A 125,919-nucleotide genomic window follows, 5' to 3' on the forward strand; every position below is an offset into this window, starting at 1 on the left:
CCACCTTCCAAGGGAGTCCGTTCCCTGTTGAAAAACTCGTACCATCAGAAAGGTGTTCCTAATGTTTAGCTGGAATTTCCTTTCTGGGTAGAAGTGCTTAAGATATGAATGTAAGAGAGGTTTACTGGGCTGAGATACAAGAATGTTGGTGGTAGTTCCTGAAGGGACAAGGGGCACACGTGTGCTTTGGATTATTTTTATCTATATGCATATATGCCGCGGGTGGCTCTGTCGGTTAAACCACAGTGCCTAGGGCTTGCCAATCAGAAGGTCGGCGGTTCGAATCCCCGCAACAGGGTGAGCTCCCGTTGCTCGGTCCCTGCTCCTGCCAACCTAGCAGTTCAAAAGTACGTCAAAGTGCAAGTAGATAAATAGGTGAAGGTAAACGGCGTTTCTGTGTGCTGCTCTGTTTCGCCAGAAGCGGCTTCCTCATGCTGGCCACATAACCAGGAAGCTTTATGCCGGCTCCCCCAGCCAATAAAGTGAGATGAGCGCCGCAACCCCAGAGTCAGTCACGACTGGACCTAATAGTCAGGGGTCCCTTTACCTTTACCTATGCTGACTTAGGTCAACAGGAAGAAACAAACAAATGGAGGCACTTGTTATCATGGCTTCCCAGACCCCACATCTCTATTAAGGATTTTTCGTAAGGTCTTGAATTTAAGCCACACTTTAAGTTTTCACAGTCGGAATCTGGAAAGAAAATGCGGCTTATATTTGGGCCAATACAGCATATAATAATTGCTGCTCCTGATCGCTCTGTTTACCAGCCCAGCCACCCTCCCTCCTCATTTACATCTGACCCAATCCCTCACCTCACCTCACCCCACCCCACAACTACCCCACACACATGTGCTAAATAAGTGAACAAATCAACAAACTGCACTTGCACCAGCTTTCATTTGCAAGACCAAATGCAATTTCACAAGTTAGCAATTAATACTGATACTCTTGGCTAGAGATCACAGTGACATTGTGTTGCAACAGCTTATAAAGTAGCAACCTAGTAATCCCATTGCACCAGAAGTGGTTTTAGTCATGCTGGTGACATGACCCGTAAAGCTGTGCGTGGACAAACACCATCTCCCTCAGCCTGAAGCGAGATGAGCGCCACACCCCATAGTCACCTTTGACTGGACTTAACTGTCCAGGGTTCCTTTACTTTTTTTACCTATAAAGTAGTAACTTCAGGAGGAAGGAAGGCTAGAATCAAGTGGAGAGCTTGCCATTATTAGAGACATTGATATTGTGGTGTGGTGGGAGACAACTGTGCCCCTCGCAGAGCTTGCTTCCTGAAATGCAAGAGCCATGATCCTGGACCATTGACCATGCTGACTGGAGAAATGTTTTTTGAGGTGGGCATTTGGGGGGTTATGATAACAAGTCCCCCCCCCCCCGTTTCTGAAAATGGACTTAAGTTTGCATCTATGCATATCGATGATAACATGTGAATTAAATGAAAGCTTGCAAACCATTGGCTGGGTGCCCCATACCTCTTAAGGCTAGGAGTTATATGTGTGTAATTGGATTGAGTTTGCTTTTATAGGTGAACCTATTTGCCTTTTGCAAATCAATTTGTGAACCTGTCTCTGAAGCTTACAATGCGAAAGAGCTTCATATTTAGAATTTCCCTTCCAACTTTTGAGTGTCCTACCAAGATGTCTGCAGCAAAATCACCAAGGAGACTGATTCTTACAGTGCAGTACTTGAGCTGTGTGATGTGCACATGTGAATAAAAAGGTTTATTTTAGAAAAAATTGCATGTACAAATACATTATATATCGGAAGACTGCTGTTCAAAAATGTGCTTTTAAAGGCAAGACTGAAGGCAGCAGATAATTACCTCCCTATTTAAAATTTCCCTCTCATCTTGCTAGACTGCTACCAAGATGTCTGCAGCAAAATTGCCAAGGAGACTGATTCAGTGGTTGTGTCTGTTGGGTAAGTAAATGCAACCATGTATCCTTTTAAATGGAAAATGTGTGTGTGTGTGTGCTTTACACCCAGCATGTTGCTGTATTTTGATGGCATCCCTTGCCATATTCTTTGCAGGAGAAAAAGGCTCCCCATGAAAGCTGTCAACATTCCGATATTAATTTTTATTAGTTTTCAGTTACAATAATCCAATAATACCTTATTATAACACTGCCAAATTATAATGCAGTTAGTAATACCAATCATTCAGATGCCAAATTATACAATTTAGGTACTCTCCTGTGTGCTAGAATTAACGACTTCCATTTGTATTGACACATTAAATTATTTATAAACTACAGGTGAAGCATTCAAACACTCTACTTGTTCTTCCTGTGTGTTGCAATTATTCTGTCTGTAATGTTTCTTCCTGTCCTTGCAAAATATTATGTCTATCTTTTGCCAGTTGTTGTTGTTCTCCATCATGCCTTGGGCAGAGCTAGTGTCCCATTGTTGTTTCAGAAGTTCTCCATTGCTCCATCCTGTGCTTCATTGTTTTGCAACTTTAGCAGCAGCTGCAAACATCACACTGTCCCAATAAATATCCTGTTTTCGCCATTTTTCTCTCATCCTTGGAAGGAGAGTAAGCTGCTGAACTTCAAATAACTCAGTAATGAACTTTATCAACTCCTTGGCAAGCTCACAGATTCCTCTCATCCCTCCGTTCAGCCAAAGTTAAGCGATTACACTTCCAATTTAATTAAATTCCAAGTCCTTTTAGCATTATTCAGATCAGTCTGAGGATAATAAAGAATAGGGAAGAGTCAGCTCTAAGTTTCCATCACAAACCTTTTGCAAAATAGAACTTCCCTCCATTTTCCCCTTTTTTGTTTTGTTTTACACACACAGTTCCATTTGATGTTATATTCCATAGCTGCTATCCAGTTTTCACCGTCTTCATCTGTACATCCATAATTTGAACTAGCATTTAAAAGGAGAACTGCCAAATCATAAATGTATAGAATAAAACTTTATATAAAGAAGCCGTAGGCTCCCCTCCCCGCACTGTCTTTTATACCTAATGAAGTCTTCTTTCAAGTTCAAACCTTAATGAACTTGCAGCTGCTTCAATTCTGCAGTGTATAATCTCATCTCTTCTAGCACGTGTCTGTACATTAGTCGAAATTAAACTCTAATTAACAGAAGAGCCTCTGCTTCTTAATGGCGGCATAGGAGGGTTATTGACAGGTGAAGTGCTTTTGCACTCAGCGCCTCCCTGCCTCCCGCTTTCCATGCTGGAACGAGAGCCAGGTACTGAGACAAACTGCAAGTGAAGCCCATTCCCCCCTGTCCCTGGGGGGGGGGGACTTGCAAGGATAATTACTCTCAATCATCCTTGTTTGCTTCTTCACCAATGATCTCCCGCTGTTGTGGGAGCTGCCTCCATTGAGGCAGACCGGAAGAGGAAGCCGGAAGCAATCAACATTCTGTTCTGTGATTGCAAATCAGAGCTTCATGCACCTAAGACATGAAAATGCTCACTTCTGTGGGGAGACTATGAGCTGGGCATAAGGCCTTGCACAGCACCGCTAACCAGGGCCTCCAGATCAGCCTCAACTTGGAGACCACCCAACCCAGATCCAGCCTACAATCAATTCAGAGATGGGGCTAATAATGTTCAGTTAGGGCTTTTATAGAGTTGCCATATTTCAAACAGGGAAAATCCGGACAGAAAAGTTGTTGAGCTATTTTTATGGGGAAATGGCAGAAACGGCACTGCTGACATGGACTGCCATATGTCCGGATTTCCCCCGACATTGTTTCTGATTGGTGCCTGGACATTGCTGTATTCTGGATGTGCCTGCGGAATTCTGGACGTATGGCAACTAAATCTCTCATTAAACTTAGAGTCAGGAAGGAAGAGGTAAATGAGAGGTCATGCCCCTGCATCTAAACAGAAGTGGGAGGGAAAGTTGCAAGTGGCAAATGCTATTGCACCACCTGGATCCAGTCCTGAAGGGTTCTGCTTCCCTGGCTCTTTTGCTAGCTGGAAAAGTCAGTTTTTTAAGGGCATGATCCAGCTGACTTTCACCTGCATTGTATCTGCTATAACTGATGCAGCAGGCTCTTCTTGGAATCCTATGTGCTCATGGATGTGTTTGGAAAAGATCCTGGAAGCTTAAAACTCTGCTTCTGTTTTATTCACCAGCTACCGCCTGCCTCCAGAGCATTGTTTTATCTGTGCTCTCCTGTGTTTTGGTTTTTTAAATTATTGTTAGTGGTATTTTATGACCTTTTACTGTGTCAATCAGCTTTTGGTGATCCATCAGCATTGGAAGGGCAGGATTCACACACCTGTGTGAAGCAGGGGGTGGACCCTTCAGAACTGGGGTTCAAATGTCACACACACTCAGCCAGCTCTGCCTCTTGCCCTCAGGACTCACAAATGCCACTCTTCCTCCCCTACCCAGGCCACACCCTTCTTTTCTGGGATGCTAGCATCCCAAATTCATATATATGTAAAGGGTTAATTGCAAGAGCTGTAGAATTCTCTGACATCATACACCCTGTAGCAGTTATGACAGTTATGGCAGTTGGTACGGCAGTGACAGCTATTAACAGTCTTTTGCGTGAGAGCAGCTGAACTGTTGTTCTGCTGTCTGCCTCAGGGTTAGTTAGTCTGTAACAGTTTAATCTATGTGACATACTTTTTAGGTGTGCATCATTTCGGGACATAGTAATTCAGTTAACCAGAGGTTAAACTAACCCCATTCCAGCTCCAGGAGAAGCTCTAAAATGAATGAGCAATTTAAGAAACATTCACCTGCATTGTATATTTTAGCTGCAACTGCAAGTGCACTAAGTACATACCCTCCAACATTTCTCTGATGAAAATAGGGACATCCTCTCACACTGAGAGCCAGTGTGGTGTAGTGGTTAAGAGTGGTAGTCTCGTAATCTGGGGAACTGGGTTCGCATCTCCGCTCCTCCACATGCAGCTGCTGGGTGACCTTGGGCTAGTCACACTTCTTTGAAGTCTCTCAGCCCCATACACCTCACAGAGTGTTTGTTGTGGGGGAGGAAGGGAAAGGAGAATGTTAGCCACTTTGAGACTCCTTCAGGTAGTGATAAAGCGGGATATCAAATCCAAACTACTACTACTACTACTACTACTACTACTACTCCTCCTCCTCCTCCTCTTCTTCTTCTTCTTCTTCTTCTTCTTCTTCTTCTTCTTCTTCTTCTTCTTCATACTGATGATTATTTTTTAAATATTCCACACATCTTACTGGGTTGCCCCAGCCACTCTGGGCAGCTTCCAACATATAAAAAATATAATAAAACATTAAAAAACCTTTCCTATACAGGATTGCTTTCAGATAACTCAGGAGTTGGGTAACTCCAAACCCTCCAACATTTATCCAATGAAAGTATGGATGTCCTAAGGGAAAGCAGCACATTACGAGATCAAATCAGAAACCAGAACAGCTGCTATATTTTAAAAAAATATTTTTTAATTAATTTTCCAAATTATTACAAATCAGACCAAATTCCTTAAATTTAATACAATTTCTTAAAATCAGGTTTCTCCTGTTGCAAACACGATCATTCCTCCCCGTAGCTGCATCTTCTCTTGTTTAATGTTCGGTTGTCATCCTTCACTAGACGTTAGTCCATTCTTGCAGCTGACTGGTTTTTCCTCCTTACAAACAGCGCCTCCATTAAATCTTATAAATATATAATCCATTTTACGTGTGTAGTCCTTCATTTACATTGTTGTTTCTGACCTGGTGAGCAGGGAGAATTAATTACTATCTTCCTTTGTTCTGTTCTTTGCCAGCTTATCTGGGTGGTACGAGGTCACATTCCATTCCTTTCACTGTTCACCAACTAGCATACTGGCTGCAGCCTAAATAACTCACAGAGTACATAAACAATCTTAATCTTAAACAATGTTAATCTGCCATTAACATTCCGCTCTGGAGTTCTTCCTCGGCAAACAATAATAATAATAATAATAATAAATTTTATTTATATCCTGCCCTCCCCAGCTGAAGCTGGGCTCAGAGCGGCTAACAACAGTAAAATGATAAAACTTTCTAAAATCTTTTCATTATAAAATTAATTCCAATCAAATTAATGGCAACCATTGGGCTAAAAGTTCTGTGAGGATTGCCAAAGGAGGGAGTCAGGCTGTGCCCTTGCCAAAGGCCTGGTGGAACAGCTCTGTCTTGCAGGCCCTGCGGAAAGATGTCAAGTCCCGCAGGGCCCTAGTCTCTTGTGACAGAGCATTCCACCAGATCGGAGCTACAGCTGAAAAAGCCCTGGCTCTGGTTGAGGCCAGCCTAACCTCTCTGTGGCCTGGGACCTTCAAGATGTTTTTGCTTGAAGACCGTAAGTTCCTCTGTGGGACATACCAGGAGAGGTGGTCCTGTAGGTACGAGGGCCCTAGGCCGTATAGGGCTTTGAAGGTTAAAACTAGCACCTTAAACCTGATCCTATACTCCACCGGGAGCCAGTGCAGCTGGTATAACACCGGGTGAATGTGATCTTGCAGCGAGGACCCCATAAGTAGTCTCGCCATGGCATTCTGCACCCGCTGGAGTTTCTAGGTCAGTCTCAAGGGCAGCCCCACGTAGAGCGAGTTACAATAATCCAGTCTGGAGGTGACCATCGCGTGGATCAACAGTTAAAGACAAAGTATTTTCTCAAGTTCAGTCTCTTGTCAGATCTATTCAGCAGCCATTTATTCTCCCTGCTCCACACCGCTCCCTCACACTCCTGGTCCAATCCAAATATAATTTTAAATAAAGTCCATTCAACCTTGGTTGAGGTGGGAGGGCATAAAAAAACAACCATGTTAAATTCCTGTTAAGCATAAATCAAAAGCCTCCCCCCTCTTTTCCAAGGTGACAGACAGAATAACAGAGCCAAGGCTACGCACGTCTCTTTCGTTTTACAGGGGAGGACGAGAAAAAGAAGACAATTTAGAAACCATATGAAAGCACAAACCACCTTGTCCTCCCGCTTCCTTTCTTGGCTGTTGTGTGGGTTTTCAAGCTTCAGGAAAAAAACATTCAGATACCTTCAAAGAGCCAAGCCCCATTCTTTTGGCAACTGATTGATTGCAGCCCATTATCATATGTCGGTCCAGGAGTGCTTCTAATCAATATTCCAAACTGCCTCTAATAAATACTCCAAATTGAGGAGGAACCAACCATAAATCATGCCTGAGACGGAGGCTCATCCATGGCAGGGACACACTCCCGGGTCGCACCCGTTCTGTCTTTCAAGTTGGCAGACATGGGCTAAAGTGGCACAGCAGGATGCAATGAGCTCCCCAGACCACACTGGGGACATCGCCAGGTTTTTTGCCTCATAAATATGTGAGGGCAGTGGGGAGCAACCGCCATTAACTCGTGTCCCAGGTGGAAACCGGGAAAGCTTCTCTAAATCAGGGATGTCCCTGGAAAATAGGAACATTTAGAGGGTCTGGAAGTAAAAGGTATATGTTATTTAATTGTTAAATGAGTGTGTCTTGTGTAGTTTTTATAGAAGGAAAAAGAGAACTAATAAAAGGTTCATAGCACTCAGGGCTGCCTTCCACATACCCTGCAAATGGGAGTCTAGTTAGTGTCTAACTTCCACATCACGCACCCTGTCTTGTGCCCTCATCCCTTGATCTTACCTGCCTGGAATTTGTCCCTGACCTGAGGTAATCCCTCTTGAAGAGGATTCTGCATGAGTTCAAAGGTTAACCATCTGCAGATGGGGTGTACACCGGGCTTTTTTCAGGGGGAACTCACAGGAACTCAGTTCCAGCACCACTCAGGTGGGTTCTGGCACCTCTCAGGTGGGCACCATTGCCATTCTAAGAGAATGAGGGAGGTGTTCATGATTCATGGATATTTCTGGACTTCTTTTTCTGGAAAAATAGCCCTGGGGGTACATCCCAGTTGGGTTGCACATCCCACATACAGTGGTACCTCGGGTTACATACGCTTCAGGTTACAGACTCCGCTAACCCAGAAATAGTACCTCGGGTTAAGAACTTTGCTTCAGGATGAGAACAGAAATCGTGCTCCGGTGGCACAGCAGCAGCAGGAGGCCCATTAGCTAAAGTGGTGCTTCAGGTTGAGAACAGTTTCAGGTTAAGAACGGACCTCCGGAGCGAATTAAATACTTAACCCGAGGTACCACTGTATATAGTAATGCCTGAGCAAGAATTTGGAAGGCTATTCATGGATACTTGCAGGAATGCTGCTGAAGACCAGCTGCTTGAAGCCACAGGAAGAGGGCCTTGTGTTTGGGCCCTGCTTGCAGGTGCCACATAGAAAGCTGCTTGGACCTGGTGAGAACAGGATACTGTGGTAGATGGCCATGAGCCTGATCTAGCAGGCCCTTCTGGTGTTCTTATGTGATCATGAATGTGTTTGGAAAAGGTCCTGGAAGCTTACCTCTTTGCTTCTGTTTTATTCTGCAGCTACCGTCTGTCTCCTGAGCATCTTCATCCCGCTCAGTACAAGGACTGCCTTGCTGCTACCATACACTTAATTCAAAATGCAGCTTCCCATGGGGTGGATCCTTCCAAAATCATCGTTGGTGGGGACAGTGCGGGGGGCAATTATGCTACTGTTGTTGCCCAGAAATTGGTGGAGAGATCAGACCTTCCAAAACTACGGGCTCAAGTGCTCATCTATGGGACTTCCCAAGCTATGGACCTTAACACGCCTTCCTATCAGCAGAACAGCTCAATGCCACCCTTGTTCCGGGAAAACGTTGCTTACTTTGGAATGCAGTATATTGGAAAGGACACTTCTTTGGCAGGGCAGCTCCTGAAGGGCTCTCACGTGCCAGATTCAATGAGGCTGAAATATGGGAAGTGGGTGAGTCCTGACAACCTTCCAGAGAGATTTAAGGGGAGAGGCTACAAACAAGTCCCACTTGCTCCTTATGAACCTGAAGTCTATAGGCAATTGTCAGAGACATTAGAAGACGATTTTTCTTGCCTTTTTGCTGAGGACTCTGTCATCCAGAAGCTTCCTGAAACCCTGAGTGTGAGCTGCGAGTACGATGTATTACGAGATGACACACTGCTGTACAAGAAACGTCTGGAGGACAATGGGGTGAAAGTCAGCTGGTTCCATGTTGAGAACGGGTTTCATGGGGTGCTAAACCTCTTTGACGCAGGTGTCTTCACAGTCCCTGCTTCAACTGAATTAATGGACAGGATTATCGACTTTGTCAAAAACCTATGAGAGGAAATCTCTTGAATGTGTGGGTCATTCATAAGGAAGGGAGAATCTGCCAACTTTAGCTTCTGACATTTTGTCACTTTTCCAGTCATAAATCAGCTCTCCACAATTCTGTAGTTATATGTGGTTCTTGGGGACAACGGGGAATTGCTCATGAAAATTCACCAGCACTTTTGTGTGAAATTTTCCTAATAAACACTTTTACTTTGCATGGTGTTTTGACTAATCTACACATGATTAGAACCCATTCGCTCTAATATAATACATTTCTATATTGTTTTCACTAATATATAATTTTTTTGGACATTTCCCCTTCCATTTTCATTTTACTACACACTGGTTGGCTGGAGATCTGCTCTCCTAATGCTATTCTAGGCTGAATGAACAGAATTATAGGGTCCAGATCAAGAGAAGTAACAGTTTCACTCCATTTTATCTAAGCCAGACCTGACCAGTAGGACTGTGTCCAGTTCTGGGTGCCACAAATTAAGTAGGATATTGATAAGCTGGAATCTGTGCAGAGGATGTAGGTCAGGCTGATCAAGCGTCTGGAAACCAAGCCTTATAAGGAATCATTGATGCAGTTGTATATGTTTAGCTTGGAGAAGAGAACAGTGAGGTGATATAGTAGCCATCTTCAAATATATAAAGGGCTGTCACATGGGAGATGGAGCAAGCTTGTTTTCTGCTACTTCAGAGGGTAGGACTTGAATCAAGGGATTCAAATGATAAGCAAGGAGATTCAGACTATACATTAGGAATAACTTGCTGAGGGTTAGAGCTGATCAGCCTTGGAATGGATTAGCTCAGAAGGTAGCGGGACCACCTTCATTGGAAGTTTTTCATCAGAAGTTTAATGGCAACCTGTTTGGGATTTTTAGGTATGATTCCTGCATTGCTGGTGGTTGACCTAGATGACACAATGCGTCCCTTTCAGCACTACAGATGTATGATTCTATAAGCTTTTTATCAATTCATGGGCTATATTCAATGGTAGTGCTGCTCAGAGGACTCTATGGCATCAAAAATGTAACAATGTTGGGGCCCAATTAACTTTTAAGGAAGAGAATTCCAAAGAACTGGCATGTGAGTGCTCCAAGCACATGCTCAAGTCCCACCATGTTTTACTGCAGGGATACATGGCACCACCAACAGATCTTCATCCAAAGTACTAAGTAACCAGGGTTGGATGGGAGAGGGAAGAATTGTCTTCTCATACCCTGTCCAGAACCAGAACCATCCTATAAAGTACAGTGCATCTCCCTACTTTGTGGAATTTAGGGCTTGACCTAACCATCCGCACCTCCAAGGTGCAGCCAAACTCCTTGACTGTCTTTCTTAATTTAGATGCAACAGAGTGATAAAGATGGGTATCACCCGCATGTAGATGATACTTCACATCATCTCTCCTGATAACAACTCCCACCAGCTTAATAGAGATGTTCATATAACATGGAGTAGAAATTCCAGTTCCTAAGCCACCAGGGAGTGTCCTCCCATAAGTAGTTTCAAAAAATGGCTTTGGTGGTAGGAGTGGAACCATTGACACACAGTGACCCAACCCACACCTCCTTAATATGCTCCAAAAACATACCATGGTCAACAGCAGGACTTTTTTTTAGCTGCAACTCACTAGAACTCAGGTCCAGCACCTCTCAGGTAGGCCCCATTTCCATTATAAGAGAACAAGGGAGATATTCCTGGTGAATTCCAGCACCTCTTTTTCTAGAAAAACCACACTAGTGAACAGTATCAAAGGTGCTGTGAAATCAATCAGAACAAGGAGGATCACACTCCCTATATCTTTCTTACAACAAATGCCAGGGTCACCAAGGCAGTTCCAGTGCCATGGCTAGGCCTGAAGCCAGACTGGAATGAAGCCAATTAATCTGTTTCTTATGAGGATATGTGGAACTGCCTTGCTACAACCTTCTTTGCCCACAGAGGGGATATTCAGCACTGGTAGCGTTGCTGTTGTCATGTGTCCTCTTTTTCCAGGACACGTCCTCTTTTTCAGGGGTAAAATTTGATACAAGTTGCCTTTATTTGCTTTTAATGGCCGTCACAGCATCCTCTGTTTTGCTCTTCAAAACATGGCAACCCTATGCATTCGACCATAACTATTTATCAAATAGTAAAAATCCTCAAATCTTGGTCTGTAGCAAATTGGCAACCATGTGGGCCCTTAAAATATTCCCGAGAAGGTTCACCACCCCTGATCTCCAAAGCCATTGCAAAGATGGAAAAAGGCATTGGAGGGAGGAGAAAGAAAGCAAACTCATGCACAATCGATTTGTAAGTGAAAAGAACTATGGGGAGAGCTTTTTCCAAGATATTTCCTTCTGCAGAGGAGTTATTTAGTGTCATTAAGAGTCAAGATGGCTTTATTCTCCTGTACTATTTCAGACATGTGATACTTAAGGGACCCTGAGAATCAACCCGTCCAACCCCCTGCAACGCAGGAGTATGCAGCTGTTCCATATGGGGATCAAACTTGCAACTTTAGCATTATCACCCCCAACTGAGCTATCCAGGATTATGTTCTTATGCCGCTCAGAACGTTTCTGAAGCGACTCTAAGGACATGAGAGTTTTGATTCACCTTTCTAGGTCTTATGGGTGTAACCTGAGCTTTGAAGCAGCCTGCTGAGTAACTAAGAATAACACGTTAAGTTAAGAACATAAAAGCAGCCCTGCTGGATCAGATAAAAGGTTTCTTCCAGGAGCAAGAAGAATTCAGCCACCCCCTTCAGCAGCCCTGCTTGACTGGGTGGAGAAAGCTGTGTGGGTTGTGTGTGTATATTGAAACAGTACCCTTTTATTGCCAGAATGACATTTGTTGCGCCAACCACTTTTGACCTTTGCCCTATCTCTGGAAGGGTTGCTCATGCAGCCCGTGAATTGAAAAAGTCTGCCCCCTCCTGGCTTATCAAGACCAATTCCCTGTTTCCTGCAGTAGTAAACCCACAGGTCATAAGTGCAAAGCTTTCTCCCTCTACCACTCCTTAGACACCAGTATTCAGAGGATGTTGCTTTTGATCCTAGGGATACTATATATTCTTTGGTGATCACTCGTAACTGAGTAAGATTGTCTTCCATGAATATTGTCTTAGCAGTGTGTCTGTAAGTGACTGTGGAGGCCAATTCTGGATCCGCACATCCTTCCACAGTGGGGACATAGGTTTTTGGGTGGGAGCTGATCACAACGAGGGTTTGCCAAATGTGCCTTCCTCTTAGCACGTTTCTCCCTTTTGTCCTGAGTTCATGCTTTTTCAAAGTCCATGATGCCTTTGGTAGAGACTATTCTCCAACTGGAGCCCTTGCAGGCCAGTGATTCCCAGTTGTCAGTGTTTATACTATATATTTTTAGATTGGATTTGTGAGTGTCTTTAAAGCATTTTGCTTTCCATTCTTACGTTGGGAATACAGTGGTACCTCAAGTTACATACGCTTCAGGTTACATACACTTCAGGTTACAGACTCTGCTAACCCAGAAATAGTGCTTCCGGTTAAGAACTTTGCTTCAGGATAAGAACAGAAATTGTGCTCCGGCGGTGCGGTGGCAGCAGGAGGCCCCATTAGCAAAAGTGGTGCTTCAGGTTAAGAACAGTTTCAGGTTAAGAACAGACCTCCAGAATGAATTAAGTACTTAACCCAAGGTACCACTGTAGAGTAGTTGCTTTGGAAGACGATAATCAGGCATCCAAACAACTTGACCAGTCCAACAAAGTTGATGTTGAAGAATCATTGCTTCGACATGGGTGATCTTTGCATCTTCTAGATACTATCTATCATCTATCTATCTGTCTATCTAATCTCCACCATAACGAGTAGCCATTGATAACCCCACTCCCTACAAACTTGTCTAAAGCCCCTTTTAAGCCGTCCAAACTGATGGTCATTACTACCAGTTTTACTACAAGCCCTTTGTTTTGTAAAGTGATGGGGGGGTGAGGAGAAGCATCCACACAATGTCACTGGCACCAGAATGCTAGCTTCCATATTCTCCCTGTTTAATCTGAGATTGCCCTTTCCACAGACAATTTACTAAATTGGTGGTAGGGGGCAATTGGTTGCTGACATCCTGTTTGCAATATGTGAATGACCCATTTGCATTTCCCAGCATCTCCTGGTACCCCAATTCCATATGTAAAGGAAATTCCAGTCAGGTTGCTAGAGCTCAGTGAGGAACATTTCTTCATTCTCCTTCTACCTTGCTTTTCTTTGCTGTAGCCACTAGAGGTCAGAAAGGAAACGTGGATTAAACTCCAACATAGCAGAGGTTTCAACCTTTTTGAGTCCACGGCTCCCTTAACCAACTACATTCTTTCTGTGGCACCCCTGTGGGGCTCAGGAGCCCAGTTATTCCACTCCTTCCCTGCAAAGCTGGCAGCCTCTCACCCTTTTTGAAACCATTGTGGAGTGTTCCCTCAGCCTCCTATCCTCTCCCTTCTCCTTGGGAGTCCTCCGGGCAGCTGCTGTCCCTGGTCTCTGAGCTGCCCCCACCACCCCAAAGAGAGGTGCCTCCTAGAGGCACCATTTGCCTGGGGAGCGTGTAGCCAGGGCTGCTGCAATAAACAGCTGTGCAAGCCTTTGGGAGGCAGAGACGTGAGAGGCCATCAGAGGAGGGAGGGAAGGGAAGAGGGACAGAGGCCAGTGTTGCCCATGGCACCCCTGACCATCAGTCAAGGCACCCCAGAGTGCCATGGTACACTGGTTGAAAACCACTCCTAAAGAAGATTAACTCCTATCAATTAGAAACATGATTTGGCTTTGATATGTTTCTGGCAAACAACGTGGAAGATTTGTGGTGGCTGCCCCAAAACTCAGAAGAATGTTCCTCAAGGATAATATGGTGAACTGTAATGATCTGATCATCAATGAAATATAGAAACTCTTGTGTTTTGGTTGCATTTTAAGATACAGTGGTACCTCGGGTTAAGAACTTAATTCGTTCTGGAGGTCCGTTCTTAACCTGAAACTGTTCTTAACCTGAAGCACCACTTTAGCTAATGGGGCCTCCTGCTGCTGCCGTGCTGCCGGAGCACGATTTCTGTTCTCATCCTGAAGCAAAGTTCTTAACCTGAAGCACTATTTCTGGGTTAGCGGAGTCTGTAACCTGAAGCGTATGTAACCTGAGGTACCACTGTATATGTGTATGTATAAATTGGCTAACACTTCTTTTAATGGTGTATCTATGTGAATTCTGCATAGTAATGATAAATATATATATGTCTTTATAATGATGGTTAAAATGACCATGATGGTTAAAATGACCCTTAAAGAATATCTTTGCTACTATTGAAGACCATAAAGTGAGCACAACCAATCCCCATTTCAACTTAAGTTTTCTGAGAGGTTTGCTCTTTTTTTGCCATCAAGTCTCTGTATGAAGTGGATTTTGCTTTGTGGATTAGTGAAGAAACTAATTTTTGTTGCTCCGGTTAAATAATTGAAAGTACAAAACATTTCCTGACAACCAGCCAAAGATATACCAGTAGATCTTGATCTGCCTTCCAATTACCCTTGCGTTATAGGGCACAGTTAGGCAGGTCCCTTAGGAACATTTTGAGCTTCAAGAGCAGTTTTACATACCCTGCAACCATCCCAATTTCCCTGGGACATTCCGGGAATTACAGAAACCATCCCAGCTTTTGATTAGATCCTTGAATATCAGTTCCCCCCACCTCCAGCACTGCCACCACTGAACTCGGGGAGGAAGATGAGTTTGCAGCCAGCGCTGATGCTTGCAGTGGAGTCATGCTTTCGTGCGAATTGGCTGACTCACGAGAGAGTGCAACACCAAAAGATGCACATCCTGATTTCCTTCGATGGAATGTTGCAGGGTGTCAGGCATGAGGAATTCTCTACCTCCCTCGCTGGCAGCAAGAAGCAGGGAGGAAACAAGAAAGTTGTTAGTTATTATATTCAGCCATCACGTTGAAAGATGAAGAAATCGCCATCCCTCAATTATGGCGTTGCTTGCTCTGAGTTCCTCCCCCTTCCAGGGGCCAAGGAAGGGGAGTGTGATGAGGGCAGGCCGCCCCGGGTATCACCACTGAGGAGGTGACAAAATGCTGGGCAGCACTCACTGCAGGGCCTGCAGCGCACCTGAGTTATGCGTCTCTCCTGGGAGTGGTTCACCATGGTTTCCACAAGTTTACATGGGATACAATAATCCACTAAACACTGATTGGAAAAAAATGTGGTATCACCCATATTTAATCCACTGATATGACTGCATCCTGTCAATCATATAGAAGCGTGGCAATGATTCCCCACCCACACCCCAATATCCCTGCTGGTGTCCATCTTCCTTCTTCAGTGCCTATGTGTCATTCATTATTTGCCATTAGATAGAATTTCAAAGTAGATATCAAAGCCTCCCATCAAATCTATTTTTCTTCTTATGCAGCATTGCTACATAAGAAAACGGCGCCTGCAAGTCTCTACCAATGGTCTCAGCATAGTATCTGCACAATGAAAGCACACATTGGTCTTGCCTTCACTTACATGCAATTTCAAGTTGTAACAATCCCAAGCCAGAAGGAGCTACTTTTCATTTTGGAGTGTTGGCAGCAATTTACCAACCCAGCCACCCTTCCACCCCCGGCTACCCCCTCGTTTACACCTGACTAAATCCCACACTCACCCACCACACCCACATGTGCTAATTTATCTCCATACATTCAATGCAAGAAAATAAGAGTACTCTATCTCATATATTATCTCAAACATCATTGGTTCAGATTTTAATATGGTTCCATTAGACATCTTAAACATGTCCTGACTCTTGCCAAGACATGCGCCAATTGTACCGTAGAACAGTTATTCAATACCTGGTGGAGAGTAAAGACCTGGATAAGGTCAATGATGACAGTGGAGGACAGACATAGGTTATACTTACAGAGTGTACACGTAAAGGTGCATAGGAAAGAAAGGAGGAATTTGAGAAAGAAGGTTTTTTTAATTTAAAAAAAGAAAGATAAAAAAGGCATGTTCTTTGTAATTTTGCAAAATATACTCATTAACCACATGAAAGGTGCTCCCTGATGTTAATGTTTTATTTAACTTCCTAGTTTTCAAATGACTGGTGATTTGGATAGATTTTGTTGGCAGGAATCTTTTATATTAGGGATAACTGGAGCAGATATCCCCCCAAACCCAGATAAATCTATTTCTTTACACAACAATGGCAACATGAATATCATATGCACAGAAATGGTGAAATGAGGTAGTACCTACCAAAAAATAAAAGGGCAGCTGAAATTGATAGAATATGTTGAATTGGCAAGTTTGACATGCAAAATCAGAGACCAGAAAGACTGATTTTAAAGAAGATTGGGAAATGTGGGCAGAATACTTAAAAACTCAGTGTAAATTTTAATTATTATTTCTTTGCTGAGCACTTTGGGTCAAAAGAAATTTTGGTTTTTTTTGTTAGATCATTTATTAATTTTCCAATAAAGGCATCCAATTAACATATCAAATCTTAATCCAATATAAATAAAAAACTAAAATAAAACAAGAGGTTGAATTATCTTCCGAACTGTAATTTTTAATTTTACGGCTTCCTATAGTCTGAACCTTGAGCATGTCCAAATCTCAGACCTGCCTCTCGTTGATATTTCCATATTTCCACATCTCGATTTTAACTCTCTGAACTTCTTTGTCTCTGGCTCTGCGATCCTCAATAATGTCAGAAATCATTTAACCTTTCATCCCTCGGATGCAGATTTGTTTGTGTAATGTACCTTTTCAACTGTTTTTTTTACTAGCGTCGCTTCATCTGGCTCCATTCCAATCCGGGATGTTATCCAACTCTCTGAAGTTTAAGTTCTTGGCAACTCCCAAATCGTTAATCCTTCCCGTCCAGGCTGTTGTCGAAACCTTCCTTTTAAGATTTAGAAATACAGTACCTTCCACCTTATTGAATTATTCTTCATATTTATTAAGCAGACTGTCTGCTGTATTGCAATATATCAGTCATTTGGCGATTGATCAGCCTTCCTGGAAAGCACCCAATCCCCCCTCCGGGCCCTAGAGGGGGGCTGCTAGACAGCCATTTAGCCTTTTCTCTCGCTCATAATGAAGAAAATCATATATATATATATATATATATATATATATATATATATACATACACATTTTTATTAAAGTTTCACAAATTTTTAAACAAACACAGAAACACAAACAAACACAACACAAATAACAAGTATAGTTTCGGATCCTTTTTTTCTTAACATCTTTCCCTGACTTCCCCACACCTCCCCTTCTTGTATTCCAATTCCAATAGTTAGCTCAGCAAGTTCTTATCCCTAACTTTTACCTTATTATTATTATACTTAATTCATCTTAATTAACCAGTTTTAACTTATAGACCTCAATTTAAACAACAATACTCATAATGAAGAAAATCTTTTGCAAACAGCTGCACTGTGTATTGTCCAAAATATTGTCTCAAACCGTTGTAGTCAACCAACAATTAATTCCTGTTTCCCTTAAACAGCGGAGGATTTCAAATTTTCCGGAACTGAGTAGTAAGAGAGCGCCATTTTATTCCTTTGTTCTCTTATTTTTAACAAGCATTCCAAGTCTTTTTTAAAAAAGACTTGGAATTACAATCCCAGTTGTAAATAAAAGTCCATCTCTACTCATTTTTTTAAAAAAAGCATTTTAAGTTCTTAATGAGGCTTGGCATGAGGAACCAATTGTTGATATTAAGGAGGGAGAAGAAAAATCCCCCACACCAAATGCCTCCGCAATCCACACACCTTGATGAGAATCTCTTTGAAGTCCGAGCTCATACACCAGAGACTGTATCATTCTGCATGGGGGGGGGGGTTCCAGCTTCTTCGATCCAGACTATGTCTGTTTGTTCTTCAAATCTATTTATTTTCCCAAACAGATGTTCCTGGATATGGGAGTGACATCAGAGAGTGCCAGCCGTGACCGTGCTCTTTTTGACCCAGTGTCCTGCTGTTGTAGTGTCCAACTCTTCGTGACCCCATGGACCAGAGCACGCCAGGGTCCTGCTAGCTGCACCTTAATGCGTGCCGGCAATCTCAGACAATCTGCGGTCTTCGAGACAGTCCTCCCCTACCCTAGGGAGGCTGCAGGGCTAATTGCCCCCATATCAGCCCTGAATTATCGGCACAGCTGGGGTCCATTCTTGTGGGAGTCAGCCATTTCCCATCACCGGAAACAGGAAGCGAAAAGAAAGTATTTTAAAATAACTGTTGTTAAGACATATCATTTGGAATGTGCTAGACAGAGCCAGACAGAGGACGATGGCAGGTGGGTGTCCTGTCACCCCAACATAAATCCTGGCTGTGTCCATGCTCAGATATACTTCATGTCAACATGAAGTTGCATTTATGTATGAGGAGCAGAGCCCATGATGTGAATATCCAGGGGCTTAGGTAGGGATGGGACTCATGTCGGAAGCCTTGGAAATCTTGGGCCAGGAAGCACACACAAGTCCTCTTCCACCTTGGACTAGAACTCCCACCATTCCTGACTATTGAGTTAAGCTGGGTAGGGATGTTTTGAGCTTCAGTCAACAAACACCCGGGGTATGTAAAACTGAAGAGCTTTACATGGAGCTGGATGGTTCGGTGGCTGGACTTGAAATTCCTGAATAGGGTACCACTAATTGTGCCAACCTAACCCATGAAATTGCTGTTGGTATTCTAATGGATATCACATTTACATGGAAGTCTGTGTTGTAATTGGTAATTGATGTGTTCATCAACCAACCTACAACCAGCTGTGTATAAATACCACTGGTGGAGTTAAACAGCAGCAAATGCTGACAGTTTAGGCTCAGTGTTTGCATCTCACTCTTTGGAATTGAGAAATGGAGCTTCTTCAGAGCCTGCTGCTGGGGTTGATTGGAGTTATAGGGATTCCTTTCCTGTCTCTTCTCTCCTGGGCAATTTACTATGATCTTTCCAAGAGTGAAATTCCACCTGGATTTGACAGTCCATTAAAGCTTCGAGGTCTTCACTGTCTTGCCATAATGGCATTCACTGCGGTAAGTTGGAGACTGGATGAGCCGTTAGTTGGGCCAGCAGGGCTTCTTATGTTCTTATGGGAAAGGTGATTAAGAAATGTATTATTATTATTATTATTATTATTATTATTATTATTATTATTATTATTATTAGATTTAATAATACGTATCTGTTGGCACCAGGCAAAAACATTTCTATATCTTTTAAAGGTGTTAATGGTTTGCTTTGTTCTTGCTTTCATTGTGTATTTTGGGTTTTTATCTTAATTTTTTTTGCTGTGAACCACCCTGAGATCATTTCATAAAGGGCAGTATATTTAATTAATAATAATAACAGTTTATATATTTAGGTTATTCAAATACTGCTTAATCCAACATACATAATGAATTCACTTGATGATGATGCAATGAAGATATTATCACATTTAACAAGGGCTTCCTTTTAGCCTATAGAAAGACTCACATAGAGAGAAATAAATAATTCACACAAAGCCATGTTTTCTTTACAACATGGTTTCTTCAGCAATATTGCCTCATAGGCAAGCAAGGAGATTGTGGATTGTTTCTCCAAAGCTTAGCTTGTTTCCCAGCTTCTTTTGCCTCTGTATCTTGGTGGGTGTTTGGGTTGGGGTGACCAATTCTAAGCTGACTGATTGAAATTAATGGACTTGGCTAACATGTGCTCATTCATTTCCATGGGTCTACTTTAAATAGGACTTATTTGGATACCACCCCTTGTGAATAGGATGCAAATGTGGGCACTATTTTCATGAGACTTTTCCTTTGCCCAACAGGGGAAGTGTCTTGAGCTGCTGGGTGTCTGCAGACAGGTTGCTGTTATCCGCTTCCTCATGAATTTCTGGAATCCAAGAGCAGATCCCAGCCTCTCTGCCAAAGATCTGCTTTTCGACGGGGTTCCTGTGAGGGTTTATCAGCCCAAAACACCATCTGCTGGCCCAAGGAAAGGATTTGTGTTCTTCCATGGAGGTGCTGGGATGATTGGAAGCATCGGTAAGAGATATAAAACTGTGAACCTATGAACACTTATCTAGTGGCAATTCCCATTGAACTCAATAAGCCCATGTAGAATCCTAGAAATGGTTCCAGTTACAGATAGGTAGCCATGTTGGTCTGCCATAGTCAAAACAAAAAAAATTCCTTCCAGTAGCACCTTAAAGACCAACTAATTTAGTTGCATGCACACGAAAGCTCATACCAAGAACTAACTTAGTTGGTCTTTAAGGTGCTACTAGAAGGAATTTTTTTATTTTGACTATGGCAGTACAACACGGCTACCTATCTGTCATCAGAAAGGTGTTCTTAATGAGAGAAGGGGCACACGTGTGCTTTGGATTTGCATATGTTAATTTATAGACATGGACCCTCTTGTTGTCATGGCTTCCCAGATCCTACATCTCTAGCTGTCAATGGTCAGGGATCTGGGGAGCTGCACTCCAGCAAGCAGCCCCTGGGGGAACGACAGATGTCCCTCACTGCTGATACTGACTCATTCATTTCCTAAAACACTTGATTTCATAGAACCTCAAAGAGGTTCACAAACATGTATGTACAGTGGTACCTCGGAGGTCAGTTCTTAACCTGAAACTGTTCTTAACCTGAAGCACCACTTTAGCTAATGGGGACTCCCGCTGCTGCCGCACCGCCAGAGCACAATTTCTGTTCTCATCCTGAAGCAAAGGTCTTAACTTGAAGCACTATTTCTGGGTTAGCAGAGTCTGTAACCTGAAGCGTATGTAACCTGAAGCGTATGTAACCCGAGGTACCACTGTAATAGGTTGCTGTTCCTGATTGCTCTGCTTACCAACCCAGCCCCCTTCCCAGCATACATAGGTCAACGTTCCGAAACCCGTAACCGGAAACTGGATCTCTGCCATCTCTTAGGGACAATATGAATGGTTGAGAGAACTGGACTCGCACCAGGTTTCATCTCGCAAGACCAATTGCAATGTAATATGTTGGCAGTTAACAAGTCCCAATTATTATTATTATTATTATTATTATTATTATTATTATTATTATTATTATTCAGTAGCCTTCCATTGCAACAGCCTATGAAGCAGGAACTGCGGGAGGAAGGAAAGCTAGGATTAAGTCACACATGAAGTCAGGAGACTGGTGACACAACCTCTTGCAAGAGCTTGCTATTACTACAGACATTCATATTTGGGGGGATGGGGGGCACCTTTGCCCCTCCAAGATCTTGCTTCCTTGAATGCAACTCCCATGCTCCCTCACTTCAACAGCTAGACAGATTTCTTCCAAGGTGGAGATTTGGGAGGTTCTTATAACAAGTTTGTTTTTCCTGTCTCTGAAAAGTGAAATATGTTTGCATATATGAATACAAATGATAACATGTTAATTAAATGAAAGGTTGCAACTCATGGATCTGTGTGTAATGATCTCAGGCAGGCAAACAGCTCTGATAAGAATTAATGAGCCTCTGGAAGATGTATGTATGTTTATTTACAGTTTCTCCTGTCAACCTAGCAGTTTGAAAGCACGTCAAAGTGCAAGTAGATAAATAGGTACCGCTCAGGTGGGAAGGTAAACGGCGTATCCGTGCGCTGCTCTGGTTCGCCAGAAGCAGCTTAGTCATGCTGGCCACATGACCCGGAAGCTGTCTGCAGACAAACGCCGGCTCCCTCGGCCAATAAAGCAAGATGAGCGCCGCATCCCCAGAGTTGGCCACGACTGGACCTAATGGTCAGGGATCCCTTTACCTTTAACATTTTATTTACAGTTCAAAATCACAGAGCGTGCCAAACGCCTGTCATTCTCCAATAAATGCGCTCAGTCTGAGTTTCCGTTTCTCAGACAGCACAAAGGGAGACAAGATACGATCCTTCCCCTTTCCCCCTTACTTAGCATTTTCACCTTCCACTCCAACCTGCTGGATTCCCGACACCATGCCCCATATCTCTTAAGTTGAAGATTTGTTTGTGTCTGGGGGAGGGGGGTGGGAGGTTGTAATTTTGTTCACTTTGTTTTTATATGCGAACCTATTTAATTTGCAGTTTGGGAAGCAATTTGTGAACCCAAAGTCAGTCTCTGACGCTCACAAGAGAGCACTCTAGAAATGGGATATGTACGATGCATAAAAAGGCTTATGTCAGTGAATATCGCATGTACCAATATTGTATGAAAGGGAAGATTACTTTGCAAAAATGGCAAGATTGGAGGAAGCAGTGCTTCTGCTTAGCAGTTGTTAGAAACCCTGGGCAGGTAGAGAACTGAAGGTAAGTGTGACATCCCTGCCTGTGACTTCTGGGAGTTGCAGTCTCACAGCATGTAGAGCAGGGGTAAGTAAACTAAGGCCTGTGGGCCAGATGCAGCCCAATCACCTTCTCAATCCGGCCCGTTGACGGTCTAGGAATCAGCGTGTTTATACATGAGTAGAATGTGTCCTTTTATTTAAAATCCATCTCTAGGTTATTTGTGGGGCATAGGAATTCGTTCATTCCATTCGTTCAGGTTGCTGACCCCTGATGTAGAGCAATGGAAGCCAACGGTGTCATCCTTCGGGTTCTGCTGTGACTTATGTCCATGCATTTCAGTGGGTCTTCTGTGAATGCATCACCCCTGGGTTGTGAAACAGCTTCCTTTCGTTAGGTATATTTTCCACATAATTGTTTCCCAATTTTGAATTTCCTTCCCAACTTGCTAGCATTCTACGAAGATGTCTGCAGCAAGATTGCCAAGGAGACTGATTCAGTGGTTGTGTCTGTTGGGTATGTAAAGAAAACCCCATGGCCTTTTGTAGGGAAAGAGTGTAGGGGCCCAGCATGCTGCTGTATTTCAGGCTGGCATCCCTGGCCATATTCCCTGCAGGAGAAAGAGGCTCCCCACGAAAGCTGTCAATGTTCCACTCTGTGATTGAAAATCAGAGCTTCATGTGCTTAAGATATGAACACGCTCGCTTCCGTGGGGGGACTATGAACTGGGCATAAGGCCTTGCACAGCACCTCTAACCAGGGCCTCCAGATCAGCCTCAACTTGGAGACCACCCAACCCAGATCCAGCCTGGAATCAATCCGGGAGTGGGGCTAATGTTCAGTTAGGGCTGTTAAATATATAATCAGGAAGAGACTGGGAAATGCCCCCAGCATCAAAACAGGAGCAGGAGGGAAAGTTGCAAGTGGCAAATGGTCTTCCATCCAATCCTGCACGGTTCTTCTTCCCCAGCATTCCCTACACTCTTTTGCTAGCTGGTAAAGTTGGCTTTTTAAGGGCGTAAGCCAGCTAACTTTCACCTGCATTGTATCTGCTACAACTGATGCAGCAGGCTCTTCTTGTAATTCTAGGTGATCATGAATGTGTTTGGAAAAGGTCCTGGAAGCTTACCTCTTTGCTTCTGTTTTATTCTGCAGCTACCGCCTGTCTCCTGAGCATCTTCCTCCCGCTCAGTACAAGGACTGCCTTGCTGCTACCATACACTTAATTCAAAATGCAGCTTCCCATGGGGTGGATCCTTCCAAGATCATCGTTGGTGGGGACAGTGCGGGCGGCAATTATGCTACTGTTGTTGCCCAGAAACTGGTGGAGAGATCAGACCTTCCAAAGCTACGGGCTCAAGTGCTCATCTATCCTTATACACAGGCTATGGACTACAACCTGCCTTCCTATCAGCAGAACAGTTCAATGCCCATCCTGTTCCGGGAAAGTGTTGCTTACTTGGGATTGAAGTATACTGGAAAGGACGCTTCTTTGTTAGGCCAGGTCCTGAAGGGCTCTCATGTGCCAGATTCAGTGAGGCTGAAATATGGGAAGTGGGTGAGTCCAGACAACCTTCCAGAGAGATTTAAGGGGAGAGGCTACAAACAAGTCCCACTTGCTCCTTATGAACCTGAAGTCTATAGGCAATTGTCAGAGACATTAGAAGACGATTTTTCTTGCCTTTTTGCTGAGGACTCTGTCATCCAGAAGCTTCCTGAAACCCTAATTGTGAGCTGCGAGTACGACGTAGCACGAGATGAATTACTGCTGTACAAGAAACGTCTGGAGGACAATGGGGTGAAAGTCAACTGGTTCCATGTTGAGAACGGGTTTCATGGGATGATAAACGTCTTCAAAGGATTCATCTTTGCTTTCCCTGCTGCAGTTGAATTAATGGACAGCATCGTAGACTTTGTTAAAAACTTATGAGAGGAAATCCATTGAATTTGTGAGCCATTCATAAAGAGGGGAGAATCTGCCAATGTCAGCTTCTGATAGTTTCTCATTTTTCCAATCTTCTTTTCAGTTCTTCACAATTCTGTAGAAATATGTGGGTTTTTTTGGGCAGCGGGGAATTCCTCATGAAAATTCATCAGCAGTTTAATGTGAAATTTCCCTAAGAAACATGTTTACTTTGTATGGATTACAAGCAATTTGCTCTATTATATTGGCTTTCTATATTAAATTCACAAATATATTCATTTTATGAAAATTTCCTCTTACATTTTCCTTTTAGTACACATTCGTTGGCTGGAGATCTGCACTGCTAATGCTGTTCTAGGCTGAATCAACAGAATTATAGTGTCCTGATCAAGAGAAGTAATAGTTCCACTCCATTTTGCCTTGACCAGGAGAACTGTGTCCGGTTCTGGGCGCTACAATTTAATTAGGATAATTGATCAGCTGGAATTTGTGCAGAGGAAGGAGATTGGGATGATCAAGGGTCAGGAAACCAAGGTGGCAGCAAACACTACACAAAACTCAGTAGAGGCAATTAGAATAAGATCTATGATTTGATCAACTTTTGAAGATTCCTCTGCTTAAAAAATATATCAAAGGAAACCCTATTAGTTCACATATTTTATCGATTCTGTCATTTGTGTTGATGTAAACCTCCAAAAATGGGCCATCTTGGGTCACCAGAACTGTCTGGTGACTAGTAGCATGGCCTTATGCTGCTCAAAATGGCCGGCTGTGGGGTTGTCATGGAGCTGCCTAAGTATTTTGGCCCTCAATGCCTCTTCTGGTGCATACCGTGCCCCTTTGTAGTACAAGAGCCCTCCTTTTTCCTCAACCCCCCCATTTCCCCCCTTTCCATCGCTGAGCTTCCTAATTTAGTCTGAGCAAACTCATCGTGTCTGGTGAGCCCAACCAGATTTTGCTCCCCTACCAGTGCTCCCTCACACGACCATCGGTCTTCTGGGAACATGGGCCTGGCCACAGGAGGTCCTTCCCCTTCCATTTTCTGGAAAGTGCATCCGCCCTCAAATCCCCCCCCCCCCCGGAACGTATTGTATCTCAAAGTGATACTGTGAGAATGTCTGCAACCACCGGACCTGTCTCTGGTTGAGCACACGCACTGTCTGCCAGTATTCCAAGTTCTTGTGGTCCGTTCGGACCTGGATCTGGTGCTGCACCCCAAACAAAAATTGTCTCCACTGCCAAAAGGCTGCTGTGCTGGTTCTGGGGGGGGGGGTTTACCGTGAGGCGTGGTCAGAGTCCGGTCCTGGGTCAAGGGTCTGGAGACTGTCCACCAATGGCGAAGCAGGGTCCAAAGCAAGAAGCCAGGCGTGGTTGGGAACTCCGGAAAAACAGGTCTGGGTTCTGGCAGAAATAGGTTTCTAATGACGTTGCTCCTGGAACCTGGGACTCGGCTGACTGGCCTTAAACTCCTCTGGGGCCTAGGGCGGTCCCGACCCACAGGTGACTCGCCTCTCCTGGCCTTAAGGCGAGCACTCCTCCTGATAGAACTTAGTTCCCTCCACCTCTCTGCTCTCAGCCTCTGTAGCTCAGGAGAGGCTGGAGGGTTACTGGACCCAGAGGCCGCCTCACCTTCCCCTGATAGGGCTGGGAGAGGAGCACCTGCAGGCAATGGGTCCTCAATCACCCCCGGAGCCAGAGTGGATTCATCTGGTGTCTGCTACTGAGGATCCGGCACAGGTGCAGGCCCTTCAGATTCAAGGCCCTGCCCCGGCTCAGCTGGCCCTGGAGGCGGCGACTCCTGTGCAGGCTGGGATTCCTCCGGTTCAGTCTCTGAATCAGATTCCCAGGCCATCACAGCCGCATAAATGGCCAGCAATTCTTTGCCATAAACAGTGTGATTTTGCTCTGACTTGCTCAGTTTCCTGGAGAAAAACGCACAAGGTCTGCAATCCTCCTCTGACCCTTGTTGCAACAGTACTGCTCCGATGGCCCGGTCTGAAGCGTCCATCTCCACTCTCAGTGGCTTCCCAGGATCCATGTGCAGGAGCTGCTCCTCAGAGGCGAAAGCCTTCTTTTTTTTATAATAATATTTAGTAGTTTTCCAACAAATTGAACACAACACTACAAAAAACCAAAAAAGAAAAAACATACAATACAATACAAAAAAAAACCACACTACAAAACACTAACATACAACTAACAAAACAAAACAAAAACCATTTAAAACACAGTCCAATTTCAATATCTTATCTTTCTTTCACTAATTTCCACGACCTCCTCACACCTCCCTTTTTGTATTCCACTTCTATTAATTGTTTCAGCAATTCCTTTCCATCTTCCTCTGTTTTCTATCCTATAATTGTCTTAATACATTCTAACCTTATTTTTCCCTTTAATGCTCTATTAATCTATTTATACTTAATTCCTTAAAATATTTCTACTAAAGCCATATAACTTCATTCCAACATTTTTCTAACATTCATTAATTTTACAGTATTTCTGTAAATAGTCTTTAAACTTTTTCCAGTCTTCTTCCACCGACTTTTCTCCCTGGTCTCAGATTCTGCCAGTCATTTCCTCCAATTCCATGTAGTCCATCAACTTCATCTGCCATTCTTCCCTGGTGGGTAGATCTTGTGTCTTCCAATATTTCACGATAAGTATTCTTGCTGCTGCTGTTGCATACATAAAAAAAGTTCTATCCTTCTTTAACACCAGTTGGCCGAACATGCCCAGGAGAAAGGCCTCTGGTTTCTTATGGAAGGTATATTTAAATACCTTTTTCATTTAATTATAAATCATCTCCCAGAATGCCTTAATCCTTGGGCACGTCCACCAAAGGTGAAAGAATGTACCTTCAGTCTCGTTACATTTCCAACATTTATTATCGGGCAAATGTTAGATTTTTCCAAGCTTAACTGGTGTCATGTACCATCTATAAATCATTTTCATTAAATTTTCTCTTAAGGCATTACATGCCGTAAATTTCATACCTGTTGTCCATAACCGTTCCCAGTCAGCCATCATTATGTTATGTCCAACACCTTGTGCCCATTTAATCATCACTGATTTCACCGTTTCATCCTGAGTATTCCATTTCAACAGCAAGTTATACATTCTTGACAAATTCTTAGTTTTTGGATCTAACAATTCTGTTTCCAATTTTGATTTTTCCACCTGGAAACCAACTTTTTTGTCTAATTTGTATGCCTCCATTATTTGATAATAATGGAGCCAATCTCGCACTTTGTTTTTCAATTTTTCAAAGCTCTGCAATTTTATTCTCTCTCCATTTTGTTCCAAAATTTCCCAATATTTCGGCCATTTGGCCTCCATATTGAGTTTTTTCTGTGCCTTCGCTTCCATTGGTGACAACCATCTTGGGGTTTTTCTTTCTAACAAATCCTTATATCTTATCCAAACATTAAACAATGCTTTTCTAACAATGTGATTTTTAAATGCTTTATGTGCTTTTACCTTATCATACTACAAATATGCATGCCAACCAAATACATTGTTAAAACCTTCTAAATCCAACACTTCAGTATTTTCAAGAAGCAGCCATTCTCTCAGCCAGCAAAAAGCAGCTGATTCATAATAAAGTTTAAGGTCTGGCAGGGCAAATCCACCTCTTTCTTTAGCATCCGTTAATATCTTAAATTTTATTCGAGGCTTCTTGCCCTGCCAAACAAATCTAGAAATATCCTTCTGCCACTTCTTGAAGCAATCCATCTTATCCAAAATTTGCAATGTTTGGAACAAAAATAACATCCTTGGCAGCACATTCATTTTTAGCACAGCAATTCGGCCTAACAATGATAACTTCAAATTTGTCCATACTTCTAAATCCTTTTTCACTTCAGTCCAACATTTTTCATAATTATCCTTGAATAAGTTCACATTTTTAGCAGTCATGTTAACCCCTAAGTATTTCACTTTTTTAACCAGTGTTAGTCCTGTCTCCTCCTGAAACTTCTCTCTCTCATTCATAGTTAAATTTTTCTCTAGAACCTTGGTTTTCATCTTATTCAACTTAAAACCTGCAACCTGTCCAAATTCTTGAATCAGTTCCAATACCCTTTTAGTACTAGGTTCTGGCTCCTGTAAAGTCAATACTAAATCATCAGCAAATGCTTTCAATTTATACTGTTTAGCTCCCACCTGAATACCTTTAACCCCTTGGCCCTTTCTAATCATATTTAGCAAAACCTCTAGGACCGATATAAAAAGCAATGGAGAAATTGGGCAACCTTGTCGTGTCCCTTTTTCAATCTTAAACTCTTCTGTCATCACATTATTCACAATTTGTTTTGCCTTTTGTTCTGAATAAATTGCACCTATACCATTTTCAAAACCTTGTCCTACCCCCATCCCCTGTAAATTCTTCTTCATAAAACTCCAAGAAATATTGTCAAAGGCTTTCTCTGCATTCACGAATATCAAAACTGCTTTAGTATTGACATTCACTTGTAGTTTTTCTAGAATATTAATTATATTCCTCGTATTGTCAGACAGATGTCTGCCCGGGAGAAAGCCCGCTTAATCTGTATGAATCTCTTCTGCTAACACCATTTTTAATCTTTTAGCCAAAATATCTGCAAAAATTTTATAATCCACATTAAGCAGCAATATAGGGCGGTAGTTCTTGAGCTGTGTCTTTTCAGTCTCTGTTTTCGGTATAAGTGTAATGTAGGCTTCCTTCCACGACTCTGGTGCCTGTCTTCCTTCCAATATTTCATTGCAGACTTCCTTCAATGGTTGTATTAGCCATTCTTTCAAAGATCTGTAATATTTTGAAGTCAAACCATCTGGTCCTGGAGATTTACCTAACTGCATGTTTTGGATGGCCCCCTCCACCTCCTGATCCGATATCTTATAGTTCAACATTAACTGTTTTTCCTGAGAGATTTTGCGTAGTCCATCCATTTCTTTTTGCTTCTCCTGAGGCGAAAGCCTTCTTTAACCTTTCAAAGGACCACTGCACTTCCTTGGTCCATGCAAATGTCTTCTTGCTGCTGAGACAATGTGTTATGGGTGTTGTCAAGTGAGCAAAGTTCTTGATGAACTTCCTGTAGAAGTTGCTGAAACCTAGGAAACTCTGCACATCCCTCTTTGTTTTGGGACTCTTCCATTACAGCACTGCTTTCACCTTCTCCGGCTCCATGGCCAGCCCCTTGTCCGACTGTCTGTACCCCGGGAACTCCACCTCTTGAGCATGGAAGTGGCATTTCTCCAGCTTGACCCACAACTGATGATTCTTCAATCTCTCTAGCACCTGCCTGATGTCTTTCATGTGCTGTGCTTCATTTTCAGAGAAGATCAAAACGTCCTCCAAAAAGGTCACGCAATTCTTGTACAGCAGGGTGGTGCATAAAGGCTTGAAAGCAGGCGGATCCTGATTGCAATTCAAATGGCATGACGAAATACTCAAACGCCCCCAGGGGGGTGAACATGGTCATCTTCCATTCATCCCCCTCTCTCACTCTAATCAGATTGTACGCTCCCCTTAGGTCCAGTTTGGTGAAATTTTTCCCCTGCCTCACACACGTCAAAACATCATCAATTCTGGGCACGGGGGAAGGCTACGGGTTCAGTTACCTTATTCAAGAGGTGATAATCCACTACAAGGCGATGCTGTTTCGTCGTTTTCTTGTCCACAAAGAATACTGGGCTCCCCCCTACTGCCTTTGATTCCCTTATGAAACCCCTCTTTAAGTTCTTGTCAATAAACTGCCTCAACTCTTGCATCTCCTGGTCAGACATGGAAAACAGCTTACGCACCGCCAACTGGGCCCCCAGAAGCAGGTTGATTTGGCAGTCATAGGGCCTGTAGGGGGGGGCAGCTTGTCAGCCTCTCTCTCGCTGAACACTTCCTTCAAATCTTCATATTGTGGTGGCATGCACCCCTTCTCCAGAGTCACCCCAGCAACCATGGCCACAGTCATTCTTGGTTCCTTCCCCCCCAGGCAGTGTTCCAAGCAGTGAGCCAACCCAAAGGTGAGGGAATGTTGATGCCACGACATCACTGGGTCATGGAGTGCCAACCAACTCATTCCCAGTATGATGGGGGGTCCTGCCAGTGTGGCCATGTGAAAGGCAATGGTTTCCGCGTGCCTAGAAAACTTCATCCTCATCAAGGGTGTCTGGTGTGTCACTCCCCCCCCCCCAGTAGCTCCCTGCCATCAATGGTGGTCACTTGCAAGGGGAAATCTAGTGGCAACAGGTGTATTTGGTGCTCCAGAGCGAAGTCTCTTCTGAAAAATTTGCAAGACGACCCCGAATCTAGAAGAGCGTGGACTTCTACTGGGTGCCCATTAGGGAGTTCTAGCACCATTTCAACTGCTATGCCTGCCTTGGGAGGGTCTGGTTGGGGTTATTCTACTGGTCACCTGCCTGGCTGCTGCCCCTGTTGGTCTGCAGCCAGGCTTTTTCGTTTCCCTGCACCTGAGCCTTCTCTCCCTCCTCCTCTTTGCCTGCTGCCCCCATCATGCATTGCCAGGCTTTTTTCTGGGGACAGACCTTCGCGAAATGTCCAGGGTGCTGACAGATGAAACACTTTTTGGCTGTTTTCCAGTCCCTCCCCTCTTCCTGAGCTCACCGGCGTTTGAAAACTCGCGTGCACAGGCTCCATCAATTTCCATTGGCTCTGCTGCCGGCAGACTGTGGGAAGTCCCTGTAGGCATCTCAGGAATGTGGCTGCCATGGAACCGCTCTCCTCTGGCCTCCCGCCTTTCCTAAGCCCACGCTTCCTGCCACACTCCAATCGCTAACACCGTTTTAGTTAGCTCATCCATGGACCGTGGGCGGGGGGCTCTGTATAATTCATCCTTTACTTCGGGATTCAAGCCTGCCTCAAACAGAGCTTGCAGGGGTTCGGAGTCTAGGTCCCAGCCTAGCTTTTGCACTAACATCGCAAAATGCGACCAGTAGCTCCTGACGGTCAGAGACCCCTGTTTGCAACTCAGCAGCTTCCTTTGTGTCACACTTCCTTCCGCCTCGCTGGAGAGCATAGCATCCATCGCCTGATAAAATTTCTTCAGGTCTTTCAAAGCATCGTTCCCCGCTGCTATGGGCGGCCTTATCCATTCTCTAGCCCCACCCTCAAGGTGTCCGATTACAAACACAACTTTCTCTTGGTCGCTAGCAAGCTCCCCTTCTTGTAATTCCAACGCGTATTGTATATCTGTCCGGAACACATTGTAATCTTGGGGCTTTCCTCCAAACTTATTCACTAGCCCTGGGACCTTCCTTCCAATCAGGGTGGCTCTGGCCTGACCATCCTGTGCTCGCCTCTCCTCCAGTCAGGCTGACAGTGGAGCAATGTGTGCCTCAAGGTCTCGGTTCCTCTCAATTAGCCCTTGCACCATAGCTTCCTGCTCCATCTCCGCGGCTGGTCCGGTCTGGCTCATTGTGCTGTCTTCACACGTCTACCCTCAAGCAATGTCAGGGACTCTCAGATTGCTGTAAGGGTATCAGGGGGTTGCTCAAGAGCAATCAGGCAAATACCTCCCTGGTCTGTTGTAAAGCCTTGTTATTGGTGCCAAAAAAAAAAAAAAAAAACCCTTCACCATGCAGAGCGCCACTATTCCATGGCTCGCTCATTCACTGGCAGATTTTGAGAGTGGGCGGTCCTTAAACCTTCCCCAACAGAGTAGTTTTTTGATGCCCAGTCTGCACTTCCCCTCTCTGCGCGGAAGCCTACTGCACAAGGAGGGCGTGGACCTCTCTCCTCCCCGCTTTGCTCAGGCAAGGTGTCCTGGCACTGCATCACCTCCTGCGAGCCCTGCAGCTCCTTTCCACTAGAGGCGTGGCTACTCTCCTCCTCTGAGGAGGTCTGCTTCCCACAATCTTTGGTGGCTCTCTTTAATCCATCTGGCTTTTCCCCTCTCGCCCCTGAGCTGATGGCAGTTCCCTGACAGCGTCAAACCACTGGGTTTGTTCCTCAGCCAGTGTGGTGTAGTGGTTAAGAGCGGTAGATTCATAATCTGGGGAACCGGGTTCGTGTCTTCGCTCCTCCACATGCAGCTGCTGGGTGACCTTGGGCTAGTCACACTTCTCTGAATTCTCTCAGCCCCACTCACCTCACAGAGTGTTTGTTGTGGGGGAGGAAGGGAAAGGAGAATGTTAGCCACTCTGAGACTCCTTCGGGTAGTGATAAAGCGGGATATCAAATCCAAACTACTACTACTACTACTACTACTACTACTACTACTCTTCTTCTTCTTCTTCTTCTTCTTCTTCTTCTTCTTCTTCTTCTTCCTAGAAGGTATTTTCAGAACTTGAGCAAAATCCTGTGGCTCTGTACAATTAACATGACACACTTTTGTTGCGCCAAAAGTCAATTTACCAGGGGGAATACCCTTGGTAGTCCGTGTGGACCTCCTATGAATAACCACTGGGCTTTCCTTCTTTGTTGCTCCTCCAGTTCATCATTTTGTTGTTCATCTGATTCACTCCTTGTGGCACTTTGCAAAGTGTCAGTGTCTGAGGGCAAATTTCCCCCACTTTCTAACCTTTCCTCAGCAGCTGGCTGCCTGAAAGGCTCCTGTGGCTGTACTGAGAGAGGAATTAAAATACTAGGATTGGCATGAACCTGTTCCCACCTATCCTGTTCAGCAAATTCAGCATTTTGTGAAATGACTACTCGGCCACATCCCAAAGCACAACGATAATGCCTGCTAGAATAGCCCTGATAGCCAATGAAATGTAGCTTTCTGGTTTTAGGCTCACCTTTGCATCTCAGAGACTTGGGGATATGAACAAAAGCCCAAGTCCCCCACACATGTAAACCTGCGCAATCCGGTTCCTTCCCAAAAAACATTCTGTAGGGAATATCACCCATGGCAGTAGTGAAAGTACGGTTCACTAAAAAATTGGCAGTCAAGAGAGCTTCTCCCCAGAGCTTTGCATCATTTTGCAATCCAGCATCAGTTAACAACTGTCCTTTACAATTTGTATGACACCCACACGTCTCTCTGCAACTCCATTTTGCCAGGGACTATTTGGACATGTGAGACGATGCATTATTCCATGGCATTTAAGCCATGCCTGGAAATGATTACTTAAATATTCGCCTCCTCGGTCAGTTTGGAGTTGAATAAGTGGCCTTTGAAAATGTCTTTCTGTCCATACCTTCCAGGACTTAAAAGCATCAGCACATTCTGATTTGTTTCTCAATAGATATAGCCATGAATACCTTGTTTTATCATCCACAATAATTAGGCCATATCTAGATCCTTCCTCACTCTCTGAAAAAGGACCAATTAAGTCAGAATGAACAAGTTGCAAAACATGTATAGAAATTCTATCACTTTTACCTGGTATTGGTTGCAACTTTGATTTTTCTTGCTTGCAAATAGCACAATCAAGGTATGTGCTGCACTGGTTAACATTTAAATCTTTACATACTTTTTGCATGTACTCTAGATATTTGAAACTTGCATGCCCCATTTTTCTGTGCAAAGCATGGATGCGGTTTTTATGTGGGCAATTAGAGTTTTGCTGGCATAGTTCAGTTATTAACACATCATTTTTTCCAGCTTTAGGTCCCTCTGTGACCCCATCACTTGGCGGAGAATGCTGTAAAGGGTACAAGCCATGCACCATTTTTGTAGAAGCAATTACCTTGCCCTGCTTCTTAATCAAACATTCATCACTCCCAAAAATAAATTCAAAGTCAACATTGGCAAGGCACGAAATTGACAATAAAGAAAATTCTAGTTCTTCAACAAACAATACATCCCTCAATTCTGCATCTAGGCATGGTAAATAACACATACCTATACCTGATAATGGACAATGCCGCCCTCAGCAAGACAAATGCTGTCCTTGCCTTTTGGCAATTTGCTGAGTGTGGTAAAGCAGTCAGGGCTGTTCATTATGATTCTGGCAGAGCCAGAGTCCAAAATGTAGCTGTCTGGAGAAATTTTTCTTTTCTTGTGGCTGCCGAGACGAAATGCGTCCGCTTTTCTGTCTCATGTGGATCGCTCGGATTTCCTGGGTTTTTCACACAGCAGTCTTTCCTCATGTGCCCGAGCTTGCCACACTGATAGCATTTCTTTGCCAACATGGCACGATCCGTGGAGCGTTCTTCGGTCCCATCTCCTCCTGAGAATCTGGGTTTCTGGTTAGCAGGGCGACTCAAACTCCTCTGGTCTGCCTTCTCACTCAGCTTTTCCTCACACTTTTCAGTTTCCTCCTGTAGACGGGTTGTTACATACGCCATCGATAAATCTTCTTGCCTCATGCTTTCAAGAGAGGCTATCACAATATTAAAGCTTGGTGGGAGACTGGATAGCAGGATATAGACTTGATCCAGGTCTGGAAATCTTTTACCTCTCCTTTGCAACTGGAGGAATAACATGCGCAAAGTCTGAAGCTGTGTGGTTAAACATCCACCTTCAGGTAGCACAGTTCTGTACAGTCTCCTAGTTAGTCCAATTATTGAACCAGCACTGTCAGACAGGTGTATCTGACGTAGACGATCCCAATATTCTTTGGCAGAGTCCAAATCTGCAATGTGCAGGACCTGTGGTTCCTCTAGAGCCAACAAAATGTGCGCTCTGGCTCTATCATCCTCTTCACGTTCCTGCTCAGAGGGTTGTGGATTCAAACCAGTTTCCACACAGTGCCAAATTCTATCATGTTTTAGGACCAGTTCAAGCTTGAGAGCCCAAGTCAGGTAGTTCTTACCATTCAGACATTCCATCTGGGCAGTGTTGCCAAGATTAACAATAAACTGCGGAGGTTGCTGAGCTGACATGGCTTCTGCTCCTTGCTGCATCCGGGTTTGCTTTTTCGGTACGCGGCCTCACCACTGGAAATTCAGTCCCTTCGAGGTCCTCACCAACAGCACCCTGATTCTCCAGCTTTAGCAATTCGCCATCCATAAAACACTGGGTCTCATAACCTGCCATGCAGCGTAAATTAATAATGCAGACTTTTAAAGAATAAAAGCTTTACTGAGTTAAAATAAACTTCTTCATAAACAACATGGTTCCAAACAGTTTGATTGAGATTACATACTGACTCTGTTCACAGCTGAAGCAGACAGACTCTCACTGAAATCTTACAGAGAGCTCAAAAAAGAAACTGGCTGCTAAGTCACATGTCAGAGTGACTCATCAGTTAGCAGTTAGGCCTGAATAACTTTAGTAGGCCCAAATGATTGTGCAGTCCCAGCACTTCCCAGCCTGCTTTGCTGCTTCTGCTCTCATGAGTCTTTGTCACATGACAGTTAACTACACAGCTTTTAGAAGTCATCTGAAGGCTTCCCCGTATAGGGAAGCTTTTAATGTTTAATGTTTTGTTATGTGCGTGTGTTTGTTGGAAGCCACCAAGATTGGCTGGATCCATCCATTCAAATGGATGGAGTTCAAATAATAAAATTATCATTATCATTATTGTTGTTGTTGTTGTTGTTAACATTAAGCAATTTAATGTAAGAAAATAAGAGTACTCTATCTCATATATTATCTTAAGCATCATGATAGCTCACATCAGTTCACATTTTAATATGGTTCCATTAGACATCTTAAACATGTCCTGACTCTTGCCAAGACATGTGCCAGTTGTACTGTAGAGCAGTTATTCAATACCTGGTGGAGAGTAAAGACCTGGATAAGGTCAATGATGACAGTGGAGCACAGACATAGGTTATACTTACAGAGTGTACATGCAAAAGTGCATAGGAAAGAAAGGAGGAATGTGAGAAAGAAGGAGTTTTTTATTTAAGAAAGAAAGATAAAAAGGCATGTTCTTTGTAATTTTGCAAAATATACTCATTAATCACATGAATCTCTGATGTTAATGTTTTATTGTCCTTCCTAGTTTTCAAATGACTGACGATTTGGGTAGATTTTGTTGGCGGGAAGCTTTTATACTAGGGATAACTGGAGCAGATATCCCCCCCCCCCAAACCCAGGTAAATCTATTTCCTTATGCAACAATGGCAGAATGAAAATCATATGCACAGAAATGGTGATATGAGGTAGTACCTACCAAAAAATAAAAGGGCAGCTGAAATTGATAGAATATGTTGAATTGGCAAGTTTGACGTGCAAAATCAGAGATCAGAAAGACCAATTTTAAAGACGAGTGGGAAATTTGTGCAGAATACGCAGTGTATTTTATTTATTAATTTTTTTGCTGAGCACTTTGGGTCAAAAGGAAGTATTTTAAAGCAACTGCTGTTGAGACGTATCATTTGGAATCTGCTAGACAGAGCCAGACAGAGGATGATTTCATTCTTCTTATTGATCTATCCAGTTCAGTGGAGATTACCTCATTGAAGTCTCCCAACAATATAGTATTATAGTCTATGTAGTCAATATTTCCTCTAATGTATTTCCTCTACGTAATTTCCTCTATGTAATCCATATTTCCTGTAATTTTTTGTAAAGGTCTGCTTTCTTTTTGTTTTGGCGCATATATGCCGACTATGATTATTTTTACTCCTTCTATTTGTACTTGTATTCCTACTATTCTTCCTTCATTATCTTTAAATATTTGTTGTGTACTATATTTATTTTGACATATATAACAACTCCTCTCTTCTTTTCCACATCTGAGGAAATGAATTCATTCCCCAATTTTTTATTCTTTAAAACTCTATTGTGTTTCCATGTTACGTGTATTTCTTGTAAACAGATTATGTCTATGCTTTTTTTAAATAACTCATATTCAATATTTTTTTTGGCTTTATTATTCACACCATTAACATTCCATGATATAATTTTAATTATCATTTTGATTTATTTAATTAAATACAATTTTATTTTATTGTTTACACTTAAATATCTGCCTCTTCTCCCACTTGTTCTTGTCCTCTTCACTTTCCTGTTCCCCTCCCTCCATCTTCCCCAATTCCTTATATCTTCTCTCAAATTTCTGCATTTCTTGTGCTGTCTTAATTTTAAATTTTTTGACTTTAGAATAAAATGACACACCTTCTGGATGCTCCCATTGGAACTTTATTTTGTCAGCTATTCCCCCCCTCCCCCAATTCTTTGTAAACATTTCTCTTGCGTAAAAAACGATTGGGAATATCCTTAAACACCACAATTGTTTTCCTATCTATAATCAATTGTTTTTCTCGGTTCTTCCTTAGAATAGTATTCCTCACTTCTGGTGAGTTAAAGATTGCTAAACAATCTCCAGGGTATTTCTTTTTTGTCTTGCTTGGACCAAGGTGACTTTTATTCTGAAAACATTAGTCACCATGTAATCTAGCAATTTCTGTGATAAGTCTTTCTCTCACATTCTCCCCATCTTTCTCTGGAAGTCCGCGAGATTACAAGTTCTGTGCTTTTTGGTTCATTTCAAGAAAGGCTAGATTGTCTAATGTATTTTCTTGTGTTTTTGAAAGTTCTTCTATTTGCCCTTTCATTCTTTCCCCTTCTTCTTTTGTTTTCCCTCATTTCTATTTGCATTTTTTCCGATTGTTCCTCTACTGTTTGTATTTTTACTTTCAATTCATTCATTTGTCCTGATAAAACTGAAGCCACTTCCAATAACTTTCCCCCAATATTTTTTTCACTTTCCTTTACTTCTCTCTTGATTTCTCTTATTTCTGCCAATATTTCTGCAAAATCTCCCTCCCCTTCTATCTCAGCTTTTGATGTCCTTCTCTCTCCTGGTGTTGTTATTTTTGCTGTCTTACTCATGTTTCTTTAATTAATAATTCCCCCCCAAGATGCAGTTCCACTAACTTCCACTGGGGGCTTATTTTACCCTGTTTGCCGAGACACTTATTTTCTCTGCTATTCCCTCATTCACTACAGGGTATCTCTATCTCTCCTACTTCCTCTTTTATCACACAGAGTCGTACACAATGATAGTCTAAATTTCCTCTCTTAATAAGCAACTTAACTCAAACAAGCATACAATCAAATACCTCATATAGTCAATATCTGTCAGAATGCATTCCATTTATATCAAGACCTTGCGTTTCCCCAGACCTCAGTCCCCCTCCTATTCAGTTCGCAATGTTAACGGAAAAATCCGAGGGCTCCCTTGGACAAAAATAAAGACACCAACCAGGATTACTTGGAGCAAGACAGCAGCCTGTAGGCTTGGCCTTTATTGATCTTTTGCAACAGGGTGCTCCCCTCACCTGCAGGAGAGAGGAGGGACCCAGAAAAATGGTGTGCAAGGCCTTATAGACTTTTGAAATTGCCACCCTGTAGATCAAGACCACCCCCAAAAACATCATACATACATCACAGAAGGGGTGTAACCTAAGACCACCCCTTAGATACATCACACCTACATCATAGAAAAGGTGGTCTAAAACAGAAATTTTAATATTGTTTTTCTCCTGTTGTTGTTTATCTCCTGTCTCACAGGTTATTTAATTGGATTGCCTGGGGAGCCTGGCCATTCTTTTTGTTATGTACTGAGTTGAATAGGATCCAAACTGCAGCAGTCTGACTGGTCCTAGAACAATAGGATCCAAAATGCAGCAGTCTGATTGGTCCTAGAACAATAGGATTCAGAATGCAGCAGTCTGATTGGTCCTAGAACAATGCAGCAGTATGATTGGTTGGCAGGAACCACCCTATCCTGCTCCAGATAGAAGTGAATCCACAACCTGATTGGCTTACAGTAGAATTCCAGAATTAACCAATCATGTGCAGCCCATTGTGTAAATAATGTATATAAAGCAGATACTTTGAGGGGACTTTCATTCATTCCTCCTCACCACTATGAGCTGAATAAAGAGCATGAAATCACTTTGCGACTATGAGTATTGCGACTATTATCACTTTTGTAGTGATAAATACTTAGTTCCTGGGCCATGTCACAGGCTTACACCCTATTCAAACAAAGACATACCCTTAAGACAGGATTTGTGAAGGAAAAGACAATGGGGAGGCTTTTCCAGTTTGACCTTGCAGAGAAAACATTTGCTCAGTTTAGGAATCAAAATGGTTCCAGGTTGGTCTTCCTGTTCTGATCTATGTATGTGCTTGGTTGGTACGCTTATGAACATTGCCATATATCTAAGACCATAAAATTCCTATCACAACAATCAGCTCCATCATTCTACACAGCATCACATAGTCGCAAACAATGGGAAAGAAGAAGTAGCAGTTCTAATTCCTCCTCTGTTGCCACGTAGGGAAGGTTGCAAAATGTTTCAAATCGCTCAAGTCCCATACTTATAAACATTGAGAAGTAAATTGCAAACAATGTCTCTAAACTCTCTCCAATCCAAAACCTCCAGTAAAGTCCAGTAGCCATGTTGTTACAATGTTGTTACAGTATTACAATCGGTCTTTACATTAGATGGTGTTTCCAGCCTAGTATTCCCAAAAGCGCCTTAACGGTACATACAAAGTTCTGAGTGTCGTGTGACAAAGACACATGAGAGCAGAAGCAGCAAAGCAGGCTGGGAAGTGCTGGGACTGCACAATCATTTGGGCCTACTAAAGTTATTCAGGCCTAACTGCTAACTGTTGAGTCACTCTGACATGTGACTTAGTAGCCAGATTCTCTTTTGTGCTCTCTGTAAGATGTGAGAGTCTTTCTGCGTCAGCTACAAACAGAGTCTGTATGTAATCTCAGTCAAACTGTTTGGAACCATGTTGTTTATGAAGAAGTTTATTTTAATTCAGTAAAGCTTTTATTCTTTAAAACTCTGCATTATTAATTTACGCTGCACGTCACTGAGTTTCGCACAAATGTACTGAGTTTCACGGGTATTTGAAACATTGTCCTATATCTCCCAATTAAATTTATTTGTTTAGCTTTATTTTGTCTCTTTAGCCCTTCTAGGAGCTGAGACTCTTTTCCTTCTTCTTACTCAGCAGATTTTTTTCCTTGCGTCATTTTCTCCACCAGTGTCAGGAAGGATTTCCTTAGCACCCAAATTGTTATAACTCTCCCCTGTACCTCCTTATTTTTTTGCTTCTGTTTTGCTTTTGCTTTTGTTTTGGGATGCGGGGCTTTAATCTTCAGCCTCGGAATGCTTTACCGCTTCACCTTTTGGATCCTGTGGCATCGCTTTGCAGATCAGAATGGATCCTAGCATTCGTATCTTCAATCCTGCCTCCTTGCCAAACCCTGACAGGTCCGCTGTGCACACAGGAGAGACGCCTCTGAACACAGCCAGCCCCCCAGCCCTGAGGATTTAACTCGTCGGGTTATGAGGTTCACTGTTGCCCTAGCGTAACCTCTTTTTGCCTCTCAAAGCTCAGGACCTCTCTGGAGAGTTGATCCTGCACTCCTTCAAATGGTGGCGGTAAAACTGGGGAGGCTGCAGGGCTAATTACCCCCATATCAGCCCTGAATTATCGGCACAGCTGGGGTCCGTTCTTGTGGGAGTCAGCCATTTCCCATCACCGGAAACAGGAAGCCAAAAGAAACTGTTGTTGAGACATATCATTTGGAATCTGCTAGACAGAGCCAGACAAAGGACGATGGCAGGTGGGTGTCCTGTCACCCTAACATAAATCCTGGCTGTGTCCATGCACAGATATACTTCATGTCAACATGAAGTTGCATTTATCTATGAGGAGCAGAGCCCAGGACTTGAATATCCAGGGGCTTAGGTAGGAATAGGACTCATGTCGGAAGCCTTGGAAATCTTGGGCCAGGAAGTGCACATAGCTCCCACCATTCCTGACTATTGGGTTAAGCTGTGTGGTGATGTTTTGAACTTCAGTCAACAAAAACCTGGGGTATGTAAAACTGAAGAGCCTTACATGGAGCTGGATGGTTCGGTGGCTGGACTTGAAATTCCTGAATAGGGCACCACTAATTGTGCCAACCTGACCCATGAAATTGTACTTGGTGTTCTGATGGATATCACATCTACATGGAAGTCTGTGTTCTAATTGTGAAACAGTTCATCAACCAACCTACAACCGGCTGTGTATAGATACCACTGGTGGAGTTAAACAGCAGCAAATGCTGACAGTTTAGGCTCAGTGTTTGCATCTCACTCTTTGGAACGGAGAAATGGAGTTTCTTCAGAGCCTGCTGCTGGCGTTGATTGGAGTTATAGGGATTCCTTCCCTGTCTCTCCTCTCCTGGGCGATTTACTATGATCTTTCCAGGAGTGAAATTCCACCTGGATTTGACAGTCCATTAAAGCTTCGAGGTCTTCACTGTCTTGCCATAATGGCATTCACTGCGGTAAGTTGGGGACTGAATGAGCCTTTAGTTGTGCCAGCAGGTCCTTCTTATGTTCTTATGGGAAAGGTGATTAAGAAATGTATTATTATTATTAGAGTTAATAATACTTATCTGTAGGCACCAGGCAAAAACATTTCTATATCTTTTAAAGGTGTTCTTGGTTTGCTTTGTTCTTTCATTGTGTATTTTGGGTTTTTATCTTGCATTTTTTTGCTGTGAACCACCATGAGATACTTTCATGAAGGGCAGTATATTTATTTAATTAAAATAAATAAATAACAGTTTATATATTTAAGTAATTCATATACTGCTTAATCCAACATGCATAATGAAATCAGTAAAATCAATGAATTCACTTGACGATGCGATGAAGATATTATCACATTCAACAAGGGCTTCCTTTCAGCCTATAGAAGGACACACATAGAGAGAAAAAGCCATATTTTCTATACGTCATGGTTTCTTCAGGAAAGCACATATTGCCTCATAGGCAAGCAAGGAGATTGTGGATTGTTTCTCCAAAGCTTAGCTTGTTTTCCAGCTTCTTTTGCCTCTGTACCTTGCTGGGTGTTTAGGTTGGGGTGACCAATTCTAAGCTGACCAATTGAAATTAATCGACTTGCCTAACATGGGCTCATTCATTTCCATGGGTCTACTTTAAATAGGACTTATTTGGACACCACCCACTGTGAATAGGTTGCAAATGTGGGCACTATTTTCATGAGACTTTTCCTTTGCCCAACAGGGGAAGTGTCTTGAACTGCTGGGTGTCTGCAGACAGGTTGCCGTTATCCGCTTCCTCATGAATTTCTGGAATCCAAGAGCGGATCCCAGCCTCTCTGCCAAAGATCTGCATTTCGACGGGGTGCCTGTGAGGGTTTATCAGCCCAAAACACCATCTGCTGGCCCAAGGAAAGGATTTGTGTTCTTTCATGGAGGTGCTGGAATGGTTGGGAGCATCGGTAAGAGATTAAAGCTGTGAACCTATGAACACTTACCTAGAGGCAAGCCCCACTGAACTCAAGTAAGCCCATGTAGAATCCTAGAAATGTTGTGAAACTTCTATTGTCAAACCTCCAGTCAAAGAGAGCTCGCCACCTCCCAAGGGAATCTGCTTTCTGGGTAGAAGTGCTTCAGATATCATTGGAAGAGAGGTTTACAGGGCTGAAATACAAGAGTGTTGGTGGAAGTTCCTGAAGAGACAAGGGGCACACGTGTGCTTTGGATTTGCATTTGTTAATTTATAGACATGGACCCTCTTGTTGTCATGGCTTCCCAGCTCCTACGTCTCTAGTTGTCAATGGACAGGGTTCCGGGGAGCTGCACTCCAGCAAGCAGCCCCTGGGGTATGGACAGATGCCCCCCACTGCTGATACTGACTCATTCATTTCATAAAAATCATATAACACTTGATTTCATAGAACCTCAAAGAGGTTCACAAACGTGTATCTAATAGGTTGCTATTCCTGATTGCTCTGCTTACCAACCCAGCCGTTATCCCACCCCCAGCCACCCCCTCATTTGCACCTGACCAAATCCCACACTCACCCACCACACCCACATGTGCTAATTTATCTGTATACACAGGTCAACTTTCCGAAACCTGTAACCCAAAACTGGACCTCCGCCAGTCTCACAAAACCAATCACAATTTTACAAGTTGGCAAATAGCAGTGCCACTTTCAGAAACACAAAACAACAAACTAGTTATCAGAGTTCCCCATATTTCTTGCCATCACGCCCGAGATTTCCCCATGCAGGTGAGCAAAGTGCTGTTGTAGACAGGCTCTCTTTGTGGGCTTCCTGCTGACAACTGGTTGGCCTGGGCTGGGCTGGCTGGGCCTTTGGCCTAATCCAGAATGGCTCTTTCCAATCCCTCAAGGATAACGATATGAGTGGTTGAGAGAACTGGACTCGCATCAGGTTTCATCTCAGAAGACCAATTGCAATGTATTATGTTGGCAATTAACAAGTCCCATTCAGTAGCCTTCCATTGCAACAGCCTATAAAGCAGGAACTGCAGGAGGAAGGAAGGCTAGGATTAAGTGACACATGAAGAAATTGGGAGTCAGGAGACTGGTGACACAACCTCTTGCAAGAGCTTGCCATTGCTACAGATATTCATATTTGGGGGAATGGGGGCACCTGTGCCAATCCAAGATCTTGCTTCCTTGAATACAACTCCCATGCTCCCTCACTTCAACAGCTAGGCAGATTTCTTCTAAGGTGGAGATTTGGGAGGTCCTTATAACAAGTTTGTTTTTCCTATCTCTTAAAATTGAAATAGGTTTGCATATATGAATACAAACAATAGCATCTTAATTCAATGAAAGCTTGCAACTCATGGACCTGTGTGTAATGATCTCAGGCAGGCAAACAGCTCTGATAAGAATTAATGAGCCTCTGGAAGATTTCCGTTTCTCAGACAGCACAAAGGGAGACAAGATACGATCCTTCCCCTTTCCCCCTTACTTAGCATTTTCACCTTCCACTCCAACCTGCTGCGAGGAGAATTTGGGCATCCTCCCCCCTTGCTGTCCAGCGAAGATTCCTCTGAGAGCTCTACTCTAGTATCCTCTTCCAGGACATCTCCCCCCCCCCCAACATTCTGAAGCCGCAAACTCCCTGCCTTTGTTACTCTTCCGGCATCCTAAGACTGAGAAGGAAGGGGGCTAAGTAAACCCACCCTTGCCTTGCCTGAGGCTGCGATCTCTCATTCTCAGAGTCAGCCTCATTCTCAGAATCAGACCACTCCCAAGCGTCTGACCCTGCTGGATCCCCGACACCATGCCCCATATCTCTTAAGTTGAAGATTTGTTTGTGTCTGGGGGAGGGGGGTGGGAGGTTGTAATTTTGTTCAATTTGTTTTTATATGTGAACCTATTTAATTTGCAGTTTGGGAAGCAATTTGTGAACCCAAAGTCAGTCTCTGACACTTACAACGCAGCTCTCTAGGAATGGGATGTTCACAATGCATAAAAAGGCTTATGTCAGTGAATATCGCATGTACCAATATTGTATGAAAGGGAAGATTACTTTGCAAAACAGCTGTTGTGAAACAGCTTCCTTTCGTTAGGTATATCTTCCACATAATTGCTTCCCAATTTTGAATCCCCTCCCAACTTGCTAGCATTCTACGAAGATGTCTGCAGCAAGATTGCCAAGGAGACTGATTCAGTGGTTGTGTCTGTTGGGTGAGTAAACACAACCCCATGGCCTTTTGTAGGGAAAGAGTGTAGGGGCCCAGCATGCTGCTGTATTTCAGGCTGGCATCCCTGGCCATATTCCGTGCAGGAGAAAAAGGCTCCCCACGAAAGCTGTCAACATTCTGTTCTGTGATTGAAAATCAGAGCTTCATGTGCTTAAGACATGAACACGCTCGCTTCCGTGGGGGGACTATGAACTGGGCATAAGGCCTTGCACAGCACCTCTAACCAGGGCCTCCGGATCAGCCTCAACTTGGAGACCACCCAACCCAGATCCAGCCTCGAATCAATCCGGGAGTGGGGCTAATGTTCAGTTAGGGCTGTTAAACATATAATCAGGAAGAGACTGGGAAATGCCCCCTGCATCTAAACAGGAGCAGGTGGGAAAGTTGCAAGTGGCAAATGGTCTTCCACCAGCTGGATCCAATCCTGCAGGGTTCTGCTTCCCCAGCGTTCCCTACACTCTTTTGCTGGCTGGAAAAGTCAGTTTTTTAAGGGCATAAGCCAGCCGACTGTCACCTGCATTGTATCTGCTATAACTGATCCAGCAGGCTCTTCTTGTAATTCTAGGTGATCATGAAAGCGTTCGGAAAAGGTCCTGGAAGCTTACCTCTTTGCTTCTGTTTTATTCTGCAGCTACCGCCTGTCTCCTGAGCATCTTCCTCCCGCTCAGTACAAGGACTGCCTTGCTGCTACCATACACTTAATTCAAAATGCAGCTTCCCATGGGGTGGATCCTTCCAAGATCATCGTTGGTGGGGACAGTGCGGGGGGCAATTATGCTACTGTTGTTGCCCAGAAACTGGTGGAGAGATCAGACCTTCCAAAACTACGGGCTCAAGTGCTGATCTATGGGAAATTCCAGGCTATAGACTTCAACCTGCCTTCCTATCAGCAGAACAGCTCAATGCCCCCCTTGTTCCGGGAAGATGTTGCTTACTTTTACATGAAGTATATTGGAAAAGACACTTCTTTGGCAGGCCAGCTCCTGAAGGGCTCTCATGTGCCAGATTCAATGAGACTGAAATATGGGAAGTGGGTGAGTCCAGACAACCTTCCAGAGAGATTTAAGGAGAGAGGTTACAAACAAGTCCCACTTGCTCCTTATGAACCTGAAGTCTATAGGCAATTGCGAGAGCTATTGGAACCTGATATTTCTTGCCTTTTTGCTGAGGACTCTGTCATCCAGAAGCTTCCTGAAACCCTATTGGTGAGCTGCGAGTACGACGTAGCACGAGATGATGTACCGCTGTACAAGAAACGTCTGGAGGACAATGGAGTGAAAGTTAGTTGGTTCCATGTTGAGAACGGGTTTCATGGGATGATAAACTTCTTCAAAGGATTCATCTTTGCATTCCCTGCTGCAGTTGAATTAATGGACAGCATTGTAGACTTTGTTAAAAACTTAAGAGAGGAAATCCCTTGAATTTGTGAGCCATTCATAAAGAGGGGAGAATCTGCCAATGTCAGCATCTGATAGTTTCTCGTTTTTCCAATCTTCTGTTCAGTTCTTCACAATTCTGTAGAAATATGTGGTTTTTTGGGGCAGCGGGGAATTCCTCATGAAAATTCATCAGAAGTTTAATGTGAAATTTCCCTAAGAAACGTGTTTACTTTGTATGGATTACAAGCAATTTGCTCTATTACATTACATTTCTATATTATATTCACTAATATATGCATTTTATGAACATTTCCTCTTACATTTTCCTTTTAGTACACATTCGTTGGCAGGAGATCTGCACTGCTAATGCTGTTCCAGGCTGAATCAACAGAATTATAGTGTCCTGATCAAGAGAAGTAATAGTTCCATTCCATTTTGCCTAGACCAGGAGAACTGTGTCCAGTTAGGGGCGCTACAATTTAATTAGGATAATTGATAAGCTGGAATTTGTGCAGAGGAAGGAGATTGGACTGATCAAGTGTCTGGAAACCAAGGTGGCAGCAAACACTACAAAAAAACTCAGTAGAGGCAATTAGAATAAGAGCTATGATTTGATCAACTTTTGAAGATTCCTCTGCTTAAAAAATATATCAAAGGAAACCCTATTAGTTCACATATTTTATCGATTCTGTCATTTGTGTTGATGTAAACCTCCAAAAATGGGCCACCTTGGGTCACCAGAACTGTCTGGTGACTAGTAGCATGGTCTTATGCTGCCCAAAATGCCTGGCTGTGGGGTTGTCATGGAGCTGCCTAAGTATTTTGGCCCTCAATGCCTCTCCTGGTGCATATCATGCCCCTTTGTAGTACAAGAGCCCTCCTTTTTCCTCAACCCCCCCCCCACTTTCCCCTTTCCATCGCTGAGCTTCCTAATTTAGTCTGAGCAAACTCATCGTGTCTGATGAGCCCAACCAGTTCTTGCTTCCCTACCAGTGCTCCCTCACACGACCATCAGTCTTCTGGGAACATGGGCCTGGCCACAGGAGGTCCTTCCCCTTCCATTTTCTGGAAATGCATCCGCACTCACATTCCCCCCCCCCCTGCAGGAACGTATTATATCTCAAAGTGATACTGTGAGAATGTCTGCGACCACCAGACCTGTCTCTGGTTGAGCACACACGCTGTCTGCCAGTATTCCAAGTTCTTGTGGTTCGTTCGGACCTGGATCTGGTGGTGCGCCCCAATCAAAAAGTGTCTCCACTGCCAAAAGGCCGCATAAATGGCTAGCAATTCTTTGTCATAAACAGTGTAGTTTTGCTCTGAGTTGCTCAGTTTCCTGGAGAAAAACGCACAAGGTCTGCAGTCCTCCCCTGACCCTTGTTGCAACAGTACTGCTCCGATAGTCCGGTCTAAAGCGTCCATCTCCACTCTCAGTGGCTTCCCCAGATCCACGTGCAGGAGTTGCTCCTCAGAGGCAAAAGCCTTCTTTAAGCTTTCAAAGCACTGCTGCACTCCCTTGGTCCACGCAAACTTCTTCTTGCCGCTGAGACAAGCCGTTATGGGTGCTTTCAAGTGAGCAAAGTTCTTGATGAACTTCCTGTAGAAGTTGCTGAAACCTAGGAACCTCAGCACATCCTTCTTTGTTTTGGGACTCTTCCATTACAGCACTGCTTTCACCTTCTCTGGCTCCATGGCCAGCCCCTTGTCTGACAGTCGGTACCCCAGGAACTCCACCTCTCGAGCATGGAATTGGCATTTCTCCAGCTTGATCTACAACTGATGCTTCTTCAAACTCTCTAGCACCTGCCTGACATCTTTCACGTGCTGTGCTTCATTTTCAGAGAAGATCAAAACGTCCTCCAAAAAGGCCACACAATTCTTATACAGCAGGGGCCCCAACACGTGGTGCATAAAGGCTTGAAAGCAGGCGGATCCCGATTGCAATCCAAACGGCATGATGAGATACTCAAACGCTGCCAGGGGGCTGAACATGGTCATCTTCCATTTGTCCCCTCTCTCACTCTAGTCAGATTGTATGTTCCCCTTAGGTCCAGTTTGGTTAAATTTCCCCTGCCTCACACGCGTCAAAACATCGTCAATTATGGGCATGGGGAAGGCTACGGGTTCGGTTACCTTATTCAAGAGGCGATAATCCACTGGAAGGCGATGCTGATTCGTTGTTTTCTTTTCCACAACGAATACGGGGCTCCCCCCAACGCCTCTCAACACAGACAGACCCCCAGCCCCTAGCATAACCTCGCTTTTGCCCTAGCGTAACCTCTTTTTGCCTCTCAAAGCTCAGGACCTCTCTGGAGAGTTGATATTGCACTCCTTCAAATGGCAGTGGTAAAACTGGAAGTCCAGAGCCCATGATTTGAATATCCAGGATCTTAGGTAGGAATCGGACTCATGTCAGAAGCCTTGGAAATCTTGGGCCAGGAAGTGCGCACAAGTCCTCTTCCACCTTGGACTAGAACTCCCACCATTCCTGACTATTGGGCTAAGCTGGGTGGGGATGTTTGGAACTTCAGTCAACAAACACCCGGGGTATGTAAAACTGAAAAGCTTTACATGGAGCTGGATAGTTCGGTGGCTGGACTTGAAATTCCTAAATAGGGCACCACTAATTTTGCCACCGTCAAGACCCATAACATTGTTCTTGGTATTCTGATGGATATCACATCTACATGGAAGTCTGTGCTGTAATTGGGAAATAGTTCATCAACTAACCTACAACCGGCTGTGTACAAATACCACTGGTGGAGTTAAACAGCAGCAAATGCTGACAGTTTAGGCTCAATGTTTGCGTCTCACTCTTTGGAACGGAGAAATGGAGCGTTTTCAGAACCTCCTGCTGGGGTTGATTGGAGTTATAGGGATTCCTTCCCTGTCTCTCCTCTCCTGGGCAATTTACTATGATGTTTCCAGGTGTGTAATTTCACCTGGATTTGACAGTCCATTGAAGCTTCGAGGTCTTCACTGTCTTACCATAATGGCATTCACTGGGTAAGTTGGAGACTGGATGAGCTGTTAGCTGAGCCAGCAGGTCCTTTTTATGTTCTTATGGGAAAGGTGATTAAGAAATGTATTATTATTATTATTATTATTATTATTATTATTATTATTATTATTAGAGTTAATAATACATATCTATATGCACCAGGCAAAAACATTTCTATATATTTTAAAGGTGTTATTGGTATGCTTTGTTCTTGCTTTCATTGTGTATTTTGGGTTTTTATCTTGTATTTTCTTGTTGTGAACCACCCTTTGATCCTTCCATGAAGTGCAGTAAAGTGGAACCTCGGGTTAAGTACTTAATTCGTTCTGAAGGTCCGTTCTTAACCTGAAACTGTTCTTAACCTGAAGCACCACTTTAGCTAATGGGGCCTCCAGCTGCGGCTGTGCCACCAGAGCACGATTTCTGTTCTCATCCTGAAGCAAAGTTCTTAACCAGAGGTACTGTTTCCGGGTTAGCGGAGTCTGTAACCTGAAGCGTATGTAACCCGAGGTACCACACTGTACATTTAATTAATAATAATAACAGTTATAATAATAACAGTTTATAGATTTAAGTTATTCATATACTGCTTAATCCAACATGCATAATGAAATGAGTAAAATCAATGAATTCACTTGATGTTGATGATGATGATGCGATGAAGATATTATCACATTCAACAAGGGCTTCCTTTCAGCCTATAGAAGGACACACATAGAGAGAAATAAATTATTCACACAAAGCCATATTTTGTTTGCATCATGGTTTCTTCAGGAAAGCAAATATGGTCTCATAGCCAAGCAACGAGGCTGGAAACCCTGGGTGGGTAGAGAACTGAAGGTAAGTGTGGGAAAATGAGAAGGATTCACTCATCCCTGCCTTGTGACTACTGGGAGTTGCAGTCTCACAGCATATAGAGCAGTGGTAGGCAACCTAAGGCCCATGGGCCGGATGCGGCCCAATCCCATTCTCAATCCGGCCCATTGACGGTCTGGGAATCAGCACATTCTTACATGAGTAGTATGTGTCCATTTATTTAAATTCCCATTTATTGGGAATCTGCTTTTTTCCATTATATTATTCATTATTTCCTTTAGTGAGAGGACTTAATTTGATTTAATTTCTTATAATATTTAATTGGTATGCCATCAGGCCCTGGGGCCTTCCCATTCTTTCCTTGCTTAATTGCATCTATAATCTCTTCTTCTGATACTGGTTTTTCTAGTTGTTCTCTTCTTTCTTGGGAAATTGCCCTCAGTTTATGTTTTCTTATCTTCTCCTCATTTTCTTTCTTATATAGTTCTTTGTAAAATTTAAGGAAAACTTTCCTTGTTTCTTTGGGATTATCTATTATTTCATTATTGTCTTTTATTGTATTTATGATCTTCTGTCCTTGTTTTTTCTTTAGTTGCCAAGCTAACCATTTTCCAGTTTTGTTTGCTGATTCAAAATTTTGCTGTTTTAGTAGTTTAATTTTCCATTCCACCTCCTGATTTATAATCATAGATAGTTTCATTTGCAGCAATTTACTTGCTTGTTTTACTTTGGGGTCCTCTGGTTTCCTAACCATCTGGTTTTCTATATCTTTTCTTTTATTTAATATTTCTACTTTATTATTTCCCCTTTCCCTATTTTGGATACAATTCAGTTGCAGGAAGAATCCTCCACAACAGCTTTACTTGCATCCCAGACTACATTTATGTCTGTACCTTTATTTAGGTTCAATTCAAAGTATGTAGTTAGATATTTTTTAATTCTTTCTAATATTTCTGTATTGTCTAACAATTCATCATTTATTCTCCACTTCCTAGCTGTTGGGTCTTTAGTCTTCCGTTCCATTGCAGTAACATTATGATCTGATAACGTCTTCGGTAAAATTTCAGCTTTCACCACTCTTGTAGTTGGTTCTTTTGATATCCAAATTTGATGTATCCGGCTCCACCTTTGTTTTGGTTCTGAGTAATATGTGAATTGTTTTGTTAATGGGTTTTTTAGTCCCCTTATATCCATTAATTCATTATTCTCTGTTAAGGATATAAAAGAATTTGGTAATTTCCCCTGGTCTGATTTTATTCTTCTTATTGATCTATCCTGTTCAGTGGAGATTACCTCATTGAAGTCTCCCAACAATATAGTATTATAGTCTATGTAGTCAATATTTCCTCTAATTTATTTCCTGTACGTAATTTCCTCTATGTAATCCATATTTCCTGTAATTTTTTGTAAAGGTCTGCTTTCTTTTCGTTTTGGTGCATATATCCCGACTATGATTATTTTTTCTCCTTCTATTTGTACTTGTATTCCTACTATTCTTCCTTCATTATCTTTAAATATTTGTTGTGTACTATATTTATTTTTGACATATATAACAACTCCTCTCTTCTTTTGCACATCTGAGGAAATGAATTCATTCCCCAATTTTTTATTCTTTAAAACTCTATTGTGTTTCCATGTTACGTGTATTTCTTGTAAACAGATTATGTCTATTTTTAAAAAAATAACTCATATTCAATTTTTTTTGCTTTATTTTTCATGCCATTAACATTCCATGATATAATTATAATTGACATTTTGATTTATTTAATTAAATACAGTTTTATTTTATTGTTTATACTTAAATATCTGCCTCTTCTCCCTCTTGTTCTTGTTTATCCTCTTCACTTTCCTGTTCCCCTCCCTCCATCTTCCCCAACTCCTTATATCTTCTCCCAAATTTCTGCATTTCTTGTACTGTCTTAATTTTAATTTTTTTGACTTTAGAATAAAATGACACACCTTCTGAACACTCCCATTGGAACTTTTAGCTTTTTTTTCAATTCTTTGTAAACATTTCTCTTGCGTAAAAAACAATTGAGAATATCCTTAAACACCACAATTGTTTTCCTATCTATAATCAATTGTTTTTCTCGGCTCTTCCTTAGAATAGTATTCCTCACCAAGGTGACTTTATTCTGAAAACATTAGTCACCATGTAATCTAGCAATTTCTGTGATAAGTCTTTCTCTCACATTCTCCCCATCTTTCTCTGGAAGTCCGCGAGATTACAAGTTCTGTGCTTTTTGGTTCATTTCAAGAAAGGCTAGATTGTCTAATGTATTTTCTTGTGTTTTTGAAAGTTCTTCTATCTGCCCTTTCATTCTTACCCCTTCTTTTTTATTTTCCCTCATTTCTATTTGCATTTTTTCCGATTGTTCCTCACTGTTTGTATTTTTACAGTGGTGCCCCGCAAGACAAACGCCTCGCGAGACGAAAAACTCGCAAAACGAAAGGTTTTTTCGTTTTCGAGTTGCCTCGCAAGACGAATTTCCCTATGGGCTTGCTTCGCAAAACGAAGCTTGCCCCGCAAGCTCCGGGGACAGCGGGAAGCGCAGCGCATCTTCCCCGCTGTCCCTGGACCTCTTTTGAAGCAAGGGACGGCGGGGAGAAGCGATCTTCTCCCCGCCTCCCCTTGCTTCAAAAGAGGGGACAGAGCGGCGCTTCCCCTCTGTCCCTGGACGGTCTCCATAGGAACACATTGATTGATTTTCAATGCATTCCTATGGGAAACCGTGCTTCGCAAGACGAAAAACTCGCAAGAAGAAAAAACTTGCGGAACGAATTTATTTCGTCTTGCGAGGCACCACTGTACTTTCAATTCCTTCATTTGTCCTGATAAAACTGAAGCCACTTCCAATAACTTTTCCCCAATATTTTTTCACTTTCCTTTACTTCTCTCCTGATTTCTCTTATTTTTGCCAATATTTTTCCAAAATCTCCCTCCCCTTCTATCTCAGCTTTTGATGTCCTTCTCTCTCCTGGTGTTGTTATTTTTGCTGTCTTACTCATGTTTCTTTAATTAATAATTTTTCTCCCAAGATGCAGTTCCACTAACATCCACTAACATTTTACCCTGTTAGCTGAGACACTTATTTTCTCTGCTATTCCCTCATTCACTACAGGGTATCTCTATCTCCCCTACTTCCTCTTTTATCACACACAGTCGTACACAATGATAGTCTTAATTTCCTCTCTTAATAAGCAACTTAACTCAAATGAGTATACAATCATATAGTCAATATCTGTCAGACTGCATTCCATTTAGACCTTGAATTTCCCCAGACCACAGCCCCCCTCCTATTCAGTTCACAATCAGCTCTGTCGTTCTACACAGCATCACATAGTCGCAAACAATAGGAGAGAAGAAGTAGCAGTTCTAATTCCTCCTCTGTTGCCACGTAGGGAAGGTTGCAAAATGTTTCAAATTATTCAAGTCAGATACTTGTAAATGTTGAGAAGTAAAGTGCAAACTATGTCTCTAAGCTCTCTACAATCCAAAACCTCCAGTAACGCCCAGTAGTCATGTTGTTACAATGTTGTTACAGTATTACAATGGGTCTTTACGTTCAATGGTGTTTCCAACCTGGTATTCCCAAAAGCGCCTTAACGGTACATACAAAGTTCTGAGTGTCATCCCCACCCATAGAATCATAGAATCATAGAATCATAGAGTTGGAAGAGACCACAAGGGCCATCAAGTCCAGCCCCCTGCCAAGCAGGAAAGCTTAACCCAATAGTCAGGAATGGTGGGAGTTTTACCGACGCCATTTGAAGGAGCGCAGAATCAACTCTCTCTCTCTCTTTTTTTTTTATAAATTTTTTATTGGTTTTACAGAGTTTTTTTAAAAAACAAACAAACACTTAAAAAGACAAACATACACGTATAGTTTCAAACATATTTTCATAAACCTCTTTTCTTGGACTTCCCCATACCCCCCCTTTCTGCATCCCAATGTCCATAATCTCATAGCAACTCCCAATTGTTACTTTCCAACCTCTGTCATCTTAGTCCTCTTTGTGTTCTGACCTTATATCACTGTACCCCTTTGTTTCTGAAAACCACAACATTTTAACATTCATTAAGTTTATAGTAGTCCTTAAGATAACTTTTAAATTTTCTCCATTCTTCTTCCACCGTCTCTTTTCGTTGGTCACGGATTCTGCCTGTCATCTCGGCCAATGTCATATAGCGCAGAATCAACTCTCTGGGGTTCACTGTTCCTGAGGTTCACTGTTGCCCTAGCGTAACCTCTTTTTGACTCTCAAAGCTCAGGAATTTCAAGTCCAGTCTGCCGGGTGTCTGCAGACAGGTTGCTGTTATCCGCTTCCTCATGAATTTCTGAAATCCAAGAGCAGATCCCAGCCTCTCTGCCAAAGATCTGCTTTTCGACAGGGTTCCTGTGAGGGTTTATCAGCCCAAAACACTATCTGCTGGCTCAAGGAATGGATTTGTGTTCTTTCATGGAGGTGCTGGGTTGACTGGGAGCATCAGTAAGAGATTAAAGCTGTGAGCCTATGAACACTTACCTAGAGGCACGTCCCATTGAACTCAAGTAAGCCCATGTAGAATCCTAGAAATGGTGTGAAACCTCTATTCTCAAACCTCCAGTCAAAGAGAGCCCGCCACCTCTTACCATCAGAAAGGTGTTCCTAATGTTTAGTTGGAATCTCCTTTCTGCGTAGAAGTGCTTCAGATATCATTGGAAGAGAGGTTTACAGGGCTAAAATATAAGAGTGATGGTGGTAGTTCCTAAAGAGACAAGGGGTGCACATGTGCTTTGGATTTGCATTTGTTAATTTATATACATAGTCCCTTTTGTTGTCTTGGCTTCCCAGATCCGGCATCTCTAGTTGTCAATGGTCAGGGTTCCGGGGAGCTGCACTCCAGCAAGCAGCCCCTGGGGGGTGGACAGATGCCCCCCACTGCTGATACTGACTCATTCATTTCATAAAATTCATATAACACTTGATTACATAGAACCTCAAAGAGGTTCACAAATATGTATCTAATAGGTTGCTGTTCCTGATTGCTCTGCTTACCAACCCAGCCCCCTTCCCACCTCTGGGTACCCCCTCGTTTACACCTGACCAAATCCCACACTCACCCACCACACCCACATGTGCTAATTTATCTGTATACACAGGTCAAGTTTCCGAAACCCGTAACCCGAAACTGGACCTCTGCCAGGTTTCCATCTCATAAAACCAATCACAATTTTACAAGTTGGCAAATAGCAGTGCGACTTTCAGAAACACAAAGCAACAAACTTCTTATCAGAGTTCCCCAAATCGCCTGCCATCACGCCCGAAATTTCCCCATGCAGGTGAGCAGAGTGCTGATGCAGACAAGCTCTCTTTGTGGGCCTCCTGCTAACATCTGGTTGGCCTTGGGGAGAACACAAGGCTGGGCTGGCTGGGCCTTTGGCCTAATCCAGAATGGCTCTTTCCCATCTCTTAGGGACAATATGAATGGTTGAGAGAACTGAACTCGTACCAAGTTTCATCTCGCGAGACCAATTGCAATGTAATATGTTGGCAGTTAACAAGTCCCATTCAGTAGCCTTCCATTGCAACAGTCTATGAAGTAGGAACTGTGGGAGGAAGGTAGGCTAGGATTAAGTGACACATGAAGAAATTGGGAGTCAGGAGACTGGTGACACAACCTCTTGCAAGAGCTTGCTATTGCTACAGACATTCATATTTAGGGGAATGGGGGCACCGGTCCTACCCCTTTCCCCCTTACTTAGCATTTTCACCTTCTCCTCCATCCTGCTGTGAGGAGAATTTGGGCATCCTCCCCCCTCGCTGTCCAGCGAAGATTCCTATGAGAGCTCTACTCTAGTATCCTCTTCCAGGAAACCCCCCCCCCAAATATTCTGAAGCCGCAAACTCCCTGCCTTTGTTACTCTTCCGGCTTCATAAGACTGAGAAGGAAGGGGGACTAAGTAAACCCACCCTTGCCTTGCCTGAGGCTGCAATGTCTCATCCTCAGAGTTAGTCTCAATCTCAGAATCAGACCCCTCCCAAGCGTCTGACCCTGCTGGATCCCCAACACCATACCCCATATCTCTTAAGGTGAACATTGTTTGTGTCTGGGGGAGGGGGGTGGGGGGTTGTAATTTTGTTCAATTTGTTTTTATTTGTGAACCTATTTAATTTGCAGTTTGGGAAGCAATTTGTGAACCCAAAGTCAGTCTCTGACGCTCACAAGACAGCACTCTAGAAATGGGGTATGTACGATGCATAAAAAGGCTTATGTCAGTGAATATCGCATGTACCAATATGGTATGATAGGGAAGATTACTTTGCAAAAATGTGCTTTTAAAGGCAAGATTGGAGGCAGCGCTGCTTCTGCCTAGCAGTTGCTGGAAACCCTGGGGGGGGGGTAGAGAACTGAAGGTAAGTGTGACATCCCTGCCTGTGATTACTGGGAGTTGCAGTCTCACAGCATGTAGAGCAGGGGTAGCCAACCTAAGGCCTGTGGGCCAGATGCGGCCCAATCACCTTCTCAATCCGGCCCGTGGACAGTCTAGGAATCAGCGTGTTTTTACATGAGTAGAATGTGTCCTTTAATTTAAAATCCATCTCTAGGTTATTTGTGGGGTCTAATGGGTGTTTTTACACGAGTAGGATGTGTGCTTTTATTTAAAATGCATCTCTGGGTTATTTGTGGGGCATAGGAATGTGTTCATTCTCTCCCCCCCCCCATATAGTCTGGCCCACCACATGGTCCGAGGGACGGTGGACCGGCCCACGGCTGAAAAAGATTGCTGACCCCTGATGTAGAGCAATGGAAGCCAAAGTTGTCATCCTTCGGGTTCTGCTGTGACTTATGTCCATGCATTTCAGTGGGACTTCTGTGAATGCATCACCCCTGGGTTGTGAAACAGCTTCCTTTCGTTAGGTATATTTTCCACATAATTGCTTCCCAATTTTGAATTTCCCTCCCAACTTGCTAGCATTCTACGAAGATGTCTGCAGCAAAATTGCCAAGGAGACTGATTCAGTGGTTGTGTCTGTTGGGTGAGTAAACACAACCCCATGGCCTTTTGTAGGGAAAGAGTGTAGGGGCCCAGCATGCTGCTGTATTTCAGGCTGGCATCCCTGGCCATATTCCTTGCAGGAGAAAAAGGCTCCCCACGAAAGCTGTCAACGTTCCACTCTGTGATTGAAAATCAGAGCTTCATGTGCTTAATATATGAACACGCTCACTTCCATGGGGGGACTATGAACTGGGCATAAGGCCTTGCACAGCACCCCTAACCAGGGCCTCCAGATCAGCCTCAACTTGGAGACCACCCAACCCAGATCCAGCCTGGAATCAATCCGGGAGTGGGGCTAATGTTCAGTTAGGGCTTTTAAACATATAATCAGGAAGAGACTGGGAAACGCCCCCAGCATCTAAACAGGAGGAGGAGGGAAAGTTGCAAATGGCAAATGGTCTTCCACCAGCTGGATCCAATCCTGCAGGGTTCTGCTTCCCTAGCATTCCCTACACTCTTTTGCTGGCTGGAAAAGTCAGTTTTTTAAGGGCATAAGCCAGCCGACTGTCACCTGCATTGTATCTGCTATAACTGATCCAGCAGGCTCTTCTTGTAATTCTAGGTGATCATGAAAGCGTTTGGAAAAGGTTCTGGAAGTTTACCTCTTTGCTTCTGTTTTATTCTGCAGCTACCGCCTGTCTCCTGAGCATCTTCCTCCCACTCAGTACAAGGACTGCCTTGCTGCTACCATACACTTAATTCAAAATGCAGCTTCCCATGGGGTGGATCCTTCCAAGATCACCGTTGGTGGGGACAGTGCGGGGGCCAATTATGCTTGTGTTGTTGCCCAGAAATTGGTGGAGAGAACAGACCTTCCAAAGCTACGGGCTCAAGTGCTCATCTATCCTTATACACAGGCTATGGACTACAACCTGCCTTCCCATCAGCAGAACAGTTCAATGCCCATCCTGTTCCGGGAAAACATTGCTTACTTTGGATTGAAGTATATTGGAAAGGATCCTTCTCTGTTAGGCCAGCTCCTGAAGGGCTCTCATGTGCCAGATTCAGTGAGGCTGAAATATGGGAAGTGGGTGAGTCCAGACAACCTTCCAGAGAGATTTAAGGGGAGAGGCTACAAACAAGTCCCACTTGCTCCTTATGAATCTGAAGTCTATAGGCAATTGGCAGGGGCTTTAGAAGGCTATTCTTGCCTTTTTGCTGAGGACTCCAGAAGGTCATCCGGAAGCTTCCTGAAACCCTAATTGTGGGCTGCGAGTACGACGTAGTACGAGACGACGTACTGCTGTACAAGAAACGTCTGGTGGACCATGGGGTGAAAGTCAGCTGGTTCCATGTTGAGAACGGGTTTCATGGGATGATAAACTTCTTCAAAGGATGCATCTTTGCATTCCCTGCTGCAGTTGAATTAATGGACAGCATTGTAGACTTTGTCAAAAACTTATGAGAGGAAATCCCTTGAATTTGTGAGTCATTCATAAAGAGGGGAGAATCTGCCAACGTCAGCTTCTGATAGTTTCTGATTTTCACAATCTTCTGTTCAGTTCTCCATGATTCTGTAGAAATATGTGGTTCTTGGGGGCAGCGGGGAATTCCTCATGAAAATTCACCAGCACTTTAGTGTGAAATTTTACCAAGAAACATGTTTACTTTGTATGGATTACAAGCATTTTGCTCTATTATATTGCATTTCTATATTATATTCACCAATATATGCATTTTATGAACATTTCTCTTCCATTTTCCTTTTAGTACACATTAGTTGGCTGGAGATCTGTACTGCTAATGCTGTTCTAGGCTGAATCAACATAATTATAGTGTCCGGATCAAGAGAAGTAATAGTTCCACTCCATTTTGCCTTGACCAGGAGAACTGTGTCCAGTTCTGGGCGCTACAATTTAATTAGGATAATTGATAAGCTGGAATTTGTGCAGAGGAAGGAGATCGGGCTGATCAAGGGTCTGGAAACCAAGGTGACAGCAAACACTACAAAAAACTCTGTAGAGGCAATTAGAATAAGATCTATGATTTGATCAACTTTCAAAGATTCCTCAGTGGCGTCCCATGCAGCCTAAAAATGTGGTCCACAAACAGCCTGGCTGTCTCCTCTGCTGACACCACATGAGAGCAGGCCACGAAGTGACACATTTTGGTCTGTAGATTGACCACCACCATCACCGCTGTCTTCCCCCTTGACTTGGGCAGATTTGTCATAAAATCAATGGACACTAGCTCCCAGGGCCTCTCCGGTGTCGGTAAGGGTAAACCCGCTGATGCGGTTCTTTCCCCTCTGGCCCTTTGACACCTGTTGCACCCTTGGACATATTCTCATACATCCTCCCTTACCTTGGCCCACCAGAACTGTCTGGTGACTAGTAGCATGGTCTTATGCTGCCCAAAATGCCCGGCTGTGGGGTTGTCATGGAACTGCCTAAGTGTTTTGGCCCTCAATGCATCCCCTGGTGCATACAGTGCCCCTTTGTGGTACAAGAGCCCTCCTTTTTCCTCAAACCCCCCATTTCTCCCCTTTCCATCTCTGAGCTCCCTAATTTAGTCTGAGCTAACTCATCATGTCTGGTGCGCCCAACCTACCAGTGCTCCCCCACACGACCATCGGTCTTCTGGGAACATGGGCCTGGCCACAGAAGGTCCTTCCCCTTCCATAGACTCAGGTTTTCTGAAAAGTGCGTCCGCCCTCACATCCCCCCCCCCGAAAGTATTGTATCTAAAAGTGATACTGTGAGAACGTCTGTGACCACCGGACCTGTCTCTGGTTCAGCACGCGCGCTGTCTGCCAGTATTCCAAGTTCTTGTGGTTCGTTCGGACCTGGATCTGGTGCTGCGCCCCAATCAAAAAGTGTCTCCACTGCCAAAAGGCCGCAAAAATGGCCAGCAAGTCTTTGTCATAAACAGTGTAATTTTGCTCTGACTAGCTCAGTTTCATGGAGAAAAACGCACAAGGTCTGCAGTCCTCCCCTGACCCTTGTTGCAACAGTACTGCTCCGATGGCATGATCTGAAGCGTCCGTCTCCACTCTCAGTGGCTTCCCCGGATCCACGTGCAGGAGCTGCTCCTCAGAGGAGAAAGCCTTCTTTAACCTTTCAATGGACTGCTGCGCTTCCTTGGTCCATGCAAATTTCTTCTTGCCGCTGAGACAATCCGTTATGGGTTCTGTCAAGTGAGCAAAGTTCTTGATGAACTTCCTGTAGAAGTTGCTGAAACCTAGAAACCTCTGCACATCCTTCTTTGTTTTGGGACTCTTCCATTCCAGCACTGCTTTCACCTTCTCTGGGTCCATGGCCAGCCCCTTGTCTGACAGTCGGTACCCCAGGAACTCCACCTCTCAAGCATGGAATTGGCATTTCTCCAGCTTGACCCACAACTGATGCTTCTTCAATTTCTCTAGCACCTGCCTGACCTCCCTCCGTCTTCCCCAACTCCTTATATCTTCTCCCAGATTTCTGCATTTCTTGTACTGTCTTAATTTTAAATTTCTTGTTTTTATAATAAAATGACACACCTTCTGGATACTCCCATCGGAACCTTATTTAGTTAGCCTTTAATTTTTTTGTCAATTCTTTGTAAACATTTCTCTTGCGTATAAAACGATTGGGAATATCCTTAAACGCCACAATTGATTTCCCATCTATAATCAATAGTTTTTCTCGGCTCTTCCTCAGAATAGTATTCCTCACTTCTGGTGAGTTAAAGATTTCTAAACAATCTCCAGGGTATTTCTTTTTTGTCTTGCTTGGACCAAGGTGTCTTTTATTCTGAAAACATTAGTCACCATGTAATCTAAATCCTCCTCCCTCATTTATAATAGTTTAGCAATTTATGTGATAAGTCTTTCTCTCACATTCTCCCCATCTTTCTCTGGAAGTCCCCGAGATTTCAAGTTCTCTGCTTTTTGGTTCATTTCAAGAAAGGCTAGATTGTCTAATGTATTTCCTTGTGTTTTTGAAAGTTCTTCTATTTGCCCTTTCATTCTTTCCCCTTCTTTTTTATTTTCCCTCATTTCTTTTTGCATTTTTCCCGATTGTTCCTCTACTGTTTGTATTTTTACTTTCAATTCCTTCATTTGTCCTGATAAAACTGAAGCCACTTCCAATAACTTTTCCCCAATATTTTTTTCACTTTCCTTTACTTCTCTCTTGATTTTTCTTTTTTCTGCCAATATTTCTGCAAAATCTCCCTCCTCTTCTATCTCAGCTTTTGATGTCCTTCTCTCTCCTGGTGTTGTTATTTTTGCTGTCTTACTCATGTTTCTTTAATTAATAAATAATTTTTCAAGATGCAGTTCCACTAACTTCCACTGGGGGCTTATTTTACCCTGTTTGCCGAGACACTTATTTTCTCTGCTATTCCCTCATTCACCACAGGGTATCTCTATCTCTCCTACTTCCTCTTTTATCACACACAGTTGTACACAATGATAGTCTTAATTTCCTCTCTTAATAAGCAACTTAACTCAAATGAGTATACAATCAAATACCTCATATAGTCAATATCTATCAGAATGCATTCCATTTATATCAGCACCTTGCGTTTCCCCAGACCTCAGTCCCCCTCCTATTCAGTTCGCAATGTTAACGGAAAAATCCGAGGGTTCCCTTGGACAAAAACAAAGACACCAACCAGGATTACTTTGAGCAAGACACCAGCATGCAGGCTTGGCCTTTATTGATCTGTTGCAACAGGGTGCTCCCCTCACCTGCAGGAGAGAGGAGGGACCCAGAAAAATGGTGAGCAAGGCCTTTTAAAGACTTTTGAAATTGCCACCCTGTATATCAAGACCACCCCTAGAAACATCATACATACGTCACAGAAGGGGTGTAACCTAAGACTAGCCCTCAGATACATCACACCTACATTACAGAAAAGGCGGTCTAAGGCGGTCTAATCATTTGTTCAGTTTAGGATCAAAATTGTTCCAGGTTGGCCTTCCTGTGCTGATCTATGTATGTGCTTGGTTGGTACACTTATGAACATTACCATATATCTAAGACCATAAAATTCCTATCACAACAATCAGCTCCGTCGTTCTACACAGCATCACATAGTCGCAAACAATAGGAGAGAAGAAGTAGCAGTTCTAATTCCTCCTCTGTTGCCACGTAGGGAAGGTTGCAAAATGTTTCAAATCGCTCAAGTCCCATACTTGTAAACGTTGAGAAGTAAAGTGCAAACAATGTCTCTGAGCTCTCTACAATCCAAAACCTCCAGTAACGTCCAGTAGCCGTGTTGTTACAATGTTGTTACAGTATTACAATGGGTCTGTACATTCAATGGTGTTTTCAACCTGGTATTCCCAAAAGCGCCTTAACGGTACATACAAAGTTCTGAGTGTCGTGTGACAAAGACACATGAGGGCAGAAGCAGCAAAGCAGGCTGGGAAGTGCTGGGACTGCACAATCATTTGGGCCTACTAAAGTTATTCAGGCCTAACTGCTAACTGTTGAGTTACTCCGACATGTGACTTAGTAGCCAGATTCTCTTTTGTGCTCTCTGTAAGATGTGAGAGTCTTTCTGCGTCAGCTATGAACAGAGTCTGTATGTAATCTCAGTCAAACTGTTTGGAACCATGTTGTTTATGAAGAAGTTTATTTTAATTCAGTAAAGATTTTATTCTTTAAAACTCTGCATTATTAATTTACGCTGCGCGTCACTGAGTTCCTCACAAATGTACTGAGTTTCACGGGTATTTGAAACATTGTCCTATATCTCCCAATTAAATTTATTTGTTTAGCTTTATTTTGTCTCTTTAGCCCTTCTAGGAGCTGAGACTCTTTTCCTTCTTGTTACTCAGCACACTTTCTTTTTAAAATGCTGACTCACGCATACCGATTTTATCCCTTGCGTCATTTTCTCCACCAGCGTCAGGAAGGATTTCCTTAGATCCCAAATTGTTATAATTCTTCCCCGCACCTCCTTATTACTTTGCTTCTGTTCTGCTTTTTCTTTTGTTTTGGGATGCGGGGGTTTAATCTTCAGCCTCGGAATGCTTTACCGCTTCACCTTTCGGAGCCTGTGGCATCGCTTTGCAGGTCAGAATGGATCCTAGCATTCGTATCCTCAATCCTGCCTCCTTGCCAAACCCTTACAGGTCCGCTGTGCACACAGGAGAGACACCTCTGAACACAGCCAGCCCCCCAGCCCCGAGGATTTAACTCTTTGGGTTATGAGGTTCACTGTTTCCCTAGCGTAACCTCTTTTTGACTCTCAAAGCTCAGGATCTCTCCAGAGAGTTGATTCTGCGCTCCTTCAAATGGCGGCGGTAAAACTCCCACCATTCTTGACTATTGGGTTGAGCTGTGTGGTGATGTTTTGAACTTAGGTCAACAAACACCTGGGGTATGTAAAACAGAAGAGCTTTACATGGAGCTGGATGGTTCGGTGACTGGACTTGAAATTCCTGAATAGGGTACCACTAATTGTGCCAACCTGACTCAGGAAATTGTTCTTGGTATTCTGATGGATATCACATCTACATGGAAGTCTGTGTTCTAATTGTGAAACAGTTCATCAACCAACCTACAACCGGCTGTGTATAGATACCACTGGTGGAGTTAAACAGCAGCAAATGCTGACAGTTTAGGCTCAGTGTTTGCGTCTCACTCTTTGGAACGGAGAAATGGAGTTTCTTCAGAGCCTGCTGCTGGCGTTGATTGGAGTTATAGGGATTCCTTCCCTGTCTCTCCTCTCCTGGGCGATTTACTATGATCTTTCCAGGAGTGAAATTCCACCTGTATTTGACAGTCCATTAAAGCTTCGAGGTCTTCACTGTCTTGCCATAATGGCATTCACTGCGGTAAGTTGGGGACTGGATGAGCCTTTAGTTGTGCCAGCAGGTCCTTCTTATGTTCTTATGGGAAAGGTGATTAAGAAATGTATTATTATTATTAGAGTTAATAATACTTATCTGTAGGCACCAGGCAAAAACATTTCTATATCTTTTAAAGGTGTTATTGGTTTGCTTTGTTCTTTCATTGCGTATTTTGGGTTTTTATCTTGCATTTTTTTTGCTGTGAACCACCATGAGATACTTTCATGAAGGGCAGTATATTTATTTAATTAAAATAAATAAATAACATTTTATATATTTAAGAAATTCATATACTGCTTAATCCAACATGCATAATGAAATCAGTAAAATCAATGAATTCACTTGACGATGCGATGAAGATATTATCACATTCAACAAGGGCTTCCTTTCAGCCTATAGAAGGACACACATAGAGAGAAAAAGCTATATTTTCTTTACGTCATGGTTTCTTCAGGAAAGCACATATTGCCTCATAGGCAAGCAAGGAGATTGTGGATTGTTTCTCCAAAGCTTAGCTTGTTTCCCAGCTTCTTTTGCCTCTGTACCTTGGTGGGTGTTTAGGTTGGGGTGACCAATTCTAAGCCGACCAATTGAAATTAATTGACTTGGCTAACATGGGCTCATTCATTTCCATGGGTCTACTTTAAATTGGACTTATTTGGACACCACCCCCTGTGAATAGGTTGCAAATGTGGGCACTATTTTCATGAGACTTTTCCTTTGCCCAACAGGGGAAGTGTCTTGAGCTGCTGGGTGTCTGCAGACAGGTTGCCGTTATCCGCTTCCTCATGAATTTCTGGAATCCAAGAGCGGATCCCAGCCTCTCTGCCAAAGATCTGCATTTCGACGGGGTGCCTGTGAGGGTTTATCAGCCCAAAACACCATCTGCTGGCCCAAGGAAAGGATTTGTGTTCTTTCATGGAGGTGCTGGAATGGTTGGGAGCATCGGTAAGAGATTAAAGCTGTGAGCCTATGAACACTTACCTAGAGGCAAGCCCCACTGAACTCAAGTAAGCCCATGTAGAATCCTAGAAATGTTGTGAAACTTCTATTGTCAAACCTCCAGTCAAAGAGATCTCGCCACCTCCCAAGGGAATCTGCTTTCTGGGTAGAAGTGCTTCAGATATCATTGGAAGAGAGGTTTACAGGGCTGAAATACAAGAGTGTTGGTGGAAGTTCCTGAAGAGACAAGGGGCACACGTGTGCTTTGGATTTGCATTTGTTAATTTATACACATGGACCCTCTTGTTGTCATGGCTTCCCAGATCCTACGTCTCTAGTTGTCAATGGTCAGGGTTCCGGGGAGCTGCACTCCAGCAAGCAGCCCCTGGGGTATGGACAGATGCCCCCCACTGCTGATACTGACTCATTCATTTCATAAAATTCATATAACACTTGATTTCATAGAACCTCAAAGAGGTTCACAAACGTGTATCTAATAGGTTGCTATTCCTGATTGCTCTGCTTACCAACCCAGCCGCTATCCCACCCCCAGCCACCCCCTCATTTGCACCCGACCAAATCCCACACTCACCCACCACACCCACATGTGCTAATTTATCTGTATACACAGGTCAACTTTCCGAAACCTGTAACCCAAAACTGGACCTCCGCCAGTCTCACAAAACCAATCACAATTTTACAAGTTGGCAAATAGCAGTGCCACTTTCAGAAACACAAAACAACAAACTAGTTATCAGAGTTCCCCATATTTCTTGCCATCACGCCCGAGATTTCCCCATGCAGGTGAGCAAAGTGCTGTTGTAGACAGGCTCTCTTTGTGGACTTCCTGCTGACAACTGGTTGGCCTGGGCTGGGCTGGCTGGGCCTTTGGCCTAATCCAGAATGGCTCTTTCCAATCCCTCAAGGATAACGATATGAGTGGTTGAGAGAACTGGACTCGCATCAGGTTTCATCTCAGAAGACCAATTGCAATGTATTATGTTGGCAATTAACAAGTCCCATTCAGTAGCCTTCCATTGCAACAGCCTATAAAGCAGGAACTGCAGGAGGAAGGAAGGCTAGGATTTAGTGACACATGAAGAAATTGGGAGTCAGGAGACTGGTGACACAACCTCTTGCAAGAGCTTGCCATTGCTACAGACATTCATATTTGGGGGAATGGGGGCACCTGTGCCAATCCAAGATCTTGCTTCCTTGAATACAACTCCCATGCTCCCTCACTTCAACAGCTAGGCAGATTTCTTCTAAGGTGGAGATTTGGGAGGTCCTTATAACAAGTTTGTTTTTCCTATCTCTTAAAATTGAAATAGGTTTGCATATATGAATACAAACAATAGCATCTTAATTCAATGAAAGCTTGCAACTCATGGACCTGTGTGTAATGATCTCAGGCAGGCAAACAGCTCTGATAAGAATTAATGAGCCTCTGGAAGATTTATGTACGTTTGTTTACAGTTCAAAATTACAGAGTGTGGCAAACGCCTGTCATTCTCTGATACGAAGTGCTCAGTCTGAGTTTCCGTTTCTCAGACAGCGCAAAGGGAGACAAGATACGATCCTTCCCCTTTCCCCCTTACTTAGAATTTTCACCTTCCACTCCAACCTGCTGCGAGGAGAATTTGGGCATCCTCCCCCCTTGCTGTCCAGCGAAGATTCCTCTGAGAGCTCTACTCTAGTATCCTCTTCCAGGACATCTCCCCCCCCCCAACATTCTGAAGCCGCAAACTCCCTGCCTTTGTTACTCTTCCGGCTTCCTAAGACTGAGAAGGAAGGGGGGGGGCTAAGTAAACCCACCCTTGCCTTGCCTGAGGCTGCGATCTCTCATTCTCAGAGTCAGCCTCATTCTCAGAATCAGACCACTCCCAAGCGTCTGACCCTGCTGGATCCCCGACACCATGCCCCATATCTCTTAAGTTGAAGATTTGTTTGTGTCTGGGGGAGGGGGATGGGAGGTTGTAATTTTGTTCAATTTGTTTTTATATGTGAACCTATTTAATTTGCAGTTTGGGAAGCAATTTGTGAACCCAAAGTCAGTCTCTGATACTTACAACGCAGCTCTCTAGGAATGGGATGTTCACAATGCATAAAAAGGCTTATGTCAGTGAATATCGCATGTACCAATATTGTATGAAAGGGAAGATTACTTTGCAAAACAGCTGTTGTGAAACAGCTTCCTTTCGTTAGGTATATCTTCCACATAATTGCTTCCCAATTTTGAATCCCCTCCCAACTTGCTAGCATTCTACGAAGATGTCTGCAGCAAGATTGCCAAGGAGACTGATTCAGTGGTTGTGTCTGTTGGGTGAGTAAACACAACCCCATGGCCTTTTGTAGGGAAAGAGTGTAGGGGCCCAGCATGCTGCTGTATTTCAGGCTGGCATCCCTGGCCATATTCCCTGCAGGAGAAAAAGGCTCCCCACAAAAGCTGTCAACATTCTGTTCTGTGATTGGAAATCAGAGCTTCATGTGCTTAAGACATGAACACGTTCGCTTCCGTGGGGGGACTGTGAACTGGGCATAAGGCCTTGCACAGCACCCCTAACCAGGGCCTCCAGATCAGCCTCAACTTGGAGACCACCCAACCCAGACTCAATCCGGGAGTGGGGCTAATGTTCAGTTAGGGCTGTTAAACATATAATCAGGAAGACACTGGGAAACGCCCCCTGCATCTAAACAGGAGCAGGTGGGAAAGTTGCAAGTGGCAAATGGTCTTCCACCAGCTGGATCCAATCCTGCACAGTTCTTCTTCCCCAGCATTCCCTACACTCTTTTGCTGGCTGGAAAAGTCAGTTTTTTAAGGGCATAAGCCAGCCGACTGTCACCTGCATTGTATCTGCTATAACTGATCCAGCAGGCTCTTCTTGTAATTCTAGGTGATCATGAAAGCGTTTGGAAAAGGTTCTGGAAGTTTACCTCTTTGCTTCTGTTTTATTCTGCAGCTACCGCCTGTCTCCTGAGCATCTTCCTCCCGCTCAGTACAAGGACTGCCTTGCTGCTACCATACACTTAATTCAAAATGCAGCTTCCCATGGGGTGGATCCTTCCAAGATCATCGTTGGTGGGGACAGTGCGGGGGGCAATTATGCTACTGTTGTTGCCCAGAAACTGGTGGAGAGATCAGACCTTCCAAAACTACGGGCTCAAGTGCTGATCTATGGGAAATTCCAGGCTATAGACTTCAACCTGCCTTCCTATCAGCAGAACAGCTCAATGCCCCCCTTGTTCCGGGAAGATGTTGCTTACTTTTACATGAAGTATATTGGAAAAGACACTTCTTTGGCAGGCCAGCTCCTGAAGGGCTCTCACGTGCCAGATTCAATGAGGCTGAAATATGGGAAGTGGGTGAGTCCAGACAACCTTCCAGAGAGATTTAAGGAGAGAGGTTACAAACAAGTCCCACTTGCTCCTTATGAACCTGAAGTCTATAGGCAATTGCGAGAGCTATTGGAACCTGATATTTCTTGCCTCTTTGCTGAGGACTCTGTCTTCCAGAAGCTTCCTGAAACCCTATTGGTGAGCTGCGAGTACGACGTAGCACGAGATGACGCACTGCTGTACAAGAAACGTCTGGAGGACAATGGAGTGAAAGTTAGTTGGTTCCATGTTGAGAACGGGTTTCATGGGATGATAAACTTCTTCAAAGGATTCATCTTTGCATTCCCTGCTGCAGTTGAATTAATGGACAGCATTGTAGACTTTGTTAAAAACTTAAGAGAGGAAATCCCTTGAATTTGTGAGCCATTCATAAAGAGGGGAGAATCTGCCAATGTCAGCATCTGATAGTTTCTCGTTTTTCCAATCTTCTGTTCAGTTCTTCACAATTCTGTAGAAATATGTGGTTTTTTGGGGCAGCGGGGAATTCCTCATGAAAATTCATCAGAAGTTTAATGTGAAATTTCCCTAAGAAACGTGTTTACTTTGTATGGATTACAAGCAATTTGCTCTATTACATTACATTTCTATATTATATTCACTAATATATGCATTTTATGAACATTTCCTCATACATTTTCCTTTTAGTACACATTCGTTGGCAGGAGATCTGCACTGCTAATGCTGTTCTAGGCTGAATCAACAGAATTATAGTGTCCTGATCAAGAGAAGTAATAGTTCCATTCCATTTTGCCTAGACCAGGAGAACTGTGTCCAGTTAGGGGCGCTACAATTTAATTAGGATAATTGATAAGCTGGAATTTGTGCAGAGGAAGGAGATTGGACTGATCAAGTGTCTGGAAACCAAGGTGGCAGCAAACACTACAAAAAAACTCAGTAGAGGCAATTAGAATAAGAGCTATGATTTGATCAACTTTTGAAGATTCCTCTGCTTAAAAAATATATCAAAGGAAACCCTATTAGTTCACATATTTTATCGATTCTGTCATTTGTGTTGATGTAAACCTCCAAAAATGGGCCACCTTGGGTCACCAGAACTGTCTGGTGACTAGTAGCATGGTCTTATGCTGCCCAAAATGCCTGGCTGTGGGGTTGTCATGGAGCTGCCTAAGTATTTTGGCCCTCAATGCCTCTCCTGGTGCATATCATGCCCCTTTGTAGTACAAGAGCCCTCCTTTTTCCTTCAACCCCCCCCCCCACTTTCCCCTTTCCATCGCTGAGCTTCCTACTTTAGTCTGAGCAAACTCATCGTGTCTGATGAGCCCAACCAGTTCTTGCTTCCCTACCAGTGCTCCCTCACACGACCATCAGTCTTCTGGGAACATGGGCCTGGCCACAGGAGGTCCTTCCCCTTCCATTTTCTGGAAATGCATCTGCACTCACATTCCCCCCCCCCCTTGCAGGAACGTATTGTATCTCAAAGTGATACTGTGAGAATGTCTGCGACCACCAGACCTGTCTCTGGTTGAGCACACATGCTGTCTGCCAGTATTCCAAGTTTTTGTGGTTCGTTCGGACCTGGATCTGGTGGTGCGCCCCAATCAAAAAGTGTCTCCACTGCCAAAAGGCCGCATAAATGGCTAGCAATTCTTTCTCATAAACAGTGTAGTTTTGCTCTGAGTTGCTCAGTTTCCTGGAGAAAAACGCACAAGGTCTGCAGTCCTCCCCTGACCCTTGTTGCAACAGTACTGCTCCGATAGTCCGGTCTAAAGCGTCCATCTCCACTCTCAGTGGCTTCCCCAGATCCACGTGCAGGAGCTGCTCCTCAGAGGCAAAAGCCTTCTTTAACCTTTCAAAGCACTGCTGCACTCCCTTGGTCCACGCAAACTTCTTCTTGCCGCTGAGACAAGCCGTTATGGGTGCTGTCAAGTGAGCAAAGTTCTTGATGAACTTCCTGTAGAAGTTGCTGAAACCTAGGAACCTCAGCACATCCTTCTTTGTTTTGGGACTCTTACATTACAGCACTGCTTTCACCTTCTCTGGCTCCATGGCCAGCCCCTTGTCTGACAGTCGGTACCCCAGGAACTCCACTTCTCGAGCATGGAATTGGCATTTCTCCAGCTTGATCTACAACTGATGCTTCTTCAAACTCTCTAGCACCTGCCTGACATCTTTCACGTGCTGTGCTTCATTTTCAGAGAAGATCAAAACGTCCTCCAAAAAGGCCACACAATTCTTATACAGCAGGGGCCCCAACACGTGGTGCATAAAGGCTTGAAAGCAGGCGGATCCCGATTGCAATCCAAACGGCATGATGAGATACTCAAACGCCGCCAGGGGGCTGAACATGGTCGTCTTCCTTTTGTCCCCTCTCTCACTCTAGTCAGATTGTATGTTCCCCTTAGGTCCAGTTTGGTTAAATTTCCCCTGCCTCACACGCGTCAAAACATCGTCAATTCTGGGCATGGGGAAGGCTACGGGTTCGGTTACCTTATTCAAGAGGCGATAATCCACTGGAAGGCGATGCTGATTCATTGTTTTCTTTTCCACAACGAATACGGGGCTCCCCCCAACGCCTCTCAACACAGACAGACCCCCAGCCCCTAGCATAACCTCGCTTTTGCCCTAGCATAACCTCTTTTTGCCTCTCAAAGCTCAGGACCTCTCTGGAGAGTTGATACTGCACTCCTTCAAATGGCAGTGGTAAAACTGGAAGTCCAGAGCCCATGATTTGAATATCCAGGATCTTAGGTAGGAATCGGACTCATGTCAGAAGCCTTGGAAATCTTGGGCCAGGAAGTGCGCACAAGTCCTCTTCCACCTTGGACTAGAACTCCCACCATTCCTGACTATTGGGCTAAGCTGGGTGGGGATGTTTGGAACTTCAGTCAACAAACACCCGGGGTATGTAAAACTGAAAAGCTTTACATGGAGCTGGATAGTTCGGTGGCTGGACTTGAAATTCCTAAATAGGGCACCACTAATTTTGCCACCGTCAAGACCCATAACATTGTTCTTGGTATTCTGATGGATATCACATCTACATGGAAGTCTGTGCTGTAATTGGGAAATAGTTCATCAACTAACCTACAACCGGCTGTGTACAAATACCACTGGTGGAGTTAAACAGCAGCAAATGCTGACAGTTTAGGCTCAATGTTTGCGTCTCACTCTTTGGAACGGAGAAATGGAGCGTTTTCAGAACCTCCTGCTGGGGTTGATTGGAGTTATAGGGATTCCTTCCCTGTCTCTCCTCTCCTGGGCAATTTACTATGATGTTTCCAGGTGTGTAATTTCACCTGGATTTGACAGTCCATTGAAGCTTCGAGGTCTTCACTGTCTTACCATAATGGCATTCACTGGGTAAGTTGGAGACTGGATGAGCTGTTAGCTGAGCCAGCAGGTCCTTTTTATGTTCTTATGGGAAAGGTGATTAAGAAATGTATTATTATTATTATTATTATTATTATTATTATTAGAGTTAATAATACATATCTATATGCACCAGGCAAAAACATTTCTATATATTTTAAAGGTGTTATTGGTATGCTTTGTTCTTGCTTTCATTGTGTATTTTGGGTTTTTATCTTGTATTTTCTTGTTGTGAACCACCCTTTGATCCTTCCATGAAGTGCAGTAAAGTGGAACCTCGGGTTAAGTACTTAATTCGTTCTGAAGGTCCGTTCTTAACCTGAAACTGTTCTTAACCTGAAGCACCACTTTAGCTAATGGGGCCTCCAGCTGCTGCTGTGCCACCGGAGCACGATTTCTATTCTCATCCTGAAGCAAAGTTCTTAACCAGAGGTACTGTTTCCGGGTTAGCGGAGTCTGTAACCTGAAGCGTATGTAACCCGAGGTACCACACTGTATATTTAATTAATAATAATAACAGTTATAATAATAACAGTTTATAGATTTAAGTTATTCATATACTGCTTAATCCAACATGCATAATGAAATGAGTAAAATCAATGAATTCACTTGATGTTGATGATGATGATGCGATGAAGATATTATCACATTCAACAAGGGCTTCCTTTCAGCCTATAGAAGGACACACATAGAGAGAAATAAATTATTCACACAAAGCCATATTTTGTTTGCATCATGGTTTCTTCAGGAAAGCAAATATGGTCTCATAGCCAAGCAACGAGGCTGGAAACCCTGGGTGGGTAGAGAACTGAAGGTAAGTGTGGAAAAATGAGAAGGATTCACTCATCCCTGCCTTGTGACTACTGGGAGTTGCAGTCTCACAGCATATAGAGCAGTGGTAGGCAACCTAAGGCCCGTGGGCCGGATGCGGCCCAATCCCATTCTCAATCCGGCCCATTGACGGTCTGGGAATCAGCACATTCTTACATGAGTAGTATGTGTCCATTTATTTAAATTCCCATTTATTGGGAATCTGCTTTTTTCCATTATATTATTCATTATTTCCTTTAGTGAGAGGACTTAATTTGATTTAATTTCTTATAATATTTAATTGGTATGCCATCAGGCCCTGGGGCCTTCCCATTCTTTCCTTGCTTAATTGCATCTATAATCTCTTCTTCTGATACTGGTTTTTCTAGTTGTTCTCTTCTTTCTTGGGAAATTGCCCTCAGTTTATGTTTTCTTATCTTCTCCTCATTTTCTTTCTTATATAGTTCTTTGTAAAATTTAAGGAAAACTTTCCTTGTTTCTTTGGGATTATCTATTATTTCATTATTGTCTTTTATTGTATTTATGATCTTCTGTCCTTGTTTTTTCTTTAGTTGCCAAGCTAACCATTTTCCAGTTTTGTTTGCTGATTCAAAATTTTGCTGTTTTAGTAGTTTAATTTTCCATTCCACCTCCTGATTTATAATCATAGATAGTTTCATTTGCAGCAATTTACTTGCTTGTTTTACTTTGGGGTCCTCTGGTTTCCTAACCATCTGGTTTTCTATATCTTTTCTTTTATTTAATATTTCTACTTTATTATTTCCCCTTTCCCTATTTTGGATACAATTCAGTTGCAGGAAGAATCCTCCACAACAGCTTTACTTGCATCCCAGACTACATTTATGTCTGTACCTTTATTTAGGTTCAATTCAAAGTATGTAGTTAGATATTTTTTAATTCTTTCTAATATTTCTGTATTGTCTAACAATTCATCATTTATTCTCCACTTCCTAGCTGTTGGGTCTTTAGTCTTCCGTTCCATTGCAGTAACATTATGATCTGATAACGTCTTCGGTAAAATTTCAGCTTTCACCACTCTTGTAGTTGGTTCTTTTGATATCCAAATTTGATGTATCCGGCTCCACCTTTGTTTTGGTTCTGAGTAATATGTGAATTGTTTTGTTAATGGGTTTTTTAGTCCCCTTATATCCATTAATTCATTATTCTCTGTTAAGGATATAAAAGAATTTGGTAATTTCCCCTGGTCTGATTTTATTCTTCTTATTGATCTATCCAGTTCAGTGGAGATTACCTCATTGAAGTCTCCCAACAATATAGTATTATAGTCTATGTAGTCAATATTTCCTCTAATGTATTTCCTGTACGTAATTTCCTCTATGTAATCCATATTTCCTGTAATTTTTTGTAAAGGTCTGCTTTCTTTTCGTTTTGGTGCATATATCCCGACTATGATTATTTTTTCTCCTTCTATTTGTACTTGTATTCCTACTATTCTTCCTTCATTATCTTTAAATATTTGTTGTGTACTATATTTATTTTTGACATATATAACAACTCCTCTCTTCTTTTGCACATCTGAGGAAATGAATTCATTCCCCAATTTTTTATTCTTTAAAACTCTATTGTGTTTCCATGTTACGTGTATTTCTTGTAAACAGATTATGTCTATTTTTAAAAAAAAACTCATATTCAATTTTTTTTGCTTTATTTTTCATGCCATTAACATTCCATGATATAATTATAATTGACATTTTGATTTATTTAATTAAATACAGTTTTATTTTATTGTTTATACTTAAATATCTGCCTCTTCTCCCTCTTGTTCTTGTTTATCCTCTTCACTTTCCTGTTCCCCTCCCTCCATCTTCCCCAACTCCTTATATCTTCTCCCAAATTTCTGCATTTCTTGTACTGTCTTAATTTTAATTTTTTTGACTTTAGAATAAAACGACACACCTTCTGAACACTCCCATTGGAACTTTTAGCTTTTTTTTTCAATTCTTTGTAAACATTTCTCTTGCGTAAAAAACAATTGAGAATATCCTTAAACACCACAATTGTTTTCCTATCTATAATCAATTGTTTTTCTCGGCTCTTCCTTAGAATAGTATTCCTCACCAAGGTGACTTTATTCTGAAAACATTAGTCACCATGTAATCTAGCAATTTCTGTGATAAGTCTTTCTCTCACATTCTCCCCATCTTTCTCTGGAAGTCCCCGAAATTTCAAGTTTTGTGCTTTTTGGTTCATTTCAAGAAATGCTAGATTGTCTAATGTATTTTCTTGTGTTTTTGAAAGTTCTTCTATCTGCCCTTTCATTCTTACCCCTTCTTTTTTATTTTCCCTCATTTCTATTTGCATTTTTTCCGATTGTTCCTCTACTGTTTGTATTTTTACAGTGGTGCCCCGCAAGACAAACGCCTCGCGAGACGAAAAACTCGCAAAACGAAAGGTTTTTTCGTTTTCGAGTTGCCTCGCAAGACGAATTTCCCTATGGGCTTGCTTCGCAAAACGAAGCTTGCCCCGCAAGCTCCGGGGACAGCGGGAAGCGCAGCGCATCTTCCCCGCTGTCCCCGGACCTCTTTTGAAGCAAGGGACGGCGGGGAGAAGCGATCTTCTCCCCGCAGCCCCAGGTCTGGGGACAGCGAGAAGCGCAGCGCGTCTTCTCCGCTGTCCCCGGACCTCTTTTGAAGCAAGGGACGGCGGGGAGAAGCGATCTTCTCCCTGCAGCCCCAGGTCCGGGGACAGCGGGAAGCGCAGCGCATCTTCCCCTCTGTCCCCGGACCTCTTTTGAAGCAAGGGGCTGCAGGGAGAAGTGAGCTTCTCCCCGCAGCCCCAGGTCCGGGGACAGCGGGAAGCGCAGCGCGCCTTCCCCGCTGTCCCCGGACCTCTTTTGAAGCAAGGGGCGGCGGGGAGAAGCGATCTTCTCCCCGCAGCCCCAGGTCCGGGGACAGCGGGAAGCGCAGCGCGCCTTCCCCGCTGTCCCCGGACCTCTTTTGAAGCAAGGGGCAGCGGGGAGAAGTGATCTTCTCCCTGCAGCCCCAGGTCCGGGGACAGCGGGAAGCGCAGCACGCCTTCCCCGCTGTCCCTGGACCTCTTTTGAAGCAAGGGGTGGTGGGGAGAAGCGATCTTCTCCCCGCAGCCCCAGATCCGGGGACAGCGGGAAGCGCAGCACGTCTTCCCCGCTGTCCCCGGACCTCTTTTGAAGCAAGGGGCGGCGGGGAGAAGCGATCTTCTCCCCGCCTCCCCTTGCTTCAAAAGAGGGGACAGAGCGGCGCTTCCCCTCTGTCCCTGGACGGTCTCCATAGGAACACATTGATTGATTTTCAATGCATTCCTATGGGAAACCGTGCTTCGCAAGACGAAAAACTCGCAAGAAGAAAAAACTTGCGGAACGAATTTATTTCGTCTTGCGAGGCACCACTGTACTTTCAATTCCTTCATTTGTCCTGATAAAACTGAAGCCACTTCCAATAACTTTTCCCCAATATTTTTTCACTTTCCTTTACTTCTCTCCTGATTTCTCTTATTTTTGCCAATATTTTTGCAAAATCTCCCTCCCCTTCTATCTCAGCTTTTGATGTCCTTCTCTCTCCTGGTGTTGTTATTTTTGCTGTCTTACTCATGTTTCTTTAATTAATAATTTTTCTCCCAAGATGCAGTTCCACTAACATCCACTAACATTTTACCCTGTTAGCCGAGACACTTATTTTCTCTGCTATTCCCTCATTCACTACAGGGTATCTCTATCTCCCCTACTTCCTCTTTTATCACACACAGTCGTACACAATGATAGTCTTAATTTCCTCTCTTAATAAGCAACTTAACTCAAATGAGTATACAATCATATAGTCAATATCTATCAGACTGCATTCCATTTAGACCTTGAATTTCCCCAGACCACAGCCCCCCTCCTATTCAGTTCACAATCAGCTCTGTCGTTCTACACAGCATCACATAGTCGCAAACAATAGGAGAGAAGAAGTAGCAGTTCTAATTCCTCCTCTGTTGCCACGTAGGGAAGGTTGCAAAATGTTTCAAATTATTCAAGTCAGATACTTGTAAATGTTGAGAAGTAAAGTGCAAACTATGTCTCTAAGCTCTCTACAATCCAAAACCTCCAGTAACGCCCAGTAGTCATGTTGTTACAATGTTGTTACAGTATTACAATGGGTCTTTACGTTCAATGGTGTTTCCAACCTGGTATTCCCAAAAGCGCCTTAACGGTACATACAAAGTTCTGAGTGTCATCCCCACCCATAGAATCATAGAATCATAGAGTTGGAAGAGACCACAAGGGCCATCGAGTCCAGCCCCCTGCCAAGCAGGAAAGCTTAACCCAATAGTCAGGAATGGTGGGAGTTTTACCGCCGCCATTTGAAGGAGCGCAGAATCAACTCTCTGGGGTTCACTGTTCCTGAGGTTCACTGTTGCCCTAGCGTAACCTCTTTTTGACTCTCAAAGCTCAGGAATTTCAAGTCCAGTCTGCCGGGTGACTGCAGACAGGTTGCTGTTATCCGCTTCCTCATGAATTTCTGAAATCCAAGAGCAGATCCCAGCCTCTCTGCCAAAGATCTGCTTTTCGACAGGGTTCCTGTGAGGGTTTATCAGCCCAAAACACTATCTGCTGGCTCAAGGAATGGATTTGTGTTCTTTCATGGAGGTGCTGGGTTGACTGGGAGCATCAGTAAGAGATTAAAGCTGTGAGCCTATGAACACTTACCTAGAGGCACGTCCCATTGAACTCAAGTAAGCCCATGTAGAATCCTAGAAATGGTGTGAAACCTCTATTCTCAAACCTCCAGTCAAAGAGAGCCCGCCACCTCTTACCATCAGAAAGGTGTTCCTAATGTTTAGTTGGAATCTCCTTTCTGCGTAGAAGTGCTTCAGATATCATTGGAAGAGAGGTTTACAGGGCTAAAATATAAGAGTGATGGTGGTAGTTCCTAAAGAGACAAGGGGTGCACATGTGCTTTGGATTTGCATTTGTTAATTTATATACATAGTCCCTTTTGTTGTCTTGGCTTCCCAGATCCGGCATCTCTAGTTGTCAATGGTCAGGGTTCCGGGGAGCTGCACTCCAGCAAGCAGCCCCTGGGGGGTGGACAGATGCCCCCCACTGCTGATACTGACTCATTCGTTTCATAAAATTCATATAACACTTGATTACATAGAACCTCAAAGAGGTTCACAAATATGTATCTAATAGGTTGCTGTTCCTGATTGCTCTGCTTACCAACCCAGCCCCCTTCCCACCTCTGGGTACCCCCTCGTTTACACCTGACCAAATCCCACACTCACCCACCACACCCACATGTGCTAATTTATCTGTATACACAGGTCAAGTTTCCGAAACCCGTAACCCGAAACTGGACCTCTGCCAGGTTTCCATCTCACAAAACCAATCACAATTTTACAAGTTGGCAAATAGCAGTGCGACTTTCAGAAACACAAAGCAACAAACTTCTTATCAGAGTTCCCCAAATCGCCTGCCATCACGCCCGAAATTTCCCCATGCAGGTGAGCAGAGTGCTGTTGCAGCCAGGCTCTCTTTGTGGGCCTCCTGCTAACATCTGGTTGGCCTTGGGGAGAACACAAGGCTGGGCTGGCTGGGCCTTTGGCCTAATCCAGAATGGCTCTTTCCCATCTCTTAGGGACAATATGAGTAGTTGAGAGAACTGGACTTGCACCAGGTTTCATCTCGCAAGACCAATTGCATTGTAACAGGTTGGCAGTTAACAAGTCCCATTCAGTAGCCTTCCATTGCAACAGTCTATGAAGTAGGAACTGTGGGAGGAAGGTAGGCTAGGATTAAGTGACACATGAAGAAATTGGGAGTCAGGAGACTGGTGACACAACCTCTTGCAAGAGCTTGCTATTGCTACAGACATTCATATTTAGGGGAATGGGGGCACCGGTCCTACCCCTTTCCCCCTTACTTAGCATTTTCACCTTCTCCTCCACCCTGCTGTGAGGAGAATTTGGGCATCCTCCCCCCTCGCTGTCCAGCGAAGATTCCTATGAGAGCTCTACTCTAGTATCCTCTTCCAGGACACCCCCCCCCCAAATATTCTGAAGCCGCAAACTCCCTGCCTTTGTTACTCTTCCGGCTTCATAAGACTGAGAAGGAAGGGGGACTAAGTAAACCCACCCTTGCCTTGCCTGAGGCTGCAATGTCTCATCCTCAGAGTTAGTCTCAATCTCAGAATCAGACCCCTCCCAAGCGTCTGACCCTGCTGGATCCCCAACACCATACCCCATATCTCTTAAGGTGAACATTGTTTGTGTCTGGGGGAGGGGGGTGGGGAGTTGTAATTTTGTTCAATTTGTTTTTATTTGTGAACCTATTTAATTTGCAGTTTGGGAAGCAATTTGTGAACCCAAAGTCAGTCTCTGACGCTCACAACACAGCACTCTAGAAATGGGGTATGTACGATGCATAAAAAGGCTTATGTCAGTGAATATCGCATGTACCAATATGGTATGATAGGGAAGATTACTTTGCAAAAATGTGCTTTTAAAGGCAAGATTGGAGGCAGCGCTGCTTCTGCCTAGCAGTTGCTGGAAACCCTGGGGGGGGGGGGTAGAGAACTGAAGGTAAGTGTGACATCCCTGCCTGTGACTTCTGGGAGTTGCAGTCTCACAGCATGTAGAGCAGGGGTAGCCAACCTAAGGCCTGTGGGCCAGATGCGGCCCAATCACCTTCTCAATCCGGCCCGTGGACAGTCTAGGAATCAGCGTGTTTTTACATGAGTAGAATGTGTCCTTTAATTTAAAATCCATCTCTAGGTTATTTGTGGGGTCTAATGGGTGTTTTTACACGAGTAGGATGTGTGCTTTTATTTAAAACGAATCTCTGGGTTATTTGTGGGGCATAGGAATTTGTTCATTCTCTCCCCCCCCCCCCATATAGTCTGGCCCACCACATGGTCCGAGGGACGGTGGACCGGCCCACAGCTTAAAAAGGTTGCTGACCCCTGATGTAGAGCAATGGAAGCCAAAGTTGTCATCCTTCGGGTTCTGCTGTGACTTATGTCCATGCATTTCAGTGGGACTTCTGTGAATGCATCACCCCTGGGTTGTGAAACAGCTTCCTTTCTTTAGGTATATCTTCCACATAATTGTTTCCCAATTTTGAATTTCCCTCCCAACTTGCTAGCATTCTACGAAGATGTCTGCAGCAAGATTGCCAAGGAGAATGATTCAGTGGTTGTGTCTGTTGGGTAAGTAAACAACCCCATGGCCTTTTGTAGGGAAAGAGTGTAGGGGCCCAGCATGCTGCTGTATTTCAGGCTGGCATCCCTGGCCATATTCCCTGCAGGAGAAAGAGGCTCCCCACGAAAGCTGTCAACATTCTGTTCTGCGATTGAAAATCAGAGCTTCATGTGCTTAAGACATGAACACGCTCGCTTCCGTGGGGGGACTATGAACTGGGCATAAGGCCTTGCACAGCACCTCTAACCAGGGCCTCCAGATCAGCCTCAACTTGGAGACCACCCAACCCAGACTCAATCCGGGAGTGGGGCTAATGTTCAGTTAGGGCTGTTAAACATATAATCAGGAAGAGACTGGGAAACGCCCCCTGCATCTAAACAGGAGCAGGTGGGAAAGTTGCAAGTGGCAAATGGTCTTCCAGAGAGCCAGTGTGGTGTAGTGGTTAAGAGCGGTAGTCACGTAATCTGGGAAACCGGGTTCGCGTCTCCGCTCCTCCACATGCAGCTGCTGGGTGACCTTGGGCCAGTCACACTTCTGTGAAGTCTCTCAGCCCCACTCACCTCACAGAGTGTTTGTTGTGGGGGAGGAAGGGAAAGGAGAATGTTAGCCGCTTTGAGACTCCTGAAGGGGAGTGAAAGGCGGGATATCAAATCCAAACTCTTCTTCTTCTTCTTCTTCACCAGCTGGATCCAATCCTGGAGGGTTCTTCTTCCCCAGCGTTCCCTACACTCTTTTGCTGGCTGGAAAAGTCAGTTTTTTAAGGGCATAAGCCAGCTGACTTTCACCTGCATTATATCTGCTATAACTGATCCAGCAGGCTATTCTTGTAATTCTATGTGATCATGAATGTGTTTGGAAAAGATTCTGGAAGTTTACCTCTTTGATTCTGTTTTATTCTGCAGCTACCGCCTGTCTCCTGAGCATCTTCCTCCCGCTCAGTACAAGGACTGCCTTGCTGCTACCATACACTTAATTCAAAATGCAGTTTCTCATGGGGTGGATCCTTCCAAGATCATTGTTGTTGGGGACAGTTCTGGGGGCAATTATGCTTGTGTTGTTGCCCTGAAATTGGTGGGGAGAACAGACCTTCCAAAGCTACGGGCTCAAGTGCTCATCTATCCTTATACACAGGCTATGGATTACAACCTGTTCCGGGAAAACGTTGCCCATCCTGTTCCAGGAAAACGTTGCTTACTTTGGAATGCAGTATATTGGAAAGGACACTTCTTTGGCAGGGCAGCTCCTGAAGGGCTCTCATGTGCCAGATTCAGTGAGGCTGAAATATGGGAAGTGGGTGAGTCCAGACAACCTTCCAGAGAGATTTAAGGGGAGAGGCTACAAACAAGTCCCACTTGCTCCTTATGAATCTGAAGTCTATAGGCAATTGGCAGGGGCTTTAGAAGGCTATTCTTGCCTTTTTGCTGAGGACTCCAGAAGGTCATCCAGCAGCTTCCTGAAACCCTAATTGTGAGCTGCGAGTACGACGTAGTACGAGACGACGTACTGCTGTACAAGAAACGTCTGGTGGACCATGGGGTGAAAGTCAGCTGGTTCCATGTTGAGAACGGGTTTCATGGGATGATAAACTTCTTCAAAGGATGCATCTTTGCATTCCCTGGTGCAGTTGAATTAATGGACAGCATCGTAGACTTTGTTAAAAACTTATGAGAGGAAATCCCTTGAATTTGTGAGTCATTCATAAAGAGGGGAGAATCTGCCAACGTCAGGTTCTGATAGTTTCTGATTTTCACAATCTTCTGATTCTGTAGAAATATGTGGTTCTTGGGGGCAGCGGGGAATTCCTCATGAAAATTCACCAGCACTTTAGTGTGAAATTTCCCTAAGAAACATGTTTACTTTGTATGGATTACAAGCATTTTGCTCTATTATATTGCATTTCTATATTATATGCACTAATATATGCATTTTATGAACATTTCTCTTCCATTTTCCTTTTAGTACACATTAGTTGGCTGGAGATCTGTACTACTAATGCTGTTCTAGGCTGAATCAACAGAATTATAGTGTCCTGATCAAGAGAAGTAATAGTTCCACTCCATTTTGCCTAGACCAGGAGAACTGTGTCTAGTTCTGGGCGCTACAATTTAATTAGGATAATTGATAAGCTGGAATTTGTGCAGAGGAAGGAGATCGGGCTGATCAAGGGTCTGGAAACCAAGGTGACAGCAAACACTACAAAAAACTCAGTAGAGGCAATTAGAATAAGATCTATGATTTGATCAACTTTCAAAGATTCCTCAATGGCGTCCCATGCAGCCTAAAAATGTGGTCCACAAACAGCCTGGCTGTCTCCTCTGCTGACACCGCATGAGAGCAGGCCACGAAGTGACACATTTTGGTCTGTAGATCGACCACCACCATCACCGCTGTCTTCCCCCTTGACTTGGGCAGATCTGTCATAAAATCAATGGACACTAGCTCCCAGGGCCTCTCCGGTGTCGGTAAGGGTAAACCCGCTGATGCGGTTCTTTCCCCTCTGGCCCTCTGGCACCTGTTGCACCCTTGGACATATTCTCGTACATCCTCCCTTACCTTGGCCCACCAGAACTGTCTGGTGACTAGTAGCATGGTCTTATGCTGCCCAAAATGCCCGGCTGTGGGGTTGTCATGGAACTGCCTAAGTGTTTTGGCCCGCAATGCATCCCCTGGTGCATACAGTGCCCCTTTGTGGTACAAGAGCTCTCCTTTTTCCTCAACCCCCCATTTCCCCCCTTTCCATCTCTGAGCTCCCTAATTTAGTCTGAGCTAACTCATCATGTCTGGTGCGCCCAACCTACCAGTGCTCCCCCACACGACCATCGGTCTTCTGGGAACATGGGCCTGGCCACAGAAGGTCCTTCCCCTTCCATAGACTCAGGTTTTCTGGAAAGTGCGTCCGCCCTCACATTCCCCCCCCCCCAAAGTATTGTATCTAAAAGTGATACTGTGAGAACGTCTGTGACCACCGGACCTGTCTCTGGTTCAGCACGCGCGCTGTCTGCCAGTATTCCAAGTTCTTGTGGTTCGTTCGGACCTGGATCTGGTGCTGCGCCCCAATCAAAAAGTGTCTCCACTGCCAAAAGGCCACAAAAATGGCCAGCAAGTCTTTGTCATAAACAGTGTAATTTTGCTCTGACTAGCTCAGTTTCATGGAGAAAAACGCACAAGGTCTGCAGTCCTCCCCTGACCCTTGTTGCAACAGTACTGCTCCGATGGCATGATCTGAAGCGTCCCTCTCCACTCTCAGTGGCTTCCCCGGATCCACGTGCAGGAGCTGCTCCTCAGAGGCGAAAGCCTTCTTTAACTTTTCAATGGACTGCTGCGCTTCCTTGGTCCATGCAAATTTCTTCTTGCCGCTGAGACAATCCGTTATGGGTGCTGTCAAGTGAGCAAAGTTCTTGATGAACTTCCTGTAGAAGTTGCTGAAACCTAGAAACCTCTGCACATCCTTCTTTGTTTTGGGGCTCTTCCATTCCAGCACTGCTTTCACCTTCTCCGGGTCCATGTCCAGCCCCTTGTCCGACAGTCAGTACCCCAGGAACTCCACCTCTCGAGCATGGAATTGGCATTTCTCCAGCTTGACCTACAACTGATGCTTCTTCAAACTCTCTAGCACCTGCCTGACCTCCCTCCATCTTCCCCAACTCCTTATATCTTCTCCCAGATTTCTGCATTTTTTGTACTGTCTTAATTTTAAATTTCTTGTTTTTATAATAAAATGACACACCTTCTGGATACTCCCATCGGAACCTTATTTAGTTAGCCTTTAAATTTTTTGTCAATTCTTTGTAAACATTTCTCTTGCGTAAAAAACGATTGGGAATATCCTTAAACACCACAATTGATTTCGCATCTATAATCAATAGTTTTTCTCGGCTCTTCCTCAGAATAGTATTCCTCACTTCTGGTGAGTTAAAGATTTCTAAACAATCTCCAGGGTATTTCTTTTTTGTCTTGCTTGGACCAAGGTGACTTTTATTCTGAAAACATTAGTCACCATGTAATCTAAATCCTCCTCCCTCATTTATAATAGTTTAGCAATTTCTGTGATAAGTCTTTCTCTCACATTCTCCCCATCTTTCTCTGGAAGTCCCCGAGATTTCAAGTTCTGTGCTTTTTGGTTTATTTCAAGAAAGGCTAGATTGTCTAATGTATTTTCTTGTGTTTTTGAAAGTTCTTCTATTTGCCCTTTCATTCTTTCCCCTTCTTTTTTATTTTCCCTCATTTCTTTTTGCATTTTTCCCGATTGTTCCTCTACTGTTTGTATTTTTACTTTCAATTCCTTCATTTGTCCTGATAAAACTGAAACCACTTCCAATAACTTTTCCCCAATATTTTTTTCACTTTCCTTTACTTCTCTCTTGATTTCTCTTATTTCTGCCAATATTTCTGCAAAATCTCCCTCCTCTTCTATCTCAGCTTTAGATGTCCTTCTCTCTCCTGGTGTTGTTATTTTTGCTGTCTTACTCATGTTTCTTTAATTAATAAATAATTTTCCAAGATGCAGTTCCACTAACTTCCACTGGGGGCTTATTTTACCCTGTTTGCCGAGACACTTATTTTCTCTGCTATTCCCTCATTCACCACAGGGTATCTCTATCTCTCCTACTTCCTCTTTTATCACACACAGTCGTACACAATGATAGTCTTAATTTCCTCTCTTAATAAGCAACTTAACTCAAATGAGTATACAATCAAGTACCTCATATAGTCAATATCTATCAGAATGCATTCCATTTATATCAACACCTTGCGTTTCCCCAGACCTCAGTCCCCCTCCTATTCAGTTCGCAATGTTAACGGAAAAATCCGAGGGCTCCCTTGGACAAAAACAAAGACACCAACCAGGATTACTTTGAGCAAGACACCAGCATGCAGGCTTGGCCTTTATTGATCTGTTGCAACAGGGTGCTCCCCTCACCTGCAGGAGAGAGGAGGGACCCAGAAAAATGGTGAGCAAGGCCTTCTAAAGACTTTTGAAATTGCCACCCTGTAGATCAAGACCACCCCTAGAAACATCATACATACATCACAGAAGGGGTGTAACCTAAGACTAGCCCTCAGATACATCACACCTACATTACAGAAAAGGCGGTCTAAGGCGGTCTAATCATTTGTTCAGTTTAGGAATCAAAATGGTTCCAGGTTGGCCTTCCTGTGCTGATCTATGTATGTGCTTGGTTGGTACACTTATGAACATTACCATATATCTAAGACCATAAAATTCCTATCACAACAATCAGCTCCGTCGTTCTACACAGCATCACATAGTCGCAAACAATAGGAGAGAAGAAGTAGCAGTTCTAATTCCTCCTCTGTTGCCACATAGGGAAGGTTGCAAAATGTTTCAAATCGCTCAAGTCCCATACTTGTAAACGTTGAGAAGTAAAGTGCAAACAATGTCTCTGAGCTCTCTACAATCCAAAACCTCCAGTAACGTCCAGTAGCCGTGTTGTTACAATGTTGTTACAGTATTACAATGGGTCTGTACATTCAATGGTGTTTTCAACCTGGTATTCCCAAAAGCGCCTTAACGGTACATACAAAGTTCTGAGTGTCGTGTGACAAAGACACATGAGAGCAGAAGCAGCAAAGCAGGCTGGGAAGTGCTGGGACTGCACAATCATTTGGGCCTACTAAAGTTATTCAGGCCTAACTGCTAACTGTTGAGTCACTCCGACATGTGACTTAGTAGCCAGATTCTCTTTTGTGCTCTCTGTAAGATGTGAGAGTCTTTCTGCGTCAGCTATGAACAGAGTCTGTATGTAATCTCAGTCAAACTGTTTGGAACCATGTTGTTTATGAAGAAGTTTATTTTAATTCAGTAAAGATTTTATTCTTTAAAACTCTGCATTATTAATTTACGCTGCACGTCACTGAGTTTCTCACAAATGTACTGAGTTTCACGGGTATTTGAAACATTGTCCTATATCTCTCAGCTAAATTTATTTGTTTAGCTTTATTTTGTCTCTTTAGCCCTTCTAGGAGCTGAGACTCTTTTCCTTCTTGTTACTCAGCACACTTTCTTTTTAAAATGCTGACTCACGCATACCGATTTTATCCCTTACGTCATTTTGTCCACCAGCGTCAGGAAGGATTTCCTTAGCTCCCAAATTGTTATAATTCTTCCCCGTACCTCCTTATTCTTTTGCTTCTGTTCTGCTGTTTCTTTTGTTTTCGGGTGCGGGGGTTTAATCTTAAGTCTCGGAATGCTTTACCACTTCACCTTTCGGAGCCTGTGGCATCGCTTTGCAGGTCAGAATGGATCCTAGCATTCGTATCTTCAATCCTGCCTCCTTGCCAAACCTTGACAGGTCCACTGTGCACACAGGAGAGACACCTCTGAACACAGCCAGCCCCCCAGCCCCGAGGATTTAACTCTTTGGGTTATGAGGTTCACTGTTGCCCTAGCTTAACCTCTTTTTGCCTCTCAAAGCTCAGGACCTCTCCAGAGAGTTGAGCCTGCACTCCTTCAAACGGCGGCGGAAAAACTCCCACCATTCCTGACTATTGGGTTAAGCTGGGTGGGGATGTTTTGAACTTCAGTCAACAAACACCCGGGGTATGTAAAACAGAAGAGCCCTACATAGAGCTGGATGGTTCGGTGGCTGGACTTGAAATTCCTGAATAGGGTACCACTAATTGTGCCAACCTGACCCATGAAATTGTTCTTGGTGTTCTGATGGATATCACATCTACATGGAAGTCTGTGTTCTAATTGTGAAACAGTTCATCAACCAACCTACAACCGGCTGTGTATAGATACCACTGGTGGAGTTAAACAGCAGCAAATGCTGACAGTTTAGGCTCAGTGTTTGCGTCTCACTTCTTTGGAATGGAGAAATGGAGTTTCTTCAGAGCCTGCTGCTGGCGTTGATTGGAGTTATAGGGATTCCTTCCCTGTCTCTCCTCTCCTGGGCGATTTACTATGATCTTTCCAGGAGTGAAATTCCACCTGGATTTGACAGTCCATTAAAGCTTCGAGGTCTTCACTGTCTTGCCATAATGGCATTCACTGCGGTAAGTTGGGGACTGAATGAGCCTTTAGTTGAGCCAGCAGGTCCTTCTTATGTTCTTATGGGAAAGGTGATTAAGAAATGTATTATTATTATTAGAGTTAATAATACTTATCTGTAGGCACCAGGCAAAAACATTTCTATATCTTTTAAAGGTGTTCTTGGTTTGCTTTGTTCTTTCATTGTGTATTTTGGGTTTTTATATTGCATTTTTTTGCTGTGAACTACCATGAGATACTTTCATGAAGGGCAGTGTATTTATTTAATTAAAAATAATAAATAACAGTTTATATATTTAAGTAATTCATATACTGCTTAATCCAACATGCATAATGAAATCAGTAAAATCAATGAATTCACTTGACGATGCGATGAAGATATTATCACATTCAACAAGGGCTTCCTTTCAGCCTATAGAAGGACCCACATAGAGAGAAAAAGCCATATTTTCTTTACGTCATGGTTTCTTCAGGAAAGCACATATTGCCTCATAGGCAAGCAAGGAGATTGTGGATTGTTTCTGCAAAGCTTAGCTTGTTTTCCAGCTTCTTTTGCCTCTGTACCTTGGTGGGTGTTTAGGTTGGGGTGACCAATTCTAAGCTGACCAATTGAAATTAATTGACTTGGCTAACATGGGCTCATTCCTTTCCATGGGTCTACTTTAAATAGGACTTATTTGGACACCACCCACTGTGAATAGGTTGCAAATGTGGGCACTATTTTCATGAGACTTTTCCTTTGCCCAACAGGGGAAGTGTCTTGAACTGCTGGGTGTCTGCAGACAGGTTGCTGTTATCCGTTTCCTCCAGAGTTTCTGGAATCCAAGAGCGGATCCCAGCCTCTCTGCTAAAGATCTGCATTTCGACGGGGTGCCTGTGAGGGTTTATCAACCCAAAACACCATCTGCTGGCCCAAGGAAAGGATTTGTGTTCTTTCATGGAGGTGCTGGAATGGTTGGGAGCATCGGTAAGAGATTAAAGCTGTGAGCCTATGAACATTTACCTAGAGGCAAGCCCCACTGAACTCAAATAAGCCCATGTAGAATCCTAGAAATGTTGTGAAACTTCTATTGTCAAACCTCCAGTCAAAGAGAGCTCGCCACCTCCCAAGGGAGGTGGTTCCCTGTCGAACAACTCTTACCATCAGAAAGGTGTTTCTAATACTTAGTTGGAATCTGCTTTCTGGGTAGAAGTGCTTCAGATATCATTGGCAGAGAGGTTTACAGGGCTGAAATACAAGAGTGTTGGTGGTAGTTCCTGAAGAGACAAGGGCCACACGTGTGCTTTGGATTTGCATATGTTAATTTATACACATGGACCCTCTTGTTCTCATGGCTTCCCAGATCCCACCTCACTAGTGGTCAATGGTCAGGGATCTGGGGAGCTGCACTCCAGCAAGCAGCCCCTGGGGGAGGGACAGATGCCCCCTACTGCTGATACTGACTCATTCATTTCATAAAATTCATATAACACTTGATTTTATAGAATCTCAAATAGGTTCACAATTATGTATCTAATAGGTTGCTGTTCCTGATTGCTCTGCTTACCAACCCAGCCCCCTTCCCACCCCTGGCCACCCCCTCATTTACACCTGACCAAATCCCACACCCACCCACCACACCCACATGTGTAAATTTATACATTGTGATAATTAATACATAGGTCAACTTTCCGAAACCCGTAACCCGAAACTGGACCTCCGCCAGGTTTCCATCTCAGAAAACCAATCACAATTTTACAAGTTGGCAAATAGCAGTGCCACTTTCAGAAACACAAAGCAACAAACTTCTTATCAGAGTTCCCCAAATCGCCTGCAATCACGCCCGAAATTTCCCCATGCAGGTGAGCAGAGTGCTGTTGCAGCCAGGCTCTCTTTGTGGGCTTCCTGCTGACATCTTGTTGGCCTTGGGGAGAACACAAGGCTGGGCTGGCTGGGTCTTTGGCCTAATCCAGAATGGCTCTTTCCCATCTCTTAGGGACAATATGAGTAGTTGAGAGAACTGGACTTGCACCAGGTTTCATCTCGCAAGACCAACTGCATTGTAACAGGTTGGCAGTTAACAAGTCCCATTCAGTAGCCTTCCATTGCAACAGTCTATGAAGTAGGAACTGTGGGAGGAAGGTAGGCTAGGATTAAGTGACACATGAAGAAATTGGGAGTCAGGAGACTGGTGACACAACCTCTTGCAAGAGCTTGCTATTGCTACAGACATTCATATTTGGGGGAATAGGGGCATCTGTGCCAATCCAAGATCTTGCTTCCTGGAATACATCTCCCATGCTCCCTCACTTCAACGGCTAGACAGATTTCTTCTAAGGTGGAATTTGGGAGTTTCTTACAACAAGTTTGTTTTTCCTGTTTTTCCTGTCTCTGAAAATTGCAATAGGTTTGCAAATATGAATACAAACGATAACGTGTTAAGTAAATGAAAGCTTGCAACTCATGGATCTGTATGTAATGATCTCAGGCAGACAAACAGCTCCGGTAAGAATTAATGGGCCTCTGGAAGATTTATGTACGTTTATTTACAGTTCAAAATCACAGGATGTGGCAAATGCCTGTCATTCTCCGATACGACGTGCTCAGTCTGAGTTTCCGTTTCTCAGACAGCACAAAGGGAGACAAGATCCGGTCCTTCCCCTTTCCCCCTTACTTAGCATTTTCACATTCTCCTCCATCCTGCTGTGAGGAGAATTTGGGCATCCTCCCCCCTTGCTGTCCAGTGAAGATTTCTCTGAGAGCTCTACTCTAGTAACCTCTTCCAGGGCATCTCCCCCCACATTCTGAAGCAGCAAACTGACTGCCTTTGTTACTCTGCCAGGTGGAGATATTTTTTGGGAGGGAGAGGTTGTAATTTGATTCATTTTGTTTTTATATGGGAACCTATTTATTTTGCATCTTGTGAAGCAATATGTGAACCCAAAGTCAGTCTCTGACACTTACAATGCAGCACTCTAGCAATGGGACGTGGGCGATGCATAAAAAGGTTTATGTCAGTGAATATTGCATTTACCAATATCTAATGTAAGGGAAGATTTCTTTGCAAAAAGGTGCTTTTTAAGGCAAGATTGGAGGCAGCAGTGCTTATGCCTAGCAGTTGCTGGAAACCCTGGGCAGGTAGAGAACGGAAGGTAAGTGTGGAAAAATGAGAAAGGATTCATTCATTCCTGCCTGTGACTCCTGGGAGTTGCAGTCTCACAGGATGTAGAGCAGGGGTAGCCAACCTAAGGCCTGTGGGCTGGATCACCTTCTCAATCCGGCCCGTTGACGGTCTGGGAATAAGCATGTTTTTACATGAGTAGAATGTGTCCTTTTATTTAATATACATCTCTGGGTTATTTGTGGGGCATAGGAATTCATTCATCCACCCTCCCTTTTAGTCTGGCCCACCACATGGTCTGAGGGACGGCCCACGGCTGAAAAAGGTTGCTGACCCCTGATGTAGAGCAATGGAAGCCAAAGTTGTCATCCTTCGGGTTCTGCTGTGACTTATGTCCATGCATTTCAGTGGGAATTCTGTGAATGCATCACCCCTGGGTTGTTAAACAGCTTCCTTTCTTTAGGTATATCTTCCACATAATTGTTTCCCAATTTTGAATTTCCCTCCCAACTTGCTAGCATTCTATGAAGATGTCTGCAGCAAGATTGCCAAGGAGATTGATTCAGTGGTTGTGTCTGTTGGGTAAGTAAACACAACCCCATGGCCTTTTGTAGGGAAAGAGTGTAGGGGCCCAGCATGCTGCTGTATTTCAGGCTGGCATCCCTGGCCATATTCCCTGCAGGAGAAAAAGGCTCCCCACGAAAGCTGTCAACATTCTGTTCTGCGATTGAAAATCAGAGCTTCATGTGCTTAAGACATGAACACGCTCGCTTCCGTGGGGGGACTATGAACTGGGCATAAGGCCTTGCACAGCACCACTAACCAGGGCCTCCAGATCAGCCTCAACTTGGAGACCACCCAACCCAGATCCAGCCTGGAATCAATCCGGGAGTGGGGCTAATGTTCAGTTAGGGCTTTTAAACATATAATCAGGAAGAGACTGGGAAACGCCCCCAGCATCTAAACAGGAGGAGGAGGGAAAGTTGCAAATGGCAAATGGTCTTCCACCAGCTGGATCCAATCCTGCAGGGTTCTGCTTCCCTAGCATTCCCTACACTCTTTTGCTGGCTGGAAAAGTCAGTTTTTTAAGGGCATAAGCCAGCCGACTGTCACCTGCATTGTATCTGCTATAACTGATCCAGCAGGCTATTCTTGTAATTCTATGTGATCATGAAAGCGTTTGGAAAAGGTTCTGGAAGCTTACCTCTTTGCTTCTCTTTTATTCTGCAGCTACCGCCTGTCTCCTGAGCATCTTCCTCCCGCTCAGTACAAGGACTGCCTTGCTGCTACCATACACTTAATTCAAAATGCAGCTTCTCATGGTGTGGATCCTTCCAAGATCATTGTTGGTGGGGACAGTTCTGGGGGCAATTATGCTTGTGTTGTTGCCCAGAAATTGGTGGAGAGAACAGACCTTCCAAAGCTTCGGGCTCAAGTGCTCATCTATCCTTATACACAGGCTATGGACTACAACCTGCCTTCCTATCAGCAGAACAGTTCAATGCCCATCCTGTTCCGGGAAAGTGTTGCTTACTTGGGATTGAAGTATATTGGAAAGGACACTTCTTTGTCAGGCCAGGTCCTGAAGGGCTCTCATGTGCCAGATTCAATGAGGCTGAAATATGGGAAGTGGTTGAGTCCAGACAACCTTTCAGAAAGATTTAAGGGGAGAGGCTACAAACAAGTCCCACTTGCTCCTTATGAACCTGAAGTCTATAGGCAATTGGCAGGGGCTTTAGAAGGCTATTCTTGCCTTTTTGCTGAGGACTCTGTCATCCAGAAGCTTCCTGAAACCCTAATTGTGAGCTGCGAGTACGACGTAGTACGAGACGACGTACTGCTGTACAAGAAACGTCTGGTGGACCATGGGGTGAAAGTCAGCTGGTTCCATGTTGAGAACGGGTTTCATGGGATGATAAACTTCTTCAAAGGATGCATCTTTGCATTCCCTGCTGCAGTTGAATTAGTGGACAGCATCATAGACTTTGTCAAAAACTTATGAGAGGAAATCTCTTGAATTTGTGAGTCATTCATAAAGAGGGGAGAATCTGCCAACGTCAGCTTCTGATAGTTTCTGATTTTCACAATCTTCTGTTCAGTTCTCCATGATTCTGTAGAAATATGTGGTTCTTGGGGGCAGCGGGGAATTCCTCATAAAAATTCACCAGCACTTTAGTATGAAATTTTACCAAGAAACATGTTTACTTCATATGGATTACAAACAATTTGCTCTATTATATTGGCTTTCTATATTATATTCACTAATATATGCATTTTATGAACATTTCCTCTTCCATTTTCCCTTTAGTACACATTAGTTGGCTGGAGATCTGCACTGCTAATGCTGTTCTAGGCTGAATCAACAGAATTATAGTGTCCGGATCAAGAGAAGTAATAGTTCCACTCCATTTTGCCTAGACCAGGAGAACTGTGTCCAGTTCTGGGCGCTACAATTTAATTAGGATAATTGATAAGCTGGAATTTGTGCAGAGGAAGGAGATTGGGCTGATCAAGGGTCTGGAAACCAAGATGACAGCAAACACTACAAAAAACTCAGTAGAGGCAATTAGAATAAGATCTATGATTTGATCAACTTTTGAAGATTCCTCTGCTTAAAAAATATATCAAAGGAAAGCCTATTGGTTCACATATTTTATCGATTCTGTCATTTGTATTGATGTAAACCTCCAAAAATGGGCCACCTTGGGCCACCAGAACTGTCTGGTGACTAGTAGCATGGTATAATAATAATAATAATAATAATAATAATAATAATAATAATAATAATTTTATTTATACCCCATTTCCCCCCTTTCCATTTCTGAGCTCCCTAATTTAGTCGGAGCAAACTCATCGTGTCTGGTGAGCCCAACCAATTCTTGCTCCCCTACCAGTGCTCCCCCACATGATCATCATTCTTCTGGGAACATGGGCTGGCCACAGGAGGTACTTCGCCTTCCATATACTCAGGTTTTCTGGAAAGTGCGTCCGCCCTCACATTCCCCCCCCCCCCAGGTATGTATTGTATCTCAAAGTGATACTGTGAATATGTCTGCGGCCACCGGACCTGTCTCTGGTTGAGCACACGCACTGTCCGCCAGTATTCCAGGTTCTTGTGGTCCGTTCGGACCTGGATCTGGTGCTGTTCCCCAATCAAAAAGTGTGTCCACTGCCAAAAGGCCACACAAATGGCCAGCAATTCTTTTTCATAAACAGTGTAATGTTGCTCTGACTTGCTCAGTTTCCTGGAGAAAAACACACAAGGTCTGCAGTCCTCCCCTGACCCTAGTTGCAACAGTACTGCTCTGATGGCCCGGTCTGAAGCGTCCGCCTCCACTCTCAGTGGCTTCCCAGGATCCACGTGCAAGAGCTGCTCCTCAGAGGCGAAAGCCTTCTTTAACCTTTCAAAGCACTGCTGCACTTCCTTGGTCCACGCAAACTTCTTCTTGCCGCTGAGACAATCCGTTATGGGTGCTGTCAAGTGAGCAAAGTTCTTGATGAACTTCCTGTAGAAGTTGCTGAAACCTAGCAACCTCTGCACATCCTTCTTTGTTTTGGGACTCTTCCATTCCAGCACTGCTTTCACCTTCTCCGGGTCCATGGCCAGCCCCTTGTCTGACAGTCGGTACCCCAGGAACTCCACCTCTCGAGCATGGAATTGGCATTTCTCCAGCTTGACCTACAACTGATGCTTCTTCAATCTCTCTTGCACATGCCTGACGTCTTTCACGTGCTGTGCTTCATTTTCAGGGAAGATCAAAATGTCCTCCAAAAAGGCCACACAATTCTTGTACAGCAGGGGCCCCAACAAGTGGTGCATAAAGGCTTGAAAGCAGGCGGATCCCGATTGCAATCCAAACGGCATGACAAGATACTCAAGCGCCCCCAGGGGGGTGAACACGGTCATCTTCCATTCGTCCCCCTCTCTCACTCTAATCAGATTGTATGCTTCCCTTAGGTCCAGTTTGGTAAAAATTTCCCCTGCCTCACACGCGTCAAAACATAGTCAATTCTGGGCATGGGGAAGGCTACTGGTTCAGTTACCTTGTTCAACAGGCAATAATCCTCTGCAAGGCGATGCTGATTCATTGTTTTCTTGTCCACAATGAATACTGGGCTCCCCCCTACGCCTCTGAACGCAGACAAACCCCCAGCCCCTAACATAACCTCGCTTTTGCCCTAGCGTAACCTCTTTTTGCCTCTCAAAGCTCAGGACCTCTCTGGAGAGTTGATATTGCGCTCCTTCAAATGGCAGTGGTAAAACTGGAAGTCCAGAGCCCATGATTTGAATATCCAGGGTCTTAGGTAGGAAGGGGACTCATGTCGGAAGCCTTGGAAATCTTGGGCCAGGAAGTGCGCACAAGTCCTCTTCCACCTTGGACTAGAACTCCCACCATTCCTGACTATTGGGTTAAGCTGGGTGGGGATGTTTTGAAGTTCAGTCAACAAACACCCGGGGTATGTAAAACTGAAAAGCTTTACCTGGAGCTGGATGGTTTGGTAGCTGGATTTGAAATTCCTATATCGGGCACCACTAATTTTGCCACCGTCAAGACCCATAAAATTGTTCTTGGTATTCTGATGGATATCACATCTACATGGAAGTCTGTGCTGTAATTGGGAAATAGTTCATCAACCAAGCTACAACCGGCTGTGTACAGATACCACTGGTGGAGTTAAACAGCAGCAAATGCTGACAGTTTAAGCTCAGTGTTTGCGTCTCACTCTTTGGAACGGAAAACTGGAGCTTTTTCAGAACCTCCTGCTCGGGTTGAATGGAGTTATAGGGATTCCTTCCCTGTCTCTCCTCTCCTGGGCAATTTACTATGATGTTTCCAGGAGTGAAATTCCACCTGGATTTGACAGTCCATTGAAGCTTCGAGTTCTTCACTGTCTTGCCATAATGGCATTCACTGCAGTAAGTTGGAGACTGGATGAGCCGATAGCTGAGCCAGCAGGCCCTTTTTATGTTCTTATGGGAAAGGTGATTAAGAAATGTATTATTATTATTATTATTATTATTATTATTATTATTATTATTATTTAATAATATGTATCTGTAGGCACCAGGCAAAAACATTTCTATATCTTTTAAAGGTGTTATTGGTATGCTTTGTTCTTGTGTTCTTGCTTTCATTGTGTATTTTGGGTTTTTATCTTGTATTTTCTTGTTGTGAACCACCCTTTGATCCTTCCATGAAGTGCAGTACAGTGGTACCTCGGGTTAAGTACTTAATTCGTTCTGGAGGTCCGTTCTTAACCTGAAACTGTTCTTAACCTGAAGCACCACTTTAGCAAATGGGGCCTCCAGCTGCTGCTGTGCCACCGGAGCACGATTTCTGTTCTCATCCTGAAGCAAAGTTCTTAACCCGAGGTACTGTTTCCGGGTTAGCAGAGTCTGTAATCTGAAGCGTATGTAACCCGAGGTACCACACTGTATATTTAATTAATAATATAATATTATAATAATATTAATAATAATAACAGTTATAATAATAACAGTTTATAGATTTAAGTTATTCATATACTGCTTAATCCAACATGCATATACAAGGACACACATAGAGAGAAATAAATTATTCACAGAAAGCCATATTTTGTTTGCATCATGGTTTCTTCAGGAAAGCACATATGGTCTCATAGCCAAGCAACGAGGCTGGAAACCCTGGGAGGGTAGAGAACTGAAGGTAAGTGTGGGAAAATGAGAAGGATTCACTCATCCCTGCCTGTGACTACTGGGAGTTGCAGCCTCACAGCATGTAGAGCAGCGGTAGGCAACCTAAGGCCCATGGGCCGGATGCGGCCCAATCGCATTCTCAATCTGGCCCGTTGACGGTCTGGGAATAAGCACATTCTTACATGAGTAGAATGTGTCCATTTATTTAAATTCCCACTTATTGGGAATCTGCTTTTTTCCATTATATTATTCATTATTTCCTTTAGTGAGAGGACTTAATTTGACTTAATTTCTTATAATGTTTAATTGGTATGCCATCAGGCCCTGGGGCCTACCCATTCTTTCCTTGCTTAATTGCATCTATAATCTCTTCTTCTGATACTGGTTTTTCTAGTTGTTCTCTTCTTTCTTGGGAAATTGCCCTCAGTTTATGTTTTCTTATCTTCTCCTCATTTTCTTTCTTATATAGTTCTTTGCAAAATTTAAGGAAAACATTCCTTATTTCTTCGGGATTATCTAGCATTTCATTATTGTCTTTTATTGTATTTATTATCTTCTGTCCTTGTTTTTTCTTTAGTTGCCAAGCTAACCATTTTCCAGTTTTGTTTGCTGATTCAAAATTTCCTAGCTGTTGGGTCTTTAGTCTTCCGTTCCATTGCAGTAACATTATGATCTGATAACGTCTTCGGTAAAATTTCAGCTTTCACCACTCTTGTAGTTGGTTCTTTTGATATCCAAATTTGATGTATCCGGCTCCACCTTTGATTTGGTTCTGAGTAATATGTGAATTGTTTTGTTAATGGGTTTTTTAGTCTCCTTATATCCATTAATTCATTATTCTCTGTTAAGGATATAAAAGAATTTGGTAATTTCCCCTGGTCTGATTTTATTCTTCTTATTGATCTATCCAGTTCAGTGGAGATTACCTCATTGAAGTCTCCCAACAATATAGTATTATAGTCTATGTAGTCAATATTTCCTCTAATGTATTTCCTCTACGTAATTTCCTCTATGTAATCCATATTTCCTGTAATTTTTTGTAAAGGTCTGCTTTCTTTTTGTTTTGGTGCATATATGCCGACTATGATTATTTTTTCTCCTTCTATTATTACTTGTATTCCTACTATTCTTCCTTCATTATCTTTAAATATTTGTTGGGTACTATATTTATTTTTGACATATATAACAACTCCTCTCTTCTTTTCCACATCTGAGGAAATGAATTCATTCCCCAATTTTTTATTCTTTAAAACTCTATTGTGTTTCCATGTTACGTGTATTTCTTGTAAACAGATTATGTCTATGTTTTTTTTAAATAACTCATATTCAATTTTTTTGGCTTTATTATTCACGCCATTAACATTCCATGATATAATTTTAATTGTCATTTTGATTTATTTAATTAAATACAATTTTATTTTATTGTTTACACTTAAATATCTGCCTCTTCTCCCTCTTGTTCTTGTTTATCCTCTTCACTTTCCTGTTCCCCTCCCTCCATCTTCCCCAACGCCTTATATCTTCTCCCAAATTTCTGCATTTCTTGTACTGTCTTAATTTTAATTTTTTTGACTTTAGAATAAAATGACACACCTTCTGGATACTCCCATTGGAACTTTATTTTGTCAGCTATCCCCCCCCCCCCAATTCTTTGTAAACATTTCTCTTGCATAAAAAACGATTGGGAATATCCTTAAACACCACAATTGTTTTCCTATCTATAATCAATTGTTTTTCTCGGCTCTTCCTCAGAATAGTATTCCTCACTTCTGGTGATTGCTAAACAATCTCCAGGGTATTTCTTTTTTGTCTTGCTTGGACCAAGGTGACTTTAATTCTGAAAACATTAGTCACCATGTAATCTAGCAATTTCTGTGATAAGTCTTTCTCTCACATCCTCCCCATCTTTCTCTGGAAGTCTGAGAGATTTCAAGTTCTGTGCTTTTTGGTTCATTTCAAGAATGGCTAGATTGTATAATATATTTTCTTGTGTTTTTGAAAGTTCTTCTATTTGCCCTTTCATTCTTTGCCCTTCTTTTTTATTTTCCCTCATTTCTATTTGCATTTTTTTCTGATTGTTCCTCTACTGTTTGTATTTTTACTTTCAATTCCTTCCTTTGTCCTGATAAATCTGAAGCCACTTCCAATAACTTTTCCCCAATATTTTTTCACTTTCCTTTACTTCTCTCTTGATTTCTCTTATTTCTGCCAATATTTCTGCAAAATCTCCCTCCCCTTCTATCTCAGCTTTTGATGTCCTTCTCTCTCCTGTTGTTGTTATTTTTGCTGTCTTAAAGGTAAAGGTACCCCTGCCCGTACGGGCCAGTCTTGACAGACTCTAGGGTTGTGCGCCCATCTCACTTAAGAGGCCGGGGGCCAGCGCTGTCCTACTGTCTTACTCATGTCCTTGCTGTCTTACTCATGTTTAATTAATAAATAAATAATTTTCCAAGATGCAGTTCCACTAACTTCCACTGGGGGCTTATTTTACCCTGTTTGCCAAGACACTTATTTTCTCTGCTTTCCCCTCATTCACCACAGGGTATCTCTATCTCTCCTACTTCCTCTTTTATCACACACAGTCGTACACAATGATAGTCTTAATTTCCTCTCTTAATAAGCAACTTAACTCAAACGAGTATACAATCAAATACCTCATATAGTCAATATCTGTCAGATTGCATTCCATTTATATCAACACCTTGCGTTTCCCCAGACTTCAGTCCCCTTCCTATTCAGTTCACCATCAGCTCCGTCGTTCTACACAGCATCACATAGTCGCAAACAATAGGAGAGAAGAAGTAGCAGTTCTAATTCCTCCTCTGTTGCCACATAGGGAAGGTTGCAAAATGTTTCAAATCGCTCAAGTCCCATACTTGTAAACGTTGAGAAGTAAAGTGCAAACAATGTCTCTAAGCTTTCTACAATCCAAAACCTCCAGTAACGTCCAGTAGCCATGTTGTTACAATGTTGTTACAGTATTACAATGGGTCTTTACGTTCAATGGTGTTTCCAACCTGGTATTCCGAAAAGCGCCTTAACGGTACATACAAAGTTCTGAGTATCATGTGACAAAGACACATGAGGGCAGAAGCAGCAAAGCAGGCTGGGAAGTGCTGGGACTGCACAATCATTTGGGCCTACTAAAGTTATTCAGGCCTAACTGCTAACTGTTGAGTCACTCCGACATGTGACTTAGTAGCCAGATTCTCTTTTGTGCTCTCTGTAAGATGTGAGAGTCTGTCTGCGCCAGCTATGAACAGAGTCTGTATGTAATCTCAGTCAAACTGTTTGGAACCATGTTGTTTATGAAGAAGTTTATTTTAATTCAGTAAAGATTTTATTCTTTAAAACTCTGCATTATTAATTTACGCTGCGCGTCACTGAGTTTCTCACAAATGTACTGAGTTTCACGGGTATTTGAAACATTGTCCTATATCTCCCAATTAAATTTATTTGTTTAGCTTTATTTTGTCTCTTTAGCCCTTCTAGGAGCTGAGACTCTTTTCCTTCTTGTTACTCAGCACACTTTCTTTTTAAAATGCTGACTCACGCATACCGATTTTATCCCTTGCGTCATTTTCTCCACCAGCGTCAGGAAGGATTTCCTTAGATCCCAAATTGTTATAAATCTCCCCTGTACCTCCTTATTACTTTGCTTCTGTTTTGCTTTTGCTTTTGTTTTGGGATGCGGGGCTTTAATCTTCAGCCTCGGAATGCTTTACCGCTTCACCTTTCGGAGCCTGTGGCATCGCTTTGCAGGTCAGAATGGATCCTAGCATTTATATCTTCAATCCTGCGCCCTTGCTGAACCTTGACAGGCCCGGTGTGCACACAGGAGAGACACCTCTGAACACAGCCAGCCCCCCAGCCCCGAGGATTTAACTCTTTGGGTTATGAGGTTCACTGTTTCCCTAGCGTAACCTCTTTTTGACTCTCAAAGCTCAGGATCTCTCCAGAGAGTTGATTCTGCGCTCCTTCAAATGGCGGCGGTAAAACTCCCACCATTCTTGACTATTGGGTTGAGCTGTGTGGTGATGTTTTGAACTTAGGTCAACAAACACCTGGGGTATGTAAAACTGAAGAGCCTTACATGGAGCTGGATGGTTCGGTGACTGGACTTGAAATTCCTGAATAGGGTACCACTAATTGTGCCAACCTGACTCAGGAAATTGTTCTTGGTATTCTGATGGATATCACATCTACATGGAAGTCTGTGTTCTAATTGTGAAACAGTTCATCAACCAACCTACAACCGGCTGTGTATAGATACCACTGGTGGAGTTAAACAGCAGCAAATGCTGACAGTTTAGGCTCAGTGTTTGCGTCTCACTCTTTGGAACGGAGAAATGGAGTTTCTTCAGAGCCTGCTGCTGGCGTTGATTGGAGTTATAGGGATTCCTTCCCTGTCTCTCCTCTCCTGGGCGATTTACTATGATCTTTCCAGGAGTGAAATTCCACCTGGATTTGACAGTCCATTAAAGCTTCGAGGTCTTCACTGTCTTGCCATAATGGCATTCACTGCGGTAAGTTGGGGACTGAATGAGCCTTTAGTTGAGCCAGCAGGTCCTTCTTATGTTCTTATGGGAAAGGTGATTAAGAAATGTATTATTATTATTAGAGTTAATAATACTTATCTGTAGGCACCAGGCAAAAACATTTCTATATCTTTTAAATGTGTTATTGGTTTGCTTTGTTCTTTCATTGTGTATTTTGGGTTTTTATCTTGCATTTTTTTGCTGTGAACCACCATGAGATACTTTCATGAAGGGCAGTATATTTATTTAATTAAAATAAATAAATAACAGTTTATATATTTAAGTAATTCATATACTGCTTAATCCAACATGCATAATGAAATCAGTAAAATCAATGAATTCACTTGACGATGCGATGAAGATATTATCACATTCAACAAGGGCTTCCTTTCAGCCTATAGAAGGACACACATAGAGAGAAAAAGCTATATTTTCTTTACGTCATGGTTTCTTCAGGAAAGCACATATTGCCTCATAGGCAAGCAAGGAGATTGTGGATTGTTTCTCCGAAGCTAGCTTGTTTCCCAGCTTCCTTTGCCTCTGTACCTTAGCGGGTGTTTAGGTTGGGGTGACCAATTCTAAGCTGACCAATTGAAATTAATCGACTTCCCTAACATGGGCTCATTCATTTCCATGGGTCTACTTTAAATAGGACTTATTTGGATACCACCCCCTGTGAATAGGTTGCAAATGTGGGCACTATTTTCATGAGACTTTTCCTTTGCCCAACAGGGGAAGTGTCTTGAGCTGCTGGGTGTCTGCAGACAGGTTGCCGTTATCCGCTTCCTCATGAATTTCTGGAATCCAAGAGCGGATTCCAGCCTCTCTGCTAAAGATCTGCATTTCGACGGGGTGCCTGTCAGGGTTTATCAACCCAAAACATCATCTCCTGGCCCAAGGAAAGGATTTGTGTTCTTCCATGGAGGTGCTGGGATGATTGGAAGCATCGGTAAGAGATTAAAGCTGTGAACCTATGAACACTTACCTAGAGGCAAGCCCCACTGAACTCAAGTAAGCCCATGTAGAATCCTAGAAATGTTGTGAAACTTCTATTGTCAAACCTCTAGTCAAAGAGAGCTCGCCACCTCCCAAGGGACGCGGTTCCCTTTCGAACAACTCTTACCATCAGAAAGGTGTTTCTAATGCTTAGTTGGAATCTGCTTTCTGGGTAGAAGTGCTTCAGATATCATTGGAAGAGAGGTTTACAGGGCTGAAATACAAGAGTGTTGGTGGAAGTTCCTGAAGAGACAAGGGGCACAAGTGTGCTTTGGATTTGCATTTGTTAATTTATACACATGGACCCTCTTGTTGTCATGGCTTCCCAGATCCTACGTCTCTAGTTGTCAATGGTCAGGGTTCCGGGGAGCTGCACTCCAGCAAGCAGCCCCTGGGGTATGGACAGATGCCCCCCACTGCTGATACTGACTCATTCATTTCATAAAATTCATATAACACTTGATTTCATAGAACCTCAAAGAGGTTCGCAAACATGTATTTAATAGGTTGCTATTCCTGATTGCTCTGCTTACCAACCCAGCCGCTATCCCACCCCCAGCCACCCCCTCATTTGCACCCGACCAAATCCCACACTCACCCACCACACCCACATGTGCTAATTTATCTGTATACACAGGTCAACTTTCCGAAACCTGTAACCCAAAACTGGACCTCCGCCAGTCTCACAAAACCAATCACAATTTTACAAGTTGGCAAATAGCAGTGCCACTTTCAGAAACACAAAACAACAAACTTGTTATCAGAGTTCCCCATATTTCTTGCCATCACGCCCGAGATTTCCCCATGCAGGTAAGCAAAGTGCTGTTGTAGACAGGCTCTCTTTGTGTTCTTCCTGCTGACATCTGGTTGGCCTGGGCTGGGCTGGCTGGGCCTTTGGCCTAATCCAGAATGGCTCTTTCCTATCCCTCAAGGATAACGATATCAGTGGTTGAGAGAACTGGACTCGCACCAGGTTTCATCTCAGAAGACCAATTGCAATGTATTATGTTGGCAATTAACAAGTCCCATTCAGTAGCCTTCCATTGCAACAGCCTATAAAGCAGGAACTGCAGGAGGAAGGAAGGCTAGGATTTAGTGACACATGAAGAAATTGGGAGTCAGGAGACTGGTGACGCAACCTCTTGCAAGAGCTTGCCATTGCTACAGACATTCATATTTGGGGGAATGGGGGCACCTGTGCCAATCCAAGATCTTGCTTCCTTGAATACAACTCCCATGCTCCCTCACTTCAACAGCTAGGCAGATTTTCTTCTAAGGTGGAGATTTGGGAGGTTCTTATAACAAGTTTGTTTTTCCTATCTCTTAAAATTGAAATAGGTTTGCATATATGAATACAAACAATAATATCTTAATTCAATGAAAGCTTGCAACTCATGGATCTGTGTGTAATGATCTCAGGCAGGCAAACAGCTCTGATAAGAATTAACGACCCTCTGGAAGATTTATGTACGTTTGTTTACAGTTCAAAATTACAGAGTGTGGCAAACGCCTGTCATTCTCTGATACGAAGTGCTCAGTCTGAGTTTCCGTTTCTCAGACAGCACAAAGGGAGACAAGATATGATCCTTCCCCTTTCCCCCTTACTTAGCATTTTCACCTTCCACTCCAACCTGCTGCGAGGAGAATTTGGGCATCCTCCCCCCTTGCTGTCCAGCGAAGATTCCTCTGAGAGCTCTACTCTAGTATCCTCTTCCAGGACATCTCCCCCCCCCCCCAACATTCTGAAGCCGCAAACTCCCTGCCTTTGTTACTCTTCCGGCTTCCTAAGACTGAGAAGGAAGGGGGGGGGGCTAAGTAAACCCACCCTTGCCTTGCCTGAGGCTGCGATCTCTCATTCTCAGAGTCAGCCTCATTCTCAGAATCAGACCACTCCCAAGCGTCTGACCCTGCTGGATCCCCGACACCATGCCCCATATCTCTTAAGTTGAAGATTTGTTTGTGTCTGGGGGAGGGGGGTGGGAGGTTGTAATTTTGTTCAATTTGTTTTTATTTGTGAACCTATTTAATTTGCAGTTTGGGAAGCAATTTGTGAACCCAAAGTCAGTCTCTGACACTTACAACGCAGCTCTCTAGGAATGGGATGTTCACAATGCATAAAAAGGCTTATGTCAGTGAATATCGCATGTACCAATATTGTATGAAAGGGAAAATTACTTTGCAAAACAGCTGTTGTGAAACACCCTCCTTTCGTTAGGTATATCTTCCATATAATTGCTTCCCAATTTTGAATTTCCCTCCCAACTTGCTAGCATTCTACGAAGATGTCTGCAACAAGATTGCCAAGGAGACTGATTCAGTGGTTGTGTCTGTTGGGTGAGTAAACACAACCCCATGGCCTTTTGTAGGGAAAGAGTGTAGGGGCCCAGCATGCTGCTGTATTTCAGGCTGGCATCCCTGGCCATATTCCCTGCAGGAGAAAAAGGCTCCCCACGAAAGCTGTCAACGTTCCACTCTGTGATTGAAAATCAGAGCTTCATGTGCTTAAGACATGAACACGCTCGCTTCCGTGGGGGGACTATGAACTGGGCATAAGGCCTTGCACAGCACCACTAACCAGGGCCTCCAGATCAGCCTCAACTTGGAGACCACCCAACCCAGATCCAGCCTGGAATCAATCCGGGAGTGGGGCTAATGTTCAGTTAGGGCTTTTAAACATATAATCAGGAAGAGACTGGGAAACGCCCCCAGCATCTAAACAGGAGGAGGAGGGAAAGTTGCAAATGGCAAATGGTCTTCCACCAGCTGGATCCAATCCTGCAGGGTTCTGCTTCCCTAGCATTCCCTACACTCTTTTGCTGGCTGGAAAAGTCAGTTTTTTAAGGGCATAAGCCAGCCGACTGTCACCTGCATTGTATCTGCTATAACTGATCCAGCAGGCTCTTCTTGTAATTCTAGGTGATCATGAAAGCGTTTGGAAAAGGTTCTGGAAGCTTACCTCTTTGCTTCTGTTTTATTCTGCAGCTACCGCCTGTCTCCTGAGCATCTTCCTCCCGCTCAGTACAAGGACTGCCTTGCTGCTACCATACACTTAATTCAAAATGCAGTTTCCCATGGGGTGGATCCTTCCAAGATCATCGTTGGTGGGGACAGTGCGGGGGGCAATTATGCTACTGTTGTTGCCCAGAAACTGGTGGAGAGACCAGACCTTCCAAAACTACGGGCTCAAGTGCTGATCTATGGGAAATTCCAGGCTATGGACTACAACCTGCCTTCCTATCAGCAGAACAGCTCAATGCCCCCCTTGTTCCGGGAAAATGTTGCTTACCTTTCCATGAAGTATATTGGAAAAGACACTTCTTTGGCAGGCCAGGTCCTGAAGGGCTCTCATGTGCCAGATTCAATGAGACTGAAATATGGGAAGTGGGTGAGTCCAGACAACCTCCCAGACAGATTTAAGGGGAGAGGCTACAAACAAGTCCCACTTGCTCCTTATGAACCTGAAGTCTATAGGCAATTGCGAGAGCTATTGGAACCTGATATTTCTTGCCTCTTTGCTGAGGACTCTGTCATCCAGAAGCTTCCTGAAACCCTAATTGTGAGCTGCGAGTACGACGTAGTACGAGACGACGTACTGCTGTACAAGAAACGTCTGGAGGACAATGGAGTGAAAGTTAGTTGGTTCCATGTTGAAAACGGGTTTCATGGGATGATAAACTTCTTCAAAGGATTCATCTTTGCATTCCCTGCTGCAGTTGAATTAATGGACAGCATTGTAGACTTTGTCAAAAACTTATGAGAGGAAATATCTTGAATTTGTGAGTCATTAATAAAGGGGGGACAATCTGCCAACTTCAGCTTCTGATAGTTTCTCATTTTTCCAATCTTCTTTTCAGTTCTCCACGATTCTGTAGAAATATGTGGTTCTTTGAGGCAGCGGGGAATACTCATGAACATTCACCAGCACTTTAGTGTGAAATTTCACCAAGAAACATGTTTACTTCATATGGATTACAAACAATTTGCTCTAATATATGTCATTTCTATATTATATTCACTAATATATACATTTTATGGACATTTCCTCTTCCATTTTCCTTTTAGTACACATTCGTTGGCTGGAGATCTGCACTGCTAATGCTGTTCTAGGCTGAATCAACAGAATTATAGTGTCTGGATCAAGAGAAGTAATAGTTCCACTCCATTTTGCCTTGACCAGGAGAACTGTGTCCAGTTCTGGGTGCTACAATTTAATTAGGATAATTGATAAGCTGGAATTTGCTCAGAGGAAGGATATCGGGCTGATCAAGGGTCTGGAAACCAAGGTGACAGCAAACACTACAAAAAACTCAGTAGAGGCAATTAAAATAGGATCTATGATTTGATCAACTTTCGAAGATTCCTCTGTTTAAAAAGTATATCAAAGGAAAACCTATTGGTTCACATATTTTATCGATTCTGTCATTTGTATTGATGTAAACCTCCACAAATGAATTTTGTATAGCTAACTATTTAGCTCTGTCTATTGCACAGAAAATGTAACATCGTTGGGACCCAATTAACTTTTAAGGAAGAGAATTCCAAAGAAGTGGCAACGTGAGTGCTCCAAGCACACAGTCCCACCATGTTTTATTGGAGGGATGTATGGCATCATCAACACATCTTTATCCAAAGTACAAAGTGACCAGGGTTGATGGGAGTGGGAAGAGCTGTCTTCTCAGATACCCTGTCCAGAACTATCCTATAAAGGACAGTGTATCTCCCCACTTTGTGGAATCAAGGTCTTGGAAGACATAACACCTATATCTTTGAATCTGTTTCAACTGCCATTCTTAATTTAGATGCAATAGAGTGATGGAGATGGGTATCATCCTCCTGTGGTTGATCCCTCACAGCATCTCTCCTGATAACAATTCCCAGCAGCTTCATAAAGATGTCTAATGGCATGGGGAACAATAGATGGGTGTCACCCACATGTAGATGATACCTCATTGCCATCTCTCCTGATAACAACTCCCACCAGCTTAATAGGGATGTTCATATAACACGGAGCACCAACTTCCAGTTCCTAAGCCACCAAGCAGTGTCCTCACAGAAAGAGATGGTCTACTGCTGGGAAGTTTTTGCCTCTGCACATGACTCTGGGAATGTTCTGATCAGTTCCCATTGAGTTCATGAAACAGTATACGCTGACCTGTTCTTAATGCATTGCTGACCACATCTACGGAACGTGATTGTTGTATTCTTTCATGTTATGATCAATCATTAGTAATTGTTTTAGTCTTGCTATATCAATCATTAGTTAAGGAGGTTTTCATGCCTGTCCAATTCCGTGTTCCCTGTGTTCCCTTTCCCAGCCTTTCTTCTATTGGTGATTAATGCCTATATGGAATCTTTGCTTTGTACTTGTGTTAACCAATCAGCAACCAGCACATACGTGGCAATGCTTGTAATATTCAATAAAAGAGACTCCTCGAGACTTGCTCGAGAGAGGCCTCCCAGATGACACCTACATACTCGTTTGTCGTTCATTTTCAACCCAACAGTCTACAACAGAAATGTGTTACTGTTGCTCGTCTCCTGTTTGTCACGATACCTGATAAGGTTTTCTGATTGCCTTATCCTCATTCTTTTGAGATGGTAAATATCTTTGTTCTTGAGTCCAGTTCACAAGCCTACCCTATTCATACCCAAAATATGACCCTTTCTGCAGAGGAAATATTTGGGGCCATTACAAGTCACGATGTCTTCAGGATTGATCTCCTGTACTGTTTATGTCATGTGGTTTATGTACTTAATGTAACTTGTGCACTTATGAACATTCATTTTATTTATGGCACTTTAGAATTCTTATAACAATTGCCATGATGTCTGCACTCTGCTTCCACGGTTGGAATGTTTCTCAATATCAGCCACTGAAAAGGAAACTGCTCTTGTTTCTGGGTAGTGAACTAGCTGCGCCATGACCCTGCTCCAGCAGGCGCTTCTTAAGTTCTTGTGCCCCCCAGAATATTTCTGAAATGACTCTAAAAACATAAGAGATTAGATTCACCTTCCTAGTTCTTATATGTGGTAATTATATTTCTTATATGTGGTAATTATATTTTGCAGTGTGTGTTGAATTAGTCTCCTATTCCACTGTATAATATTTGCCTCAGTAAGGGTGGGTAGTCTGGAATTTTTTAAAAAATCTCCTCTATCCATCCTAAAAAATTCCTTCCATTTTTCAATCTGCCTTTAAAAATTGTTTCTGAGAGAATAAGATTAAGAGAACACAGCCATCAAGAGCTCAGAAGTTTAACTTCCATTTCTGAGGTACAAAATGGTCACTGAAGGAGCTTCTCCACCCCCATCATTCCCTTATTGCGAGAAGCGAAGTTAGAGGTAACCAGGAAGAGGGCCTTCTCGGTAGTGGCACCCTCCCTGTGGAACTCTCTCCCTTCAGATGTCAAGTAAATGAACAAGTATCTGACTTTTAGAAAGCATATGAAGGCAGCCCTGTATCAGAAAGTTTTTTAATGTTTGATGTTTTATATATGCTGTAAGTTGCCCAGAGTGGCTGGGGAAACCAGCAAGATGGGCAAGGTATATTAATATATGAATATTAATATTAATATATTAGTATATTAATATTAGTATTAATTTGCACCTCTGCTTCTGGTTTTTGGATTTCCAGGTTCTCGTTCTGGGTTTTGGGTTCTGGGCATGTACCCCTTTGTCTGTGGTAATTATATTTAAAGAGAGAGAGAGGGAGGGAGAGAGAGAGAGAGAGAGAGAGAGAGAGAGAGAGAGAGAGAGAGAGAGAGAGGAAGAGCACAAGATTCTTTGTGACAGCATTAACTGGTTGCATAGTAGAGTGGTACCTCGGGTTACATACACTTCAGGTTACATACGCTTCAGGTTACAGACTCTGCTAACCCAGAAATAGTACCTTGGCCTAAGAACTTTGCTTCAGGATAAGAACAGAAATCATGGTGCTTCAGGTTAAGAACAGTTTCAGGTTAAGAACAGACCTCTAGAACGAATTAAGTACTTAACCTGAGGTACCACTGTATTTTGGATGCACCATTCCCACAATATGGGTGTATCCTGAGTTTTTTAAATAGCCTCCCAAGTACGGTAACTCTGGATTACACTTCACATGTTGGACCTGCAGATTAGGTAAGACTATAAAAGCAGTCCTGCAGGATCAGATAAAAAGCATCTCCCAGGAACAAGATGAATTCAGCCACCTACTTTAGTGGAACAATGTGTGTTGAACGTGGGTGCATGTAGACAGAGGTACCACTTGTTGTGCAACCCACTGTCTTCTAAATAAATAAAAGATAAATAAATAAATACTGTTTTAATTTATTTGCATGGTACAGAACATCAGTTTTGAGAAAACAGTTGTCTACAACAGTAAACAACAAATAACTTGTCCTGATAAAATTACAGGTTGATTTATTTATTTTAAAATCATGCCACGTGTTAAAGTTTCGTTTGATTACTCTTAGGAGATCACACCACATTTCCCCACGAGCTCTGGGCAGATTCCTGCCACAGTCTGAGCAATTTATGTATTCAATAAACATTTGCCATATGTTATAAAAGGAATATGGGTTGTGTTTGCCTTTTGCCACTCTCGCCTGGCATGTTAGTTTCTCAGCCAGTGCTATACCAGTGAACCCTGTTTCCCACAGCAGCAAAACAGCTGCCTTTGTGAAGCCTCTGGGCAAGTGCTAGGATAGAATTTATATGTCGCAATTCCTTTTGTAAAGGAAATTGCAAACAGGTTGCTGTAGCTCAATGAGCAACATGTCCTCATCCTCCTTTTACCTTATGTAAAATCACAATCCTGCTGTCACTAGAGGTCAGAAAGGAAATGTTGATTAAACCCAGGGCTTTTTATTCTTCTTTTTTCCTTTTTGCAGTCATTGCTCACCTGAGCTCAGCTCTGGCACCTGTTAGGTGGGCACCACTGCCATTCTAAAAGAACAAGGGAGAAGTTCATGATGAGCTCTGGCACCCCCTTTTCCTAGAAAAATACCATTGATTAAACCCACATTAAATCCTAACTTTTTGATTTAAAGCACCAAACATTTTAGATCAGAAGGAACATGGAATTTTAAGAAAGTGCTGTAGGTGCCAGTCACAAAATGAATGCCATGGAGGCGTAGCCAAATAACAATAACAGTTTACCACATTTAAATGAACAGAAAATATAAAGTTGTATCCCATACCTTCCAACATTGCTCAGTTGAAAACAAAGGCTTTCTATTCTACAACAGTATCACCGCCTGAGCATTTCCTCCTGGTAAAGTACAAAAGTCATTGCGTGGACAGGTGGAGTCCCCCAAACCCTGGGCGGCCCCTGTGTGGAATAATGACTCAAGACAATGTGCTATGGGATTAAAATTGGCCACAACTTTATTATGTTTCAGATGTGGGTAGACCTCGGCTCAGCCATTGGGCGTTTATCCCTCCCAGTACCCCGCCGGGCATCTGGGGAACATCAGGGTTATCCAGTGTGGGGGGGGATGGGCTGGCTCTGGAGAACATATGTTCAAGCAGAGAGAGCCCACCCCCGTTACGCCGCCGTCGCAGGGGAGAGCAATGATGACCTCTAGGCATACAGTCAAAGCCTCCTCTCAAAAAAACCCTTTAATGGGGAATCCTGGTATTGCCGCCACAAAAAGGAAGGGGGCGTGGGTCACCGCTGCACGCCCCCCTCATTCAGGGAAGATAGATTAAAGGATTCTGCCCAAGGCCTGATACCGCCAAAGTTGTGACGGGAAAGGCAAACCTGCCAATGCAGGGGAATTCCTTTCCGGCCCTTCAACAGCGACCCTGACGTAGCAGCGCCTGTTGCAGGTTATGGTTTTCTAGGCTTCCATATGCCCTTCTTCCCTCCACAGCCTGTCCAAGCTTTTCACAAAAGGTTTCCACAATTTAACAGGAGACAGAATATTCCATCAAACACTGATTAGAAAAACGTTGCACCACCCAAATTTAATCCTTTGATATGATGGCATATGGATATGATGGCATAAATGAATGTTTCCTGTTTTATAATAATTTTTATTGAGTTTTCCATTTAACAATCCAATCATATCACATTAATTATTCCAAGTTATACCAATACAAATCATAAAGTCCAAATATTTTGCCAAATTATAAATTTTTGTTGGGGGTTCCCATGCTTCGAGTTCAGTAGGGTCCAATCATCTCATATTTGTGCTGCTTTTAGTGTTCACCAGTCCCATCTTCCAATCTTCTTAATGTTATCCTTTTTCTTCTTAATAGCCTCTGAGTTGTTTCCACAGGCGAGTTAAAGTAAACAATATTATACTTCTGTGTGAACTTTGTAAGGCTCTCCCTTTTTAAAAAACTGGTAAGTCTTTTGTTTGCAGTAAATCTTAACACGCTGATCCAAAACTCCTCCTCAGGTGGCAGACACCATTTTTTTCGGTTCCAATGAAATAAAATCTAGGCATTTGCTCATTAATTTTCCCAGACAAGTTGCACCATAAATTAGCCTTTCCAGGGGAGATGTGCCTGGAAACTTAGAGTACAAACATGATAACAGAGTAAAGGCTTGCCTCCCCCTATGGCTATTAATCTCGCAACATAGTGTGTCTCATAATGGCGGATCCCGATTAAAAACTGCGTCACAGGAGAGCCTTTTATTTTCTTCCCAGATATTTCAACAAACAAAGGCTTTAGTTGATATTTTTATTTCCACACAGTTTATTTTCCAATCTCACTTGCTCTAGGTCGTTTTGACGGTTCTTCGGGGGGGGGGTTGTTAGGTAATATCGTACAGTGGTGCCCCGCAAGATGAATGCCTCGCAAGACAAAAACTCGCTAGATGAAAGGGTTTTCCGTTTTTGAGCTGCTTTGCAAGACGAATTTCCCTATGGGCTTGCTTCGCAAGACAAAAACGTCTTGCGAGTGTTCCGATTTTTCCCCGCTCCCCCCCTCTTTTCTAAGCCGCTAAGCCGCTAATAGCCTTTTAGCAGCTAAGCCTTTAATAGCCACTAATCCGCTAAACCGCTAATAGCGCTAATCTGCTAAGCCGCTAATAGGGTTGCTTCGCAAGACAAAAAAACCGCTAGACGAAGAGACTCGCGGAACGGATTATTTTCATCTTGTGAGGCACCACTGTAATAAGAAAAGGAAAAGCCCCCCCCCTTTCCGTTCTATTTCAACATACCAGCATAGATGTTATTCTTTGATGTTATCTTCTTTCCAGTCCACTCCATCGCTCTTAACTTCTTAGTGGCAGATTTAATTAGCAGCTAAAGTACCCTTTTCTTCGCTCGAAGCATGTGCGATGATTCTTATTTCCAGTTTTTTATCTTAAAAAACACAACTTGGGTCGCACTTGGAGACAGCGTCTGGGAGATCCGAACTCGCTCGAGGGCTTTCCGTCCAGTGCCCTCACCCCCTCCTTCTTTCGAACTCGGGGGTGATTTATGGGCAACCGTGGACGAAGCTGCATCTCCCCTTACACCGGGGAGAAAAACGGGAGGCTGATTTACTTCCATATCAGCCCCTTAATTACCTCGAGTGAGCTGGAGAGATGGTATTGTCGGCCATCTTCCAAGGCTCCCTTAGCGGAGCCCCTCATAAATGAATGTTTCCTAATATCTATTCAAGTTGGCACAACTGTTATATGCATATTAGAATGTGATTTTATTGAAGGATTATATATGCAGAACCAACATCTGCTTGACATCTTCAACCAAAGTGATCAAGTCACTAATCCTAAAGACACTTTGTATAAATAAATCCCATAATTAATAAAGGAGGCATTAGTCCACTTCACATATTAGAACGTAAGGCTGCAGTCATATGAGGAACCAGGAAGAGCAATTGTTTTCTGTAATATCTGAACATGATAAAAACTCTATATGACCATTTTCTACCCGTTCACCAACACACATTTACTTTCAGTGAAATCATTTGATCTAAATGACACCTGCTATCTGGAAGGCTAACCCCAAGGCACAATATTTTTGGCAGGTGGTAAATGAATTGAATAAATTCACCCACATGTAGATGATCCCTCACCCTATCTCTCCTGACAACTCCCAGCAGCTTGATTTTGTTGTTGTTTAGTCGTTTAGTCGTGACCGACTCTTCGTGACCCCATGGACCAGAACATGGCAGGCACTTCTGTCTACCACTGCCTCCCACAGTTTGGTCAAACTCATGCTGGTAGCTTCGAGAACACTGTCCAACCATCTCGTCCTCTGTCGTCTCCTTCTCCTTGTGCCCTCCATCTTTCCCAACACCAGGGTCTTTTCCAGGGAGTCTTCTCTTCTCATGAGGTGGCCAAAGTATTGGAGCCTCCGCTTCACGATCTGTCCTTCCAGTGAGCACTCAAGGCTGATTTCCTTAAGAATGGATGCGTTTGATCTTCTTGCAGTCCATGGGACTCTCAAGAGTCTCCTACAGCACCATAATTCAAAAGCATCAATTCTTTGGCGATCAGCCTTCTTTATGGTCCAGCTCTCACTTCCATACATCACTACTGGGAAAATCATGGCTTTAATAGAGCAGCTTGATAGAGATGTTTAAATAGCATGAAACACCAAGTTCCAGTTTCAGCAATTGTAAACAATTGTGTCATAAATCTCTATATGGCACATTCTTATCCATTCACCAACAAGCATTTATCTCCAATGAAATCATGTTATCTAAACAACACCCGCTACCTGGAAGGCTAACCCCAAGGCGCAATATTGTTGACAGGTGGCAAATGAATTGAATACATAAATTATTTTTCAAGCAGTTATTTTTCCAATCTTCATCCAAATATTTGTTATACAGTTGCCAATAATCTGTAAATAGCTCAATGGAACAAAATGAGAGTGCGCTATCTCATACATCCTGATGACTCACGTTGCTTCAGTTGTTTGTGTGGTCCCACAATACTACTACTACTACTAATTTACTACTTATACCCTGCCCATCTGGCTAGGTTCACCTAGCCACTCTGGGCAGCTTCCAACAGAATATTAAAATACAATAGTCTATTAAACATTAAAAGCTTTCCTAAACAGGGCTGCCTTCAGATGTCTTCTAAATGTCTGGTAGTTGTTTTTCTCTTTGACATCACAAACGTGCGAAAACATTGCAAATCCATAGACTGTATTGGAGACTGTCTATCTTCTGCTATTACACTGAGAAACATTTTTTGCCCTGTCAAGTGAATAACATAGGTTTAACCTGGTTAAAGGTAAAGGGACACCTGACCATTAGGTCCAGTCGTGTCCGACTCTGGGGTTGTGGTGCTTTATTGCCCAAGGGAGCCGGCGTTTGTCTGTAGACAGCTTCCGGCTCATGTGACCAGCATGACTAAGCCTCTTCTGCCAAACCAGAGCAGTGCATGGAAATGCCGTTTACCTTCCTGCCGGAGCGGTACTTATTTTTCTACTAGTACTTTGAGGTGCTTTCAAACTGCTTGGTTGGCAGGAGCTGGGTCCGAGCAACGGGAGCTCACCTTGTCGCGGGGATTCAAACCTCCGACCTTCTGATCAGCAAGTCCTAGGCTCTGTGGTTTAACCCACAGCGCCACCCGCGTCCACCTCCTGTAATTAGCCATTTAGTCATTAAGTAAATTAAATGGATGAAACCATTCATTAGGATCACAACTTGTATGTCATAATTACCCTTCACAATGCCAGGGCACTTATGCCTTCAGCACATTTGCAGTCTGACCCAGCTTTCTGCTCCAGAATGATGCACAGTATTAAAAACAGGTTATTGTTGTTGTTGCTTTTTAAAAAATAGCTTTTATTAAGTTTTCAATTTTACATCTTAAAAGAAACATTTTACATACTGTTAAATATCCATCGACTTCCCTCCTTCTCTTTCCTTGGTTCGTTTTATGAATCTTTCATTCCTGCATATTTTGCTACAACCATATTAGTCGACTCTTCACTTTTACATCACTCCAACATTACACTGTTGATTTTATCTTAATACTGCCAGCATTTCCAGCTATGTATAGTTATTTTCCATATACTCAGTAAATATTTTCCACTCTTCTTTGAATATATGTTCTTATTGCTCTCTTATTCTATATGTTAAACCTGCAAGCGTTGCATATTCTTCCATCTTAAGTTGCCAGTCCTCTTTGCCTGGGACCTCCCTCACTTTCCATTTTGAGGCTAACAAAACTCCAGGTCGCTGTTGTTGCTTACATAAATAAATTTTGTTGACACTTAGGAATTTCAGTCTGGATTATTCTCAACAAAAATGGACTCTGGTCTTTTTGGGAAAGTTATTTTAAACATTTTTTTCAACGCATTATAGATCATTTCCCAATATTCTTTTACCTTTTTATTATTATTTATAATAATATTTATTATTTTTCATACATAAACATAACGAAAAAAGAAAAAGTTGACAATAATAAAGGAAAAAGAATGAAACAGAAAAAAGAAAAAGAAAAAAGAATATGAAACATACAACAGATCATCGCTTGACTATCACTTAATTAATTAATTAAAATCCATCTTCATAAACATATTATTTGGCCTCCTCAAATCTCTTCCCTCTGAATTTCTTAGTAATTATATATAACAGTTTCCAATATCATTATTTCATAAACCATATCACAGTCTATTCTTTTCCCTTTTTACATGTCCACCACATGTGAAAAAATGTTCCCTTCATTTCTTTACATTTCCAACACATATCTGATTCTGCTTTATACATCTTAGCCAATCAACGCAGGGTTAAATACTATCTGTGAATCATTTTCATATAATTCTCCTTCAATGAGTAACATGCAGTAAATTTCAAATCATTCTTTCAAAGTTTCTCCCAGAGGTTTAAATCTATGTTGTGTCCTATATCTATTGCCCAATGTGTCACTTAGGCTTTAACTAGCTCGTCTTTTGTTTCTCATTCTAATAAAAGGTTATACATTTTGGACAATAGCTTGTCCTTATTCTGTAATACTTGTCTTTCAAATTATAAGCTTTGGTCCAGGAATCCGTGTTTTTAAAATCGAACTTAAACACATCACATAACTGATGATACTGTTAAGTTGTGGGTGAACATATCAGATGACACAAACAGCTCTTGTTTATTCACAGGCCCAGAACAGAACTGGGCTGAAGGGTTCAGCCAACCAGCTCAACTACAAAGCAACAGTAACAACTTTCTGTAACTATCCAATCACTGAATGTCACTTTCAATTCCTTATTTGCATATGTGGACCTGAGTGAAAACTATCTACAGTATTAACCTGCTGGCCCAGGGTGAGAACTTCAGTACATAACAGATACTGTAACCAATTGGTAACTTGGCTCCTTATATCTTCCATTGGTTTCAGTCAGGATTTCCTCCCTGTAATCTCCAACGTATTAAAAACAGGTTAAAACAATTGACAATCTCAGAAATAAAGTGGGGCTCAAAAAATATACATCTGAAGTATGAAAAGCCAAGGTAAAGAGGTGCATCTTCAACATAGAATCATAGAATCATAGAGTTGGAAGAGACCACAAGGGCCAACCCCCTGCCAAGCAGGAAACACCATCAGAGCACTCCTGACATATGGTTGTCAAGCCTCTGCTTAAAGACTTCCAAAGAAGGAGACTCCACCACACTCCTTGGCAGCAAATTCGACTGTCAAACAGCTCTTACAAATTCCACTGTCGAACATTAACCTGAGTTTTCTATTGAAGGTGCCAGATGCACTTCTGCAGGGAGAAAGTTTCACAACCTAGGGGCTACCACGGAGGATGCCCTCCCCAAGCCTCCTGAGCTTTTGAGGGCAGTGGAGCTACCAAGAGAGCCCCCCTTGCCCACCTTAGCACCTGAAAGGGCCTGTAGGGAATTGTAGAGTTGGAAGGGACCATGAGGGTAATCTAGTTCAACCCCCTGCCATGCAGGAACCGTTCACCCAACATGGGGCTTCAACCCACCACAGCATTTGATATTTTCATTCACATATGTTCATTCGAAATAAGATGGGGTGTGTACTCTTTTTCATTACTGTTTGTATTACAGTTTATAATTTTTGTAAAGTGATATGTCATGCAGGTCATCATCTGTAAAGTTTTATTTTCAGTTTATGAAACAATTCTGTATTTTCCCACCATGCTGATGAAGATCTACAAAACAGCAGTCAATATCCGGAATCTCTGTTCAGTGTTGGACATTATATTTGCTGAATACAAAAAGCTTCACAGCTTATCTTTCATCGTACAAAGTTTGGTACCTCGCTTCATTTAAAGATTTTCAGAGACTTTGAGACTAGCCCACAACTTAAGCCAAGCACAACTGGGATTTTTAGTAGCAATTTACAATGAGGACTAGAGGCCATCATGAAGCAACACAAAGAAGGCATCATCAACAGCTGGGATGCATGAGAAATACAGATACAAGATTAAGGGAAATTGAAATATGTTCAGTATGTTATCATAACCCAAAGCTTAACTCACAGAGGGAAACTCCCATTAATCACACACCACATAGCAAAGATAGACAAGCATTTGCTTTTGATCTAAACAACTTCAGGCAACACCTAGCTGGGGGAGTTAGTTATGTGATGCAGCCCATAATGACCACCTTAACCAGGTAGGGCACAGGGGCTTAAGTGACAACCCTCGCTTGAGGGAGCAGTGGCAGAGCTGGCACAGGGCTTTGAGCTCTAGGCTCTGGTAGGGTCCTAGAGCCTTCCCTTCATCTTTCCAAACCTGGGAAAGCGCTTACAAGGCTTTGAGAAGGACCAGGAGGATTCTAGGATCATGCTACTCTGGAGGTAAGGTCACTTCCACTTCAGAGGAACTCGGCAAGTCAACATGCTCTTAGCTGCTTTTCTTTGGGGTGGTTGGGTGGCTGGCTCAGTTTTAGAGCTGTATGTTTTGGGGAAGAAAGCGTCTAACATGCCTCACTTTCCTGGGTTTGGGAAGGAGGCAGAAGGTCTCTAGGTCCCTGTCAGAGCCTCATGGTTTGGGTATCTGCTGTGCAGCAATGCCAAATCCGTGGTGCAATCCTCTGCTGCTATGTAAAGTGGCTCTAAACGCATTACCCAAGGGCGTTGTAAAATGCCAAGGGCAATTAATCCCAACAAAGCTTGATCTCCACTTTTGATCAGCGCATCATACTCAGAACTGTGTTAGTTTCTGTTTGCCACTGAGCAGCTGCTTAGAGTCACAGGACTCTTTTTACATTCCAGAGACCTTCCACGCTGTTGGAAGTCTCACGGAGGCAGGAGATGGATGTGATGTTTACTGGTTGCCTGTTTCCTTTGTTCCTTTGTTTCAGCTGCTCTCTGCTTTCATAGAGAGGTTGTCTGTTCTGTCTGCGTAACCTAGAAATAAAACTGTACACTACACTATATAGAAGTGTGCTAAGCAAACTAAATTTCATTGCCAGATGTTCAAGACCGGACATTGCAGTTAGCTGTAATTTGCTAAGCAGGCAAGTCAACAATCCTACTGTTAAGGATTGGAAAGTTCTGAAACGCATAGCACACAATTTGAAAGGCACTATGCATTACAGACTGAAATTTAACAATCAGAAGTCTGGTGGTCTTGAGATATTTGCTGATGCGAGTTTTGGAAGTGACACTACAGACAGGAAAAGCACGTCTGGAGTTTGCTACATGTACAACCAGGGTCTGTTTGATTGGTCATGCAAGAAGCAAACAACAGTTAGCTTAAGTACTTGTGAAGCTGAACTGAATGCACTGTCTTGTGGATTGTGAATGGTTGTTACAATTGTGTAAAGACATGAGAATTCCTGTAAAGTGTCCAATCCAGGTTTATCAGGATAATAAAGCATGTTTGGCTTTGCTGACTTCTGAGGGATGTAAGCAAAGCACGAAGCACTTGCAGTTGAAGCTGCAACATGCTAGAGAATGTGTTCAGAAAGGACTTGTAACAGTGTCCTACATGCCAGGTAATGAAATTCCTGCTGATTTATTGTCCAAGTTGTTCCGAAGAATCAACACTGTACCTATGTACAGAAATTGGGTTTGTACTGAGATTGTACTGACACGCTGCCCAGTAGTGTTCACAGAAAGGGGGAGGATGCTAGTTTCTGTTTGCCACTGAGCAGCTGCTTAGAGTCACAGGACTCTGTTTATATTCCAGAGACCTTCCAGGCTGTTGGAAGTCTCATGGAGGCAGAAGACAGATGTGATGTTTACTGGTTTCCTGTTTCCTTTGTTCCTTTGTTTCAGTTGCTCTCTGCTTTCATAGAGAGAGGTTGTCTTTTCTGTCTGCATAGCTTAGAAATAAAACTCTTTGCAATGTAGCCATAAATCTCATCACTTCCCTGTACTGGATTCTCTGCTGAATGAGAACGTGCCTTGGAGCCTCATCAAAGGCTCGAGGTCATTAATTATTTTTCGGGAGGGCGATTCCGGAGACTTGCCCGGAAAATGAGCTTTAGCAGCTTGGCCGAGTGGAGATTCCGACAAACAGTGTGCACCTTAATTAGTTTTATCATATTTTCAATATTTTGTTGGAAGCTGCCCAGCCAGATTTTGGGGAAATAAATAAATAAATAAATAAATAAATAAATAAATAAAATTATTACTTGCAGTCACACTTCCTTTGTTACCATAACAGCCCATAATTACTTGGCATTAATTCACAAAGAAGCTGGCCTGGCTATTCCAACAATTGAATTCTTGCTGGATCCAACAATTAGAAGGGGGCTCAGGCATGCAGCCAAGCTCTGCTCCCAACTCACAATGATATATTAAAAGTCAAGTTCAAATCCAAAACAGGGGTTGTATTCAGTGTTGGTGCTACTGTGAGGAGACCCATTGAAGTTAATGGACATGACTTGCATAGCTTCTTTGATTTTAGGGTGCATTGATTTCAGGGTCTATTCTGGGTGTAACTTAATTGGACACAACTCACAGACTGGGGTAAGAATGAGGTGTTAGGCTAATTGTTGGAAAGCTGTGCAGTAGGACTACGTTTCAGTGCAAGTTAGACTGAAGGCATGGTAGGAAGACATTTTGACTCTGGGGAGCAGTTCAGATGAAAGGTGTAATGCCTACAGCAAGTAATTGCTTAGACAGAGAAATGATGGTGCAATTGGATAAACTAATTATAAAGAGCAGGAATCAGGGTAGAAATGATACTTGGAAATCAAAACACCTTACAACACCGAACTCTGTTGTGTAAGTGAACATCTGCTTAAGCTCATCTGCAAAAAGAACATTCAGTTCATTTGGACTTCTCAAGGAAGAAGATCGATCTCTCCATTGTCCTGCTGACTTGTTTTCTAACCAACCTGGTGGTGTTAACTTCTTATGATATCTGAAGAACAAATTTCCTTCCTGGTATCTGCGAACCTGCCAGGTTCCTGTTGCTCGTGTTTATTTCACAGGCGTTTTTTTGTGTGGTAAATTGATTGGGCTTTAAACCCGGAGACAATGAAAGATTGAACCAAGAACATACAGGGATCAATTTTTTATTTAATATTGTGGGGATTGGGGGGCAGTTGCCTAGCCCCTTTTAATCTGAAAGGGATTAAGCAGAGTTTAATATTGCAGCTTTTGCTGCCACCCTGTGTGTGTGTCAAAATGTTTTAGGAGGTGCAACCCCACTATCCCAATAAATCAATCAATAAAAGCAGGACCCTTCATGGTGGATGACACTCTGCCCCAAAGTCTCTCCAAATTTTCCATCCTTTTTGTCAACAACAACAAAAAAAAATTGGTGGAGTGAAGCAGCACCAATTTCTCCAGTGGGGAGGAACAATTGCCCATTTTTTCCATATCATTTAGCATCAAGTCATTTCTCAGGTTCAATGCTAGCTGTGGCAGTAGCACAACTCTCCCCCAAATTCACCAACAATGGCATAGGGTAGGTCCTGAAAACACATATTGTGGGTGTCAGCAGGCTAAAGAGGTGCAATCAAATGATGCAGTGAAAAAAGGCAGAATATGCAACAAGGGGTGTGTGTGTGTGTTTGGGCTTCTTCACTGCAACAGCCATCTAGGCAGTGTAAAATACACACACACAAAAACCCCTCTGGAATAGTGTATTTAAGATAACATAAGATAACACCCTGGTTACAACTTGCAATACACTCTGAAATCAGCTCTCTTCTGCTATCTGAGTTTGGACGTGAGTCTTAATGGACTTAGAAGTGATGGCAACTCTTCAAGTGACAGCTAGAATCTGCACCACTAAAGTGTGATGGATCCTTTTCATCAGCTATTGGAATGAAAGGATTGGAGATAACATTGCCCCATGACCCATTTTAAACTCTCTTTCCTCTGTATCTCTCTCTCTTCCTCTCCAAATTTTCCACCTATTGTTAAAATGACAAAAGGGAAGGTTATCCTTAGCAAAGACTTGTTTTTTTTTGCTGTCTGATGCAGAGAATATCTAAATATTCAGAATATCTAAATTTCTTGATAAGGCTCTACATATCCATGCTATTAAACATAAAGGGGGGGGCATGAAAAATGATTTATTCTTTAACAGTTATGGAGCAGAAATGTAAATCTATATTATTTATTATTATCTTTATCTTTATCATTTTCATTTTCATGTGTAAAATGGCTGTCTGCTAAAACTTGACTTGACAAACACACACACATATTTCCCCCTTTCTCTTGCGCTCACTTTTCTTTCTCCCTCCCCTCTCATCTTTCTGTGATGTCCTCTCTTATGTACCCTAACTTGCTCATTACTCTTATTGCTATTGGTTTTATTTCAATTCACCTCTACTAATTTCCTTCATGTATGTCATACCCTCCAACTGTCCCGAAAATGCTGGGATCACCCCAAAAACCCTCTTGCTATCACAGCTTCCAACGATGTCACAAAGAGTCCTGAATTCCTAAGTCAGAGTGGTTCAACACAAAGCCCTTTGCTAATTTCCAAAGTCCTGAAAATCTTGTAGCCAATTAAAACTCTACTTATCCAGAGTTGTCACTAATTATTTGTTTACCACCTTTACATCACAACTTTATTCCAAGGAGCTCAAGGTGATGTGCATGGCTCTCCCTTTCCACATGAGATAGATTAGGCAGAGAGAGAGATTTGTTTGGACTGCTGATAATACGGCAGGTTATGGAAGGACTTTCATTTTCCTAGTATATCTGTATATCTGCCACTCCCCTGGTGTGCTGCCTGATGTGGTCATTTGACTCTGTTTACTAATGATATGGCCAGCCCTCCCACAGGGTGCTTCTGAGCATGTGCAAACTGTGATTTAGCGCTTCTGCGCATGCGCGACTGCAGAAACCCAGAAAAATGCAACCTGAAGCGTCTGTAACCCGAGGTATTTGCATTAGCTACAGCCACCCAGCAATGCAGAAAATTTAAAAGGAATTTACAGGGACCTACAACAACAACAAAAACATACCACAGAATAAGACTGAGCAGTAAATTTAAATTGCAGTGATAACATGCAGGGGCGCTGACTCCCCCCCCACCCCCATTATTCATTTTCCGAGCACAATTCAAAGTGCTGGTGTTGACCTTTAAAGCCCTAAATGGCTTCGGCCCAGTATACCTAAAGGAGCGTCTCCACCCCCATCGTTCTGCCCGGACGCTGAGGTCCAGCGCCAAGCAGCTGCGTAGCGTGGGTTATCAGCACCCGGGGCAAAGCAAGTAATTTGCGCCCCCTAACCCCTAACCATGGTCATTAATACTGACGGCTCTACTCTGGGGCAAACGTCGTGGTGACTACTGCCCTCCGTGGTGTTGTTTTTGCAATTAAAGGACCCCTGCCTCAAATAAAGCATCTTGGGGATTGGGGACTGGGATTTGCCAAGAGAGCTGGAAATTGCAGTTCAGTGGCGGGTCAGGGGGAGAGGGTCCCTTCCGCGTCTGGGTGCCGCGGGCCCCTTTGCGCCAAGACGCGCATCTTTGGGCGTCGCGGCGCAGCCTTCTCAGTCTCCCTCCCCGGCCCGGCTAGTCCGGACGCGGCTTCTTTCTGGCGCGGGGAGGGGGCTTCTTTCTGGCGCGGGGATGGGGCGGCTCTGGGGCCAGTGCGTCAGCCGGCCTCCGGCGCGGGTGAGGGGGGGCCCCGTCGGGGCGGGTGGGCGGTCTTGGCGCGCAGGCACTAGAGCGCCGCCGATGGTGCGTTTGGCGGGCTGCGTGCGTCCAAACAGTGACCCGAGCCTGGGCGGCGTGGCGCTTGGTGCCGGAGCCTCCGCCCGCAGCGCCCCGTCGGGAGACCCGGCCGGAAGGAGCCTCGAGCCGGCTGTCGGACGCGGTTGAAGCAGCCAGGGCGGCATGGCAGGCGGCGTGCACCCCCTGCACCCCCCACGCTACGCCACTGCTCTCTGCCCCACCGCCAGGCTTCGGAGCAGCCTTCCGAAGGCTGGCGGCGGGAGGAGGTCTCTCCGCCTGGACAGTGGGGTTCCTGCTTCCTCAAGGAGGGCCGGCCAAACGCGCCCCCCAAAATGTTGCGCCCGGTGCGGCTGGCACCCCTGGCACCCCCCACGCTACGCCACTGGCGCCGAGGGCCTTCTGGTGGTTCCCTCATTGCGAGAAGCAAAGCTACAGGGAAGCAGGCAGAGGGACTTCTCGGTAGTGGCGCCCACCCTGTGGAACGCCCTCCCATCTGATGTCAAAGCGATAAATAACTACCTGACATTCAGAAGACATCTTAAGGCAGCCCTGTTCAGGGAAGTTTTTAATCTGTGATATTTTAGTGTATTTTTGGTTTCTATGGAAGCCGCCCAGAGTGGCTGGGGAGGCCCAGCCAGATGGGCGGGGTACAAATAATAAATTATTATTATTATTATTATTATTATTATTATTATTATTATTATTTTCCATAATTTTAAACAAATTGCCACCAAATTGATGCAAATTTAATGCAAATTTAAAAGCTGACTCCCTCCGCCATACTGATTTTCCTCACTCCTTTGCTACTTCCAGTACAATAACGTTTCCAACTATCATTTCAAAATACATTCACCCCTTCTCCCTACACATCACCTGTTCGATTTACCAATCTCTGCTAGGACTTTTATACATCGTTATAACTTTTCCTCAAAATGGTCAGGTAGAGGAAATCCTCTTCTAACTATCTATAATAACCATTAATCAATTTTGAAACATACACCCCTCCGATACCTCTTAAGTAACACTTTGCCAGAGAAAAACAGCGGGATGGTTGGATTCTGGCGAGATCACAGCTTTGGGTCCTCTTCACATTTTCCCTCAATGTTTAATTGCCTCAGTTTGTGGAATATGTGGCCACAATCTCACCTCTCACACACAGCCCAGGGAATGCTGCATCCTCAGATTCATTCCCCTAAAGAAAAAAGGGGAGGTGGACGACCTTTCCTCAAGGCAGGAAACCACTACTGCGATGGATGGTCAAGGCAAAGCAAAGTTTGATGGTACAATACAGGCAGAATTCCACCAGAGTGATATAGCCAGTGGCATAGCGTGGGGGTGCAGGGGGGGCCGGCCGCACCGGGTGCAACATCTGGGGGTTAGGGTTAGGGGGCGCAAATCCACAGGTTAGGGGGCGCAAATCCACGGGTTAGGGGGTGCAAATTACTTGCCTTGCCCCGGGTGCTGACAACCCACGCTACGCCACTGGATATAGCTCTCAATATGCTGAGCTAGAGCTTCCCTCTGATTGGTACAGCTAGCCAGAAGCAGGTGAAGACATGACTCTGAGCGGGAAAAGGGAGATAAAGTTTTGGTTCCTGGCATTCAACTTGGTAACAGCATAAACTCTGAGCCCAGAGGGAAGATTTACACTCAGAGAAGGCAGTCTCTGGGCTGGCGATTAGCCTGAAATACATGGTTATTGTCTTTCAAGGGTATACAGACATGAAAGAACTGGGAAGCTGGATTTTGGGTGAGGGAATGCTCTACTTACATCCCAGCTCAATAGGAAAGAGATATCTCTCTCTAGTGAGAGAAGAATAATCCTAAACCAGTTAAAATAGGAGTGTGTGCTGATCCTCTACTCTGACAGACAGGGTCTAATAGAGGAGCCTCAGGTGTGAAATTTCTAAAGGTTGGGAATATGAAGGATATTAGGCAGGTTAGTACTTGCCTGTCTTGTAACCTACAAATTGTTGAAACCTAAGATCTAACTCCTCTGTGATAAGCTTAAGCAGCTGAAGTAAACCTAAGCTGTAAATTGATGATTTTAGCATCTTATTAAAAAGCTTGTGATATCTACTGAATTCAATATATATAGTTTACTGATTCTTTAAAGATTTCCAACTCCTCTTTTCACCTTTCTTGTTGTGAAATAAAGAATGCTGCGGCAAGACTCCTCAGGGGGTCATTGCTGTGGGAGTACATTCATCTGGTGCTATACCAGCTGGCTCCTAGTGGAGTACAGGATCAGGTTTAAGGTGCTGGTTTTAACCTTTACAGACCTATACAGCCTATGACCCTCGTACCTATGGGACTGCCTCTCCTGGTATGCCCCACGGAGGACCTTAAGGTCTGCAAATAATAGCACTCTGAAGATCCCAGGGAGATTAGACTGGCCTCGACCAGAGCCAGGGCCTTTTTGGCCGTAGCCCCAGCCTGGTGGAACGCTCTCTCACAAGAGACCAGGGCCCTGCCAGATTTGACATCTTTCCGCAGGGCCTGCAAGACAGAGCTGTTCCTCCAGGCCTTTGGTCAGGGTTCAGTCTGATTCTTTCCTTTCTGTATAAGAACAAGCATTAAAGACGCTTCCTAGCCCGCTCACAGGTCCTTTATAAGACCAGTGGTAACATTTGGCCCTGGAGAATATTAACCATTCTCAATTTTACCCATGGACTGCCATCTGTCCAGATTTTAATTTGTTCTGAACTAATTTTAAGATGTAATTTAATTAATTGATTGCCTGTTTTTATGTTCTTATGTTCTTTGCATACTGTATTAGTTTTATGATGTTAGCCGCCCTGAGCCGAGCTCCGGCTGGGGAGGGCAAGGTACATATAAAATTATTATTATTTATTATTATTATTATACAGTGGTTCTCCCATCAATTTTAATACTCCTCAGTCCAAGGTATACCTTCCACCACATACTGATTTGTGGACTAGCAGGAGTCCAAATTAGACAACTCAACTTTCAGGGGCCCTCTAGGACTGAGATGTGCCTCAGCTCTCTCTCCCTTCTGCAAATCCTCAGCCAAAAAATGGGAAGGACACTTTCCCCCAGAAGCCTCCATGACCCCCCAAATAGTTCAGAACACTGAAATCAGAATCAAAGCCCATTTCCAATAACTCACACCAGCTGTTTCTATAGCAGCAGAATTTATTTAAGATAGGAAGAAACAGGAAAGATTCTGTAACCCAATGCAAAATATATAATTTATTTTAAAATCAGTCAAATTAGAGGTTCAGGAACATTTGAATCACAGCACCAGAACACAATAAAATAAGGAAGATTTTACTAGCTATTATGATACACTTTCCTCATAAACCTCAACCCACTCCTGAAGTGAGATGGGCTTGGTGCATCACTGCCTGAAAAACCCAGCAGAAGCAGATTTGTAGGAGAACTGAGTAGACAAAAAACACACACCAAGTTAGAGAATGTTTTATACATTTCCCTGAGACACAACTCTCAATGGCCCTAACCCTTTCAAGAGCACAAGAGGCTAGAAGGAACAGAGATAACATCAGAGAACTGCTGACATGTAGGTATGTGGAATGGTATGAAAGGTGGGGGGAGACTTTATTTTATTTTTATGTGAATACCTAATAACCCACCCCCTTAAAAACCGTCTCGGCGATCAATTTGCAAGTGGGAGAGAAAATGAACTGTGTGGGGAAAATAATATGTTTGTGAAAGATTTGGAAAGAAGTGAGTCTCTTTCGGTGACGCAGCAAGAAATGTTTCGATGTGCAGGCAGACCTTGGCTGTAGGATGGGTGGTCTAGGGAGGAAGAGCTGGAATAAGGCTGGAATCGTAAATCTGAAATGGCTGTTATCCTCCTGGAAAGACTAATTATGATGCAGCGGGTCTGGAAAGTAAACGAGCGGACCTTTAGATTGTATTTCATCGGAAAGACAAGATGGCGTGTTTGCTCAAGCGAAAACTTAGACTGTTGGATTTCTGTTAGAGATATACGAGACAGCATTACAAAGACCACACAGAGACAAAATAAGACTGTTCCTTTCTAACCACTTGTGGAGAAAACTTGGAGGTGACTGAAAAGGAAACTGAGTAACGACAAAGATGAGAAGATGGAACTGAAAACATCATTGTAAACAGGAAAGCAGCAGGAATATGGATGACTGGATTCCTGACGATGAAAGAAGCATGGGTCCCCCCCCCCCACAAA

General features: G+C 43.3%; 6 protein-coding genes and 2 pseudogenes across 9 annotated transcripts in view; all 8 read left to right on the top strand.

Moving 5' to 3' along the window:
* Positions 1 to 9,379, top strand: part of LOC310711332 (arylacetamide deacetylase-like 4) — an 11,141-nt gene extending 1,762 nt beyond the window's left edge. Inside the window, exons 3-4 of the mRNA XM_083513170.1 lie at positions 1,878 to 1,941; positions 8,399 to 9,379. Coding sequence (XP_083369296.1) covers positions 1,878 to 1,941; positions 8,399 to 9,173 — 839 coding nt within the window. The 3' untranslated portion in view covers positions 9,174 to 9,379. The remainder of the gene's footprint in view (positions 1 to 1,877; positions 1,942 to 8,398) is intronic.
* Positions 9,380 to 18,114: 8,735 nt separating this feature from the next.
* On the top strand, positions 18,115 to 24,400 carry LOC310711334 (arylacetamide deacetylase-like 4). Its single transcript, XM_083513173.1, has 4 exons — positions 18,115 to 19,205; positions 19,979 to 20,195; positions 22,870 to 22,933; positions 23,573 to 24,400. Exons 1-4 carry the CDS (start codon positions 19,029 to 19,031, stop codon positions 24,345 to 24,347), a joined length of 1,233 nt encoding a protein of 410 aa, XP_083369299.1. The 5' UTR covers positions 18,115 to 19,028; the 3' UTR covers positions 24,348 to 24,400.
* Positions 24,401 to 40,385: 15,985 nt separating this feature from the next.
* Positions 40,386 to 104,726, top strand: LOC310711338 (arylacetamide deacetylase-like 4). 2 transcript variants are annotated; one of them, XM_083513178.1, is made up of 6 exons: positions 40,386 to 40,578; positions 93,776 to 94,132; positions 99,419 to 99,708; positions 100,453 to 100,669; positions 102,987 to 103,050; positions 103,699 to 104,726. In XM_083513178.1, the coding sequence occupies exons 3-6, from the start codon at positions 99,532 to 99,534 to the stop codon at positions 104,471 to 104,473; spliced, it is 1,233 nt and encodes a 410-aa protein (XP_083369304.1). In that variant the 5' UTR covers positions 40,386 to 40,578; positions 93,776 to 94,132; positions 99,419 to 99,531; the 3' UTR covers positions 104,474 to 104,726. The 2 variants fall into 2 exon arrangements, with proteins under 2 accessions (XP_083369304.1, XP_083369303.1); XM_083513177.1 differs by lacking the exon at positions 40,386 to 40,578 and having other exon boundaries at positions 92,324 to 94,132.
* On the top strand, positions 41,256 to 46,127 carry LOC310711328 (arylacetamide deacetylase-like 4). The gene is made up of 4 exons (XM_083513157.1): positions 41,256 to 41,480; positions 42,226 to 42,442; positions 44,611 to 44,674; positions 45,323 to 46,127. The coding sequence occupies exons 1-4, from the start codon at positions 41,304 to 41,306 to the stop codon at positions 46,110 to 46,112; spliced, it is 1,248 nt and encodes a 415-aa protein (XP_083369283.1). The 5' UTR covers positions 41,256 to 41,303; the 3' UTR covers positions 46,113 to 46,127.
* On the top strand, positions 47,842 to 68,609 carry LOC310711329 (arylacetamide deacetylase-like 4). The gene is made up of 5 exons (XM_083513158.1): positions 47,842 to 48,786; positions 63,410 to 63,699; positions 64,446 to 64,662; positions 66,916 to 66,979; positions 67,617 to 68,609. Exons 2-5 carry the CDS (start codon positions 63,523 to 63,525, stop codon positions 68,404 to 68,406), a joined length of 1,248 nt encoding a protein of 415 aa, XP_083369284.1. The 5' UTR covers positions 47,842 to 48,786; positions 63,410 to 63,522; the 3' UTR covers positions 68,407 to 68,609.
* Positions 48,808 to 58,567, top strand: LOC310711440 (arylacetamide deacetylase-like 4; annotated as a pseudogene). The gene is made up of 4 exons (XR_014530093.1): positions 48,808 to 49,076; positions 54,161 to 54,378; positions 56,847 to 56,910; positions 57,559 to 58,567. The product of XR_014530093.1 is annotated as an arylacetamide deacetylase-like 4 (transcript).
* On the top strand, positions 69,591 to 81,110 carry LOC310711441 (arylacetamide deacetylase-like 4; annotated as a pseudogene). The gene is made up of 4 exons (XR_014530094.1): positions 69,591 to 71,373; positions 76,644 to 76,861; positions 79,334 to 79,397; positions 80,292 to 81,110. The product of XR_014530094.1 is annotated as an arylacetamide deacetylase-like 4 (transcript).
* LOC310711340 (arylacetamide deacetylase-like 3) lies at positions 85,882 to 91,739 on the top strand. Its single transcript, XM_083513184.1, has 4 exons — positions 85,882 to 86,409; positions 87,155 to 87,371; positions 90,024 to 90,087; positions 90,736 to 91,739. The coding sequence occupies exons 1-4, from the start codon at positions 86,233 to 86,235 to the stop codon at positions 91,505 to 91,507; spliced, it is 1,230 nt and encodes a 409-aa protein (XP_083369310.1). The 5' UTR covers positions 85,882 to 86,232; the 3' UTR covers positions 91,508 to 91,739.
* Positions 104,727 to 125,919: the final 21,193 nt, after the last annotated feature.

This window comes from Podarcis liolepis (genome assembly GCF_965112155.1).
Source record: "Podarcis liolepis genome assembly, chromosome: 7".
In the NCBI taxonomy this organism is placed as follows: Eukaryota; Metazoa; Chordata; class Lepidosauria; order Squamata; family Lacertidae; genus Podarcis; species Podarcis liolepis.

Coding starts and splice junctions, on each gene's coding strand:
- LOC310711334 (XM_083513173.1), top strand. CDS start 19,029: ATGGAGCTTCTTCAGAGCCTGCTGCTGGGGTTGATTGGAGTTATAGGG. Junction 20,196..22,869: donor TGGGATGATTGGAAGCATCG/GTAAGAGATATA, acceptor CCAACTTGCTAG/CATTCTACGAAGATGTCTGC. Junction 22,934..23,572: donor TCAGTGGTTGTGTCTGTTGG/GTATGTAAAGAA, acceptor TTTATTCTGCAG/CTACCGCCTGTCTCCTGAGC.
- LOC310711328 (XM_083513157.1), top strand. CDS start 41,304: ATGGAGTTTCTTCAGAGCCTGCTGCTGGCGTTGATTGGAGTTATAGGG. Junction 41,481..42,225: donor CCATAATGGCATTCACTGCG/GTAAGTTGGGGA, acceptor TTTGCCCAACAG/GGGAAGTGTCTTGAACTGCT. Junction 44,675..45,322: donor TCAGTGGTTGTGTCTGTTGG/GTGAGTAAACAC, acceptor TTTATTCTGCAG/CTACCGCCTGTCTCCTGAGC.
- LOC310711329 (XM_083513158.1), top strand. CDS start 63,523: ATGGAGTTTCTTCAGAGCCTGCTGCTGGCGTTGATTGGAGTTATAGGG. Junction 63,700..64,445: donor CCATAATGGCATTCACTGCG/GTAAGTTGGGGA, acceptor TTTGCCCAACAG/GGGAAGTGTCTTGAGCTGCT. Junction 66,980..67,616: donor TCAGTGGTTGTGTCTGTTGG/GTGAGTAAACAC, acceptor TTTATTCTGCAG/CTACCGCCTGTCTCCTGAGC.
- LOC310711340 (XM_083513184.1), top strand. CDS start 86,233: ATGGAGTTTCTTCAGAGCCTGCTGCTGGCGTTGATTGGAGTTATAGGG. Junction 86,410..87,154: donor CCATAATGGCATTCACTGCG/GTAAGTTGGGGA, acceptor TTTGCCCAACAG/GGGAAGTGTCTTGAACTGCT. Junction 87,372..90,023: donor TGGAATGGTTGGGAGCATCG/GTAAGAGATTAA, acceptor CCAACTTGCTAG/CATTCTATGAAGATGTCTGC.
- LOC310711338 (XM_083513178.1), top strand. CDS start 99,532: ATGGAGTTTCTTCAGAGCCTGCTGCTGGCGTTGATTGGAGTTATAGGG. Junction 100,670..102,986: donor TGGGATGATTGGAAGCATCG/GTAAGAGATTAA, acceptor CCAACTTGCTAG/CATTCTACGAAGATGTCTGC. Junction 103,051..103,698: donor TCAGTGGTTGTGTCTGTTGG/GTGAGTAAACAC, acceptor TTTATTCTGCAG/CTACCGCCTGTCTCCTGAGC.